At 37.6% G+C, this 139,893-nt stretch overlaps 1 protein-coding gene and 1 pseudogene across 2 annotated transcripts; both read right to left on the bottom strand.

Moving 5' to 3' along the window:
• Positions 1-25,661: 25,661 nt before the first annotated feature.
• On the bottom strand, positions 25,662-138,995 carry Tbck (TBC1 domain containing kinase). 2 transcript variants are annotated; one of them, XM_090356719.1, is made up of 26 exons: positions 138,914-138,995; positions 137,108-137,328; positions 134,715-134,787; positions 122,061-122,175; positions 120,692-120,765; positions 117,076-117,217; positions 113,635-113,695; positions 112,757-112,818; positions 110,350-110,411; positions 108,538-108,686; positions 107,543-107,681; positions 105,459-105,558; positions 103,409-103,458; positions 103,109-103,238; positions 100,077-100,175; positions 97,277-97,339; positions 96,351-96,477; positions 94,812-94,862; positions 92,689-92,772; positions 86,186-86,271; positions 77,992-78,028; positions 77,142-77,303; positions 63,319-63,491; positions 46,378-46,553; positions 37,307-37,466; positions 25,662-26,294 (listed from the first exon to the last, which is right to left on the bottom strand). In XM_090356719.1, the coding sequence occupies exons 2-26, from the start codon at positions 137,298-137,300 to the stop codon at positions 26,184-26,186; spliced, it is 2,679 nt and encodes an 892-aa protein (XP_090212845.1). In that variant the 5' UTR covers positions 137,301-137,328; positions 138,914-138,995; the 3' UTR covers positions 25,662-26,183. The 2 variants fall into 2 exon arrangements, with proteins under 2 accessions (XP_090212845.1, XP_090212846.1); XM_090356720.1 differs by lacking the exons at positions 120,692-120,765; positions 122,061-122,175; positions 134,715-134,787; positions 137,108-137,328; positions 138,914-138,995 and adding an exon at positions 119,253-119,346 and having other exon boundaries at positions 25,663-26,294.
• LOC150047321 (chromobox protein homolog 3-like) lies at positions 125,421-126,325 on the bottom strand (annotated as a pseudogene).
• Positions 138,996-139,893: the final 898 nt, after the last annotated feature.

Raw genomic sequence — 139,893 nt, 5'->3', positions numbered from 1 at the left:
ATTAGAAAAATAAAGAATGACTGGGCATGTCCTTGTTATATGCATCTATCAAGGGTTCTCAGATTTCTTTCTTTTCTTCAGTCACTGGATTCCAGACTTCTAAACTGATTCTGGTTCAAGCACTGAGCAATAATACATTTAGATTCAGGATCTTGATCATTTTGTCTAGATTTCTTTTTTAGTCTAGATTTCTTTTGATTATCTTGGTTAAGAAATATCCTTTCAGGTCATCTTGCCCCAAGGAATATAGAATCCTGTTAGCTATTTCCATAGCTACCTGCTGGTCTGGCTTCTCCGGCTGGTGTTTCACCCTTATAGTTCACTGTGATAACTGCATTATATCCCTTGTGATGGGTATCATTGCTATCTGGCAGCACAAGAAGCTACGTTCTGAAATTGAAAGAGGTAGCTCTCATAAAAGTTTTTTTATGTCAATGAAATTTTCATCAGAGCATGGCTCAGAGCCTCTCTGTAGAAAATATTCATTTAGTAAGTTTTCTGGTTATATGTGGCATACCCATTTTAACATTCCTCTTCTCTGCCCCCTGGTTTTGAGACATGTTTTCACTCTGCAACCCAGACTGACCTTTGAACTCCTGATCCTCCTGCTTCCTCAGTGCTTGGATTATAGATATGCACCACTATATTGCTTTGCTAAGTCCTTCGGTTTCTGCACTCAGCATTTCTCATAGCAGTTCTGACATTTCTCCTTTATTTATTAAGGTCCGTCCCCTTCTCCAGGTTCTGAAGAACAATCGTAGGGATGTGTTAGCATCATTTCCCAGGCTTCTTCCTGCTTTCAGCCAAACACAAGAGCCAGGTCAGACTTCCGGTGGAGTCTGGGCAGAAATACAGGCCGTATCTGTTGAGTGGCCTGGGCACAGTGACAGAGAACCAAAGGTGGACATCATCTCTGAGTCATGGAGACAGCAAAGGACAGCTCAGGGCTACAACCCTGAGGAATCTGCTCGTTCAGCTTGAGCCCTGTGCTTTCCAGTTTATTGGAAGCCCACATGTGTCCCTCACTTATGTAACTGTAACCCCTCTGTACATCACTTCTATAATAAACAAAATTGAAAGCATGACTTTGGGAAAGTCAGGCTTGAGTTGGAGACTGCCTAGCCACAACTCCATGACAGAGAAGGAAGACATGGCTTCACTCCAGCACAACTTGGAAAGTGGTATGGATGCTGGGCAGAGACAGAGAACTGACCCTCCCCCAAAGAGTTGAAAACATTCTGCACCACCCGAGTGCTCATCCCCAAAGATTCCCCTCCCACCCCTGGCTTGGCTCCACTGTGGTTTGGCTCAGGAGCCACGAGATGTGCAAAGAGGCAGAAAAGTAAACGTGAGGGTTTCTTATACCCTTCCTTGGGTATGGGAGTGAGTTTCCAGAAGGGGAAGCCCCAGGGCCCAAGTGTCCTCTTGGGGGCTTCAATCAGGTCTCTGAGATCCCAGAACAAAGATGGGATCCTTGGCCTGTCACCAGGACCATCCTGACAGAAGCCCCAGCCTCTCTGCTCCAGTAGGTTTGGGCTTGATCCAGTGGAGGCAGACGAAGCAGGGGAAAAGAAGTTTGCTCCTTTTCATCCATACTGTGCTCCCGTTGACCTCTCTTTGACAGTGTCTCCGCATCTTGTTAAGTCCTCCTGGATCAATGGCCAGCATTGTCAAGCTTTTTTTTTTTTTTTTCATTTTAACAACTCAATAATTTCCAGCTCCATGACCTGGACATTCTTTCAGCAGCACATTAGCTCAAACTGAAAAGTGTTTGTACAGCGTATGGCAGTGTACCTGGCCATAAAAGGCATTATTAATTAGGAAAGTGGGCCAGGAGTGTGGCTTAGTGGTAAAGTGCTTGCTGCATGCACAAAGACCCGGTTCAATTCCTCAGTACCACATACATAGAAAATAGCCGGAAGTGGTGCTGAGGCTTAAGTGGTAGAGCTCTAGCCTTGAGAAAGTCCAAGGACAGTGCTCAGGCCCTGAGCTCAAGCCCAGGACTGGCAAAAAAAATCAGGAAGGTCTTATGCTTATTAGCAGCATTTCTCTTTCTTTGACATTAGTGTTAAATGTTAATACATTTATAGTAAGTGCACAAAAATATACATAATTCCCACACATGCATTTCAGTTTTTTACCTGCAAAAAGCATGATCTTCAAAGGACTATCACTTATTCCATGAAGCAGAGAGTACATTTTTATATTACATATCCAATATATTTGTTATTTTCAGAGCAAGCCAAATCACAATACAGTGAAAAAAATTCATTCTTCCAACTAGTGGTGATAGAAGAATAGCATCTGGGTTTTTATTTCCTGTTTTCTTAGTACAGGTATGGATCGGCCCCAAGGATTTGAGATTTTTTTTCCCTGACAGACACATAGTGCAGGTGGAAGTGGCCTTCCGTGACACAAATCCTCTTCAGGAAGCAGATCTTGGGCAGAGACGCTTACTGGCTAATGGTTACACATGCACAGCTGTGCATCTGTGAAAGCAACGCATCTTAGCATAGCTGTGAGTCAAAAGGCCTAGGGAATTAAAAACCTAGCCAGACCCAGATGAGCAGGCTTTCAGATTCCTGAAGAGCATAAAGCTCTGGCATCTGAACTAACTAAAAGAATTAACTAACCCACTGGGCAAGACAACTATTTTTAAAAATGAGTTAAGACATTTCTCATTTTGAAAGGGCAATGCAGGGACAAAGTGAACATACCAACATTTGCTGGGGAAAAAAACAGGAAAGGAAAACCATAAAAGCACAAAAATAAGAACTATCCATTTGAATGCTCACCATGGGCCAAGCTACCTACAAATACTGTTCTACTGAAATTTCTCAACAATTTTATGAAGAAATACTGTTTTTCTCATTGTGAAGTTGAAGAAAGTGAGACATTAAAAAAAAAGTTTGAACAGCCAGGCACTGAAACCTGAGGATTGTGGTTCAAGGCCAGCCCAGGAAGAAAAGTATGTGTGACTCTGTATCTCCAATTAACTGCTAAAAAAGTGAAGTAAAACAAAACAAAACCAAAAACCAAAAACAAATGAAAGTTGAGCTGTGGCTAAAGGGTTAGAATGCTAGTTTCTAGTACAAAAACTCAGGGACAGCACCCCAGGTTCCGAGTTCAAAACCCAGAATCAGCACAAAGAAAAAAAGGCAGAGTGGTCCTTATTCATCTTATCAGCTCTGTGACAGATCTTGTCAGTATAGTCAATGCATGAGTGTGGAAGTGAGATGTAGGCAGACTTTCCTGCTCAGGCCGGCTTTGAACCCTGATCTTCAGATTCCATCTTCCTGAGAAGCTAGGATTACACGTATGAGCCACCAGCCCCTGGCAGGCTTTCTCTTCTTGAATATCCTGCAGTTGGCATCTTGAACAGTCCACCTGGCCTCAAGTCCTTTAGACCTGTAACCCATCAGCCATACTGAAAAACAGTCTTCCGAGCACCTTCACTAGCTGATATTTTACAGCACCATGAAGTAATTTTCAGCATAAATGTATTTTATATCGGAAATAGTATCAAGCTGGATATGGCAGTGTAGACTTGGAAATTCCAGGTAAATGGGAGCAGAATAGCAATCTGAAGTCGACCCAGATGAACAGCTTTAGACACTATCTGAGAAAGAACTAATGTGGACATGGAGAGAGAAATGATGCAGGTGCTAGAGTGACTGCCTAGCAAGAGTGAAGCCATAGTGAGGTGGAGGAAGAGCAGGAGGATAGATCAGACAAATGGGTAGATAGATAGATATATTGATAGATAGCTGAATATCATTTTCTGAGCCCAAATTCTGAGATACAGTAATGAAGGTAGTTTCAACAAAACCACTTAAAAAAACCTAGATTTCAAATCTAAGAATAAAGGACTTTTCATTCAACTTTTCCCCACACTCATTTTGCGAGATATTACTATGCATCCCTTCCTCTATGAATAAGGAAACTTATATTCAAGAGACTCTCAAGTGGCTTGTCCGTAATCATATAGGAGGGTGGAGTTCAAAATCACAGTGAAGCCAGGGGGTTCTGTAACCCAGCCACACTGCTGGCGTATAGAAGGAATGGACAATTCAGATTCCTAGATGGGGCAAAACCCTCCTGGAAGGGAACTAGGCCCAAAGCTTGGGAGGTTTTCTCCTGGTGAATCATTTGAAAATGTCTACACACACACACACACACACACACACACAAACACACACACCCCTTCATTCCGCACAAAGGCTATCAAGCTTCTGATTGTCACACACTGGAAGAGAACGTCGCTATTCATGAAGCAGAAAGCCTTCAAATGACAGGACCTAGCATCCACTGCCTCCTGCCAGCCGTGGATGCAGGCCAGCCTGCCCGTGTCCTTACCACACAGCGGAACTCCTGAGAACAAAGCTACACGGCCATCTGTGGAGCTAGGTCCAGGGGGTCCCTCCAACATTTTCCAAATGCATTATGAAGGATGGACAACTGGGAGTCAGCTTGCAGAGATGATACAGTTCTCTCATGGAGGCATTAGCTCACCTTCTCCTAATCCACCTCAATGCCCACTGTATGAAAGTTGCCTTTGTGAGTGGAAGGAGCTGCGCTCACACAGGTGACATGGATGGACGAGCAGCATCCCTGGCATCTGATGTCCTCAGATGTGGAAGCACCCGTCACTTCAGTTAGAGTGGAACATGTCCTTCTGTAGCACAGTGACCTTCTGTACTCCCTTCCATGGAGGGTACATGCACTCCTCTCCTCCTTCTCCCCTTTTCTCCTCTTCCTCTCCTCATTCTCTCCCCCTCTTTTCCCCTCCTCTCCTGCCTCTCTCTCCTCCTTCTCCCCTTCTCTTCCCCCTCCTTCCTCTCTCTCTCCCTCTCACTCCCTTCTTTCGCTCTTCTGACCCCACTTTTTCTTTCCCCACTCTCTTTCTTTCCTTTCCCTTCTATCTCTTCCTTCTCTCTCCTCCTCCTCCTCTCTTTCATCTTCTATCTTGACAAGTGCTTTAGGCAGAGTTCTCCCCATCTCGACCCAGAGTCAGCTATACTTGGTTTAAAGGTCCAGGACTCCAGAGCCTCAGCTGGCTCTTTGTCTTCTACCTGGCCTCCAAGTAGACCGCCCCCAACTAATGCTGATAAATTCACAGGGACTTCTTGGTGGAGTAATGATGACAGTCTTAAGAGTGGCGGCAGCCATTTGCCAAGATCTGGAGAACTTCTAAAGATGCCATAAAAACTTTAGAGCTGGAGGCTAAACTTGACCCTGTGGCTACTCAGAATGCTGAGACCTGAGGATCATGGTTCAATGGCAGCCTGGGTAGACACATATGAGAAACTCTTACCTCCAGTGAATATCTGCAAGTGTGTAAGTGTGGTTCAGGGGGTAGAGCACCAGCTTGAGTAGACATAAAGCTAGAGCTCTAGGCCTTAAACCTAAGCCTCAGTATCAGCATGAGGGGAAGAGAGGTGGGGATTGGAAGAGCCCAGGTCTAGATCACTGGATCAAGGCTTACTTAAATCCAGAAATGCCTCTCTGCCTTTGCCTACTTAGTTACATAAGCCAGGAACGTCAGCCTGCTTCTAGAGGCACTTCCACATCTCTGCACCACATCCTTGTCCTTCCAGGCCTCACTGAGCTGCACTTTCTCCATAATGGCCACTCTCAGTTGAGAGCTCAGTAAAGGGGTGGCAATGTGAATGGCACAAATGTAATTTGCAAGATTAAAAAGTAAAATGATTTACCCATAATTCAGTGCAGCCTTGGTGGATATTGCCCTTATAGTTGCCCTTGATACACAAGATGTTTGTCACAGCTGGACCCAAGAGTCACCTACCAGGAGGTGTGTGAAATCAGAAGTTTCATGACAGACTTATGAGCTGTCGCATGTTAGTTGCCCTAAAAAGGGCTGAGTTTAATTTTCGCAGCAAGCATTTCGGGTGGAGGCCATTCAGAGAATGCTTTCAGTGAATTTTTATTTCTTTGGTGGATTCTTTACCTTATAGGGAGTTGTCTTATGAAACATTCCTGAGAAACTCTTAATCACAATTCTCTATATAATTAAGGAATTAAATTCTTAAAATCTACTACCATGATAGAGACTATGACATATAATTACTGAGTGAAGCCATTTTCATAGCATCTTATTATTGAGAAATACAAACAATTGGATACCTTCATGGCATAAAAGGCTATAATTTTGATGCCTGGAAACAGTCTCTGGGCCAGAACTTTCCTGTGTAAGAGAAAGGAGCGCATGTCAGGAATGCCTTAGCTTTCACTATTACAAATCTCTGATAGCATGAAAATGCAGGGCCTAAGTTTATCCATTCATTTATTCAAAATGTGGCCCATCTTAATAGATGGAAGGCATAACGAAGGATTCCAGAGTAAAGAAGACAATAATCCTGTAGGCAACCTTTTTGCACATTTGTCTCTAAGTATTTTTCTTTATTTGCACAGAAAATATTCATTGAGGTTGGGCAGATGGTTTATACCTATAATCTAAGGATTATATTTATATATTATACACAATATTCACTGCAATCTAAGGGTTGCAGTTTGAAGCCAGCCCAGGTGGAAAAGTTCATGAGATTCTTATCTCCAGTAAACTACCAAAAAAGCCAGACATGGAGCAGCTCAACTGGTAGAGTGCTAGCCTGGAGCAAAAGAAGTTCAGAGACAGTGCCGAGGCCTTGAGTTCAAGCCCAGGAACCCTCCCCCCACAAAAAAGAAAATTTGCATTGAGGTGTGCCATGTGTGTAGAAATTGATATCAGCAAAAAGCATTGCATAGCAGGAAAAACTCAGCTCTGCTGCAAAGAAACACTTCCCCTCCACAGGTGGTGTAAAATGCCAAGCCAGCTGTGCTGTGATTGTGTGTCATCATGCAATGAGCAGGCGTTCTAGGCAGGAGGTGAGAGCAGAAGGGGATGATGGGAAGCAGTCTCCCTCAGCCACTTTACCACTTGGTCCAGCAGCCAAGGAGGTAGGTGCCTGAGGCGACAGTCCCCAGCCAAGGTCCTGGGAAGACTGGATGAGTCACTAGTGTCCAGTCACCTAGCTGACACCCATCCTTCATTTGTGTCCTCTGATTTTTTGTACTGGAATTAGTGTCATGCATGTCACATTCCTGCCAGTGTCCTCTAGTTCTCTGTATCTTATGGACCTTCTGGCCCGGGCTAGCTTCTAACCTTGACTCTCTTATCTCAGTCTCCTGAGTAGCTAGGATTACAGGCTCGCCTCTCATCTCCTTTCTTAATGCTTCATTTACACAAATTGTGTTAAATAGGAACTCTGTGCTTGCTTGAAGGTTTTGTTCTGTGTGTGTGTGTGTGTGTGTGTGTGTGTGTGTGTGTGTGTGTGTTTTCTGCTGGTCCTAGGGCTTGAATTCAGGGCTTGGACTCTGTCTCTGTGACTCTCCTCTCTCTTTCCTTCTCCTCCCTCTCTCTTCCTTTTCTCCCCCTCTTCTCTCCCTCCTCTCCTCTTCATCCCCCCATCCCTCTCTCCCCACTCAAAACTAATACTACCACTGGAGCCACAGCTCCAACTTCCATCTTTTTGCTGGTTCAGTGGCGATTAGTCTCAAGACTTTCTTGCTTATACTGGCTTTGAACCACAGTCCTCAGATCTCAGCCTCCTGAGGAGCTATATTACAGGTGTACACCACCAGCAGCTGGCTAAATGAAAGGTATTTAAGCAGTGAGTTTATCTGTTTGAAGAAACCACCCATAGATGCATGAAACTGTAATAAGAAAGACAGGTAAGCGGCACCCTTGTTTGCCATGCATTGTCCAATGCCAAAGGCATTTAGAAAACGGGGACATGGACCAAGTGGTAAAGCTTCTCCTTACCGAGCCAGAACTGCAGGGAGGAGAGGGGACACAGGAGAGTGAGTACAAGGGCAGGAAAGGAGGCACAGCCATAGGGAGAAAAGGCAAGCAACTAGTGTTCAGGCTCTGCTGCTGCTGCATCTTTAGAGCTATTTGGGGCTGTGGGGAAAAAGAAATCACCACTCGAGAGGGTCTGGCCCTTACACCCTTACATTAAGCTCTGGCTTCAGAGTGTATCTATTTCCTTCTAGCAAGACATCATGGCCCCAGGTCACAACCCGTGGCTGGAGGGAGCTGGTAATAAATAAACCTTTACATTCCAGGTCAAGCCAGCCAGCCTTTGACACAGATGGATGGCTTGTTCTGGCTAAAGGTTAACCAGGGGTGCTCAAGTCGGCCTGTACACTGGGGTTTCATGAGGAAAAAGCCCCCAGGAGGCTGGCCTGTCCACCTCCTCAGAGCACCTAAAAGAGGAGACATCTTAGACTTGAAATCTAGAAAGTCAGAGGAGAAACTGAGTGAGGTAGAAGCTTATAACGCCAGCAGCTGTCTTCAACCAGTGGCTCTCAGAGGAGGCTGCAAGAGCCCCTCATTTTGGTATGCATTTTAATGTACCCTGGAGTAATGTAGGAATGCTAGTTCCATAGATAAAGTGCTTTAGAATTTTACTTTCTCCATTAAAATCAGTTTTATGGCCCTGGAGGTGATTTCATTGCCTTTTTGTTTTCTACTGGTACTGAGATTTGAATTCAGGACCTGGGCACTATCTCTTTGCTATCCCTCCCTCACTCAAGGCTGGTCTTCTACCACCTGGGCCATACCTCCCATTCCTGGGTTTTTGGTGGTTAATGGGAGATAAAGAGTCTCATGGACTTTTTCTGCCTGGGTTAGCTTTGAACATCCATTTTCAAATCTCAGCCTCCTGGGTAACTAGGATTACATCTGTGGGTCACTGGCACCCAGCTCTATTTCTATTTTAATAAGAGCAAAGCAAAGGTCAAGAGAAAATGTCTTTATTCAATTGCATAGGCAAAGGTGTAGGTCCTCTCACAATGAGATCTAAGAGCAAACTCCAAAATGTGCTTCGCCGTGAAGAGGCATGCTGTTTGCAGTGACAACACTACACAACTACTGGGACTTTCTGAAGCACATGGTATATCCACACTAAACAAAAATTTGTGGCCACCGAAATCTATTTATTAATAAAGGTAAATGTATCAATATAATGTTCATGTTACATTGCTTAGGTAGTGCCAGTTCATGCCTGGAAGCATAGCTTTACAGGAGTCCAAGATCTGAGGATCATAGAAGCCAGCCATGGCAGTCTGTAACAGACTCTCATCTCCAATAAACAAGAAAACAAAACAAAAACAAAAAAAAACCCAAAACAACAAAAAAACACAAGTGGAGCTGTGACTCAAGCCTTGAGTGAAATAGCTAAGCAAGAGCATGAAGCCCAGAGTTCAAGTCTTAGTACTAGCACAAAACAAAAAGGAAAAAAAAAAGGTAGTGACCAAACTGACTATAAGGCATGATTCTGTTTGAGAATAAAGTTTATCTGGCACTCCCCGCCCCACCAACAAAGCATTGTCAAATACTAGAGAATTCTCCATAGGACAAGAGTGTGGCCTAGTGGTAGAGTGCTTGCCTAGCATGCATGAAGCCCGGGGTTCAATTTCTTGATACCATATACACAAAAGGCCAGAAGTGGTGCTGTGGCTCAAGTGGTAGAGCTCTAGTCCTGAGAAAGTCCAAGGACAGTGCCCAGGCCTTAAGTTCAAGCCCCAGGACTGCCAAAAAACAAAAACAAAACAAAAAAACAGAGAGGGGGTGTGGGGAGAGAGAGATTAAGATATTAACAAGAATTCTCCATAGTGTGACATTGCAAATGTTCCCATGCTTTCTTCCTATTTTTGTTTTTCTGGGTCTTCTACTTTCCTGGTTTGAAATTTTTGCTTCAAGGATAGGAGCTAAAAATCAAAACCATGTAAGAAAAAGGACACACTTCAACAAAAAGCTTATGTTTACTGATGCTTAAATGCTAATCCTATTAATCTAGGTGGGTGACTGGAATTTCTACTTTTATCAGTGTTTTTGGATGAAAACAATTTCAAAAGATGTAAGCTCCTGGGAAGTGCCACTCCCACATCGACATGGCTGAGCTACAGACTAGCTGGCTCCCCTGGGATGCCCACAGGGGCATCTTGCCAGGATCTGCTGGCACTACAAAGTGGGCACTTTCCAGGAGGGAAGGGCACTCTAGGTGAAGTCTGAGAGGGAAGGAGTGGTTATTCTTTTTCTTCTACCTCCTCCTCCTTCTCCTCCTCCTCCTCCCCCTCCTCCTCCTTCTCCTCCCTCTCCTCCTCCTCGTCTTCCTCCTCCTTCTCCTCCTTTTATGTTTAAGTGGTTGTGCAAAGAAGTTCTCTAGAAGAAAGGAGAGGGAGATGGCTCCAAGAAGCAAGAATGGAAACTTGGCATTTGCTAGCTAGCCTTACTTGATGGATGGAGGGAGGAAACTAAGTAAGGAGAAGGATGAGCCTGGGGCCTGTCACATGTCCCCGCAGGTTGTCATGTTACAGAGGGTATGACAGCGTTGGATGTACATGAACACCTGTCTTTAACCTCCGGTAAACTCAAATTCCTGCCCCTAAGGTGTGGTTCTCGTGTGAGGCTGGCAGGAGAAAGTTGAGTCCTCAGGAGCGCTGACATGGAAGGTATGAAGCTCGTTCTGAATGCACGTTGGAGTGTCTGGCCTTCCGGGTTCTCAATGGACAGCGTCCTCGCCACTGTTTAAATGAGCTGCATGAGGATTTTTCTAAAACTGGCAGCAAAAGCATCTTGGGGAATCCACTCCTGGCTAATGAGCCCACGCCACACGTGAGCCAGGCCTCGAGGGCCAGCTCTGCGTGTATTGCTTCAATCCTCACAACACCAGACACACACATCAGAATCACATCTGATGGCTGAAACTTTCTCAGGTTACACAGCCTCTGAGGAACGTGTGTGTGTGTGTGTGTGTGTGTGTGTGTGTGTGTGTGTGAACATGCCCCAACCTGGATCCCACAGGGGTTTTCTTCTTACTTTTCAGTGGATGATTGGCAACTGGCATGTCCAGTGAGCACTACTGCAGGCCCAGAGACCAGGAGAAGAAGAGTGGAGTGAGCCTGAAAAGCGTTGCTCGTGTCTCTGGGATTAAGGATTTAAGACTGCGAGCCTCTTTTACATAGGAGGAAATGGTGACCTATTAGAGGCCAGTGCAGGATGTAGAGACCCTGAATCCATGTACTAACCCCCCACTCCACCATTCTTATACTAGCTAGTCTGGAGACTAAGAGTCAGAGGCCAGCTTGGGCAGATAAGTTTGTAAAACTGGAAAACAACAAGAGCAAGAAAAGACTGGATGAATGGCTCAAGTAGTAGTGTGCCAACCCAAGCATGACCACGGGTGCATCCTGTTTCCGAGGCTCAGGACACTGTGCCACATGGCAGCATGGGCCTGGAGATTCAGGCTGCATTTCCCATTTTCTAAAATGAGGGCTATGTTTCACTTATTCCACTTATTCCACTTATTTTTGCTTCCATTCTGGATTATACGCTGAGACCCAGAACAATATTTCTAATCATCTCCACTATCTTGGAAATCATACCCTAGAAGAGAAACAGACAGGAAGGGAGATTGTACTGAGGTGAATTATATCTAAAGACGGTAACACAATCTCCTTTTACATTTTGTTGTATAAAAAGATTTTTTTTAAATGTGACTCTGAGCTAATAGTGGGCTGCAGAGAAATCATTAATAAAAATTAATCTTTAATGGACTTTCAATAAGAAAAAAATTTCAAATGAATCTGTTAGGGCCCTCATTTATCTCGAAATGTAAGACCTTTAGACACAACTGGTTTTTCTGTAACCAGGAAAGACTTCTTTCCGGATAGATCAGATAAGCTGGCTCCAACTCCCTGAAAAGCATGCTAGAGGAAAGATTTCCCTGCCTTGATAACCTGTGAACAAGCTAACTGGGGGGATCTGGTGTACACTAGAAAGCCAGGATGTTTCTGAAGTTGGGGAACTGATCTCCAGAGAAGTGTGGAAACATTAACCATTCCCCCAGGGCACACTGCCTCATAGGGAATGGTTTCCCATTTTGTGGCGATCTTGGAAACATTATTCGCTTTGACATTTCCAAATACATTATACAAAATTAAATTAAGAACTTACAGAGTCAGTGAAAGGTAAGGTTGCCCTTCGCTGTGTGCCTTGTGGAATTTGCATCGTTCCCATTAAGGCCTTGTGGTTTTATTAATCTTAAGTAGATAGACATTTTCAGATGGGTTATCAGATGCCAGGATTATGCTGTTGAAGGTGTGTGTATGTGTGTGTGTGTGTGTGTGCACAGCAATGTATAACACACCAACTCCATATATAACATTACCAACTCCATTTATAGTATGACCAATTCCATATATATAAACACAAAATATAAATAGGCACACAGAATCCTAATATTGTTGTTCCCTGGCCTGTATTATTTTAATCTGGGAGGACAATTCACACAGGCAAACTTTTAGAAACAGGAGATGGTGAAGTTCCAGTCTGGGTGCTTAGACAAGTATCAGACCTATTGTGTTCCTGACCATGAGATTGGCGCAGCACAGAGCCATCCTTCTAATGAGAGGAAACCAGTAGTAAATACGCAGTCCAGGGCTGAGAGGAACAATGATTCCAAGCATTTGAGTCCCATGGGTTCAGTGTTCATTGACAAAGCTGACATTAAAGTTGGGAACAGAGAGGATCAGACAGGAGAGGACCAGAGAGGTCAGGACTGACCAGGCCAGGCCCTGACCAGAGTGGCCAGGCTAGGACTAGATGGGACCAGGTCTAGTGGGGAGAGAGAGGTGATTACATCACACAAGCTGGCTGCTATGGCCTCTGCTTTATGGATGGGGGAGCTGACTTAACAGATGTCCAATGACTTGCCCAAACTCAGAGGAGCAGAACTGGGAGTGGGGTTCAGCCCTAATGCTGAAACTCAGGTTACTCATGTGACTAGACGAGGATTTGAGGCAAAATAGCAGTTTGAGGGGGTAAGGAGGCCATGTCTTCTGCAGTCAGGACGTCTTTCATTCCTAACATGAAGATTTCTGTCCCAGGAAATGTCATGAAATTCCTGCAACAGGAGTTTAAGGAAATCGTAACTGGGAATTCTCATTCCTTGCGAACTACCTCTAAGATGAGATTGAGAGCAGGGAAGGTTATGTATCTCAACCATATTTTGCTGGTAAGGCAAGATGAAAGAGGAAGAAAAACAGAGAGGAAACTTGCTCATTATTTCTCATTTCCACTATTGCTGCCAGACCAGAAAACCTTTTGACTTTGCTGAGAACCCCATTAGTTAATGTAAATGAAGCCTAATCCCCACCTCCGCTTCTGTGCTCTGCCAGGTGGGAGAGCATTCCTGTGCTGGGAAGTGGGGTGCATTTCTGGGAGGCATCTGCAGACCTGGTCAACAATGAGCCTGCTTATTCCTGGGGTCCTCTCTTAGGTCCTCTGTAAAAGGCAGAATTGTTTATTTCTACCTCGATGCTTCAGAATCGAATGTCAGTGACATGGATATGGGGGGATAAGGAAACTCATTCAAGGTGAAATGGAAAGTTCTGTGTAGTTTATCTTGTGGTGTGAGGGGAGGAAGGAAGGGAGACAAGAAAAATGGAGCAATGTCCTTCACTGTGAAGACTGGTGAGTATTGCCAACCGCCTCTCCTTCTGAGAACACCAAAGAAGCCATTGTTACCGCCTCTGTGTTTGGGCTTCCCACAGCAGACACCCGATCCTGGTTTACAGATTGCTTTCCATGGTGGAACTAAAGCAATCTGTCCTGATGTACGAAGTCAGCACACGTGCTGAGAGGTGGGGGCTGGGGGGGGGAGGGTGTGTGTGGTTTAGGGCATCGTTGCGGGGGGCCTTGCTTCTCACTGCAACTTCCTGAGTTCCCTCTGGAGTGGATGGTGCCCTCAATTCCTTATTATTTTCCTCTTCTATCATTGCATTGAATTCTTTATCCAGCACTCAGATTCCTCACCAAAGTGGCAGAAAGGCAAGTGACCTCTGTGCTGTGGATTCTGGGAAGGTAGGGAGCAGGACATGGCTGTCTGCAATGAGTTGACCTCGAGGTTAAAGGCCTTGTGACAGGGCCCCAAACATCCTGACACTGGAAACTACTCATGTTCTTTAACTTCCCTGCTTCCTGGTGTAGAAGATTCCGCTACCAAAGATAGCAGGCCAGACAAGATTTGTATTACAGGACCCAGTGGCAATATGCCATCGCAGATAAACAGCTGTGGGCAGTGAGCCACTGACTGGGATGTCAGCATCCTTCTCTCACTGAGACTAGGCTCTTTGTGCCCAGATGTGGGCTGTGAGCTAAAGAAGTGCCAGTCATTGCCTGGAGAATCTGCTTCCAGTTGATTCATGTCAGAGAGTGCATTAGTATAAGACAAGATGCTTTCACAGAAGGTAGTTCTAGAAAACCCTATCCAGAGGACGAAGTACCCAGACTCTCCATAGCTTCAGTTGTGGCAGCGGGACTGTCCTGCTGGCATCTTAGGAAGGAGACAGAGGCATGAGGCAGAGATGTTTAGTTAAATGTGGCCCCCAGCCAGATACAAGAAGACCAGCAGGCCCTGTTTCCCAACAAGCCCTCGGGGGCCATCCCTTCTTCTGTGTTCCACAAGGCTCCAGGGTGCAATTACCAATTTCCATGACTTGAGCTTCAGAGCCTTGGAGTTCCAAGAAGGAAATAAGGAGTGGAAAGAGAACGCAGTCAGTGTTCCTGAAATTATGATCCTCAAAGGAAGAACGGGAGGAGTTTGACCACAGCAAGAGTCATCTGAAATTGGATACCCTTTTTTGTGAGAGCAAAGGGGAGACCCTTCGAATTGCCAAACCACCAAGCTTCCATCAACCTTTGAATGCCTTGTTTATTTTGCTGGGGCTAAACCTGATGGAGGTAATTATGAGTGGAAGCTGTGAGCTGACTGGCTGCTTTGACAAGCAGGCTTTCAGTGTCAGCCAGAATCTCCTAAGTATTGACTGCAGCCATGGGCCAACAGGGGCCCCTGTGTGCGAGGCATGGGTGTGGATGTGGGTTTGGGCAGTAATTTTGCTTTAAAGTCCAGGCCAGGAATCTGTTCTGCTTGGTGTAGATACCACAGAGTCATCAGAGATGTGAAGTCATCAGGTTTTTTTTTCTCCTTCTTCCCCTCCTCCACTCCTCCTCCTCCTCCTCCTCCTCCTCCTCCTCCTCCTCCTCCTCCTCCTCCTCCTCCTCCTCCTCCTCCTCCTCTTGCTCCTGCTCCTCCTACTTCTTTTTTGGTTGTGGGGTCTGAACTCAGGTCCTGGGCACTGTCCTTGGGCTCTTTTGCTCAAGGTTAGCCAGCACTTTACCACTTTGAGTTGGGTACCACTTCTGGTTTCCTGATGGTTAGTTAATTGGAGATAAGAGATAAGAGTCTTGGGCTGGGAGTTTGGCCTAGTGGTAGAGTGCTTGCCTAGCAAGCAGAAAAACCCGGGTTTGATTCCTTGGTACCACATACTTAGAAAAAGCCAGAAGTGGTGCTGAGGCTCAAGTGGTAGAGCTCTAGCCTTGAGAAAGTCCAAGGACAGTGCTCAGGCCCTGAGCTCAAGCCCAGGACTGGCAAAAAAAAAAAAAAAAAAAAAAAAAGAGATAAGAGTCTCACAGACTTTCCTGTTGGGACTGGCCTTGAGCCACAATCCCCAGATCTCAGCCTCCTGAGTAGCTAGTATTACAGGCATGAGCCACCAGTGCCCAGCAAGTCATCAGTTTCAGTGTGCTGGATCTACACTGAGGATGAATTTCCTTTCCTCCTGTAACTGAAGCTTCCCCACGTTTTGCTGATCTAATGACCAAAACTCAAGGCAGTGACCTAAATATCCCTGGATTCTCATTCCAGCTACGTGGCCAGAAACTCCATCTCCATCCAAGTGAAGCTCAGCAGGGTGGGCTGCTTCCTCCGTGGGCCTGCATGTGACCTCAGGACCAGCCCTTCTGTGTTCTGTTCAGTTCCCTCCCTGGCTGAGGGCCAAGACAGCATGGAGGATGGATGTGCTCTCTGCTCATCTTTGCAAGGCACCAGTTGTCTCTGTGGCTGTCCAGCAGTCCAGGCTAGTGGTTTGCCTATTTGCCCCAGATGGAGAGCAAAGTAGAGGGAGCTAAGGAACTAGTGAATTTCTGGACTTCTACTTGAGTCCCCCCAAATGACAGATGAACTTAGACACATGTGGATCTTAGATGAGGGCCTCGTTTAAGTCTAAGCCAGCGCCTCCATTGCCCCTTAGGCAATGCAAAGAGACCGGCCCTTGTGCCCTGCAATCAGAGCAGATATCTCTCTCTAATCTCTTGCGTTTGTGGACCTTTTGATCACAAAAATCCTATTCAGGGGAGAGAAGACTGTCTTTCCTGGGTAAGCTACAAAGCTTCCTGTGAACAGCAAGACTGGAGGATGTGGGAAGAGAGGCTGGCAAGCAGAAGTGGGGTAGAGAGAAACAAAAGGGAAAACTTCATCCCACTGTGGTTCTATCACGGGTTAAATGGACTTTGAGGAAATGGCTGAACATTTCTGTGGAGAATGTGTTTGTTATAAGTCCCTGACTTATCCACCAACCAGAATGAAACTTGAGGCAAATTGGAGATTCCAGTAAATGTGTCAAAGGCCTTTGTTATAAACAGTTTTTGTTTGTTTACTGGCTTGGTTTTTGTCCTCATGTATTTCTCATCACTGTGCTATGGTGGAAGGTAAAAGGTACCTACCATGTATTGGGGCTGTTCTGTCATTGACATTATTGGTTCCAGTGTCTTCCATGGGATAACTGCAGGAAAGCAATCATGGGACCATCACCATGGCAACTGCGTGACATGACTTGTAGAGAAAGTTTATGAATAGTGGAGACATGAGCCTTGGTTTTGTTCCAACTTTTGAGCCTGGCTTGAAGTGGCTTTGACAGTAAATGGGGATTGGGGGAGAGCAAGTGTATAAAAACAAAATCTCCAAATTTCATGAGCTCCAAGGACGTTCAAGCTCATTGTACCTAATGCCATCATTCTATCAGCAGGAAGCCAATGCCCAGAATACAAGCACGGTCACCTAGGGCTGGAGTATTAGTGGAGCCTTGAGCTTTTGTGGGCTACCAGCATTCGACCAGCATTGGAGCAGCTAAAGGTGCTAATGAAATGAGGTGGTCTTTATGGTAAGACTGTTGAAAGCCATAGTAGGCAGTTATGGTATACAGCCTCTTTTTTTCCATGCAGGACACTTTATAGGGGGTAGTATTCCATGGAGCCCCTCTTGGGACTTTCCTGCCCAGGCTGGCTTTGAACTGTGATCCTCAGATCTCAGTCTCCTGAGTAGCTAGGATTATAGGCATGAGTCACCATCACCCAGCCCCAGACAATATTTCCAAGAGTGGTAATGTGGTACTTTATAATGAGAGACTTTGTCTTCCTGACTATAGTTAGGGCAATATATGTATATATATATGTTTAATTATTAATATTTACAAGAAACATCTGACATTTAGGAATGAAGTATGTATTGTAAAAACAAGATGATTGGGAGGGGGGGAGGGAAATGAGGATAAAACATGAGAAGGCGTATCAATCTGTGAGATGTAATGCACCCGCTACCTGACAAATTTAACTGTAATCCCTATATATTACCCCAACAATAAAAAAAATTTATTTGTGATAAAAATTCTTGTTTGGTAGAAATTAGAAACATGACTGGCCATATTGTTTCTTTTGGCTATAGTGGAATCATGAGTTCTGTTTCTTTCTTTCATTTTTTTTTTGTTGGTTCCAATACTTAGGATTAGGTTTGGCTGCTTATAATAGAACAATGAGACTGGGAAATAGCTTCAACACTGGTTACTTTTGTTCCACATGAAAGAAGTTGAGGTCAGCAGTTCAGGCCTAGGCTCCAGCATCTTTCCTGACTTCAGCTTTGCCATCCTCAAGATGGTGGTTGGGGCTGGCCACTGGCGGCTCATGCCTGTCATCTTAGCTTTTCTGTAGGCTGAGGTCTGAGGATTTCTTTTATAAAGCCAGCAGGGCCAGAAAAGTCTGTGAGACTCTTACTTTCAATTACCCAGCATAAAGCTGGCAGTGGAGCTGTGGTTCAAGTGGTAGAGCACCAACCTTTAGAGAAAAAAGTCAAGTGAAAACATGAGGCTTTGAGTGCAAACCTTGGCATAAAAAAGAAAAGATGGCTGTTGGGCGCAATGGCCCTTGAAACGTTCGTTTGGGGATGCTAGCTTCTGTTCTGAGGACTGGACCCAAAGAAGATGTCTTTTTTGGGAGAACCAAGATTCTCAGTTCATAATACCAGCTCAGCTTTCAAACTTGGATAAGGGAGGCCATTTTCAGTCAGTGCCTTCTGGCAACCTCTAGCCCCTAAGCTGTGACCACTGGAAAGCAAAGAACTTCGTGGTCATAACAGAAATGTGATTAAAATGGTCCTTTAAGAAAATTGTTGGCCCCACAACCAATCAAAAAAATTTGCAGTGCCAATTCTGAGGCTTGAACTCAGAGCCTGGGCCCTGTTTCTAAGCTATGTTTTTGCTCAAGGCTAGCACTCTATACCACTTGACACTTGAGCTGCATTCCACTTCTAGTGCGCGTGCTCTCTCTCTCTCTCTGTCTCTCTCTCTCTCTGTCTCTGTCTGTCTCTCTGTCTCTCTGTCTCTCCCCCACCCCCTCTGCTGTTTAATTAGAGGAGTTTCATGCACTTTTCTGCCCAAGCTGGCTTTGGTCTACCACCCTTAGATGTCAGCCCGAGTAGTGAGGATGAGGATTACAGGTGTGATTCACTGGCACCTGGCTTATAATATGGTCTTTTACACCACTGCTCCTTCTCCTCTAGCACTTTAGAGGGAGGAGGAGGAGGAGGAGGAAGGGGAGGAGGAGGAGGCCTTTAGCCAGCAATTTATTACCATAATATAATTGACACATGCCTGTGAACTCAGCTAAGCTCTAGCTGGGGGCTGAGGATCCCAGCTCTCTTCTGTCTTCCCCATCGCTCTATTCTACAATGCCACAAACAGGACCAAGTCTCTTTGGTCCTAAAAGTCCTTCTGTCACCTTAGATACTCCTTATAGCCTCTGCTCTTTCTCAGCCCGCCCAATCAAGTGTCTAAAATTGGAGTCTTCTATATTTGTTTTGGGTTTGGGGGCGTGTTTGACTCTGGGCCTCACACTTGCCAGGATGTTGCTCTACTACTTCAATTACATTGATAGCCTAGTTTTTCTTTGGTATTCTTGTGATAGAGGCTTGCTTTTGCCTGCAGCAGGCCTCCAGTCATGGTCCTCTTCCTTAGGCCTCCATATAGCTGAGCTTGGTCTCCACACGCTGTGTATTGGTTGAGATGGAAGTCCCACTGACTTTTTTTTTTTTTTAACAAGGCCTGGCCTTGAACCATGATTGAGTCTCAATGAAACATTGAACTCTAGTTTAATTTATGTGTGTGTAATAACAGACATATTCAAGGTAGCTTCTAAAATTTAGTTTCCGTAGGAAAGTTGTTCCAAGGAATTACTTTACTCAGTTTTGTTTTAGATCATGAAGCTAGGTTAATTCTAGAACCAGAAAAGTTGCTACTGCTCTGAATGAACAAGGTATATGCTAAGGCAGAAGAATGGAGAGTTCAAGGCCAGCCTGGGCTACATTGCAAGTTCAAGTCCATTGGAAGCTAACATAGTGAGATCCTATTTTAAGGAAAACAACAGTCTTATTTTCTCTTGCCTGAGCCCATAAATCTTCAGACAGAATGTCTAATTTGTTATTATCATCAATAATTAAGCAGTCAAGAAAAGATTGTTTTCATGGTGCTTTTGTGTTTTGATGCCACGATGCTGGCATCGGTGGGTGTTTTGGTAGTGGTGGCAGCTGACTGCTGCAGATAGTGTTTTGAAGTGTATCAGCATCAGCCATTTCCTCTCCTCCCAGCGAGAACTGCATGCAGCTTCACAAGGCTGTGTCTTTGTTGTTTCCTGCTCACAGTTCTGGCTTGAAGCTCAGCATGTAAAGGGAAGGGACCCATTTCCTTCTTCTTCTCTGGCTGTCTTCATCCTGTACACTGCCAGCCAGCACTTTTCTAGTTTGGCTGCGTTACTCACACATAATGGGTGGAAAAAGACCTCAAGCATGGAGAAGTTACGAGATTTGCTCCACTTTTCAGGGTGAGTCAATAATAAGGTGCACAGCTCTCTTCTGGCTGGTCAATAATAAAAAAAAACCAAACAAACATGAAAATAGCTCCCTCTGTTTTTATGTACTATGTACAGTTTCCTTGCACTCAGTTTCTTCGTCCTTATACCAAATCTGCAAAGCAGGCTTTATTCAACCCCATTGGACAAGAACAGCAAATCTGAAGTGGTCCCTAGGAGAAGCCTGGAGCCACAGCCCAAGGGGATACAGGTCCGGCTTTTGCTGTGCAAAGTAGAGTTGCCTGTCCTATATACCTTATGGCTTTTTCTAATGCCATCCACTTATAAGAGGGTTTACTGAGGCACCCCCCCACCAGCCAGACACTTCTTCAGTCATTGCTGACGGATGCTTTTTATATTTGAAACAGCCACTCACAGAAACTGGCATGGAGGTAGACTGGGTTCTGGCTTCTCTGGGCAATAGTAAAATTGGCATGCTCCTAGCTTGCCTTCAAAGAGACCTGGGAAGATCAAATGTGGAGGAAACATGACCCTTATGTACATGTTGCCTGTTTCACATCTTTCTTACCACAAAAATAGAGGTCATAATCCGATCTCATTCCAGAGCATTCTTAGGGCCACATGAACTGATGGGTAGAATTGCACTAACTTATACATGCTTTCTGTCCATCTGCCTTCCTCTACTTCAGCTGGTGTAATTGGTAAATGGAATCAAGGTCCCTTGGGTTATTTTGCCATTTGCCTTTGGCTCTTCTCAATTTCTCATGTGTGTATTTCAGTTTTCCTGGTCCTTGATACTAGTTCTCATGTCATTAATGAACTAGAAAATGGAAGTTCATTAAGATTTAGACTCTGGCCTAAAACCGACAAGATACTGTGGCAGCCTTATGTATACATTGTGGGCTATCTTATTTGTGTTCGTACTGGGGCTTGAATTTAGGGCTTGAGGGTTGTCTCTTAGCTTTTTAACTCAAGGTTGGCACTCTACCACTTGAATCAGAGCTCCCTTTCCAACGATGGGCTTTACTCTGGATTTCGAAAAACTCTGAATTAGGGAGTAGTGCTTGGTGACCAACCCTATATTAGCACAATGAACTCCATCTTATTTGTGGATTTATTACACATGGTTTTGACTCTGGTCAGAATGAAAAATCAAAAGAAATTTCAAAAAAATTACAATCCTACTCATATCACGTAACTTAGCAGTGCTCAGTCAGTTGTGTGATATGTTGAGCTTTGTCCTGTCCTTAATTGTATGAAAATCTGCCTCCTAAGTTACAAATGATGCCACAAAACAAAGTACATGTGTGTAGTTGATGTGATAAGGTGAAAACTTTAGATCTGTTGAAAGGTGTCAGGGCTTTGGAAGAAGTAGGGGGAGAACTGAATCAAAAGCCTGCAGTAGAGATGGGAGCCAGGCACACTGAGCATGCAAGTCGTTTCCTCTGTGGTCGCCTCTTGGGAACCAAGGGTCTGGCTTTGTCTTCCTCTTGCGGTTTTCCCTGGCATGGTGACTTCAGTCTGGAGCTTGACAGATAGAAGAATGTGACTGACAGGGATTTCAAACTCCTTGGCTTTAATATCACAAAACTACCACCAAACATTAACCCAAGCCACCAGACCTAATGTACCAGGCAGAGTCTATTAAGTATTATTTAATTAATGGCTGGTTTTAATTAACCATTGAGAAGCTCCACCTGTTATGGGGTCCTAGGAAAGTACATTGTAGATCTGAGGGCACGAGAAAATATGCACTTTTATTTTCTTTAAAGCTCAAAAATAGCCTATGCATACAGGCTAAGATCGGAAGATGGTCTGAAGCCAGTTCATGAAACTCATTTTCAATGAACCAATAGCCAGAAGTGAATGTGTGGCTCAAGTGCTAGGGTGCCACTTGAGTGAAAAAGCCAAGTGAGAGGGTAGCTATGAGTTCAAGTCCTAGCACTGGTGCATACACACACATACACACACACACACAGAGAAAAGGAAAAAAAGGAAACAAATAGCATATAAAGAACCTGAAGAGCTAAGCAATGTGTGTAATAGAATTGAGGGAGTGAATTCTGTGTTATCTTGAGAAAAAAAAGATTCATACATAAGCTGGTTAACCAAGCAAGGCCAACCACCCTGGCCTCCTTTGAGGTCAGAAGTGGATGCTTCAACTTTTCTATGTAGCTTTAGATACTCAGTAGATTACCACACTTAATAGTGGGTGTCCTTAAATGCTGTTAAGCCCAAATACTCTCTTAGATGCCCAGTGATAAATGAATACTGTTCTGTTTCCTCACACCAATAGCAGTTTTTTTTTTAATTAAAAAAGTTCAGGTCACATTAACACTGCATTATACTGCAGCCCTCTATTGATTTGTATTAATGTATTTGTGCTTGGTAAGAGCCTGCCCCCTTTAACAAATGGGTGCCACTGTTGATGAAGGTTTCTGTGTATAGAATCAATTCACCTCTCAGCTCTGCTCTGTGGGTCTGGGCGGATGCTGCTTAGTGCAGTGACCTTCAGCCGGCACAGATAAACCAGGGCTGCTTTTCATCTTCCACCATTGATTTTCTGCAAGGCAAACCACAAAGCTGCTTTGAAGTCAAGGAGAGGTAGATAAAATGGAAGGGAAGAGTGGATTTCAGACCAAGTTAATCTCTGCCATGAAGGTGGAGATGCTGATTGGCAAAAATGCAGCTATCAGATTGTGTCCTGAGCAGTTAAATTATTTTAGAGAGGGAGTATGTTTCAAGTTGCTAAGACATAATTAGAAACTAAGAGACAGCTGCAAGGTGCTTGGGTAAAACTTACCAGTTGAGCAGAAATGGCTGCTTTAACAGACTCAACACAGTAGGAAGTATGTAGAGAGAAACTGCAACATGGGTTCTATCTAAAGTAATTTGGTTGATGTTGTATATATGTATATAATTCGGTGTCATTATTCTTTAAAATTCACATAGTAGGTCAAAGACTGTGCCTGGAGAGTTACAGAATAATCACAGATATCTGAATGCTACTTTTCCACTTAGAAAATGTCTCCCCGTGAGCCCCAGCATAAACACAGGTGGCAGTTGTGATAAATGCTCATCCCTCACATAGGATGTGGAGTAACCAGAACCTTCAAGAACCCCATCGGAATTGCCCAGGACACGCCCAGTGGCCCAGAGAGGCAGCCAACCCTCTTCCTGTAGCTCCTGTGGCTTAAAGTCTTAAAGCAATGGAAATGTCTTTTCTTGAAGTATGCTTTTTTGTTTTGTTTTTAAATTTCTGCCAGGGTGGCATTTTTCAATTTACTCTTAACATGACTGTTAGAATCTCAAGACTTTTTTTTTTTTAAATACATTCTACTTTTAGTTGTATACTCAACAAATTAGTCTATAACTGCAATGCTACCAATAGCATTACATAGCCTACGAATGAAGAACGCTGTTGGAAGGAATGGAGGACAATGATGCCGATCAAGAGACGTAGTTCTTATTCTCGATGTGTCTGGACGTTCAGTGGAGTGGAAACCTGAAGACCTGACTCTGTAGGCAGCCATTCAGTAACAGTGCTGCATGAAGAGGGATTTGCTTCAATTCTAGGGGGGCTTAAGGGTACTTAATATTGTGAAATGAAAGATCCCTGAGAAAGTCCAGCCCCTCAACCACCAGCACTAAACCAAGGCCAACCTGAAACCCCAGCTTACTGACCTTCCTCATTCCATCCTCCCGCAATCTGGCTGAACAAGAACTCCTCGTCATGTAGGCATATGAGATGATTAATAATCTCCAGCATAATTTTAGCAAGGATATATGCTCTCTCGACTTATAATACAATGTCAGGGGCGCTGTGGCTCAAAGTGATAGTGCCTTAGCTTGAGCAAAGAGTTCAGTACAGCATCTAGGTCCTGAGTTCAAGCTCCACGACTGACAAAAAAATTTCTCAGGATTATTTTATCTCAGAGAACAAAATTATTGTTGAAAAAGGAGCTTGTCTCATGGTTCTCTTGTATTAGCTTTGCCCCTTACTGACTTTCTTGAGTATGAAATGGAAACAGGGCTTACCCCCGCCTTCCCTCCCTTGCCAATCACTGCACCATGGTCTCTGGATAAGATATATAAAAAAAGACTAAAGCTTACTTTGATCTGATATGTCAAGGATTTTGCGGTTGATACTGTGTGATATGTGTTTTAAGCCAGGGATTCTTGGGGGTAAGGGTCTAGGTAATCATCATTCAACAGTAAATAGGTAACAACATATAGCTGGGCCTGGGCACTGTCACTGAGCTTCTTCATTTAAAGCTGGCACTCTAGCATTGGAGTCACAGCTCCATTTCAGTTTTTTGGTTGTTAACTGGAGATAAGTCTCATGGTTTTGTCTGGCCTGGCTTTGAACCTCAACCCTCAGATCTCAGCTTACTGAGTAGCTAGAATTACTGGGGTGAGCTAGTGGTTCCTGGCACAAATACATCTTAATTGAATGCAACAAATATGCTAGAACTATATGCTAAATATGCCAAGGCCTCTGCCTAACTCTGTATATAAAAATTAACTCAAAGATGCAAGATTAATAGAAAATAGTGGCTAGTAGATGGCAGGATCTTCTTCCTGGGTGATGAAAGTGTTCTGAGATTAAATAGTTGATTGAACAAACTTTTGTAAGTATCACTGAATTATTTTAAAAGGGTGGATTTTATGGTGTATAAAGTATATTTAAATTTAAATAAAAAATAGATACAAACAACCAAACTGTGCTCCAGAAAGCTGAGTCTCCTACTAAAATGTGCCCACTACATAATCTTAATTTTATTTGGCTGTGTTTTGCTTTTCTTCGTGGTGTCAAAATTTGATGGTGACTTAGATTTGGTGAAGAACAGTACTTTCTTCCTTAAGTCAGGTGACAGGCAGAGGCTGGGAGCTGTCCCTCTGGGTTCTTTTTTCCCCAGACAGGAACACGGTGTTTTTGGCTTTGGAGATGGATTGAACTCTGGGTCTGGACTCTGTCCCTGAGTTCTATAGCTCAAGCTACTGCCCTACCCCTTAAGCCACAGCCCCATTTTCCATTTTCTAGTGATTAACTGGAGATAAGAGTCTCTTGGCTTTGTATTGCCCGAGCTGGCTTTGAAACTCCATCCTCAGATCTCAGCCTCCTGAGCAGCTAGGATTACAGGTGTGAGCCACCACACCTGCCCGGCTAATACTTTTTTCTTGTAGGTAGAAGTCACTATGTGTCTAAGTTCTGGCTGCGCTAAGAAGTAACTTGTGCAACTTTTGGTTTATGTCTTCAGAGGGAAGAGTATGCCTTCCTTTTATTATTCCTTTTATTTTGGCTTCTTCCTTTCCACTTCTTTCGTGTTTCCTTCCCCTCTTTTTGTCCTTTGTCTCTTTCCTTCAATATCACAGAGAGGGAGATAGAAGCCATGTATTGAGGGGTCAACAGTAAGAGGGAATACAGGGTTTTAAATAATCCTGGAGTCAGCATATTAACCTTGGACTACTATACAGACTTCTATATGATAAATATGAACATTTATTTTAATCATTGGGTTGTCCATTATAGGAACAAGCAAATATTCTGTGAAATATACATTTTTTCTGAATTTTCTAGAAATTTTAGCATTCTTAGTAATGGGCTAAAGTTTTTTACGCGTGCGCGCATGTGCGCACACACACACACACACACACAGATGGCATGCATGCATACACAAACAATTTGGGCCAAATGACTCACCAGATGTACCATTTATTTACAAGGAACACACTGCTATCAGGGAGGTACAATGATTCCAAGCCAGTCTGTATTTCTAAACACCCCATTAGGGCTATTTGTCTAGTGCAATGGAGGAAAGCTTTTCAAGGCAATTGCGATTTCTTGATAATGCTAAATCTGTTCTGTCAGCTGCATTCCTCTGGCTTTATGTGGCGGTGTGGTTAAAAAATACATGATCAGATTTCACTGCTAAGAAAATTCTCTTAGCAATAGATGTACAGTCGAGTTCCTCGCCCAAAGAGCTGTATATTTGGGTCATGAGGTTTGTGAAATGTCTCATGGCAAAGCTTTGTGGGAACTCACTAATGCGGATGTTTACTTTTGTCGCAGTGCCATGGCTTCACAGAGCAGGCTGCTGCCTGTGGATGTGCTGTTCTTTCTGTCTGCTGCTCTGCTGGTTCGTCATATCTGAGGAGAAGGGACAGTGAGGAGGCCTGTGGGCTTGATCTTATTGATGCCTCCATCTAGAATGCAGACTCTTGGATACTTCATCTTCACAAGATGTGCAGCAAACTGTGAGAGGAAAAAAAGATGTGGGGGCGGGGGTGGGAACAAGATAATTGGGAGGGGGTGGGAGGAAAATGGGGACAAAAACATGAGAAGGGCTCCAATGCATGAGAAGTTATGCACCCACTACCTGACCAATGTAACTGTAACCCCTCTCTCTATCATTACCCCGACAATAAAATTAAAGAAAATAGACAAATGTATACAGAATCATTTTCTTTTTAAACCAAACAACTGTTACCAAATTCAGGCAATGAAAGAGAAAACTTACATTAATGTAATTGCTGCCACTCTTTGGTATGGCCAATGAGTTAAAAATCTCTCAAATCTATACAAAAGGTTTGTTGTTCTACTCAAGGATTAGTTGTAATTCCAAGCACAATGTGTCAGAGAAGGCCGTAAACTGGCTGTACCACGTTTTGGAGTAGCCTCAGCGATCATTTTGAGACAATAAAATCAGAACCAACAGGAAGGATTCACTCAGGAAGCTTCTAGGTGGTGGGCACCAAGGCCCAGTCATCCAGACTTCCATGTGTTCTGGTTAACCTGTCTTTCCCGCTGCCCGCACACTGGGGTAAGGCAGCTTGCCGGCTTCCATCAGGCCTCTCACCATGCATCACACTGCTTGTGGTCCTCAGCTGGGTTCTTCAGGTCCCTCTGTTGAGAACATGCTCCACCCCTCCCAGTTCCTGTCTACTCCTCAGTGGTGCTATCTAGTTTCTACTTGCTTTCCTGCTTGGATGCTCCCTGCTCAGGAAGGAATCTAGGGTAAGGTCTCAGCTCCAAGTTGCTTGAGTGAATTATCTTGGTCTTACTAAGTTTAAAATATCCATGTACAGCTTCCTTTACCAAAGGGTAAACTTCTCTAGGGCAGTGACTGTTTTCTTTCTGCATTTCTTCTTATTCCTAGTGCTGGTACGTAGGAGTTTAGTACCTATTGGCCATGTTGGTTTAAATTAAGCCCAAGTAAGCCAGGAGCACAGTTGTCAAGTCTTCCTTTGGCTCCTGAGCCATTCTGTCCTTATTACCTCCTCTGGTAGTGGCTTCTTCCTCGCTGTGGATATCTGTGTCCTCCAGGAAAACCTGATTCCATATACTTTGGAGGGGGAAAAAAAAAGTGCTCACAGAGTCATGGCATCTTGAGGCTCCCTGAAGCTTAACAGATAGAGACTTGAAACAGCACTGGTTACGGTAGGGTAAGTTCAAGGACCTACTCCCACTGTGCTACACTGACCCTGGCTCTGGAAGCTGTTACCACATGAGTCTCAGCTCCACTTCCAGACTTTCCTGCCTGAGCCGGCTCCAAACCATGATGCTTAAATTAGGATTACAGGCATGAGCCACCAGCACCTGGCAGGAAGGTGTGTTTTAAAACAGGCTCTCCTAGATGATTGATGCAGACTGTTCGGACAATATTTTGAAAAGTATCTATCTCTGGCCGAAGGGATAAGGGTATCAAGTCAGCAGGTGGGGTGCATGTTGCTATCCAAGGATCCCAGCAATCTCCAAACCACTCACAAATGGGCTTCTGACCTTGCCTATCTTCAGTATTCTCTGTGATGTGTTAGTGCACAAATGGCTGTCCACTTACACACCTTTACACCTGCAGATGGGGATCTTCAATGGTAAGTATTAATTTTATTTAATAGTAATCAATAGTTATTTGTATTTAACGGTAACAGTTAATTTAATGGTGTGAAGCATGTAGGTGTGAAATACGAACAGCCATTTGAGGTCTATCAAGACCCCACAGAGGTGAAGGTGAGCATGCTCATCATCGTTCTGTCCTCTCTTTGGACCCCAGCCTCAAGAACTGAGGCGTTAGTTTCATTCACAGGAGTCAGGTGCGGCAGCAAGGTCCAGTACCATACCATGTCTAAAACAGCTTGGCTGCACTTTTTTCATATGCAGCAATACAACAATGCATTATCCCAAAGACCCTGTGGGTTAAGCAGCCTTAGCTTTTCAGTATTTTCATAACATGAAAGCCTGTAAATGAGCAAGGAAGAACTTGCTAACTACTTCCTCTAAAACTACAGTGCAGAACTGGAAAGGGTTCCTGCTAATTATTGTAAGGAGGGGCAAATTGGCTAGGCTGTTGCCAAGCTGGAAGACAGGAATGGTAAAATAGGCAGATCAGAGCAGTCTAGAACAACCAGATTGCAGCTAGCTGGGTGGTCTAAGAAAAGCAGAAGTTGAGTAAAGTGGGGGCAAGTGTTTCTCCCTTGGGAGAAAGCAAGACCACGTTTGAGTGAAGAAACAGAGCAACTGTTGGCTTTCATGTAAGAATGTGAGTTTTGATTCTGCTTGTGGTTTATACTGAAATCCTGTGTATCTTTCCTACTCCTGCTATTACAGCTCCTCCTTGTCTGTAGCCACTCAGTTTTTGATTAATTTATCAACCAAGCACCTATTCAGTACCAGATACCTATTCAGTTTTAGGTTTTCAGTATTTACAGGTTAGTGGTGAAACTAGTAACAGATGATTCATATGAAGTAATCTGGGTATTATAAAAGCGGAATTTAAGGGTACTCAGCAGCTCAGAATTTGACTTTAACAAGGGTTAGAAGCTGTTTTCTCACTCCTTTCCCTTTCATTATTCACTCCAAGGGAACAAAGCCACACATTTGATAGTGTTACTTGCTACTCTGGCACATGGCACAGGTGATGTGGGGCCCAAGGAAGGTGCAGCCCCATGCTCTACCCTCCCCTCTTCCTTAGGCAGGCTCGAGGATGCTGCCTCCATGGGCACAGGGAGAGGGGATTGGAGTTAGGGAAATGAAGGCCCAGAGGCTGTAGACTCCACAAGGAATCACAGGTCCTGATTCAGGAGTGTGTGTGTGTGTGGGTCACCCCAGCAGATCAGAGGCTGTGAAGTCACAAGAATCAGCTGGCAGCTTTTGGCAAACAGCAGGACTCACTCTAGACCCACAAATCAGCAGAATATCTCAGGAGGGTGCTCTTCCAATGAGGTCACTGGAGGCCACACTGGTGTGGGACTTGAAACTGTAATTCTCACAGGCACACTTTACAGTAAAAGAGGTGAATGTGTTTATAAACTAAATCTTATGTATGGAAAGTGGGGTTCGTCAAACTGCACAGGCAGGTGAGATCTACTAGACAATTTCATAGGTAGCTGCAGGATGTGGTAGTTGGAGGATGAGATCAGAGAATTCTCACGCTGCATTTCTTGTGAGCATTACTCCATGTGGACAGGACAAAGGGGCTGCATTTCCATCCTTCAGGTTCAGGGGATCTGGTGCTTGCATTCACCTCTAGGGCTGGGGATAGGTGCACTTCAAACAAGCAGAGTCTGAACATGGCAGGCTCTTGTAGGTGCCACTAAGTCGTTTAATCTCCTTAGCATGGTCCTTAGTTTTGGCTCAGAGACTGGTATGTTTGTCCAGAGGAAGTCAAGTTCTGCTGGAGCAGGAGGAGGAGTGCAGGGTTTTTGAGCAATCATAGTAGTTCAGGTCAAATAAGGCTAAGACACTAAAAAGTGAGTGAGGCTAGGGATCAAGCGAAGCCTGGCACACAATCCTGCTTCTCACTGGGCCTCCAGGACACGGGTCTGGAAAGAACTGATGGTTGCAGCAGAAAGCTAACACAGCTGCAGGATTTAGGGGAGAAACACGTGGTAGGGGGCCCTCAGCCCTATGAGGCTGAAGTTCTTGCTGGGGGCTGTGCAGCTGACCCTGACTGACTGACACTTTGGGAAAGGCTCAGAGAAGTCTTGTGCCTTCCATTTTATCAGTCCATTTCTTGCTCCCCAAATAATGCTAACTTTATGGGTATACAATTGTAATTTGTGGTAAGGCAAGGTACTGATAAAAGAGGTTTACAATGTTCCTATAATGAGTGGTGGCAGCGGTTTGCTGTTCTTGACCATTCTGATGAGAGGCTGGTGAGTGTTCATCTGTGTTCACCTCTCAACTCTCTGGAATGCTGAAAATAGGGCACACCTTCAGTCATTTCAGGTACTGTGTGGCAGTGGCTAAGTTGTGAATTATGTCCCTATTTCTAAGATTCTGTTAGACTCTTAAGTCAAGTAAGTGTATTTGAGATGAGAGGTAGAGACTTCATTTTCCAGAATTCTGAAGAATGAAATTCTGCCACATTTCTGCACAGTGCAGCCTTGAGATAAACATAATCTCATGCTGAGATAGTTAATCTTGTCCCCTTGGACTCAGAAATGCCTAGGAGATTAGTAAAGCACCCTGCAGGCTGTGTCTGAGAGGGAGTTTCCAGGGAGGATTAATGAGAGGGGAAGAGCCACCCTAAATGTGTACAGCTCCACATCACATGCTGTGAGCCCAGAGGACTAAAAGAATAAAAATGGTGAGAGTCCCCTTCATTCCCCCTTTTAAGTTGTTTTTCTCAGGTGTATGTCATAGTGTCAGTAAAGCTACCAGATGTGTTCTCTGGTAGATTTCAATAGAAGGTTTAGTTGGGGACAGTCAAATCACAGCTACCTTGAAAATGCTACTTATGCATAACAAACAAAAAACAAAAAAAGAAAATAGGAGAGTTAATGGGCATAGCTATCACTTGGTCTAAGTTTTTTTTTTTTTTTTTAAGTATTTTTAGTATCTTTAAGTAGTTGTACGAGGGAGTTGCCATTTAATGAAGCAGTTTATGAATATAATGCTTCTTGATCAATGCCATCCCTTTCAGTATTTCCACACATTCATCCCAACTCACCTTTTTGATTATGTTTATAATAATTTTAATTGTGCCTGGGAGACTTAGAATCCATGCACTAGTGTTGTCCAGGAAAAGGGCTAAATAAACTTTTAACTAAATTGTTTCTCATTTCCCAGGAACTAATCTTTGGGATTAGGAAATCTGATAGTATAAAGATTCTGTCTTAAAATTTTTTATTAGGAAGGGGTAGGGTGGTAGCCTTGGGCTGAAGAGCTCACGGACAATGCCCAGGCCCAGAGTTCAAGCCCCATGACAAAAAAAAAGGGCAAAATTTTTAATAATTTGTGCTACATAAGGAGATCTATAACCTGTACTAATTGTTGTTTATAGTTAGCTATTCCCATTTCATCTCTCTGTTCTCTTTGCCTTGGGGAAAGTGTGGCCCTTGAATTCTGGCAGTATTTTTATTTTTATTTTTCAGTCATGGAGCTTGAACTCTGGGCTTTAGTGCTGTCTCTGAGCTCTTTAGCTCAAGGCTAGTGGTCTACCACTTGAGCCCCAGAGCCACTTCCTGGGTAGTATTGTTATCTCCACCAAAAAGCTCTTGAAATCTTTTAATAACTGGAAGAAAAGTCTTCCTTCTCAGTGATTTTTTTCTCTCTTTTTTTTTTTTTTTTTGTGGTCATGGGGCTTCAACTTGGCCTGGGCACTATCCCTGAGCTCTTCAGCTCAAGGTTACCACCCTATCCTTGAGTTAAGCCCTGCTTTTCGTTTTCTAGAGGTTAGTTGGAGATAAGAATCTCAGGTCTTACAAGATGAGGGGTGGGGGTGGGGGGAAGGGAAATGGGGACTAAGACATGTGAAAGGGTATCAATGTATGGGAATTAATGCACCGTCTATCTGGCAAATATCATGTAACTCTTCTATTAATTACAATAAAAAATATATGGAAAGAAAAAAAAGAATCTCAGGTCTTTTTGTGCCTGGCTGGCTTTGAACCTTGATCCCCAGATCTCAGCCTCATGAGTGGCTAGGATTTCAGGCATGAGCTACTATGCCTGGCTTCTTCTCTGATTTCTTTAGGTATGTCTTCTCTTCCCAACAGTTTTAGGAGGACATGGCTTCTTCATAATAGTTTCCACCTGTAGGCACTGAACACTTCTTGTCCTGAATTAAGCTAGTAGCTGATTTTCAAGTTTTATTCCCTTGCTTTCTTTTTTTTCCTCCTTCATTTTTCAAGTTAAGTCTGAAGCTTATACCTGAAGCCACTCTGGACCACTGATTTTCCCACATAGCTGGGAGGACAGACATATAACTACCATGGCAGACTCATTTCTTGAGTCTTGCTGACTTTTTTGTCCTAGGCTGGCTTCAAGTTGTGATCCTCTCCATCTCTTGTCTCCCAAGTAACTAGGATTACAGTTCTTTATAAGAACTTAATGCAATAAGTAGGGTATGTCTACTTAGTCCTTTGCTTGACAATCAAATATGTATTGAAGAATTTCTATATGAAAAACCACGTTTGAAGTTGGGAGGGAGCACAATGGTAAATACATTGTATGCCCTCAGTGAGTTAGTTGGGGATACAGAAAAATAAGCAAACAAGTATAATACTTGAACAATGTAAGCTAAGCTTTAGAATCAGTTTAGTTGTCTACAGATGGATGAATGGATGAAGAAATGTATCGATAAGATGCTAGGTCAAAACATTTCCTTTGGAAGGAGGGAAAATGAAGATAATTGGGAGGAGTTGGGGGAGGGAAACAGGGACAAAAACATAAGGAGGGGTATCAATGTGTGAGAAGTAATGCACCCACTACTTGACAAATGTAACTGTAACCTCTGTATACATTACCCCGACAATAAGATTAAAAAAAAAACTTCCTGGTTTCATTTTAAAGCTTATAATATATACTTACTACTTACTATTTGAAAATATGGTGTTGGGTTCTTTGCATAGATTTATAAGTTACTATTTAACTAGTAAATAGTTTCAAAGAAGTCATTCAGGTAATGACTATATGTTTTTAAAAGGTAAATATGATAGAAAAATTGGTTCAAAAGTAGCTCTCAAATTCCAAAAAGACATATACTGGCTTATGTTAGAGAATAAGTCTTTTCAGATAAAATTCCACAATCTACTACCATCGTGTATCAGGAGCCCTAGTAACTCCTGTACATTCTCCTTTGATCTGGGATATTTGGGAAATGAATTCTAGCACTAATCATTTGTCAATGTCTGTTTATACTAGACAGCTGAGAAGAGCAAGCCTACGCCGTGTGCAAGCCTCCTGTCATATTATAGAAAGCATACTCTGCTCTACAAAGAATGCATACAATAAAACTCAGATTCAAAAACACAGGGCTGATGGATCACAACTTCAAGCTCTGTAGGTCAAGCAAGAGGGCGACGGTGGTTGGTTTCTCATGTAGCCACAGGCATTCCTGTGGCACGAGGTAGTGGTGGGCTAGCAAGGGGAGGGTGGGCAGGGAGAATAACATATACTGAGACAGGATAAATTTTGCTCTGTGTCAGGCTGTGGATTTAAGTGCCAGAGATCTCACATTCATATGATGCCTTGGTAGTGTTTCCCGGAAATGGAAAAAGTTACAAACTGCTTATACTTCCAGAAGCTGTTGGTTCATGCTTGTAATCTTAGCTATCGAGGCTGAGGATCACAGTTTAAAGTCAGTCTGGGCAGTAGAGTCTGAGACTCTTCAATTAAAAAAAGGTGGAAGCGCAGATGTGGTTCATGTGATAGAGTGCTAGCTTTGAGCATAAAGGCTCAGGGACAGCAACAGGCCTTGAGCTCAAGTCCTGGAACAAGCCCACAAAAAACAACTCCTCTTCTATCTCCACTCATACCTTAAACATAGTACCTCCCGTGAAAGTTAGGAAAACAAAGTGTAGGCAAGGTGGTTTAGGTTCCTATTGCTATAACTGATACATTGTTTTTTTATTTCATAAACCTGAAAAGCCATGAAAGTGAGGGTTCTACAGGTCATTTCTCATCATTTAACAGTTATGTAGAAGGGTTTGCACCTCTCGGTAATGTCCAGCATGTCCAAGTTGAATTAATATTTATAATAATTAAATATCTGCTGACAAGCAAGGCAAGGCAAGAGGGAGCAAGAAGGGCGCAGGCTCATTCTTCAAAGATGTAACAAAATCAAGGAAGAATTCCTTGCATACTTAGAACTGATAAAGGAGATTCCCTTCTCTTTCTTTATCTAAGTATTTAGGGCACAACCATAAAAAAGCCTATTAAATCTTCTAAAAGGTAAAAAAGATGTCACATTAAGTGTATTAAAAGTAACTGAAGGAATTAGGTATGTTCACTTTAGGGACAAGAAAGGCTAATGTTTAGTGTTTTAGGAGTCACTCAGTCCTCTGAGCACCTGCTTGTAGCAGGGCGATTTGTATGAAACATAAAGCTACAAGGAAGGATGTCATGGTCTGAGAGTCTAACTCCCAACATGATAGTACTAGGAAGTGAGCCCTTTGGGGAGTGATGAGGTCCTGAGGGCAGAACCCTCAGGAAGGGGAACAGTGCCTATGTTTCTATTTCTGGATCCTAAGTTTTGATTTTTTTGGGTGGCACTGGGAATTGAAGCCAGGCATGGGTGCACTCCAGGCATGTGAACTACACTGAGTTATCTCCTCAGCCATAGTATCCTTATCAAACCAACTCCAGAGAGGTCCTTGCCTTTTCACTATGGTAACAACACGGAGAAAGGATTGCCACCTATGAAGCAGGCTCCTCTAGGTCACTGAATCCTTGGGACCTGGGGCTTGATGCTGGGCTGGTCTAGAGCATGAGAGTTCTGATCACCGTATGAGGCCTTCAGCATCTACTTGGCATTGGCCCTAACTACAGTGGGTCTGACACTGAGTTCTAAATGAGCCTTGTGTTAATTTTAATCCTTTTGTTTTAGTACTGAAAGTAGGTTCCACTGGTGCTAAGCTGATTTCCTCAGCTCTTGTGAATGTAGCTGCGCAACTTATGTATATGTGGGGTGGTGATCACTGGAGAATCTTAGTATGTTTATTACTTCTGATAGTATTATCTGTTCCCTTACAATGGTTTTTGGATTGTTTAGTTAGTACTGGAATGAAACTGTTTTTGATTGCACGTGTTTTGAGTCCTGAAACTTGACTGAATCCCTTTTATTCTAATAGGTTGTGTGTATAGATAATAAATGGGTTCCTGGAGCTTTCTAAATATACACTCATGTTATCTACAGCAGATAGCTCTACCTTTCTCTTCTATGTTGGGACAATGTCCTTCTAACACTGAGGTCCTTTGCAGAATGTCAAAGGAGACCTTGTTTGGAAGCAGGGAAGGAGTTATAATGAAACCACCCTGGGATAGAGCAGGCCTTTCATCTAAATGACTGCTATTCTAAGACAGTTATACACAGGGAGGACACCACATGACACAGTCACAAAGTGCTATGACTACAGAACAACTAAGAATCAGGAAAACAGCTAGAAGCTGGAAGTGTGCCTGTGTGGACAATATTGTAGTGTGCTTCTTAAAACTGCCTGATAAGTTGATGATGAGTGCACACAGTGAGGCCAGTGTTAGCCTGATGGTGGAAGTCAGGTAAGAAAGTACACACCAAAAGCTCGGGTGAATACTGATGCAAAAATCCTAAGGGAACTGAGTCTAGTAGTACATTAAAAGGATCATATACACCATGAAAAATTGTAAGTTATGGATTATACAGCCAATACTGACAAATATCAATCATAAAATGCCATAATAGAGTGAAAAATCAGCCACCTCACTTAATATGAACAAAAACATTTGCCAAAAATAAACATCTTTTTATGCAATTAAGTGGAAATAGAATACCCAAATGTGCTACAAATGCCACATTTGAAAAAAAAAACTAGCTAATATCATATTCAATGATAAAAATCAGGAAGAAGACATGATCTCCATTATAACCATTTCTCTTTAATCTGGTATAGTTTCTTGATACTCTTGTGGAGGCATGCGAAATTAAGTTGTCTACTCTGTTATTTCATTGATGCACTCATAAATAACAGTACTGGATAATAAAATTAATAATTATTGAGTAATTACTAGTTTCAGGCTTTTCAATAAACTTTAAATGCTTCATCCAAAATCCTTGAAACAAGGCTTTGCTAGTCGTAGCTTAGAACAGTCATACATTTACCCAACTTGATACAGCCAATAAGATGCAAACCACATCAATTAATCTTGTCTGACAAATTCATATAACTAAATCCTATCTGTATTCATAAATTGGGATGAGGGTCTTAGTTAGGTGTTGGCAAGATGAAAGAGTACTGCAGGGGACACTATTACAACCCAGGGCTAGTAAAGGCAAAGCTGTTGCCACTCCTAGAGCCAAAGGAAACAGGGTATGAGAGTTGTGGAGAGACAGGCTGCTTGCATTCCCAGGAGAGATATTTTAACTCCTGTAGAGAAAGGGCCTGTACTAGTTAATGTTGCCTATGTTTAGTTCTGTCTACTGTGGTAGTTGGATATTCTACCCTGTTACAGTGCTCATTTTTTTTAATTAATACTTTTTGGTTTGCATATCAAAATTTTTCTTGCAACCCAGGTATGGGAGACAAGGCCATTTTGTTTCATATATTTATCATATCTGGAAATTAATATACTTCCTGACTACTTTTCATCAGTAAGTTTTGAGTCTTTAGTAAGGAGAACATCACAATCCAATTAGTTCTACCTTGAGTAGCTTTTAGTATTTACATTTCAGCCCTTAGTGTTTTTTATTCCAAGCAAAGGAATGTAAGCTACATTTTGCAATTAGAGAAAAGTATGGGGAAAAAGGTCACCTACAACCTCTATTAATCTGAATTTTTATTACTATGATAAAAAACCAGAAGCTTACTAACTTTATAAAGAAATGATGTTTAGCTACTAATTTGAGGCTGAAAGGTCAAACAGCATGAGCCAATTCTGATGAGTATACCATGGTGGACGGCAGAAATGTGTGGATGAGTTCCTATATTGAAACAGGTACCTAGTTGAGAGATTAGAGTCCCCTAATCCTCCCAAAGGCATACCCCAATGACATAGCCACTTTCCTTCAGGCCTCATCTCTTCTTAAAGGTCAAGATGACTTACAGTATCACTAAGCTAAGACCAAGCTAGTAGTGAACCTTTGATGACATGCAAACCATAGCAACTACCATTTAAGTGTTTGTAAGCTTACAATTGATCCTGATGTTGAAAACACAAGGGAAAGACAGACATGTAAGAATGTAGACAGATCCTCTACCCTCTTTACGTTTATGACGAACAAGCAGGCTTTCAAATAACCTCAGTAGTATATAAGTTCTCCTAGGTGATTGACATTTCTGTGCACCTACCTCAGCCATGTGCTTTGCTACATGGCCCACGATGACAATGACCTTGCCCTTGAAGTTCTGGAGCACCATGGTATAAGGCCCCTGGCTCAGCTCTCCTTCCGCAGTGAATGCAGCACTGAATGGAATGTTGATGCTTCCTGAAATGTGGCCCCGAACAAAACTGAGAAAGCTTAAGGAAAAAAAAAATTTTTTTGTGGTAGAGTTTAAATTGAGGGCCTCATGGCTGCTCAACTGATGTCATTGAGCCATGATTTCAGATTACTCAAAGACAGTCTTGTTTCCCACATGGGCTATGATACTTTGCATCTACTTTCACGTAGACTGATTCTCAGGATTTTTCTATGCATGCTGGCCTGGAACTATGATCCTCTGATCTCATCTTCCCAGGTAGCTTACTTGAGATAACTGTGTGCCATTGCATCTGGCTATGGGTTAAGAATGAGTCTCGGGTACTTTTCAAAGCCTGGGCTGGCTGGCTTTGTGCTAAGATCATCCTGTTTTCAGCCCCCGAAGCCAGGAAAACATATTTTTTAATTGTAATGAATAGAAGGGTTACATTATATTTGCCAGATAGCAGGTGTACTACTTCACAAACACTGCTACCCTTTCTCATGTTTTTTGTTCCCATTTCCCTCTCTCTACCTCCTCCCCTCATCTTGTTTCCCCCTTTCCCTTTCCTATTTCAAATAAACATATATACAATATATCAGATAACAAGGTAAGATACTATAACAATATGAGATAACCAAGGGACAGCAAAAGTGATGAGAAATGAGTACATTAAGAACAACAATCACACATTATATGGCTCTTGTCTGTATATCCTGGAGGTCCTTCATTTAGCCCCATCTTTTTCTCAAACTTGAGTGTCTGAGAGAAAAGGAGGATATACTTAATAGTCTCCATGCCTGCATGAGTAATTTATCTAAATGAAGTAAGGTGCCATAAACAGCAGAAAGTTAAATTTGAAAATGCTGTGGAAAAGTGAAAGAACACTAGCCAAAGATGTGATGTCCTTGATTAAACAAAGAATTCTGAAATGGACCCTCATGAAGCCTGGCAATGGGGTTGCCGGTTGCCTTTCATTTCATTTTGACTATGTTGAGTTGAAAGAAAAGTGACAGACACTACCGAGAGTCTCTGTAAACTTAGCTGCATTCTATTGTTTCTGCTTTTCTGTATTTCAAAGGGAAAAAAATCTCTTATTGATTCTGAAGATTGCACTGATTATTACTTTGAATTGAGGAATTAAAACTATCTATTGGCTTAAACTAGAGATGTCTTAAGAGTTGAAAGAAAAAAATATATCTTTCTTTAATAATACACAGTAAAACTGAATGACTAGAATAAGAATTTCAGAAATTTCATAGTGATTAAACTTTTAAAAGATTCTTAATAATCACTGAGTACTAAGACATGGAGGTTTATGTGTATAATACAGGTTTTTTTTTCCTATCAAATTACCACTTGAGGATGTTACTTTAAAAAAGTCAAAGAATTTTACAAAGTGTTTTGGCACATCTATTTTTCCCCAAAGTTCATTACTGCCAAAAGGAGAATATTAATTACTTATGGAATTATCTTACTCTTCCTGTCTCTCATAAATAAAGATAGGATAAATAGGCTTCTATTCTGAAAAATGATAGTGGGTAGCATGTGTAAGGCCCTTGGTTCAATCCCCAATATTGGTAAAAAGGGAAAAAAAGTTAGGGACTGACCATATTTTTGCTATTGCTGCTGCTTGAACGTGGAGGCTAAGCACTGTCCCTGAGTGGTTTTGGCTAAAACTCTACCACTTTGAGCCGCAGCATCACTTCTGGTTTTTGAACGGTAAATCTGAGACAAAAGTGTCATGCACTTTCCACCTCGGGCTGCCTTTGAATAATGATCCACCTACCTAAGCCTCCTGAGTAGCTAGGATTATAGGCGTGAGCCACCAACACCTGGCCCACATTTTTTTTTTCCAGTGGGGTGTGGGGTGGGGGGAAGCAGTCCTGGCGCTTGAACTCAGGGCCTCAGCACAGTCCAAGCTTCTTTTTGCTCAAGGCTAGCATGTTACCACTTGAGCTACAGTGCCACTTCTGGATTTTTCTGTTTATGTGGTGTTGAGGAATCCAACCCAGGGCCTCATGCATGCTAGGCAAGCACTCTACCACAAAGGCACATTTCCAGCCCGCCCCCCCCCCAACCTTCCTAATGTTAAAAAATATATTCAGCTATTGCTATACTGTTTTCTTTTTTAAAGAAAAACAGTTGGTACTAATGAGATAAGTTCTGAAAAATAAAAAAGATAGAATCAATATTAGAATTCCTATGGACATTGTTTAGCTAGTCTTCTAGAAAAGAGAGAATTTATAATCACAGGCAGGTTAGCTATGGACTTCAGCATGACCTTCTCACACATATTACTCAATTATTTTCAAAAACAATGAAGGTAATCTTAAGAATATAAACTAAAAAATAAGTCTTGGAATTTATTTTCACTGAAGCTGTACATGAAATTTCGATTAGGCAGACCAAGGCTCTAATAGCTCATTTAGTCTCAGTTAATTTACAACTGTCTGGTGAGAATCAGTTGCTGGGCAGCTGATCAAACAGTGTTTATCAATGCTTATCGACTGTGAACATCTTTTCTTCTGATGGCCTTTTACAGTAGAAAACAATACAAACCTGTCCCAGCTACTTGCTGGGTCAGATATGTTTATATTGCTCATCTGCTCTCCACTTTCCTGTTTGGAGAACCCCAGGTGGAAGGATGAGTCTAGGTCCTCATGTTTGTACTAGATAACCTAGATTGACAGATAGCTTGATAGGGAAGGTGAAGATAGACTTTAAATGCAGGCTGACTATCAATCTGATAGTTTCTCTAGAAAAATCAGAAACAAAAGATAATGCTCAGGATGTGTTGAGATTTTCAATGTGAAACTAGTCACATTTTAATGCCTCTTAGAATTAATTCAGCCATGTACTACAAAACTAGAAGCCTCTGACTCCAGAAAAAAATGTTTTAAAACAATATTCACTGAATATCTTCTTAAAGTATATTAACTACTGGGTGCTGGAGATTTAAGCCTATAATCCTAAAGCAAGACCAGGCAGGAAAGTTTTACAGATTTTTATCTCTGATTGATCACTGAAAAAGGCTGGCAGGGGAGCTGTGGCTCAAGTGGTAGAGTATCAATAACTCTTGAGCAAAAATGATCAAGGGTAGTGCCTAGGCCCTAAGTTCAAGCCCCAAGATTGGCAAAACAAAACAACTGTATACTGGTCATCTGTAAATAAATATTAAATATCCAGTAAGAGTACCTACAGTCATGGGTAAATATTATGAGTTTGGTATTTAATTTTTTTTTTGCATCTGTGTGCGTGTGTGCACATGCACTTGCCCTGGGGCTTGAACTCAGGGACTGAGTGCTGTGCTGAGATTTTTTGCTCAAGGTTAGCACTCAAAACCACAGATTAAATGTCAAAAGGCTTTATAAAATATGATGGCTACAGAGTCTTTGGGAAAAGGACAATTACTATTCAAAACAAAATATTTCAAACTCTCCCCCCCCCCGATTTGGAAGACAACAAATAAAACTTTAAAACAGTTCCTGGAAAATATCCAAGAACATTTTGTCATGAAACGTACAGCACAAAAGACTAAGCAAGCCCAGATGCTTGTACACAGTGCCGTCAAACCTCTGCATTGTCAATCCTTAACTATTACTGGCAAATAGCAAAGGAGAATGAGATTGTGCTGGCCTACTTACCTATCCATATATTAATACTGCATATTCTCTTTTCTGTTAAGAAGTTGAACAATAAAGAAAACATTTTTGGTTATTTGGAAATCTTTCAATCTGGCATGTATGTAAGTATGATTGCTTCTAAATTCTCATAAAATCAGCTTATCTTTTGAGTCCTTCAGAATCATAATCAAATACTATGCATGTCTGCTACTTGAAAAAGGATTCAAGGATAGATTGACATTTTTTTTGTTTATTAAGAAAATAACAAGTGAAAGAGGCCAGGAATAGTGATATGTACATATAAGCTCACTCACACCTGGGGGAGGCAGGGGCACGAGGAGCATGAATGGAGGCTAACCCTAGGTAAGCAGAAGGCGAGTTCTTTAAAGTAGATAGTGACAGTTGGTAACCTTAAATGAAAACTTAAAAAGCTGCAGCTTCATAGTACTTGGTTTAGAAGTGAAAAGACTTATATTGTGATTAAGCTCAGTCATACAGACATTTTACCATTTGGGCCACATGCTAGTCCTCTCTCTGATTTGAGAACAGAATGCAAGCATCTTACCATGTTGTTAGAACATTCTCCACTAAGATGCCTTTGCTTATGCTAGCTTCAGGTCTAGCCTTCTAATATCCTAGCGCTGCCCACTTAGAATTCCTTTAATTCCCTACACATATCCTTCTCACCCTCTCTATGTTGTGTACAGTACTGTTTTTTAACTTTAAAATAGCCTTGACCTTTTTGCCAGCTAATGATTATTTGTATTTTAAGCAGCCATCACTTGGTTTAAGTGCCTTTCCATGTATTACCATGATATTTTGTGTATGTTCAGATATAGTCCATTTTGTGATATATTTAGTAATTTGACTGAGTACTTTAGCTACAAAACTGTGGCTTCCTCCTGTGCAGGGGCTGTCATTTAACCATATATCCACTGCCTGGTGAACAAGTACTTAAGACTTGATGTGCTAGTGTTTGGGCTATAGAGCAAATAATAGCCTCAACTGCTAATGCATCTCTCACGACCATAAATCCAGCCATTGGTGGGTGGTATCTCAGCACCCTCTACATTATGTATGTCCCATTTACATATGGGACCCCAACTGGATGGGAATTTTCATTAGACAGATGCAATCTAAATCCGAATAGGATGAACCAAGTTTTAAGTAACCTTCAGATCATTTTCCTGCTGTGACCAGATATCTTTCAGTTAGCAATTAATTCTTAAAACATAATGACAGTGGTAAGAGACTAGCATTCGCCTAGAAAAAAATGTGATATGATTATAAAAATTGGGTTTGTGAAGTCTGCATTTATGTTTCCTATGTTTTCGTTAAAAAATAAAGCTGCAGGGCCGGGAGTTTGGCCTAGTGGTAGAGTGCTTGCCTAGCATGCATGAAGACCTCGGTTTGATTCCTAGGTACCACATACATAGAGAAAAACCAGAAATGGTGGTGAGACTCAAATGGTAGAACTCTAGCCTTGAGAAAGTCCAAGGACAGTGCTCAATCCCTGAGCTCAAGCCTAGGATTGGCCAAAAAAAAAAAGCAGATTCTCAGCCTTGATTAAAATGAAATAAAATCAACCTTCTTATAAAGTGAATGTGTTTACAGATAACATCAGTTAGCCTCCCATTTTGCATGAAATGACCACTCTTTATATGAACTCCAGGAAATTTGAAGCTAAATATTTATAATTAGTAAAACCACAGTTTGGCTTATATGTTACCTTTGCAGCTATTAACATTACTTAGGAAACTTATGTCACCACAAAAGAAACACTTTGTATTGCCTCTTTGGAACACACAATTATTACTTGCTCCAAAATTCTTAGTGTATTGAAGACCAAATAAAAGTGACCAAGATGTTGCCTATTTTAAACTTCCATGTTTCTTTCTTATAGGAATAAACCAAAGGAAAACTCAATTTCAGCAAAAATTTTGTGGTTTAGATTCTCTGAGCTTTTGGCACTAATGATGGTTATTTTATACTAATTTTTAGGGTTTCTTTTTCCTGTAAAGTTTTAGGATTGTGTTTTTATTGTTAAGTAGGTGAAGTCTGTATTCATTCCTTCAGCCTTTTCTGTCTTCTGATACCCACCAGGCTTAAGATAATTGTCTTAAGTTTATTGCTATGGTAATACACTTTTTACTTACAATAAAAAAGTTGGTACTAGAAATTTGATTTTAGTTGGGAAAAGTAAAGCTGTAACAGAATTTCAAGTAGTAGTAATGAGGGTTCTGGATGTGGCAAGTCAGTCTGTAAATTCATCAATAGAAAGGAATTTATTTTTACTTAAAAAAATAAGATTGCATTCCTTCCCACAATCATTGCAGACCCCCCATCCCCAAGCTCATCCTGGGGCTTGAACTCAGGGCCTGGGTGCTGTCTCGGAGCTTCTTTTTCTTTTTTTTTGCTCAAGGATAGTGCTCTACCACTTGAGCCACAGTGTCACTTCCAGCCTGATCTGAGTAGTTTTTTAGAGAAAGTCTCACAGACTTTCCTGCTGGGGCTGGCTTTGAACTGCTATCCTAAAATCTCAGCCTCTTGAAATCATTCAGTTTAAAAGCAAAAATTTCACCTATATAAAGATAATAGGAATGGTTGGACAAAGTATTTTCATTTAAATGACTTACAAAGCAGACAGCAGAGCATGGTGGCATATACCTGCATTCTCAGCACTGGGAGGGCTACACTATGGAGATTTTTGCTAGTTGGGGCCATACTGCAAGTTTGAGGCCCTATGTCAAACCTAAAACAAAGGGAAAAAAATGAAGCAGAGAACAAAGACAACAGAGAGAAACAAAAAGCAATGTGGAAAATACTATGATTATTCCAAAAATAATTTTGTTACTTTGTAGGATGTTGGAGAACATTTTCTCCACAATAGGACTACATCTGTGGCAAGAAAGTAATGAAATAATTTTGAAACCATGCTAGTATTAAATATTTAGTTACTTCTTCTACAGGCTGGTACAGTTACAGAAGTCTTATACCTGAATCGAATTTTACCTTGGAGAGAAATATTAAAAAGAACAATAAGGATTTTTAATAGGCTTTAGTCATTTTGAAACCACCAGGAATTTTCATAGGTGTAGGGAATATCTACTAATTCAAAGGATTACTTACTAGTAGAAAAGTGGAATGGTTTTCTAAAGTCATTACAGAAGGAAAGGAAGTAAATAAGTCATTACACAAAGAGAAGGTTTTTTTGGGGGGGGGGCAGTAGTAGTATTGGACTCTGAATTAAAGGCATCCTTCTTGCTAGGGAAATCTCCACTTCTTTATTTTTTACTTATTTTTTAGGTAGGATCATATATTTTTGCTCTGGACTGGCCAGTCTTCAATTCTCTTGCCAAAAGCTTTGGCATAGCTGGGGCTACAGGTGTGTGATATGTGACGGGCTTATTGAGATAAGGGAAATCACTATTTGGACTGTCGTCCTTGAACTTTAATCTGAATCTTTGCCTTTTGAAACACACTCCCTTCAAAGTACATTACTGTCTTTTAAAACAAAGTAATTCACTTTGCTTTGACTTTATAACTGTACTGTATAAAGACATTTGTTTAACAGGTGTGAGTAGGTCCTCCACAGATACATGTACAGCAGACAACAAATAAGATTCAAAGGCATGTGTAGAGCATCTAAATGAATATATACTTTGGGATATCAATACTTATCTTAGTGTTTGCCTAGTTCCAACTTTAGGCCAAGTACTGCAATGGGCAGAGAGCCTTCCTATGTTAGATGACACACATATTCATCAGGGAACAGTGTTCAGACTATCTCCTTAGTTTTTGAAAAGAAAGAGGATTGTGCAACGAGAATGAATCAGGTGTAGGAAGCTAGGAGGAAATTTTGGAGTGTGTGACACTTTCATATTATGCATGGTTTTATAATTCAAACAACTAAATTATGTGAAGAATATATTAGAGGTGCCATAACCATAAACTATTTGCTTTAATGTTAAGACATTAAAAATAAGTGAGTACTATTATGCTATATTTCTGATGGCTTAATGAGACAATGACTTTAATCAAACTCTTCAATCATCAGATGAGAAAAACGTGTAGTAATGTTCCCTGATTAGTCAACTGGAATTTCATGCTGCTTTTGGGGGTTTAAACTCCCACTCTGCTAAAGAACTTCTGTGTATTCCTAAAGTATGAAGCCCTAACAATCAAGGACATTTCCTGTATATTTACTACAAACTGAAGTGTTGCAAAAGTTTGGGGAAAAGTGACAGAAGGAACTTTTCATAAAGAAGACTGAGATGCAATACTGAAATTGTAGGCTCTCAAATTGTAATAACCCAAGATATTTTGCAAGAGCTTTTGAATTATTTAGATGGGTTTGTAAATGTATAGTTTAGATTTAATTCCAAAAATTGAGCTAGCAGTGGCTCATGACTGCAATCCTAGTTACTAAGGAGATCTGAAGAGCTCTGTTCAAACCTAGCCTAAGCAGAAAATTCCATGTAACTCTTATTTCTAACCAGCAAAAAGCCAAAGTGGAGGTTTAAGTGATTGAATGATGCCCTTGAGTGAAAAAGCCAATCAAAAATACAAAGTCCTGAGTTTAAGCTTCAATATTGGCATATGCACAAAAAAATTAACCTTCCAAAAATGTAAGTGAAAAATTATGTCAATTGTAGCATATAAGAAGCCAGCAACCTGTTAACTCTCATATATAGTGAATTCACTATATGTGAATGCTCTGTCATTTCCTAAGGTTTAATTTTAGAAGAAATTACTCTATTACAAAAGGTGTGAAATCAGTTATCCAGATTAGCCAGCAAAATCAAGGCATATTTCATGAGAATCTGACAAGATGAAAATGTAAGGGGAACTGTTAGTATTTTATAATTGGGTCATACTTTGCTGCCAAAGAAGATCACAGGAAGTTATATGCTCCATGGAAAAGTCTTATTAAGAAATACATGGTTTCTATATGCCAATGTTTGCAAAACTATAAATATACAATTTTGTAAATAAGTCAATGCTCAAATCTAGCAATTATTTTCTCTAGGCTATGTTAAGAATCATAACAGACATGAGATAAACACACACACACACACACACACACACACACACACACACACACACACGAAAAGTCCTGAACACAAAAATCAGGAGATACCAGCACAAAAGTCCTGAACACAAAAATCAGGAAATATCTCAATATTCTCATAGCTTTCAAAACACTGCTACCTTATGAAATCTCATGATATGCCATTCTGGTGGTCAGTATGAGAGGGGGGTAGCTATTTGAATACAAAGATACCACAGATGTGTTCACTGTTCAACTCTTTCTGAACTGGCCATTTTAAAGGATACTCCTCACTATTCCGGATGTCAACCACCAGGAGTTTTGGTTTACTGGACTTGGTTTTCTTGGTGGGTGTTTTGAAGTGGCCTGTTACGGTGAGCTCACACAAATCAATCAAGTCTTCTGCTGAAATCCGGGGTGATACCTCTGCCTTCAGGTCATTTAATGGGATGGATTCTCGTGACTAAAAAAACAAAAACAAAACCCCAAAATAGTTAAGAATATTAAATAGAGAAATTATGTCTAACATAAATAGCTTTAGGCTGTGATATCAGTCAATATGGCACATAAGAGAAAAGGTGACTATTTTGTTTTAGCAGTTTATTGTATAATTGTATTCCTAGCATTACTATTATTTTTGCTTTACTGCAACTTTTCTGGAGCAAATGTATAGAGGAAATGAGGCATATATTTCTCCTTACAAAAGTACCACATATCTTTTAAAACCACCTTCTGTAAGCACAATGCCCTTTTCTGCAAATGCAATTAAGGTTGCTGTGAAGCACACTAATTATAACTTTGGTAATATGAGAAACTGAATTTTAATTTGGCACACATGCTAATTAAAGTTGCTTTAAAGTCCTAATGTATGTATAGTTGAGTAGCCTTAACTATATAAATTAAGGAGATTTCATATACAATCTTATGTATTATATATTGTACATATTATATATGATATATATTGTCAAAATTTGATTTTCAGAGATGAATAAGAGAAACTTACTGTTCTCCTAGATAGGAAATAAATTCCAAACATGTCTTTACAGAGAAAGAAGTAAAATCAGACCCCTGACAATGATACGAGGACACTGATCTGTACATCTACATGGCATAAGCCTGATTTAGGGGTAAAGATACTAGCAATTATTCTCTGTATTTAGTAGGGAGAAGAATCCTCCCTCAACAACAGACAACGTGATGTAATGCAATCCAATCTATGTCTACTGAGCACTGCTAGTGCTAGTGGCTGTTGAAGACTCACATGACATTACTTTAGAATTTAAAAATTTTTGAAATGCAGTTGACTGAAATTAAATAGATTCAAAGAAGGAATTTTCATTTATGCTTTCAAAATGGAGCCTCATTATTTTATGCATTCTCTCTCTTCTCACTTTCATTGTAGGACTCCACACTCAGAATTTGCACTCATTTTTTCCAAGGAAAGAGAAAATAAACTATATGAATGATTTGCAGAAAAAGTTACTTTGAAGAAAAAAAGGTTTTAAATGGATCTGATGCCTGCCCTTATCTTTTGAGTTTCTCCAACGGTGGCCCTCAGTTCTTCAAGTGGCAAAGCTGTTGTTCACTCACTTCATTAACTTTGAAATAGATGTGGAACTCGCTAAGCTTTATGGGTTTATGGCTTTTAATAAAGATAGACATTAGGAATTTTAATTTGATATTAGGAATGAAGCCTACTTAAACAGTCTGTAACTAAAAGTGCTTGAGAAAGATTAGAGAGCTTTAGAAATCAGCCACTACACAATCAGCGCTTCTATCAGCTTCTCATTCGATTACACTCTTTACAGGCACTCCCCAACCTTTCACATAAGCCATACGTTTTTGAACATAAAATAAAGAACTCTTGATTAGCCTAGTTTTGCTTCTAGTCATTTAGTGATGAATGTGAGATTTTAAATGAAACTTTGATCTGAGAGAAAGAAGTGCCCTGGCTGACAGAGTATTTTACTGAAGTATTGACTAAGAAGATTTGATTGATTTAAAGACCTGACAGTGTTTTGAGTCATTTGTTTAAAGTGAAGTTTTTCAAGAGAAGAGGACTGATACACAGAATGATAGGAACAAAAGGAGAGAAATCACTGGCAGTAACCTCATAACTTTCCAAATGTCTGTGAATATGCATGAGCAAAGAACTTTAATATGGGCTAGATGTGGTAGCACATTCCTATAATCTCAGCTATGTAGGAGATGGAAATAAGGAAGATCAAAGTTTAAAACAAGCCATAAGGGGGAAAAAAGGTAACTACAAAAGGCAAATAATAGGCAATTTTTAGTAGTCAATTGCTATGTCTAATCCTTCTTGTTGAACTATCACAACAAAACATGGATAACATGTATAACATGCTTCTTATAAAATCACTGCATGATGCTGTGTAATCCATAAAGGCCTCCTTTCTAGCCCAAATATAGCTAAAAATAGAAATACTACCCCTAAATATTAATTTAAGATAAAGATGTCCACCATTACTCCTGTTACTTATATTATTCTGGAGAAATCTGAATTTATTAAATATAGGATGTATAATATTGGAAAAGGAAAAAAAAGATGTCAAAACCTGCAAATGACACATAACTGGGAAATCTTTATATCATCTGAAAACTGACTACAAATTAGAGAATGGTAAGGCGTATTATAAAGATGGCCACAGTAAAAAGAGTATTAATGGTGAACCATTAGTGTTATACATATATCAACTTATTTCTCCTCCTTATAGCTTGATGGATTATATAATATTCATATTTTAAGGAGAAGGATAAGAAAACAGGCACAAAAAAATTAAGTGATTTGGTCAGGTTTACACAGCCTGTGTGTCAGTGCTAGGATTCAAATGTCTTGAAGTCCAGTGCTTTTAATTACTATACCAAACTGTTTGTAAAACTAACAATGTTAGGGGCTGGGAGTTTGGCCTAGTGGTGGAGTACTTGCCTAGCATGCACAAAGACTTGGGTTCAATTCCTCAGTACCACATACACAGAAAAAAAAAAAGCCGGAAGTGATGCTGAATCAAGTGGTAGAGCTCTAGCCTTGAAAAGTCCAAGAACAGTGCTCAGGCTCTGAGCGCAAGCCCAGGACTGGCAAAAAAACAAAAACAACCAAACCAAACCAAACCATAAACAATAACAACCCCCCCCCAGCAATGTTAGTCTATACATCAACAACTATCAACTAGAAAATACAATGAGCTAAAATATCCCAATCAAACTTTAAAATGCCACAAAAAGAACTTAAAGAGAAGGCACAAAAAGGAAGTCACACACATAAATACAAAAGACATAGTTTATGCTTGGAAAATGCTTCTCCAATTTCACTACTTTGCTGAATATTTAATTCAACCACAATAAAAACACCAAAATTATCTCCCTATACACAGATTAAGAAAAAGAAAATTTTATAGTTTATACAAAAATACTGTACACAATTGCTGGGAGCCGAGTAATGCCATGTCTAACTTTGAGCCATATCGTTGGTATTGTGAATTACTTTCTGCTGAGAGGCAAGGCAACACGCAAGTGTTATTGCTTTGAGGTAAGGAGCAATAAGGCAAGGTACAAGAGGCAAGGCGCAAGAAACACGCGGACCTCCCTGTCTTGCCCACCTTTGTGCAATATTAGCTGGAGGGAATTCCTCAAAAAGGGGGGTTGTGGTTAGAGTTCCTGCCTTGATGGATCTCCCTGATGCGTCTGTTTGTCCTACGGGGAAGGAGGGCTGAGTGCGGGCGGTCAGTGGGCCCTCTCCTCTCTCGACTTGTCCTGGTCGGGTGTGTTCTCCCTATCCCTCCTGCTGATTGAGAGGGACCGGGGATGAAAGATGCTGACACACAAAACTTTTATATATGTTATAATGCATATGAACTCATGAAAGCCTTTCTGTAATTCCTTGAAGTTATTATTGTTATATGGAAAAGGACACAGAAGTAACAATATATTATCTGGTGTCTAGTTTACCATAAAGGGCTATTTTGTACTATTAAGAACTCTAGTTTGCTCAAGGCAAGAGAAAATAAAAACACCTTAATATTAACCTATCCATTTGATAAGCTGAATAGAAAGTCAAATCTGCTAAGACCTTGGCTGCTAAGTACAGTTTTCCTTAATTTCTGTAGAAATGCTAAACAGTCATCTATAAGTCAGATAGATGTCTTGGAATAACAAGTTTAGAGGGATTTCTAAATTACTCATTTTGGGTTTAGGGCAAGGAGGAAGCAACCTCTGATAGCAATTCCCTAGCAGATGTGACAGTGCTGCAGGTGAACAGTGCTTTCCCCCCTTTCTCATTATGGGCCTTTCTCGGGGTAGAGTCCATGTTAGCATCTGTACAAAATTAGGGTAACAAATTAAGTTTTTAACAAATTAAAAAATAAACATAGTGGTCTCATATGACATTGTTTTGACTAGTATAAGAAAAGGGTGACTGAAGAGCTGCTGGACTAGGCTAGTTAAACTTGAAAATTATTCGACTCACTGACTCCTGTACATAACAACTGTGCCTGTTATTTCCAGCCTTGTGCCAGAAACCATTTCCTTAAAATGCCATGGGATGACAGTAATATGTGAAATGACATCCCTGAACTTTCAGGTTGCATAAGAAAACTCTCTGTGCAAGACCCCAGATATTCATTAGCTAGGTAGAATTACGTTCTCTGTGCCCATCACTCTCCATGAAGAAAATGCATTCTATAGACTTACTGATGGAAAAACAAGGCTATGGGACCTGTGTCAAATCCACAGTGAATTAAATCAGGCTGTCACCAGTGTAATCTTCCAGGCAACTGCCATGTGGATATGCTAATGCTGTCAAAGCATAGCCAAGCGCCTGTGGAAAGGCCCTCCATTGTCTCACATCAGCTCAGCTGCCAGTTCAGTCCAGTCTTAAGTGGGACATACTATCCTATACTGTAACAATGATTATTTTTATTGTGGATGATAAAATAACTTGAATTTTCTTCTTTGTTTCCATCAAGAATTTCATCATCAAAATTGCCCAAAGTATTTTCCTCTCTGTGTGCCCCTCCCTAAATCCCAGTCATTCATCAATGCAATATATACCCTCTGTGTTGTGGTGTAATATCGAGGCTCTGGCCCTCTGTCTTATGCTTTTTTTCACTTGCTACATTTACATGGCCCCACCAGTGCACAGCACAGTCAGCCATTTGCTAATTTGAGGAGTGAGAATGAGAAGAATCAGGGATCTTCATGGCTTAGAAGAAAACAGCTTTATATTGTATTATAAATTTTTCCCAAGATAATGCCACAAGAAAAAGGACAAAGTCGAGGGAGAGGGGAGAGAAATGGGGACTAAGACATGGGAAAGGGTATCAATGTATGTGAAGTAATATACCCTCTAGCTGGTAGATATAATGTAACCCTTCTATTAATTACAATAAAAAATATATGGAAAAAAAAAAGACAAAGTGAAACTTCAAGGCATAGTAATAAAAATATTAGGTACATTTTCCAAACTTTAGATTACTACAGTGAAGGAATAGATTTTTTTAAAATGAGAAAAATATGATAATGATTTAAAAACAATGATAAACATGAACCAATAAATGACAATTTCTTGACCTGCAAAAAAAGGGAGAATTATCTGTAATTTATTTTGTGACATTTATTTATATAGATCTTAGTCCACAAATGCTGAGATGACTTTTAGTTCACTTTGAACCTAATATATGTTTTTTTTTCATCCTTTCCTCATACATTATTTCCATCTGCCAAAACAGTTTTCTAATATGCTAAATTCAATTACACCCCAAATTTGGAACATTAGTACTGTGGCAAAGCAAGTTTATATAAAGTGATAAAAATCTTGGAGCTCTAGACTCCAGGAGCTCTGTTTTAAATAACAAGTGAAATCAGAAAATAAAGAGCACACTTGTAACTGGGGTACAGCAAGGGTACTACTGAAGATGCTACTTCCCCCTTCCCTTAAGTGCCCTAATCAAGGTACTTTGGACAGATGCAGTCCAGGCAATTATGGGAAAGAGTCAGGTGCTCAATTAATGTTGGTTGAATAAAAAAAACATATCCTTAATTTACTTCATGATAGGGGAAAAGGAAAAAACTAACAAAATTAAAAAAAAACCCTTCAATTGGCCCTTCCTTAACCTGTACTCACAGAAGCAATATAAACCTTTTTCTTTCTTCTCAAGGTAATTGTTCAAATTTTTATGTTTAAGGAAAGACAAGTAGAAAGAGTCCCCCTGAAATCATGTCAACACAGGAAAAAGCACTTGACAAAAATCAACACTTGTCTTAACAAAGACACTCAACAAAGCAAAACTACAATAAAAAGCTATTCAGGAAAACCTACAGCAAACATGCTTTACAGTAGAAAACAGTAGAAATCTTATTTTAAGATTAGGACAAGGTAAGGTAAGGATGCTACTTATTTTTAAGCTTGCATGTAAATCCTATCCAGAGAAATTAGGCACAAAAAAGAAATCAAGTATGTCTAAAGATTGGCAAAGATTTAATTTTTTCAGTAATGGGGTTTGAACTCAGGCCTTATGAACTACTGCTGGTGGTATACTGGTGCTCTATTGTTGAGCCATACTTGGGTTACATAAAAACTATCAGAATAAATGAATTGAACAAATCTGAGACAAAAAGAAATAAAAGTAATTTACATTTCTATATACTACCAGTGAATCATCTGAAAAGGCAATTACTTAGGATTAACTCAAGATGTAAAGACTTACACAACAAAAACAACAAAAAAATTGCTGAAAAAGTTACAGAAATGAGAGCATATCCACTGTCTCATACCTTTACATTAATCTACAGATTCAGTACAATCCACATCAAAATCTCAAGTCTCTCTTTCTCTCTGCAAGAACAGAAAAGTCTTTTTAAAAGTCATAAAATATCAAGGGACTTAATAGCTTTTTTGTTGTTGTTTTTTTTGTAGTTCTGGTCCTGGGGCTTCAAGTCAGACTCTACTGCTGTCCCTGAGCTTTTAGCTCAAGACACTCTGCCATTTGAGTCATAGCACCACTTTTTTTTTTTTCTGGTAGTTCACTGGAGATAATAAGAATTTCATGGGCTTTCTTGCCCCAAATGGCTTAGAACCATGATCCTCAGATCTCAGCCTCCTGAGTAGCTAGGATTACAGGTCTTGATGAAAGGAATGAAAGGAAGGGTTCACTTCATGACTTCAAAATTTGTTTCAAAGCTACAGTAAAACTGTGGTGCTGGCATAAAGACAGATGTATAGATCTATAGAAGAGAATACTGAGCCAGATATATACTTTTTTAATTCAGGGGAAATAAGACAGTGTTTTCAACAAATGGTGATGGAAAAACAGAGGTAAACACCTGCAAACAAATGAAGTTTGACACTAAAATAACATGTACAAAAGTTAACTCAAAATCAATCACACAAATGTAAATTGTAAAACTAGAAAACTGTTCAAGGAAAATATAGAGTAAAAGCTTCATAGTATTAATTTCTTGCATATGATACAAAGGCATATGACACTAGAAAATTTAAATTGGATATATGTCAAAAGGTACTAAAAATATAGGTCTTAAAGATAATCTGTAAATACCTGCTCTGAACATGGATATACAAACAGCTAAAGCAAAAGCAATCCAAGTGTCCATCAATGATATATAGATAAACAAGACATATAGTATACATGGAAGAATAGCAGTCAGTCTTAAAAAGAACAAAAACTCTGACAAATACGGTAAGATTCTACCTCAGGTGACACTGAGAGATATCAGAAAGACAACTGGTACACCAGACATCCAGGAATGATGGCAGAAAAAGAGTATCACTTGACACTTTTCACGGTGTAACAATCAGGTGAGATCAAAACAGAAGAGTCATTTGTGACTTTAGACTAATTTCAAGGAAGAAGAGAAAATGTAAAGTGTGTAAACATAGAGAATAGTTTATTAGTAATGTAAACTAAATAGCATCACAGGACTTCTCTGTACTCTATCTTAAGGCTTAAATTTAACTGAGACCACAATGATATTCTTGCAATCACTTTTTTTTTTTTTTTGCCAGTACTGGGCTTGAGTTCAGGGCCTGAGCACTGTCCTTGGACTTTTCACAAGGCTAGTGTTCTACCCTGAACCACCATACAACTTCTGGCTTTTTCTGTGTATGTGCTATCGAGGAATCGAACCTGGATCTTCGTGCATGCTAGGCAGGCACTCTACACCACTAGGCCACACTCCCAGCCCCGCAATCACTTATTTTTTAAAAACTTGGGGAATTGAATCTTTGCCTGGGGATTTTAATGCAGCCCTCAGGTCTGAAGCTAAGTGAATAATAACTGATACACTGATGGCAAATTGATGAAAATATGACAGAATATTGTATTGTAAATGAAGGCAAATTTCATGTAAAAACAATCAGCTACATTAAATATTAAAGAATAACAAACAGCAGAGATTGTCAGAAAATAAACTTTAGTCCATCATCCTTCACTTCCTTCATGAAATGTTAATAGAGCTTTTCCATACAATTTTAACACAGCCAGTTACAAAATGAAGTGCAGACAGACTACTTGGTGTCAGCTTCTTTAATGTCAAAACAAGTTGTCACTGGTTCTAGCCAATGGGGTAAAGTGTTTTCTTTGCCTAACAGAAATGAAAACCTGACTGAATTTAGGGGTAGAAATATTCCTTCTGTGAGGCTTAGTTCATTCACAGCAAAATCTCCTGAACTTCTTTGAACTCTCTACTTAATAGTTATAAAATCTCAGAGCATTGGTACAACTCCATAATACTGTGAGCCCTTTCATTAGTGGAAGGAAATAATGTGGCCTATTCTTTACCAAAGTATGGCAAGTGTCAGAATAAAATGGTTAACTAAAAATGGCAAATGATTTCTACCCTCATTCACCTTTTTTAGGGTGGCTTTGAGATTGGTTGTGATAATACAAAAGCAGTTCTTCCTCTGTTACTTACATAAGTCCAATCTATCCTTCAACAATTAGTTCAAATAAAATAACTTGATAAAGCTAATCAATAAATATCCATTATTTGCAAGACACTGTGAAAATGATAAAGGCAACATATGCTTTGCCTGTACCCCATAGGTTTGATGTAGTTATTGATTTCTAGTTATTTTAGAATATTCATTTAGATTGTCTTTATCAAATTAGGGTGCTTTGCATCTTTCACTCATTCTTTTTTCAGTTTTTAATTTCAATGAGGTTAAGAGACTCATTTTTTTTTTTCTGGTGCTTTGCCACTTGAGCCACAATTCTAACCGTGATTTTTTTCTGATTATTTTGGAAGTGGAGACTAGTAAACTTTCCTGACCAGGCTGGCCTATAGTTCCACAGATCTTAGCGTCCTGAGTAGCCAGGATTATCTGGCTCCTGCTTGTACTGTTTTCCATTTTGACTCAATAACCACCTCCACAATGTCTGCATCATCAACTGTGTAGAGAGGGGAACTTGTAGCTCATTCCTTGAAGATAGCCCAGGCTTTATGCTGAAATTACATACCTAGAAACCATCCATTAAAATGGCAATGTTTGGTGTTCTGGTTTCAACAGCAAGTGTTGTCCTCTAATCTCTCATGATCCACTTGGGATGTTTTTATCATTTTGGTTTAAATGAAGACTGAGAGCAGTAGTTATACACCTATCATGTATATTCTGTGCATACTAGCGCTCCTGAATTTATAGACTGAAGTTTTCTAGAATGATGCGTAACAGATCCTCAATTGTTGACAAATAAAATTCTGCGCCAAAAATTGTTGCTACATTTTAGCACTTTCTGAAATTTACTCATCAACTCAAATGTAGTTTTTTTGAAGGAGGATCTATGACAGTAGAACAGAGGTACCTATCACTTGCTTCTTTCTCCATAGACAAGAACCAAAGTAAGACATGCTCAATTGCATTTTTTAGTAAAGTAGAAGAATACTGGAAATTAGTAATAGAGAAACTGAAACCATATAATCTACAAAGACTTGGAACAACATCAGACCAAGAAATGGAGGCAATGAAAGGTAAGAAAGAGTTCCAGAAAAGCCTACTGATCACAGCAAACATAGCTAGAGGAAAGTTTCACAGTCCAGAGGCTTGTAGCACACCTAGATAACCCAAAATTTACCTAGTAGCCTTGCCCCCGAAAAGGATCTCATAGCAGACAAGATTGATATAATCTGGAAGTATCTCCAATGTATGTTTTTTGGCACATGAATCAAAATCAGATGGCTGTAGAAGCGTGGGTTTATTTCTGAATTTTCTACTTAGTCCATTGAGCCATGGGCCTATTTGTGCCACTAACTTGTTGTTTTTGATACTATGGCATTTGAAGTCAGAAATTATGATACCTTCAATTTTGTTCTTTTTGCCTCGACTAATTTTGGCTATTGAGGGCTTTTGTACATTCATATGAATTTTGGGATTGTTTTTGCTAGATCTGTGTAGAATGTCGTTGGACTTTTGGTGAAGTTGCACTGATTCTGTTTATTGCTAATGGTAATATGGACATTTTCACACTATTAGTTTGGGAGTTCTTTTTTTCTTCTTTCTTTCCTTCCAGAGTGTTTTATAGTTTTCATTGTAGAGATTTTGCAAGATTCTAACTAAGATTCCCTTGGTTAGATTTATTGCTAGGGTATTATACTGCACTATATTGCATTGCATTTTGAGTTTATTGTGAATGGGATTGTTTCTGTGATTTTTTTTTTTTTTTTGCCAGTCCTGGGCTTGAGCTCAGGGCCTGAGCACTGTCCTTGGACTTTCTCAAGGCTAGAGCTCTACCACTTGAGCCTCAGCACCACTTCTGGCTTTTTTCTATGTATGTGGTACTGAGGAATCGAACCCGGGTCTTCATGCATGCTAGGCAAGCACTTTAACCACTAGGCCAAACTCCCGGCCCCTGTTTTTGTGATTTATTTCTCCACATGTTTGGTATTAGTATATGAATAAGCTAGTGCTTTTCATATTGACTTTATATTTTGTTATATTTCTTAAAGAATACAGAAAACCATAAAAGCTAAGCTTTAGCAAAAGAAGCTGTATAGACCTAAAGAGACTGAAATTTGAACACTCAGTTGTTCTTGATGAAATTAGACAGGAAATTAAAAATCCCTCAGATCAAATACAAACACAACTTACCTGTACCTTGGGATATATTGAAGGTAGCTCTAAGAGGAAGTTATGAATGCCTGTATTAAAAATCTGAGAGATCTCAAAGACCCTATGATACATCCCAAGATTTTAGAAAAGCAAGAATAAATTAAGTAAAAAATGAGTAGATGGAAAGAAATAAAATCCAATACATAAACCTAAAGATAACAGCAGAAAGATCTGAGCGTTAGATGCTGGTGGCTCATACGAGTAATTCTAGCTACTGAAGGACTGAGATCTGAGGATCTTCACTCAGAGCCAGCCAGAGCAATAAAGCCTTTTATCTTCAATTAACCACCAAAAGCTGTAACACAAAAGCTCAGGGACAGGACCCAGTTATAGGCCCAGAACTGCTCCCCCACCACTCCCCCTGCAAAACAAAGGTCTTAGAAATGATAAACACTTTCAGCAAAGGACAGAAAACAACATGCAAAAGTCCTGATGTCTTAAGAGATTAAGTGATGGTAGTAAAGAAGAGACACAAAGGTTTCTAATTCCCCTCTTCTTTGAATACTCTTTAAAGCACACAATGTTTAGTTTTTCTAATTGAGTATGAATGTATATAATATTAACAAAACTGGTCACATATATTGTCTTCCTTGTTTTTTGGTGAAATTGTAATACACTTGAGTACTAAAGAAAAGTGGTGTTGCTTTTAATTGTTGTCTACCAAGTTTAGTCTCTAACTAGTACTAATGTTTGACTTTCAGGAGCAATTTCAACTTAAACCATAAAATATATTGCAAAGACTCTATCTATACTAAATTCACATCTCATGCACAGATAAATCATTCACTATGAACTAAAGATAATTCAGTGAACATTATTTTCTTAAATTATAGTGGTATAAACAAGAAGATACCATTTTGTGAATAAAATTTAAAAAATCTGTGTTACTACGTGTAATTACTGTGTCTTGAAGAATAGTAATTTTTGCTTATTCACAGGTTTGATTCAATCAAATTGTAGCACTCATAAATAAATATGGTAATAAAATTTAGTTAGAAAATGATTAAGGAAATCCAATATATATTATAATCTTTCCCCAAGACTACACTCTTTCCCCAAAGCATTCAAATTTCATTTTTTTGGATATCAAGTCATATTATCTTTACCTATAAGTTTCTCCAATTAACATACAAACAAGAATTTTCAAGCAGATTTTTAGCTGTTTAAGGAAAAATTAGATGTTGTAAAAGCCTTGGCAGAATAAATTCTTTTGTATTATGAAAATCAAAATTATATGAAAACTAAGAAAAAAAGGTCAAAGTGAAATTTGAAACCAAAATTACTAAGGGAAAACTGCCAAAAAATTCCTTGTTTGGAAAGCCAGCTTCTATTCTATCCCTTACTCCTGTACTGCTTTTGTGACTTATAAGTAAAAGTCTGCAAGCTATACAGTTATCATAGCTAAGAAAAACAGACTACAAGAGCATCTTTTCTTTTATGTAAATTGGATTTGCAAGCCCCTTATATAAATTTTTTGAGTGGTTTACACAGCCTTAGCTTCAACTATTAAACATGTAATAATACTATTTTTAAATGGCTATGTATCAGACAGTGAATTAGGTATCTTAAACATATCATTCTTACTCCCAAAAGATAGAGCTACTATTACAATTACTCTTTTACAAATAAGAAACAAGAAAAATTATGAGAATTATTTAAGGTTAAATTTGGAACTAAATCTGAGAGCAAAGCTTATGTGCTTTCTTACAGCACCAGTCTGTTTCTGGGAATAAATCTTATTACTGTAGGCATCAAGTCAAATTGATCTTGCTTTTCATGGCTGTTTTCAAACTTTCATTGTAGTGGTATCAACTGAAATTACTTATGTCCAATTTATAAAACCAGTTTTAATCTGTTCAAGAATCTATACAGTAATATATACGAACCTGAGCAATATGTATGTTTTTATAGGACATGAATATAGTATTTTTTCTATGCTAAGGTCAATTTTGACCTTTAAACAATCATATTAGGATGTAAAGAGGGAAAAATTTTAGAGAAGTATTTTGAAGAAAGAGTTCAGTGGACATAAAATATTAGGGAAAACAGGCATTTAAAATTGCCTGTTTAAAAATAATTTTGAGAAATAATTATACAAATTAAACAGGAATACATTCCATAGGACATAAACTTGAAAACAGGAAGCTTGGGTAGTCCATCTTCCTGATTAAAAGACAAAGAACCATTCTTAACCTTTAAGCAACAAGTAATTTCTTTTATAGAAACTGACTTAGACAGCAGACAAAGAAAGAGCTACAATCTTAACATTAAAGCTTTGACAAGGGCAGAGAGGAAATGAAAACTAGATGCTTATCTTACCTTTGCCCATGAGATTCATAAACTAAAAATAAAAGTTTGGCAAATCAGTCAGCACCTTAAATTTTTTTTGTTAGTGACCCAGGGAATACAAGAACCAGTAAATTCAATACATGACCACATTAAAGGAGGAAATTTTTTTTCAAATAAGACAAGCATTTGATAAAATTCAGTGCTCATTAGCTTTAAGCAATATGGAAAAAAGATGGAAAATTCATTATCTCAGAAAGGGGTGTTTACAGCACAGAAGTAAACAAAATCTGCAAAGTTCAATATACAAGATCAACATAAAAATATGCACTATTGCTTATTGCCAGTAGCTTGTGCAGAGGCTGAGATCTGAGGATTCTGGGTTGAAGTTAGCTTAAGCAAGAAAGTCTATGAGAGTTTAATCTCCAAATAACCCTTAAAAATGTCTGAAGTGGAGCTGTGGCTGCAGTATAGGGCCAATGCTCAGGCCTCAAGTTCAGTATCAGGCACACACAGCAGCAGTATCAATATGTGTCAATAGTGAAAGATTTGAAAAAGAAATCAAGAAAGCTATGCATTTCATGAGCTACAAAAATACTAAGGAAGAAATGTAACCAGAGAGGTGAAAGGTTTCTATGATGAAAACTGTATGACACTGATAAAAGCAATTCATAGGACACAGAGAAATGCATCCTCATTCATGGATTAGAAGAACTGATATTGTTAAAATAGCCACATCACTCAAAACAATCTAAGGAGACAGTACAATGCTCATTAAAATATAAGCAAAATTCTACATGGAACTAGAAAAAGACATTCTCAAATAATTTCTATCAAATCAAACAATCCCAAAGCCAAAACCAACTAGAGTAAAAAGAACCACAAAGCAGGACACATTTCAATAACTTGATTTCAATACCTGTGCTATAAATTTAGCTAGTGATTAAAGCCATATAATGACATAAAACAGACTCATAGGCTATAATCAGTTCATGCAGATTTATGACCTATGATCCAAAGGATCTTTGACAACATGCTAACAACACAGACTCTTCAGTAAATGATTCAGAGAAAGTTGGATATTCATAGGCAATAGTGTAAAACTAATGTCTATGCTAAAGTCAATTCAAGCCAGGCTCAAGTGACCCATACCTTGTACTCAGGAGGTTAAGATCTAAGGACTGTGGTTTGAAGCTAGCTGGGGCAAGAAGTCCATGAAAGCCTTATCTCCAATTAAGTAAGCTTCCCTCCTCAGCCCCTCCCCCAACACAAAAAAAGAAAATCAGCTCAAAAGTGGATTACAGACAAATGAGACTATGAAATATGAGAGGAGAACACTTTAAGGACATTAAAATGGGCAAAGATGTTCATAAGACACAACCTAAAGCATGAAGAGACAAATGGGATTATATCAAACTCAAATGCTTTTGTGAAGTAATGGAAATAAGAGTGAAGAGGATCCACAAAATGGAAAATGCAAATTACATTTCTGACAAAGGACTAACATTCAGAACATATAAGAAATGCACATGGCTCAACAGCAAAATCTCCCCACCATTATCAATGATAACTACACCAAAATAGATTTCCTCAAAAGAATACATACAAATGGCCAACAGGGAAACACATGAAAAAATGCTCAACTACACAAATTATTAAGGGAATGTAAATCAAGATTAGGACAAAATATTACCTCCTTGCAGTGAGGATTGCTATTTCCAAAAAGGGAAAAGTTAACAAGTGAAGTTGAGTATGGAGGAAACCCTACATAGTGTTGGTGGGACTGTGTTTAAGTGCAGTCATTGTCACATACCAATACAGAATGGACGTTTCTCAAAAAGTTAAAAGACAGAGTGAAAATATTAGTCAGCAATTCCAGTACTGGGAATATATCCAAAAGAAATGAAATTAGTACACTGAAGAGATATATGCATTGGCAAGTCAACTGTGGCTATTCAAAATAGCCATAGAATGGAAACAACCTAAGGATCTATCAGCGGAGGTATATAAACATACTGAATTCAGCCACTAAAAAAAGAAATCCTATCATTCATGATAGCATAGATGAAGACACAGATAAGAAACAAGACAAGTATGGAGATACATACTTGGAAAAAGTTAATCTCATAAATGTTAAAAATATAGTAGTGCTATGACTCTATAGACTTAATGTTTTATTTCATAAATTAATATATTTCTATGTCATACATACCCTTAGCCTAATTTGGATTAAGTTCTAAAAACTAAGTCCCAGTGATTATATATAGAGATTCCCTTCTTGAACACTTGTTTGTTAAACATGTCATTTGAAATATGATGTAAAAATCAATGTTAATAAATTCTTTAATAAAAAATAAAAAAACCCCAAAAAACAAAAGACAAAAAACCAAAACTAACCAAACAAAAAAAAATAAACCTTCAGCTTTGAGTTCAAGATCTAAAGAAAAAAATACAGTAGCGGTTAAAATATGTTGGTGAGAGTGGGGTTAAAGTAGAGAGAGAGAGAAAAAAAAAACTGATCTGGAGGAATACATTTAAATTATAGGTAGGGTCAGGAATGTGGTCTAGTAATAGAAAGCTTGCCTAGCATGCACAAAGCCCTGGGTTCGATTCCTGAGTATCACATATACAGAACAAGCTGGAAGTGCTTCTGTGGCTCAAGTGGTGGAGTGCTAGACTTGAGAAAGCCCAAGGACAGCACTCAGGCCCTGAGCTCAAGCCCCAGGACTGGCAAAAAAAGATTATAGTTAGAAATTTTGGTCTTGCATGGCACAGCAAAGAACTATACTAACATATACTATACATTTAAAAAATGTTAGCTGCAAGAAGTTTGAATGTTTTTACAACAGAGAAAAAAATGTGAGATGAATATATTTACCTGATTTGAACATTATGCAATATATACATATTTTGAGGTACTATGTCACATGTATGACTTTATGATTAAAAACAAAATAAAATTTACATTAAAATTACATGTCTTTTCATTCAACTAAGAAAAAAGCAAATCTACCTACTGCCAACAATTTTATTTTGATTTACTGTTAAAAGTCCTGTCCAAAATATATGGCAAAACTAATAAAATATAACTGGAAAATGATGTATTTATAGGTGATGATACTAACAACTACACAAATATCCAAGAGAATCTGTAAGATAATAGAATGAAAAGTAAATCAGTACAAAACTTAAGCAACAGAATCTAAATACAGAATCTATTAACATGTCAAAATTTGAAAACATTTCATCATTAGACAAGCTTAGTCTGTTAAAAGTTGTCAAGGTATCTCCTAAATGATTTGTACTTATTAACTGAAGTTCAATTCTGTGGAAAGAAGTACTCAGGCAGTACTAGAAATTTACAACATATAACATCATAACAAGACCATGTTGATCGTATTTCTAATTTGGCTTTCATATGTATTATGTTAAAGAGCCTAATGGCACAGCTGTTTCGCTTATCTTTTCTTTTTTGTAAATGAGTAAAAATTTCCTATTAATGAATCTCAGACTTTCTCTTTTTTATATTCTTTCTCTAACTCTGTAATCTTTTGTTCTATAACAGAATATAGATATTAAAATATGCAAGAAAACAAAACTGTAACATGGAGAAGTCAAAGCACTCTAACTGCAATGTCCAAATGGACATAGAAATATCTCTAGGAATACATTCATATGGTAGAAAACAGCTACGCTGAGAGCACAAAAATGACAATACACTATGAGCAATACTGATACTTAGGATAAACTAATTTTAACATCCAACTTTTTTTGGAGTTTGCAACCTCCACCTGCCAATACACACCAGATCAGTCTTGGGAGGATCTGCACCGTCAGTGGAGAGGTAAGGAGCTGAACTTCTGACCCCACTGTCGGAATTTGCCTTTGGCGGCTGAGCATGCTGTCGATAAGTAGCACTTTTAGGAGTCCAACAAAACAGGTTGACTGACTCTCGAACACAACGTTCAATGTCAATTTCTTCAAAAACAATAAGAAAAAAGCAAGTAAGGTTTGGATTGCTTTGCTGATACAAAAAGACAAATGACTTGTCCATTTGTCTATGCAATATATACTTAAGATAATTAGAAAAGATGCCAATAAAATTAGTATAGCTATTAATCAGAAGACTGGTGACTGAAATATTGGATTATTTATAATATTTATGTAGATATTATTTACATAAACATAATATTTACCTAATTATTAACAGAATCATTATATTCCTATAAATATTGTAATATTTATATTATAATACACATGGGCTATGTATAATGTATATAGGCTTTTATGTATGTTTTACTTGACCTTAAATACATATAAGAATGATTATTGCAGTATTTCAAGAAATAATCACATATTCTTACGTAAAACTTGGTTCTGTTCACTATGATAATGTTGTCATCTTAGCAGGATAAAATAGAGAAGGGGGTGGCTGAATTTGGAACAGGTAGACAGAAGATTTACTATGACTTCTAGTAAAGTGAACTACAAATTTCAGTGGTGTTTATTTTTACTTCCTATTTTTTGTTCCAGACAGGATCTCCCTATGTAGCCCAGGGTGTCCTTGAATTCGTGATCCTCTTGCTTTAGCCTCCTGCCTCCTGAATGTACTCCACCATTCCCAGCATCATTGCCATTTATTAAACAAGACATACTCACAGGCCACTGAAACCTCTGAAACTAACTTTTCAAAATAAACTGTTCCGGGCTGGGAGTTTGGCCTAGTGGTTAAAGTGCTTGCCTAGCATGCATGAAGACCCGGGTTCGATTCCTCGGTACCACATACATAGAAAAAAGCCAGAAGTGGTGCTGAGACTCAAGTGGCAGAGCTCTAGCCTTGAAAAAGTCCAAGGACAGTGCTTAGGCCCTGAGCTCAAGCCCAGGACTAGCAAAAAAAAAAAATAAAATAAAATAAACTGTTCCTTATCTCAAGTATTTTGTCACAGCTAACACAGTGTACAAGTTATACATTTAGTTATTTGCAATTACAAGGTGGAGAAACTTTGGAGAATGGAAAGAGAAATGGACACTTAATTGAGCATGTACTATATTACAGGTATTGTATATCTTCATTCTCTTTGCAATGATTTCTAAGGGCATGTATTATAATCTCAGTCTCCTGACATTTCTTTTTCTTTTTTTTGGTGGGTCATGGGGCTTGAACTCGGCCTGGGTGCTGTCCCTGAGCTCTTCAGCTCAAGGCTAACACGCTACCCCTGGGCCTGGGCGCTGTCCTGAGCTCTTCAGCTTTAGGCTACCACCCTACCCTTGAGACCCACTTTCCGTTTTCTAGAGGTTAATTGGAGGTAAGAGTCTCAGGTCCTTTTGTGCCTGGCTGGCTTTGAACCTTGACCCTCAGATCTCAGTTTCCTGAGTTGCCAGGATTACAGGAGTGAGCCACTGCACTGGCTCCTGACGTTTCTGTTCAAAAGAGAAAAAACTTAAGATACAAGATCTGTGACTTACATTAACTGTGTAACTATAGATAAAACATGGGAAGTTATTAAAGTATAAGGTTTTATTTCCCAGTTCATTTAGATTTGAAATAAGACCAACAAGTTTGGAAAGTCTGGCCCTCAAGCATTCCCTTACCTGCTTTGAATGAGTTACTTCAAGGTTACTTAATGTCCTGAGTTGTATTTGGAAACACTGGAAATCTCAGGATTTTGTAGGATTTTTTTTTCATTGCTTAGAATACTTGATTTTTCAAGTATCTGATTCTACTTCTACAGTATAGCTATAAGTACTTTTCTAAAATTCATATAAAATCCTGTAATCTTTTCCACTTAAAACTCTGAATTCAGAATGGTCAAATTCCTCAGCATGCAATCCAAGTTATCGTAGTCACTGGTCTGCCTATTTCACTAACTTTTTATCACTATCACCAAAACCAGCACCACTACAGCCAAAATCTTATCTAGTCCAGACACTATTGCCTTTTATCTTTCCTGCTAAGTTGCTTAATTAGCATTCTACTTACATTAAAATAGTATCCAACTTCATATTTCTGTGTTACATTTACACTATTTCTAAATTTCCAGTATTTTCTTCTCATTTGCTACAAGACTATACTATATCTCATTTATCTTTATGGACTAAGAGAAAGGTACCAGATAATAAAGTTTGTTAAATACATGCTAAATGAATAAGCTTGGGTATCCTAAGGTATCAAGAACAGTGGATAAGATTTCTGAATGACATTTTAGATTTGTAGCTCTGAAGTCAAGTTAGTGAGTTTTCTCATTGCAAAGCTTTATCATTTTCTACAGTAAGTGCATTCTTGTCCTATCTTTTGGTTCTACCTAGCATTTTTCCTAAATCCTCATCTATTAGAAGCTAGATTTATAGACACCATTATTATCTCTATGGTACTTTTACATTTTTTGTTCTTGTTATATAATCTTTCACATGCTTAGCTCATAATGTAAGCATCATGAAAACAATCCTTGCATTGCTCCCCGTGACAGGAAAAAAAGATATCTGACACCTACAGAATTATAATTCCTTTATCAAGCACTAATGGGAAGCTATTTTAAAAGAGCCTAATAAACTAGAGGAAATCTGAGACTCTAATCTTCAAATTATATTTGTCAGTCAAAAATCTGATGGTGTCTTACCTTCTCAATTCAGTAGCATAAACATCTAACACTAAACTCACTATCTTTCCTAGTACCACACTCACATTTAATTTGCTGTCATTCTCCAACCTAAGTTAAGGTCAGGGGAATGGTCCCACACACTTGTCATTCCACTAGATTCCAAATTCCACTAATTTCACTGAGCAATTTTGAGAGGGAAGTTGAATTCCCTAACTGAAAAGACTAGGGAAATAATAGATCAGCCAACATACTCATTTATGACACGGGAGTAACATAACTAAGATAACCCAAGTTTTGAGTGTTAGTCATTGGTTACTAATGGATCAATGTTGAATAGTTATTCATGAATACACCTGGCTAGTAAAAAGAAATGACAAACCAGCAATTAAAAATATATATATATATATATACTCACACACATATATGCACATATGCTTATAGTAGGAAATCTCTAGACAATTATAAGAATGAACAAATATGTATATATATATATATTACATACAAATATAATGGTACCTGGATTAGATAAGCTGGAATAGTGGTGTTGGTTTTGGTGATAAAAGAGTGCAAGAGGGGGCAAGAAGATGGCGCCGAGACAATAGGGACGCTGCCTAGCTCTCTCTCACAAAAAGAGAGAACCAGGGAGTCCCACGAGCCAATTAAGAAATCCACAACAACAAACTCAAAAAGCAACGGAGAAGGACTCAAACCGGAAAAGAAATCCAGATAAAGCTTACATCCAACTTTCTCAAAGACTTCGGAACACGAGGACCCCTCCCCCACCCCTCGCCGCCAGCTCTGAGCCACGAAAAGCAGGGTGCCGGGCCAGGCAGCCCTGACCCGCAGAAACCAGCTTAGGACCAGGCCAGCGAGCCGCAGAAGCAGCGGAACCCAGACGAGGAACCAGAACAGCAAGCAGCGGAACCCAGACGCGGACCACAGGCAGCGGCGGAGATCCGAGGGGAGTGAATGATACTCCAACACCATGCAGCACCCACAGCAAATGCAGAGGAGTGAGTAGCACAGCGGGTCCCCAAACCCATCGGGAAAGCAGAGCTGGTGCCAAGCTATAGAATTTAACTCAGACCCCTCCACCATGCCCGAGAAAGACTGGCAGGAGCAGGGGGGCAAGGAATTTAGAATCCTGTCCCTTCCCTCAACAACCCTCTCCCCCAGGCCATTGACCGAGACTGACAGGCGGGTGGACGCTAAGTCCCAGCACCCCACCAAGGGAGGCGGAGATGTCCCAGCCCCCATCTGCCCAACAAGCTCCTCTCCCAGGCCTCTGACTGGAGACTGACAGGCGGGCGGACACTAAGTTCCAGCAACCCACCAGGGGAGGCGGAGGTGTCCCAGCTCACACCCGCCCAACAGGTTCCTCTCCCAGGCCACTGGGTCTAGAGAGTGGGGGGCGCTGAGATCCTGCCTTACAACAGCGGGTGGGGTGTGCGGGAAAATAGGAGCCAGCATCTGTCCCCCTCCAGCTGGGAATCCTGAGCAAGACAGCACTGAGGGGCCCCCCACAGTCACAGACTCCTGGCCAAACCGGCAGAAACACAGCAGGGAACTGAAGGGCCAACCAGCAGCCAGGCATACCTTCTGAGAATCAGAAAGGCCCGGCTCTGCCGTTGGAGCCCACAATCCTCCGCTGGGCCCCGTCCCTGGGAACAGAGCAGACACCTGCTGGTCCTGCTGAGTGCCCCTGGAAACTCCCAAACCCCAGACCCTTGGCTGGGGGCCCGCCCCTGGAAGCAGCACAGGAAAACCAACTATCTGCCCAGCACGCTCAGACTGAAGCTCGCAGATCCATCCCACGGCCCACTGTGAGGCCACTTGTTGGGCTGAGAGCTAGTCGTGTAGCAAACATAAGCTTTATCTAATACTTTCCAAACTTTGTACTCAAATATGCTACCTGCTTACCAACTTAGGTCAGTTATCCTTACGCTATACCTTTTCTTCATTACTAATCTTACACTCCTACGTTATTCCTCTTGTACCTCCCCTGTCCTCTCTCATACTATTTTTCTATCTCTGGTCCTCTGTTCATCTTTCAACCCTTATAATGCATGGATCTACAATTGATGGCTGTTGAGCAATACTGTATATCTAGGTGTTCAATTATACTCTAGGTCCAGAGGGACTTAAATACAATAGAAATTGGATTGAGAGGCTTATTGTTTTGGTCATAAATTGGTTATCAGTGGTTGTATCAGACTGGTCTGTAAGTGCACAAAAAGAAAGAGTGATAATACCAATCAAAAATTGTGAATATCTAGTGTCTGCCAGCTAAAGGGGTGTAGGTTTGTTATATCTGAAAAACTATAATCGTGTTTAGTATTAATCTTGTTCCCATTTTCAAATGGGTAGAACAAGAAACTCAAGAAAAATGTCAAATCAAGGAATAACATTCCCCACCCAATATAAACAGACAATGGAACAGTCACTGGCAAACCTAGAGGAGAGTCTTCCAAGTGCTATACAAATGCAATTGATAAACATCATTAATGAAAAATGTGAAAATATAAAGAAAGAGATAAGGGAGGAAGCCATAGCTAAACAAGAGGAAACCATAAACAAGGTGATAAGTGAAAAAGGAGAAGCCATAAAGGAGGCCATGGTAAAGGTTTTTCAAAGAAAGATGGATGAATTCATAGAATCCACAAATAAAAAGGTGACCAAACTCCAGCAAATATCCAAAGAAAATAAAGCTACTGAGCTAACCACTCAAATGGAAATAAAGGAGCTAAAGAAATCCATACATGATCTAAAAGAAGAGATGAAAGGCATAAAAAATGAGCAACTAGAAGCAAGGGAGAATAAAGCAGATAGCTTTGATAGCAGGTTAGACAATGCAGAAGAGAGAATTTCCAGGGCTGAAGATAATTTAGTTGTTATAGAGAAAGAACAGAAAATGAGTCAATCCAAATCTAGGAAATATATGAGAGAGCGTTTCAGGAGGTCCAAGATACAATTAGGAAGCCTAATTTAAGGCTAATTGGTATTGAGGAGGGTCTGGAGAAAGAGGTCAATGGTATTGGAAATATACTTCAGGGAATCATCTCAGAGAATTTCCCAAATATCCAGAAGGGCAGGCCCATCCAGATACAAGAAGCTTTTAGAACCCCAAACAGACCTGACCAGAAAAGGACATCCCACTGTCACATTATAATCCGAACTGGATCAATAGAGACGAAAGAAAGGATCCTAAAGGCAGCCAGGGAAAAGGGATCAGTAACTTATAAAGGCAAACCAATCAGAATAACCCGATGTCTCAGCAGCGACCATGCAAGCAAGAAGTGACTGGAAGCATATATGTTATGCCCTTAAGTCAAATAACTACCAACCAAGAATACTGTACCCAGCTAAGCTCTCATTCATAACGGAGGGAACAATAAAAACATTCCATTCCAGGGAAAAGCTGCAACATTATGTAGCAACCAAACAAACATTACAAAAAATTCTCAAAGATGTTCTACACATAGAAAACCAAAATAAATGCAATACAGAGAAAGAAATGGCACCTAAACATCATACCATCTAAGTACCACAAGAACTGTCAAGACACAGGCCCTAATTGAAGAATGTAAAGGACCTTTTTGATGAAAACTTTCAAACCCTGAAAAGGGAAATTAAAGCAAAACTGATGAAATGGAAAAACCTCCCATGCTCCTGGATTGGAAGAATCAGCGTTGTGAAAATGATAATCTTGCCAAGGGCTATCTACAAATTCAACGCAATACCCATCAATATCCCAATGGCATTCTTTAAAGAAATAGAAGAGGCAATCCAAAATTTCATATGGAATAATAAAAGACCCCGTATAGCAAAAACACTTCTTAGCAGAAAGAGCAGCGCCGGAGGAATTTCAATTCCAAACTTTAGACTCTATTACAGAGCTATAATTATCAAAACAGCTTGGTACTGGCACAGGAACAGTCTGAAGACCAATGGAATAGAACTGAGGACCCAGATATTAAACCACAGACCTATGGCCATCTAATCTTTGACAAGGGAGCCAAAAAAATAGAATGGAAGAAAGACAGCCTCTTCAACAAGTTGTGCTGGCAGAACTGGTTAAGCACCTGCAGAAAACTAAAGTTGGATCCTTCGTTGTCACCTTGCACTAGAATTAACTCCAAATGGATCAAAGACCTGGAGGTAAAAGCTGACACACTGAAAACTTTACAGGAAGGAATAGGAGATACACTTGGCCTCCTTGGCACAGGTCGAAACTTTCTTAATAAGGACCAAGAATCACAACAAATCAGAGAAAGGCTGGATAAGTGGGACTGCATTAAACTGCAGAGCTTTTGTATGGCAAAGGACATAGCTAGTAAATTAATTAGGAGGCCTACAGAGTGGGAGAAGATCTTCATCAACCAAACAACGGACAAAGGCCTCATATCTAAAATATATCAACAACTCAAAAAATTGAATCACTCCAAAACTAATCTCCAAAGTAACAACCATCCCATTAAAAAATGGGCCAAAGACTTAAAGAGAGTCTTCTCTGAAGAAGACACATGAAGAAATGCTCAACATCTCTTGTCATAAAAGAAATGCAAATCAAAACAACTCTAAGATTCCACCTCACTCCAGCTAGAATGGCCAGGATCAGGAAAACGAATAATAACAGATGCTGGAGGGGATGTGGCCAGGAGGGATCACTACTACACTGTTGGTAGGAGTGCAAACTCGTCCAACCACTATGGAAAGCAGTGTGGCAGTGCCTCAAAAGGCTAAACACAGAACTCCCCTATGACCCAGCAATTCCACTACTTGGCATTTACCCAACCATCCAGAAACAAGGGCATACTAAATCCACTAGCACAACAATGTTCATTGCAGCACTATTCACCATAGCAAAGATATGGAATCAACCTAGATGTCCCTCAGTTGATGAATGGATCAACAAGTTGTGGTATTTGTACACAATGGAATTCTATGCTGCTGTCAGAAAGAATGACACTGCCCCATTTGTTAGGAAATGGAAAGACTTAGAAAAAATCATATTAAGTGAAGTAAGCCAGACTCAAAGGAACTTAGGCTCAATGGTTTCCCTCATTTGTCATCATCACTAGAAACCTTGGGCTCTACTAGGAGAGATCTGCAATAGAGCAAAACCTAGATACATAAGGCCATATAGTATGAAGCTAATTGAAAGGACCTCCAGGATATTGAAACAAAAGCCATACAATCAATGACTGTTGTCCTTAATGTACTATATTATTTCTCATCTCTTTTGCTGTCACTTGGTTGTATCATATTGTTACAGCATCTCACTTTGTTATCTGATATACTGGATATATTTGTATTTGGTTATTTGAAATTGGATAGGAAAGGGGGGAAAACCAAGATGGGGGGTGGGGGCGGAGAGTAATGGGTACCAAGACATGTGAAAGGGTATCAATGTATGTGAATTAATGCACCTCTATCTGGAAAATATCATGTAACCCTTTTATTAATTACAATAAAAAATATTTTAAAAAAGAGTGCAATAGAAATACCAGTGATTTTAGGATGCCTTTATAGGGTGCTGAGAAATTTGAGTATTCTACATTCAAAGTTTTTAAGTGGAAAAAAAGATAAGATTTTTAAAATGAATTTTAGAAGAAGATATATGAAACCCCATCCCAGTAATGTCTAAGGGAAAAGGAAGGCATGTTTCTGGGTTTCTGTTTTAATTCACCTAGCCTTTCAAATTCAGTATGTGCGAGTGTAATTACTGGCATATTTTACCATGCATCTATCATTGCTGATGCTTAATGTCTCCAGTGAAGGGAGACATAAATAAGAGATGCAGTAAACATTATCAATATAGGGTGCTTAAATTGTTTTCTGTTCTTACCATAACTGTCAGCTACCAGTGAGTAGGTAATGTAGAACAGAGCTGCTGATGTTGAGAATGGCAGAGTACCTTTTAGAAAAAAGAACAGAGCAACAGCTTGGGAGATTTAAGATTTAGCACAGGAAAGCTGCAGGCATTTTCTCCTTTCCTGTTATACACAATGATGAACCAGAAACAAAGGAGGAGTCTTTGATTTTTTTTTTTTTTTGGTAAGTGACGCTTGTGTCAAATTGATAAAAATAGAAATGCTTTTAAATTTGTTTTTCAAGTATTTAAATATGGTTGGGTTAACTAGCTTTCATTCTGCTGAAAATCACAATTTATCACAGTCAGTACAGAGATCTTCCACTTTCCTACTAAATGTAAAGATACAAGATCAAGTACAGAAATCAAATGTGAACCATGAGTACTATTATTTTAAAAAGATATATCATTTATGGAGCAATATGTGAGATATGTCAGTTTAAAACATAGTATGTTTTGGCTCTTAAATTCTTGCAATATTATTAGCAGTGCATGTGGAAAATTTTAAGGATAGTTTCTGATTATAAAGGTTTTTGTGGTATACCTCAAAAATGAGTGATGGTTTGTGTATTTTAAACTTAAGTCAGATATAAACAGCACACATTCTATCAATGGAATTTGAAATTACATGTTTAATAACTGACATAAACAAAGAGTTTCTACTTTTCATAAAAACTCATGGAAAAAACAAAACACTTGTCGGTCATAAAAAAATAGGCAGCCTATATTCTTGACACGTGTGGGACCAGGGCTAAGACATGTAAACAGCTCCAGTCTACACTCAAGGAAAGCAAAAAATTCTTATCAACCCTGACTAGGGCCTGGAGTAATTAAGGTGATCTGAAAATCTTCTTTGGCTGTGCTACTGACTTTGTGTTTTCCAAGATGACTATTTCAGCTCTGAAGTAGTGTATGGCAACATCTGTTTTTGATTGCAATTTTTCCATAAATTAACACAGCAGTTGTGCCTTCTCCTTCCCCTCAAAACTGACATCACTTAATGATATTCTGACAATCATTTTCATGGACTTTTATTTCAGTGACTATATAAATAATGAAAATGAAAACTACTTTCTCCTTAATCAGCTTTAAAATAAAAAGAATTTAGAATAGCATCTAGATCCTAGTTTAATATTACTTATTATGGATGAGTGTAGGAGAGGAGGACCATAATTAAATTCCTCATATTTAATTCCTATTATGGTTATTCTGCTGTAATTCTAAGAAAAACGTAGAAATGTTTTTGTAGCTTCCGTTAAAATGGCTTATAGGGTTTATAATAAAACTTTACAAAACAATTTCATGGTATAAGTTGATCTACTCCAGCACAAATCCAGTTCTCTACCCCACAGGAAACAATAATTATGGATGAACACTAGGAACACTTAGGTTAATAATGTCTGGATTTGCTGATGATGAAACTTCTTCAAAGGGATGTACAGACATGAACAATCTAAAATATCAGGGTAACATTTGTATTTTGGTACTCAAAGCTATTTTCAATGGTATTTTTCATTTGCCAAAGGCACTGAAAATAAGGTGTCACTACAAACATTTTATAAACATCTCGCTACGTATGACCTGCTTGATCTTTTCCTAATTACATCCTCTAGTCTTTTCTACCTGCTTTCCATTTTGTTCTAAGTGCTCCAGCGAGAAAAGACTTTCACAAGTTGAGTTACTTGTTGGGGCCTTTCAGCACTTTGATCATCAAAAATTGGCTATAATGAGTTATATTTGATTCAAATCTTATAGTTAAAAATGCGAACAGCCTATCTATATACACACTTTGTGTGGTGCTGGAGTTAGAACTCAGAGTCTTGGATATGCCAGGCAAGTCCTCTAACACTGAGCTACCTCCCTAGCCTTTCACATACATTCACTCTTCATGGTATAACCTCAAGTTTTTACTAGAAAATTTTACTAGAAAATTTGAGTTTATTTAATTGGTATTTGTACTACTGGTGTCATTTAGGTCAAGAATGAGATGATGATAGTAAAAGGGAAGAATACGAAATAGGTTAGTTAGACTATGAAAACATGAAAAATATGATTTCTGATGATTTAAGTGCTTTTACCTCAGTTGCCTGCGTGTTAGGGGCAGGGATGATGATTCTGGATAGAAGAATTAGAAAATGATATTTCTGTGTTAATATAATATAAACCAATTATGTACTGGGAAATTGTTCTCTGTATGAGAAATCAAGTAGGAAGTCAGATTAGAACAGCTGGGCCTACAACTAAAGCAATCTAATTCCTATTTAAATGGAGTGCTATGAATGAAACAGGTGCTAATAAAGTTTAACCAGTTTTGCCAGAGGTAGACTGACCTACAATACTTCTAAGTGCCATCACCTGAATAGCTAGGATTAGAGACATGTGCCAGGAGCACATTTTTAATTGCTGAAAGGTCACTGTTACTAACATACATGACAACTTCCCACCCAGCATTTATGCTGGATAATGTATTTTTCAAACTCTAGTGCTGGCCTGTATGAGTTATTTTGTGCTTCATGGCAATCGTACATTCTTGTTTTGATAGTTACAGATGGTATAAACCACATACATGTATTCGGACTATTTCTCAGAAACGACTAAAAATCAAGTGTTTATAATTTGTTAAATTAGGAGGCTAAATCAAGTGTCACTATGGTGTTTGGCATATCACTATATCTGTATGAATGAGAGGAAATACACCAAAATTTTATGTTAATACAGAAAAGTTTTCCATTACTATTTGATCATTGTGAGACTAGTTTTCTACCTCCCAAAATATTTGCTTTTGTTTATATTCCCTTTTATGTTTATATTCCCTTATAGTTTTCTATATTTTTTCCCTACATGGTAATTTTTAACATTTATAGTCAAGATTGCCAAGTTTAGCAAAAACAAATGCACCGTTTCAAATAAGCAATACTTGGAGTTTGTTTATGTTAAAATTTATTGTATGTAATTCAAATTTAATGGGGCATCCTAACTTACAATGTAATTTAGACTATGACAATGTGCTACATTATATAAAGCAATTCTTAACTCTAATGAATGTAAACATTTCAGAGATGGGTAGGCTAAACAGCAGCTTAATATTGTCCACTAATATAAATAAGAGATGAAAATGGATTAGGTCTTGGTTTTGCCAACAATGTGCTATAAGTCCATGAGAAATCGTAACTGAGACAATCAATGCATGGCTCTTTCCCTCTTCCCTGCCCTAGAAATTACTGAGAAATCTGTTCATTCTGTTCTACCTCTCTGATAATCATTCAGCTAATCATCCATTTGTCTGACAGTGTTGAAGATGAGGATAATAATATAAAAAGTAATACATTTAGAAGGAATCCCCTGTGTGCAAGTAAGTTGAGCTTACCTTATCAACTATTCAGATATAACAAATGTACCTTTTTTTTAAAATTTAAGAAACATTTTTTTCTTGTATAAGTTATTACTCATCTGCTTATAAAATATTAAGATGATCTCTCACCAATGAAGATGGAAACATTTAGGGATGGAATAGGAAAAGTAGTAAATTTTCTTGTTTTTAAAAATGTACCAATGGCATTCACAACTTACATGTTTATATAATTGACCAGAGAAATTATTTCAATCCTAATCAGTCTTCTTCTGTTTACTTTGGGAAGTTGGGAATGCTAAGAAAACATCTGTAGGGTACAGACAGCATTCTTAGTTTGTGAAACTAGCTTCTTTGTTCATGTTCAAAACTGAATGCAAAAAAAAAAACTCCTTGATTTCATAAAGATTTTCCCATAAAAATATTTTTATATAACTATAATTAAAATTGGATAAATTAGCTGATAGTGATACTTTTAACAGGAAGTAGGGTAAGGAAAAATTTTAAATTATTCCAAGGCATTTTTTGTTGCTTTCTCAAATAGTTTAAATATTTCAATAAGACAAGTATTTTCAATAGAGAGATAAGAGTATCATATACAGATCATTCCTCAAATAAAATCAGGGTGGGCAGCAGGTTCCTTATTGCTTCTGAAAGAGTTGAACAGGAGTATAATCATTTTTTAGAGCGAGCAGTATTGGGTCCTAATATCAGGGTCTTGAGATTAGGGTCTTCAGCTCTTTCTGCTTTAGATAATTTTCAGATAATGCTTTTTTTTGCTTGGAACAGGCCTGAGACCATACTCTCCTCCTTGTGCTTTCCACATAGCTAGCATTACAGAAGTATACTACAATGCCCAGCTTATTTGTTGTGATGGGGTCTTGCTATCTTTGTGTCTAGGCTGACCTCAAACAGGCCTTAATGTATACTTTTTTTTTTTTTTTCAGGTACTTGAACTCAGGGTCTCCTTGTACTTGCTTTCTTGTTTCCCCACTAGTCTACTATTGGAGTCACATCTGCAGCCTGTCTTTTTGTAGCTATTTTTGGATATGAAGTCTTGTAGTTTCAAAAAGTGGTTCTCTGGATCTGAGCCTCTTAAACAGGTAAGGTTATAGGCATGAGGCACTGGTGCTGGTCACTAAAATACATAATCTTAACGTATTTTCTTTTGTTTCCTGTTTGATTTCCAGCAACAAAGTGCATTTATTAACACACACAATGCTTGTCTGAAGATATGAGGTATAGCAATAAGATCAGCAAAAGTGATGGAGTGAATTATAGAAGTTAATATTTTTGTACTATACTTTTTCTTTATAGATTTAATTATATCTTAAGCAAATTACTATGTCTTTTTAACCATAGCAAGAACACAGTATTTCCTTTTCCCAAACCATGCCAATTGTTAGCAAGCAGCTAGGGTTAGGACTAGGGAAGAAGAATCCAACTTTATATAAACATGCATTTTCAAGCACCCTCTCAAGTGGCCTTTACTTACTTTCCAGCAGCCAAAGATAAACAGCTCTGTCCTAAGCAAAAGGGTAAATAAGTTACATCCGACCCCCACCTCACCAGCCCCCACCCCTATTTTACGCTTTTGCTGGCACTAAGACTGAAATAAACCAGTGAACTTGAATGACCCAAATTTGTATTTGCAATGTTGGGATAGCAAAGAAAAAGAAGAGACTCTGGAGAGGGGTAATAAGACTGCAACAGAGGAGGTTGTGAGGACTTACACAAATATCTTTGCAAATTGCTTGAAACATCACATTATTTTACAGTCCAATTGCATTTAGTGGCTCTGTTTATACCTGGTAGATCAGAGAAGAGAAGAATGCACTCATTAAAGCCATTAGCCAAAAGCCGGTCTCGAAGCTGCTGGAGAATAGCTACTCCTATGCAGAACGGAAAAGAGGAATTTCCAAGTAGTAGGGTATCCCAAAGGTGGAAGATTTTGTGCAGTGGAAATACGTCTGTGGAAAACATTAAAAAATTAAATTTAAACAAACGAAAACATTTAAAAAGTAAGAGTTAAAATTATCAAACTTTTTTGTGCCAGTTCTAGGGCTTGAATTTTGACCTTGAGCTTTTATACTCAAAACTAGTGCTCTACTAGTTCAGCCAGAGTTCCACTGCTGGCTTTTGGTAGGTAATTGGAACATCTGTGGACTTTCCTACATGGGCTGTCTTCAAACTATGATGCTCAGATTTCAGGTGAGAGCCACCACACTTGGTTCCAAACTTTTTACATAAAACAGCTGGCCTTTCAAATCTACAGTGTCCTAGCACCTTTTAAAAACTGATAACCAGATTAGTCAAACAGATGGTATTTTTTAAAATTTCCATTTCAAATCCCGTTATCTTTGTCCCATTTATATTTTTTCAAGAGATTCATAAACTACATTATCTTTATAAATAAGATTTTTGTAAGGAAACTCAACATTATCTTACTTATAAGGCAATATTCCCATTATGAATTATAAATAATTGCTTTATTAAATTGCCACCAATAATTCAATTGAAATTTTTCTAATTTTGTAACTTTCTGTCTTTCTAGTATAATACATACAGATTATAATTTCAATATTAAAAATAAAAAATACTAGTATAGAATGGAGGTGAATTTGCTAATACAATAGTAACAGGGACAATGATACTTACGAGTAAACATGGTGAGAAACCAAGGAATGGCATAGAGCTGTGAGCAGGAAAAACAGGAGTACAAAGCATGAATGAAGAACAAAGAAAAGGCAAAATTAGAATGATCATGGGTAATTTGAATGGTCAAAAAATTCTATTTTTGTCCAAGCTTTAAATAAAAATTACATAGGTAATTAAAATTGTCAGAAGTACTTAATTACATAATGATTATTGAATGATAGTAGGAATGAACATGCACTTTTTGCCAAGGATTATTTATTAGAGTATCTTCATTTCAATACACTAAAGACCATGGTTAATTCAAATATCACACTAGTATGATAATTTTAGAGATATATTTTTCACAACTGTAGAAAAATATTGCTGAGATTTTTAGGGCCCTTGTGAAATCTTATGTGTCAAACTAAATGGATAAGAGAATCCTCAGATATTTCATTAAATTTCTATTTCCAGATGAAACTGGCATTTGAACCATTCTCTAAGTAGATTCCACCCATTTGAGTAGAGTAGACTTCATACTATTTACCCAGGGCCCAAACTGAACAAAGGATTTCACTTTTTTCGCTGCTTCACTATTTAGCTGGAACATTTCATTTCTTCTTTTTTGTTCTTGGCTGGTGACTGTCAAGTTCAAACCTCAACAATAATTTAGAGAAATATCTGAAAAACAGTCATTTTCTTTTATTTGGAATGAATACAGCACACTATTGAAGACTGGAACTGCCTCCTAGTAGCTAGGATTACAGGTGGGAGCTACTGGTGCCTGGCCTAATGGTAGAGTGCTTGCCGAGCATGCACGAAGACCTGGGTGTGACTCCCTGGTAACATATCCACAAGAAAACAAGCTGGAAGTGGTTCTGTGGCTCAAGTGATAAGAGTGCTAGCCTTGAAAAAGCCCAAGGACAGTGCTCAGGCCCTGAGTAGTCCCAGAACTGACCCCCACCCCCCAAATAGTGAAAGGTCTCAAGTTCGGCTTCTAAATTTTTTACATTTACTATTTTTTCCCCACATAGTAATTACAGTTTGAGAATTCCCTTACTCAGTTTCGCTCTCAGACTTCTCCCATGGATTTCAAGCTTCCATCTCTAAATACTTACTTGGTATTTCTACTTACATATCTAACAGTAAAAACCTGTAATATGTCCTAAACTGACCTCCTGGGCCTTCCTCCAAAATCCTTATCACCAATTACAAATGCCAGCAACACTATACTTCTATTTGCCCAGCAAAAAGGAAATTCTTGAATCATTCTTGACTAATCTCCTCTCACACCAGCAGTCCTGTTATTCTACCTCCAAAATATAAACAGAACATGAACATTTCTCATACCTAATTCAAGATACTACATCTCTTGCCTAGATTGTTGTACTGGTCACCTTTCTACCCTGTTCATCTCAGTACAGTAGTCAGAATTACACAGCTAAAATATTTAGATCGGATGTCACTGCACTTCATTGCTTTCTGCAACTAATAATAAAGTAAAAGTCTTAATGAAATGGTCTTTAATATTCTAATATATATCCCCACTTGAATGGAGAGCAGACATATGTTCAATTTTTCCATTGTTATTTCCAAAATATAGGAAATCGCCTGGCACATAATGGATATGCACATATTTGCCAAATAATGATATTGAAGATAAATGAAAGGAATATATAAAAAGACCAATAGCCGGAGGCATGGTATAGAGTGCTTGCCGAGGAAGCATGCCTCCAGTTCAAATCCCAGTACCCCTAAATTACAACAACCAAAAAAATCTTAGCCCAGCCTGTGTGGCTTACACCTATAACCCTAACTACTCAAGAGGCAGAGATCTGAGGATCAAGGTTTGAAGTAGCCCAGGCAGGAAAGTCTGTTGAGACTCTCATTTCCAAAAACCCCAGAACAGTGGTGCAGTCGCTCAAGTGATGACTACTAGCTTTGAGCACCAAGAGGCACAGGGACAATGTTCGAACTCTGAGTTCAAGCCCCAGGACCAGCAAAATAATAGCAACAAAAACAAAAACAAAAAAACCCACTAAACAGTCATGAGATTATATAGTTTGAGAAATTTCCACTAAGTATTAACAAAATAACAAAGTGAGTTAGTTTTCCTTTGCTAATACACTAAGAAAAAAATTTCATATTAAATACTGGCAACTATTGCAAAAACCCCATCAAACCTGAGGTTTTGTTATTTACATATTCTTTGGTAATTACTGTAAATATTATTAAAATGCCTCGAATTCTAACAATACTTAAGTCATTATTCAAGTAGACCTAATATTTTTAATGTATTATACAGCCTAAGTTCTTCCTGGAATCAGCCAGTTTACCAATTAAATTAAAATCAGGTAAATAATATGTGAGACTTTAATTCCTGTTTTTCCTTTAATACTTTTTCCTTTTAAAATTTGAATTTTTTTGTCTATATTAAGTTCTCATTATTACAGCTTTATAATACATTCTAATACACAAAAAAGTCAGCAACAATGTAAGAATTTTGAGTATCAGGCAGATTTTACTTTTTATAGAAAAGCAAGTAAGTATTTGATTACAAGCATAAAAACTATATATATATATATATATATATATATACACACACACACACACATATATTCTAATTTTCTCCAGATCATGACATATAAGCATGTGACTGTAGGGAATCAGGTAAGTAAATACTGCCCCCTAGCAACTTCAAGCAAGAATAGTTTGTTATAGATAGAATTTCCTGAGGTCTTTCCACATGATCTGGTAATATCAAATACACACTTACCAATCAGGAAAGCAAAAGTGGGAACTGTCTTCATTTTCAAAAATCAAAAATTATGACTCAATGATTTATGAATTTGTCGAAGTAAAAATTTAAAGGAAGTATTTTTATAACCTCTAGAACCTTTATCAAATGAGTTTGTGAAATTTTTATTTAGGAACACGAAGCACTTCATAGTCACATATACATGTATATATATATATATACACACACATATATATGTATATATTGCTGGCATCTTGGCACAAATAAAAGTAGGGCTTACTTTTATGTAGGGGTAAAAATTAATAAATACCTTAATAAGATTTATGTGAACAACCTGGGAAGTATGAATCAACTATGCAGTGTACTGAGAACTTAATGCCTGTCTGAAGAAAAAGCTTAGGCAATTGTTTGGAATGTAACACAACCAAAGATGCTTTGTTAAGGAATCATTTTTTAATGACTTTTTTAAGGCTTTGTTATCTGACCAATATTTCTCAAAAATAAATAAAGGGAGTTCACAACTTCAAGAAAAACTGAACAGAAAACATAATGATTAGGATTATTTATCTGCCACTGTGAATTTGGCAATTTCTCAATATTTCTCAATACTTAAGGAATACATATGAGATAGGTCATGCATGATACTGACCAATGTGAGTTTGCGATTTTATAAAATGAAATGTGTCACAGCTGGAAGATCTGCAAACTCAATGAACTCCTATTTTACAAATGACCAACATATAGTATAACCTTTTTGTGGGTAAAAGCCATTCAAAAAGGTAGGATAACTGGGTTTTACTGTAATACAGAATAAAAAGTTTGGTGAAATAGTTTAGTTTATAATCTTTAATAAGCCACTGTCTGAGACCTTTTGCCAATTATGTCTTTATACACTTCAAATACACAATGTTACTAAGTTGAGTAAAGAAATAGAATTAAAGAGATTACAAAATATTAAATATTTTTCTGAAAGAATAGCATTTTTCAGAAAAACACAGTTAAATGCAATAGGTTTATAAATGAGTTGGGAAAATTTCTACTTATCTAACTTTTCTTGCTGGAAGTTGTCACAATATTTTTAAAAATCATTTTTGAAATGTTTTTCTTATTCCTTGGTTCCTAAGACCTGAGGATTTTCTGAGAGGCCATTAAGCTTCATTATAAGAAAGATATCCTGAGGAGCTATTTGGCTTTGAAGATCACAAGAGTTAGGACTCATGTCAGGGACACCACAGACATCATCAGAAAATACATCCTCTAAGACTGCAAATGTCTTCAACCGGTTAGGAAAGTTTAGAATGGGATATTCTAAATGGGATAAATATGAAAAGATCATGGTCAGAAGTCTCCTCTTTAGAATAAGATCTAAATGGTTTAAGGTAACAATGCAAAAGCCAGACACAAATGAACAAACAAAATATTAAATAGTTCCAAGTGTTTCCTTCACATTTTGTTAGTATAGATAAAGCTGAATATAATTTCTTTTGGAGGGAGGGTTGTGGTTGTGGGGTTTGAAAATCAGGCTGGATGCTGTCTGCGAGCATTTTTTCTCCCTAGAACTCTACCACTTTGAACCATAGCTCCACTTGCCGTTTTCTAGTGGTTAACTGAAGATGAGCTTCTCATAGACTTTCCTGCCTGGGATGGATGCAAACCTCAATCCTCAGATCTCAGCCTCCAGAGTAGCTAGGATTACAAGTGTGAATCTCCTGTGCCTGGATGCTGTGTATAAATTTTGAAGCAGACAGTGGTAAGCTTTTAAAGAATGAGTAATCAGAAGTAGTGTAAGTATCCTTTTAGATTTCAGTTAAATAACAATGGTTTTGCTAACAGCACTCAATGCTTAGCTTTATCTTTAGCTGGGACAGTATGCTAAAGGGTATATACAATTTTGAGATATGATCCTTATCACACTTCTCAATGGCTATCTCACAACTTTTATAATCCATAAACGCAGTGCTATTCCTAGCATTTCAGAAAAACAGCTCCTTTAAGAATGAGGAAACACACTTTCTCATTCTCATTTGAAAGACCTATTATATTTGCAGAAGCAGAAACACATCGGGATAGAATGATAAAAATCACTCTGGCCCCAATTTTGCCAAATACATTTCTCTATTTATATGTAAATCACAAACTACCATGACTTATATAATCTAAGCATCACATCACTGTATGATATTCCAAGCTATTTAAGCTTTCTCAGTGCTTAGTGTTCAGAATTCTGTAACCCACAGCAAATGAAAAGGAGCCAGAAATCACAATCTTTCCTGTAATGGAAGACTGCATTTCAGTGATGGAAGATAAATCAAGGCTGACTTTGATAGGATTAGTTCTTGAGTAGGAGAGTCAGTTTAGGATCTCATTATGAGAGTAGCTGTTCTTTCCTGATGCATCCTTGCCTGTCTTGTCCTTAGAGGCACACAAAGTATAATTTTAAGGGAAGAATAATAAAGGTAATAATTAAAACAATACTGCATATACAAATTAATGAGATGTGATTAAAATGAAAAACAACAAAATTCCATTTTGCCACACTTACACACTGTACACAATCCCTACCTTAAAAATATTAACTCTACTGACAAACTCAATTTTTAAATGTCCTTTTAACCTTTTAATATTACCTATAGTACTGAGATAAAGTCCAATAAAACAAATTGAAAAACAAAGAAGAAAGATTTCACAAAGGATTTTCCAGATAACATGACCTTTTAGTAAATAATTTTTATTTGTTCATGTTGTGACAAGGAAGTAGTTATAGACTGGCTCTTCTCTGGGCTAAGATCTATTCTCTTTCTCTGCTTTATCCTTTTTACTCTATATTCTTAATGGTGATGGAATCATTACTAAGAACGCATCATTTGGAAATACCTGTCTCCAATATAGAAACATGAGCAAAGGCATTTTATTGTGACGTGATCAGTGGGTCACTATTGACTCGTGGACTGACATCAGGAATGTACAACATTTGTCATGTTCTAGACACTTCCAATTCACAGGGTGTTATCTCCCATCCAATATGATTTAGAATGTCTCACTAATCACTACCTATATCTGTATGTACATATGTATGTATAGTGATATAAAATAATGATATACACATCACTATATGAATATTTTCATAATACTACTACTATTGCAGAATTTTTATAAGAAGTTGCATGAAAAATTCTAATTTTACAAGTGACTCAGTAGAGAAAGAAATACATAGAATAAATGACATCAGAATTATTGAACTGCTGAAGAACTTATCTTTCATAGAAATACATTTAAAGAACACCAGTGAACCTGCTGCCCTGATTTAAATTTAATAAGCTTTAACATTTTGCCACACTGGCTTCAAAGTTTAAACCACAAGCATATACTTTCCATACAAAAAATCCCCCTTTGCACCATTTCCTCAAAATTCTAATTCTTTCTTTTCAAATTTATTTTATATACTTCTTACAATATGGCTAAAAAAATCTTTTGTAGACAAATGATAAACATTCCTTTAATATATGAAGTTACCTATCTATCCACCCCTGTCATATATGAAGTTCCATATACATATAGGTGTTCCACATACAGATATATGCATGTATACACACACACACACATACACACATATCTTAGATGGAACTATTTTATATTCTGTTCACTAGTTCAAATTAACACATGTCAGTGTTACATTTGACTAACGTTTTTCTCACACACCTTTAAAATATTTTTTTTCTGTTGAAGTCTTCCCTCACCAACCCAACCCCCTTTCGGCTAGTACTGGGGCTTGAACTCAGCCTTGTGCTCTTATTCAGCTTTTTCACTCATAGCTGGTGCTTCATCATTGAGCCAGCCCCCACCCCCCAATTTTGGCTCTTGCTACTTGTTCTTTGAAGATCAGAGTCTGCAGATTTATCTGATGGGCTGGCACTGAACAGTGACAGTCAGAGCTCAGCATTGTGAGAGGTAGGACTATAGGCCCAAGCCACTGGCACTGAGCTAACTCTTACATTTTTATGTTTATATTTTAGCATATAACCATTTAAAATATGAAAATAATTAAAATAGGTGATTTATTTCACTTACATACCCTTGTCCTCACAAGACTGACTATTACTCCCCACTTCTCTTTCTGTAATCTTGTTAGTTTTGTTTTTCTGATAGGGTATCATTGTGTAGCCCAGTTTTAAACTACTGATTTTTTGTTTCTTGTCAGTTGTGGGGCTTGAACTCAGGGCCTAGGTGCTGTCCCTGAGTGTTCTCAAGGCTAGGGCTCTCTTACTTCAGCCACAGCACCACTTCCAGCCTTTTCTGTGTAAATGGCACCAAGGAATCTAACCCAGGACTTCGTGTATGCTAGGCAAGCACTCTATCACTAGGCCACAATTCCAGTCCACCTGAGTTCTTCTAGCTCAAGGCAAGCACTCTACCCCTTTGAGCTACAGCCACTTCCAGTTTTCCTGTGGCTAACTGGTGATAAGAGACTCATGGACTGTCCTGCCTAGGCTGGCTTTGAACTGTGATCCTCACATCTGCATGAGTCAACAGCATCGACAATCAAATTCAATTTTTTCTTATTGTCAGTTATGGGGCTTGAAGTGCTTTGGTATGCTGAGCCATAGCTCTACTTCTGGTTTTTGAGGGTTAATTTGAGGTAAGAATCCCACAAGGACTTTTTTGCCCTGAGCTGTCTTTCAACCGTAATACTCAGAACTTAGTCTCATGAGTAGCAAGGATTACAGATGTGAGTCATCAAATTTTAACATACACTTTTGAACTGTAAAAAGAGACTAACTTCTCATCACGAATGAGAAAAAGGCTAACTTGTATCTTCGCTAAATTTGGGGTGTCCACTCTGAACCTTGATACCAACACAAAGAAGCTAATAAAGGAAGCTAAACTCTGGCAAGTCTATGAGGCTATAAATCAAGCAAAATCCAGAGTAACTACTTAAGATTCCACTTAAAAATTAATTTCCTATTTCTCAAAAGTAGGTCCTGAGGGGCAAGAAGTTTAGCCTAGTGGTAGAGTGCTTGCCTAGCAGGCACGAGGACCCGGGTTCAATTCCTTAGTTCTACCCACATAGAAAAAAGCCAAAAATGATGCTGTGGCTCAAGTGGTAGAGCTCTAGCCTTGAGAAAGCCCGAGGACAGTGCCTAGGCCCAGAGTTCAAGGCCCAGGACTGGTAAGAAAAACAAAAAAGGCCTGAAAAATTATAAAAATCAAGTGAAAAATCCTTAACTCTTGGGCTTTCCACTACTTTTATACATTAAGTGTGTAATAAATAAGACATTCTCCTTATGTTTACACTAGGGATGTGGAAGTGACCAAGAACATGACAAGCCAAGATCAATAGCAGTAATTTGCTTAGAAATGGACTTCTTATGACAACAAAAATTGTAGAACTAAACTCATGTGCTGTAAATATCTGCTTTTCATTTTACTTCTTGTTCTCCTAATGTACCATATACTCACATCAGGAATGAAGCCAATCTCATTGAGATGATTACTCAGCTCTGGATCATGGAAGGCAGTCATCTGTGAGAACACAGTCAGATACTCTGAAATGACAGCAAGGTGTAAGATAACCATTGTCTTTACAAATTACCTCAAAACATTCCAATTCTAATACATTTCAGCTTATGCCCTGATGAGAATTCTTTCATGAAGCAAAGATACTTTAGTAATTTTCTGTACTGTTTTTGTGTACTTATAATTATTAGGCAAACACACCAGAACTATGCCATAATTTAATTGTTTGCCTTCAGAGCTATGTTGATTTTTTAGTTAAAAATATGCAATTTCCTGTTAAAGTGTACAAATACTTTTTAGTAAAATTTTCACATTTATTGAAAATTCAGATAATGTGGCAGATCCTTAAATAAAAATATTTATGAATAAGCATCTACAAACAAAACAAGTTATGTGTTAATTCATTTATATACACAGATTTAGACATCTGATTTTGTTTCAATTCATTCTAAGATTTTGCAGATGGCATGTCACAAGTAAGAACAGTATCTTAATAGAAAGCAGGCACAAGGCAGCCAATTAAAAGCACCTACTTTCTTGTCCTATAATTCATAGCTTTCATCGTGAGAGGATGCATTTTTATTTTTGACACTTTTCCAATAAATTATGTTTTACCAATTGACTATCTACTAACTTAAGCAACACAACAGTAACAATTTATTCCATACTAAATATCTATCCTACTTTTTACTCATTAAAAATCCAAAATCAGTAACATAAAAGTTGAAACCACAGTAACTCAATTTAGATTTTTTCTTAATTATTTCATCTATTTCCTTCAAGAATGTGACATTTGCAATTTAAATCAATTATTTTGTAAAAATAACCTCCCAAAATAATGTTTTCTTTGTCAGTTTAACATCAGAACAGACAGTAGTAAATCCTTTATTAAGCAAGTAGAATTATTTCCCTCAATGAAAACTTTGCTTCTAATAATGGCACTGTTTATAAGCAATGTCACATATTTTGGGAAGCATGGGGTGAAAACAATCAACAGGTGCTAGACTGACAGTGATGATGGGAATCACAGTACTGAGTGAATTTATTAATGCCAACCTTGACTCCAGCTAGATAAAGAACAGGATATTACTTAACATGATTCTGGAACCATTTCTTGTTCTGCAACAAAGTTCATTAAATCTAATTCTCCCCTTTCCTTTCAGAGCAAAAATGCACAATTTCTAACAGCTTCAAAAGTTACAAGTCAAAGTGAAGATCCAGGACAAAGCTGAAAGGCTCGGAGAATTTCTAGGTTCTTCAACTATGTTTTTCTCCTTCCGATTTGTGGTTGAGTGTTGAGAGTTCCAATGTACCCACGAGATATAAACTCAGCCATTATAAACATATGACTGAATGTTGATGAGTATATAGTTATTAATTTCTAGCTTCTAATTTCTTGCTTCATTTTAAACTAGAAATTTGTGCCACAGGCAGTTCTCTACAGTTATGCTCTGATTAAATATCATTCTTAAAATGAGGGAGGGGGTAACACTGTTAAAAAAGAAATATACGTATTACTTATAGAACCCATCTCTCCTTTACAATAAAATAAAGTGTGAGTTACTACAGAAAAAATAAATATTATTCTTACTTGAGACTAATAATATTAATTACGATGAGGATTTGCATGGCTAGGTAAGGATCTCCTGAGACCAAATTCATCATGGAAATATGTTCTCTGTTTCCTGTCCAAATACTGTGAAATTTATCTAGTGAGTACTCACTCAGTTATAACTCAGTTAGATGCCTTGCCTTTTTAGACCCAGGAGTGGCAAAAAAAAAAAAAAAAAAAAAAAAAGAAGAAGAAAGAAAATCGAGCCATCTCTTAACTGCAATATAAGCTTCAAAATATATATTGTTAACCAATTGGTAAATAAAAGTCTTTTTGGCCTGACAAGTCTTGTGGGTTATGCTATACACATTATAGTTTCATATCTATTTTCATGAATTCAAAAAGCATGAAAATGTGCCCCATATTGGAAATTTACTATCAATATGTCTTATCAATATGCCATACACACATTTATTTAAGCTATGAAACCATCCCTGAGAAACACATGTAGTTTGTTTGTAATAAGATCTTGCTAAGTACTGAAGACTGATTTGGGACTCTTCTATGATGCCTAGGCTGGCCCCAAACTGGTGATCTTTCTGACTCCACTTTCCAAGTGCTGGGATTACAGGGTATATTACCACATCAAGTTGAAATGCCATTTGTGGGAGGTATATAAAGTTTGTGAAAGGAAGCATATACAGCCCAAATAAATACTGTATTAGATAAGACAACTAATAGTCTCCTGAAAGCTGTCCACCAAACCTGGTATAAACAAACCTTCTGAGCAATAGTATCCAGTTCACTTGATCAGTGCTCTTTTAGTTGTTTGATCAGTGCTATTTTACTTGTTTGAGAATTCTGCAGTATTTTCATTTTTCTCACTTATAGGAACCTAGCCAGACAGCATGCTTTAATGTAGAGCTAAGACATTTGGAAAAGGATAGTGTTCAGGTTTTTGCATTTGAAAGCTCAGAAAATATCATAGTTTCATGTTAACTGCAAAGATAACAGAATTATATTGTTGCCTTTTTTTTTTTTAAACTCTCATGGGGCTTGAATTAAGAGGCCCTGTCCTTTCTTTGCTCAAGGCTAGTGCTCTACCACTTGAGCCACAGCTCTAATTCAGATATTTCAGTTTTAAAGGCTTTTAAAATTTACTTGAAAGCATTCCATCAATTTCACACTAAGTGAAGACATTTAGGATCCAAACACGCTTTAAGGTTACTCACCAGTTCTTTTTTTTTTTTTTTTTTAATTTGTTATCACATTGGAAACCAGTACAAAACATAAACCTGGCTATGAGAGGCAAACATGTTGTAAGTTTCTAACACTCCTTGGCATTCCAATGATATGACTCAAGACTGCTGTTAAACTAAGGTTGCTTTTTAAAAAAATTATTATTATTAAAATTGAAGCTGTTTTATGTGAAACCTTTCTTAAAATCATTAGCTTTTGCTAAAGAATATTAAAGTTCTGGGATGGAATGTGAGCATCCAGTGATATTGTATGACTTTTAAACACTTTGATTTTTTTTTTTAATCTAAGGAAATGGCTATTTTGGTAACTTTTTTTTCTTTTGGTGCCTGTCCAAAGACTTGAACTCAGGGCCTGGTCATTGTCCCTGATCTTTCTTTGCTCAAGGCTAGCACTTTTTTTAAATATATTTTTTACTGTAATTAATAGAAGGGTTACATTATATTTGCCAGATAGAAGGTGCATTACTTCACAAACATTGCTACCCTTTCTCATGTTTTTGTCCCCATTTCCCTCCCCTAACCTCCCTCCCCGAATCTTGTTTTCCCCCCTTCCCTATCCTATTTCAAATAACCAAATAAATGTATATATAATATATCAGATAACAAGGTAAGATACTATAACAATATAAGATAACCAAGGGACAGCAAAAGAGATGAGACATAACATAGTACATTAAGAACAACAATCATACATTATATGGCTCTTGTTTCCATATTCTGTAGGTCCTTTCATTTAGCCTCATCCTATATAGCCTTATATATCTTGGCTTTGTCAAGGCTAGCATGTTGAGACACAGCTCTCCTCTGGGTTTTAGGTGGTTAATTGGTGATAAGAATCTCATAGCTTGTCCTGACTAAATCCACTAGCACAATGATGTTCACTGCAGCACTATTTATCATAGCAAAGATATGGAACCAACCCAGATGTCCCTCAGTTGATGAGTGGATCAACAAGATGTGGTATTTGTGCACAATGGAATTCTATGCTGCTGTCAGAAAGAACAACCTCACCCCATTTGTTAGGAAATGGAAGGACTTAGAATAAATCATATTAAGTGAAGTAAGCCAGACTCAAAGGAACTTAGGCTCAATGGTTTCCCTCATTTGTCATAATCAGTAGAAACCTTGGGCTCTCCTAGCAGAGATTTGCAATAGAGCAAAACCTAGATACATAAGGCCATATAGTATGACGCTAAATGAAAGGACCTCTAGGATATAGAAACAAAAGCCATATAATGAGTGACTGTTGTCCTTAACGTACTATGTTATCTCTCCTTTTTTTGCTATCCCTTGATTATCTCATATTGTTACAGTATCTCACTTTGTTATCTGATATATTGGATATATTTGTATTTGGTTATTTGAAATTGGATAGGGAAGGGGGGAAAAACAAGATGAGGGGTGGGGGTGGGGGGGGAGGGAAATGGGGACCAAGACATGAGAAAGGGTATCAATGTATGTGAATTAATGTACCTTCTATCTGGCAAATATAATGTAACTCTTCTATTAATTACAATAAAAAATATATGAAAAAAAAAGAATCTCATAGCCTGTCCTGCTCCAGGAGGGCTTTGAACTGTGATCCTCAAGTCTCAGCTTCCTGAGTAGCTATAATAACAGGCATGAGCCACCAGTGTGCAGCTACATTTACATTTTTAACTGAGGACTAAAATTTCAACATTTGAGCCTATGTGAACTGTTCATGCCTGCAATCCTTGCTACTCAGGAGGCTGAGATCCAAAAGATCAAGGGTGGAAATGTCTGAAGATTCTGCATCCAAAAAAACTGGTCTGGTCATTGTTCAAGTGGCAGCATGCTAGTCAATTCAGCATGAGGTGATGAGGCCAAATTCCATCACCACATTAAGAAAAAAAAATAGATGAATTTAATATTACACTGAATAAATATTAAACATATTTTCTACCAATCCTTTCAATCTTTGGTCTGTTATCTGACACAATATTTATACTATATTCTCTGTGAGGGCTTCTGGCTATCCAAAATGGTATTAAAGCTATTCATTTTTATTACTGGAATCTTACAGTACACTGTCAGCTCTATAACAGGTATTACTAGTAAGAAACCATGAACAAGTGCAGCACATCCTATGATTCAGAAGGTATAAAACCACCTATAGGACATCACTTTCCAATTAATACCTCTGATGTATCTGAATATGAACTGCCTTCTTTACTAAATTAACCAAGCAGAAAAGCAGTTTCCTGATTATAAAACAATTCTACTTAATTATAAAAAGACCAAGCAAAAGCCTGTGCTTTCTAAAAAGCATTTTCATATTTATACTAGCTTTATGAGTACTCATGATAGGAATATACAGGGAAAAGGGTATATTAAAAGTAAACTTTTCAAAATACACGTGTAAGTAAATAAAATCTTACATATTGAAATACACAGCCACTTGTTGAATGTTTATATTTTAAAGTTTTGTAATCTTTAACCTCAACAATAATGTTTTAATCTTAAACGTAAAGTAAATGGTAACTGGAGAAGTTTTTTTAATATATTTTTATTGTGATTAATAGAAGAGTTACATTATATTATGCACCAGATAGAGGGTGCATAACTTCACAAACATTGATACCCTTTTCTCATAACATGGTCCCCATTTCCCTCCCCCACCCCCCCCCAGAAGTTAAGTTTTATACAAGGCTACAAAGTATTGAAGCTTCAATCTGGAGCATCTGTAGGGCTTGAACTCAGCCTGGGTGCTGTCCCTGAGCTCTTTAGCTCAAGGCTACCATTCTACCCCTGGGCCTGGGCAGTGACCCTGAGCTCTTCAGCTCAAGGCTACCCTACCCTTGGAGCCATGCCCCACTTCTCATTTTCTAGTGATTAACTGGAGATAAGAGTCTCAGGTCCTTTTGTGCCTGGGCTGGCTTTGAACCTTGACCCTCAGATCTCAGCCTCCTGAGTAGCTAGGATTACAGTCTTGAACCACTGAGCCCCGCAAAAATGCTTATTTTTAAGAAGTTCAGTTTATACGAGTTTCAGAAGAGTTCAGAATTTATTAAGTTTGCATGCACCTGAAGTCAGTCAGGATGAACTCACACATAGGTTGTATCTGACTAGAGAGCTGAAGGGAAAGGTATCTTTAGGAAGACAGAAGGGAAAAGGAGCATGTTTTGGGTGTTGAAGCATGTGGAATGAGATGAATAACTTATGTTTTAATATTCAACTTAAAAGTTAAAAAATGCTGGGATTGGAGACAATGGCAGAGCACTGGCCAATTAGCAAAAACATCAGGTACTGAGTTTGAGTCCAAGTCTTGGACCAAAGACAAAAAAATGTTTAAAGTTTCTGTAACTTCACTATGTATTTCCTCCATGGTGAAACTTTTTGAGTACTTTTAATCATGAGAGAAATAATAATTCTGTTATTTTCTTTAAACTATCATGTCTGCATTTGAATTCAATTTAAAGCAAGTACTAAACAGCCACTATAACAATACCACAATTCTTTGTTGATTGGAGGGAAGCCTAAATTCTCACTCTTGAATTTTTGTGATTTACTACCCCAATATTACTTTGGGTTAAAATCATATTAAGTTAGTAAGACATTGGCTAAATTGACAAAAGGAGCTGCCCAGTAAAAAGGCAGGAAAAGATATTGCTTACCTTGTATTACATGTGAATTATCTTTCAAGAAGAAGTTGTATAGGTATTTGGGGATGAAGGCAGACATACACGCATAAGCCAAGGCTGGGAAGAAATAAGTCAATTAGAAAAGTGGTTAATAGGGAAAATTATCAGCTGTCAGTAAATCAACACATATTTCTGAGTTTTCTATTACATATTATTGCATTAAGTGCTTCAAACACAAAATTAAAACATAAAATTAACTGGGCATCTATCCTGAACATCATAACCCAGGATATTCACAATAGCCAAGCGATGGAAATAATCCAGATGTCCTACTGTAGATGAATGGATACAGAAAATGTGGTATATATACACAATGGAATTCTATATAGCCAACAGACAAGATAAAATACTGGCATTCGCAGGGAAGTGGATGAATCTAGAGCGAATCCTATTGAGTGAGGTATGTCAAGACCAAAGGAAAAAAAGGTGCGTGGTTTCCTTAATATGTGGCTATGAGATTCAAACAGTACAAGAGCAAGGACTCAATATTTGCATATCCAATGCTATCGACATGGTATTGGAAATATAAACACAAATACATAGACATAAAAATTGATGACTCTATAGACATAATGTTTTATTACATAGATCAATATGTATCTATGACATATAAACCCTCAGCTTAATTTTAATTATGTTCTAAAATCTAAGTGCCAGTGATTGTATATAGATTGAATACTTGATCGTTAAACATGTAATTTGAAATATAATGTAAAAATCAATAATAAAAAATTCTTTAATAAAAGAAAACTCAAAATTAAGTGTATGCTACCTTTATTATTTAAAATAGAAAACATTTTAGATAACTATTTCAGTAACTCAATTTTAAATTACTGTTGAAATTCTAATTTCAAAAAATAAAAACCTTAGTTGCTTGAACTTTTTGCTGCTTTTAAATAAGAGTTGTGAACATGATTGTTATTAATATAAATCTCATGATATTTAATTACCGATGATCCAAACAAGAATTTGAGAATACTGGGTTTAGTAATACCCAGTATCACCTATAATTTCAGAGAGTCTTACTATTCTTGGGTCAATATGTAATATCTGGGCCTAATGGCCTAATAAACCTTTAGTCTAGACTATTGAGAAGGGAGGTTATCAGAAAATGGTGCATGTTAATAATCATCCAGTAAAATGCCAGTTCTTTGCAGTTATGCTATCTCTATTCAAGTAACTGAACTTCAGTTACTGAAGTATCTCAACTTCAAGTAACTGAAAATGGACAGAAAACAGAATCTGAAAAGATGCAGATTCTGAGAATAGAAATCGCAACATTTCTGCCATATACAATTACTTGCTCTATTTGTAACTAAGAGTTGTGGGATTTTTTTTTTTAGTTTAACAAATACTTATTGAAAAATCTACTAGAAAAAGGTATTATAGCAGAGAGAAAGAAACAAAATAGCCTGTCATTAACAAGAAAGCTGTCTTACAGTAGATAGAATAATAATATACAATAGACACAAATACCTTTCTTAAACCATAAAGTGTTGAATAGGTTTACAAAGAAATCTTTACTTATAAAGTATATTAAGGGCTGGGAGTTTGGCCTAGTGGTTAAAGTGCTTGCCTAGCATACATGAAGACCCGGGTTCTATTCCTTGGTACCACATACATAGAAAAAAGCCAGAAGTGGTGCTGAGGCTCAAGTGGTAGAGCTCTAGCCTTGAGAAAGTCCAAGGACAGTGCTCAGGCCCTGAGCTCAAGCAGAGGATTGGCAAAAAAAAATAAAGTATATTAAAATGTTAAGCTTTGAAGATTCAAAATTAGGGACAAACCCAGTCAATAGTGATTTATTTACAAGTTTCATAAAGGCAAACTTAGATTAAACTAATTTCTACAGAATCTTTCAAATTTTATAAAAGTGGCTCAAAGTATGTAAAAGATTGTGCTATAGCACAATCAGCTCAATTCCTAACAACATTCTAGTTATAGCCTGGTCATTTTGTAATCTACAAAGTGAGTCTCACATGTAATTTCACAAAATTTTATAATTTCTACAGGGTAGGAAATAAGAATCTTAAAATAAAACCAGAACTTTTTCATATTTGAATAAAACACTAGATGGCTTCAGCAGTAAAGTGACGTACCTTCATTGTTGAAGTTTAGATACAGGAATGGAGCACACAGCGAGTCGAGACCTGATACAGCGATTGGGACAAAGAGGTGAAATGATTACATTATGAATGGAAATATATACATAAATATCTTACTCAGTTCTCAGCATTGTCTTAAATGGTAATTGTTATTCACTTAAATGTAGGTAACAAGAAATACATAACAGGGGGCTTGGAATTTGGCCTAGTGGTAGAGTACTTGCTTGCCTATCTTGCATTAAGCTCTGGGTTCGATTTCTTGGTACCACACTCACAGAATAAAGCTAGAAGTGACTCAAGTGGTAGAGTGTTAGCCTTAAGAAAGCTCAAGGACAGTGCCCAGGCCCTGAGTTCAAGCCCCAGAAAAGGCAAAAAAAAAAAAAAAAAAGAAAAAGACATACATACAGGGACTGCCACATAGTAAGTGTCCAAATGTCTGCTATTATCATCAATTATTATAAGGTAAAAAATAACATAGCACCAAAAAATTAGAATACAATTCCTATCTCTGACCCTAAGTGTATATTCTTGGCAATGATTTTCTTCTCATCTAGATAGTCTTTACCTGCCTTCTTTCTCTTATGGGACGAGCAAACAAAATTCATCAAAAGTTGAGAAGTACAAACATATATCTTATTGATAATAATGCTGTTCAGATGCCGTCATGTTGAAAGAATGCATTTTATCTGCTTAATGAGTTAAGAGTATGTACTGAGCTAGGAAAATAATACCTTTGAAGTATTGCTAGAGGAAAACAATATTCAACATAACTACTGCCTATAATAAGACATTTAAAAAATAGGACTGAGTTAAATCATGAACTTACTTACTGGAGAGCAAAAATGTCAAAAAACTATAAGATCAAGGATCTGAAACATATTCCAGTGCAGGAGAGAAAATAAACTATACAGCCCAGAGGCCTATCCTGTGCTTTAATTCTAAGTAGCTATCATTTAAAAAAAAATTAAGGTATCATTAATCAGTAAAACTCTCAACTGGCCCAAAATTTGAGGCATAAAATTATTATTTGCATAAATTTTAAAAAGTGTATAATAAAGATCGCCAAGCACCAGTTATCCTACTTTCCTAATTAATGTGACTACAGGCTTAATTTTCAGCTTCTTGAATCTAAGTAATACAAGAAATTTAGGTTTTTTAAAAAGCACTGCTTATAAACCTCTTAAAAATGAATCAGAGCTTTAGTGTTGACTTTTTTCAAAGTAAACAATGTTTGACATTTAAAATTTAAAAATTGTGTGCTCAAGTCTGTAATTCTAGCTACTTAGGAGGCTGAGATCTGAAGATCACAGTCTTTTGAAGCTGGCCTAAGTAGAAAAGTCCATGAGAATCCATCTCCAATTAACCAGCAAAAAGCTAGGCTGGAAGCATGGTTCAAGTGGTACGGTGCCAGCTTTGAGTGAAAAAGCTACCTGGGGCCGTGAGGTTAAGCCCCAGTAACAGCCTCCACACATAAAAACATGTTGGGCATAGCTAAACACTCAATACTAGAAGCAAAATCTTAGTAATACTTACCTTGCCAATATACAAGATCAGGATGAGACACTACCCAAGCTTTCAATACACGCCTGAACTTTGCATGACCTTCAGGTGATGATAGGAGTTCATCATATTGATGACAGCGAGGGATATCCACTTCAATCTGTAGGCAGCAATGCAGTAAGTAACACTGTAACACAGCAATCCCTAAAGCCATTTAACTTTATTTGAAAATAAGAGCAGAATTGGCAATATACATTAAAAAAATATACATTTCAGGATAGTGCAATACTGCCTCAAGAGGCTATTTTTTATTAATTTTCTAGAAATGCATATGCACATAAAAGTTCCATGTACAGATCTGAAACTGGGGAAACAGTTTTGAAAAGGAATGTATTAAAACAGTTTTCAAAAATACCTCATTTTATAAATAGGTCTAAATAAAATTTATTCAGGTGAATAAATACTTTGTTTAATGGAACTCAGGCCTTGTACATGATAGGCAACACTTTACTGCCTGAGACATGCTCCCATTCCCCTTTGCTTTTAGTTATTTTTTCAGATTGTTTCTTGGTCAGCCTCAGATGGTCATTCTTCTATGTATGTCTCTGGTATAGCTGGGAGTACAGTTGTGAACCACCACACCCACCTTATCTATTGAGAGGGGGAAAAAAGGGTCTTGCTGACTTTGTGCTCAGACTGGCCTTGAATCATAATCTTCGCTACCACTTGAATAGCTGGGGTCGATTACAGGAATGGAACAATTCTTTTTTAAGTTATTAAACCAGAAGTACTTTAAAGTATTGTTGTGTAACTCACTAATTTCTGAATATAAGAGTTACACTTTTTCTAATACCTTTTGAATTTGGCAGTGGCAAAGCATTCATAATGAAGAGCATTTTCTCATTAAAAAAAAAAAAACGATTTGGCAGAATTACCCAGGCTGCTTTAGACGATTTTACCTGTCTATCTGTAGGAATTGGAGTGTCTTTATCAATTGCATCATATTTGGCCTGAATAGCACCCTGCAAGAAAGAAAACACATTATATTTCCAATATAAATGATAAGTATGTTGAATATCTCATGTTCTAAAGGCCTGAGTTCGATTTTGGGGAGTTTTTCTAGTTTGGTAATATTTGATAAATCTTTTGAGTTGAATGTCCCTAATCAGAAAGACTAAAATCCAAGATAAATGGATCTGAAATCCATTTATTTTGTGCAAGGTATTAATATTCAATAGATTTTTTTAAAAACAGATTTTGGAGTATTTTCACATTTCAGACTTTTGGATTTAATGCTCAATGGGAAAATCTAGTTATAAACATCTTTTTTTTTTTTTTTTTTGGTCAGTCCTGGGGCTTAAACTTGGGCCCTGAACACTGTCCTTTGGCTTTTTCAAGACAAGGGTTCTACTGCTTGGGTCACAGCACCATTTCTGGCTTTTTTTCTCTATATGTGGTACGGACGAAGGAAACCTGGATCTTGGTGCCTGCTAGACAAGTACTCTACCATTAGGCCAAATTCCTGTCCCTAAACATCTATTAATAATTTTTTTAAAACTTAAGTACAGATATGTACATTCCAATCTAAATGCTACCTCAACTTAGGACAAATTCTCTACATGTCTGACAATGTGAGACAAGTCTATGACAAGTATGAAAATCTGTCATTTTGTTGAGGCAGAACTTGAAATTGTATACATCAGAAGAAAATGTCCTGGATAAGCCACTATCTAATGAGTATTATACAATATAGCTTTGTTTTCTATTTGTTGTTATCACACATAGTCTCATATAGATCAACTTGTCTGCAAACTTACTCTGTAGTTTAGGCTGGCCTCAAATTCACATTCTACCTCATCCTCACTAGTACTAGGATTGTAGCCAGATATCACCATACTTAGTTCAGGACTTGTAACTAAAATATATTTATAATGTACTCATACTTAAAAATTAATACTCAAGATACTTTCTGCAGGCATAATTAAATATGAAGTAGCACTAATCTAACAAATTTTTGTTCATATTATTCTATTTCAAGTCTTCTCATGTATTCCACTGAAAATTGACAAAAATTCTGTATGTTTTACTATATAATCTTCTTATAATTAAAAGAAATATAGGCATAGAACTGAGGACCCAGATATTAAACCACAGACCTATGGCCACCTAATCTTTGACAAGGGAGCCAAAAAAATAGAATGGAAGAAAGACAGCCTCTTCAACAAGTTGTGCTGGCAGAACTGGTTAAGCACCTGCAGAAAACTAAAGCTGGATCCTTCGTGTCACCTTGCACTAGAATTAACTCCAAATGGATCAAAGACCTGGAGGTAAAAGCTGACACACTGAAAACTTTACAGGAAGGAATAGGAGATACACTAGGCCTCCTTGGCACAGGTCGAAACTTTCTTAATAAGGACCAAGAATCACAACAAATCAGAGAAAGGCTGGATAAGCGGGACTGCATTAAACTGCAGAGCTTTTGTATGGCAAAGGATATAGCTAGTAAACTAATCAGGAAGCCTACAGAGTGGGAGAAGATCTTCACCAACCAAACAACGGACAAAGGCCTCATATCTAAAATATATCAACAACTCAAAAAATTGAATCACTCCAAAACTAATCTCCAAAGTAACAACCATCCCATTAAAAAATGGGCCAAAGACTTAAAGAGAGTCTTCTCTGAAGAAGAAACAAAAATGGCCTATAGACACATGAAGAAATGCTCAACATCTCTGGTCATAAAAGAAATGCAAATCAAAACAACTCTAAGATTCCACCTCACTCCAGCTAGAATGGCCAGGATCAGGAAAACGAATAACAACAGATGCTGGAGGGGATGTGGCCAGGAGGGATCACTACTACACTGTTGATGGGAGTGCAAACTCGTTCAACCACTATGGAAAGCAGTGTGGCAGAGCCTCAAAAGGCTAAACATAGAACTCCCCTATGACCCAGCAATTCCACTACTTGGCATTTACCCAACCATCCAGAAACAAGGACATACTAAATCCACTAGCACAACAATGTTCATTGCAGCACTATTCACCATAGCAAAGATATGGAACCAACCTAGATGTCCGTCAGTTGATGAGTGGATCAACAAGTTGTGGTATTTGTACACAATGGAATTCTATGCTGCTGTCAGAAAGAATGACACCACCCCATTTGTTAGGAAATGGAAAGACTTAGAAAAAGTCATATTAAGTGGAGTAAGCCAGACTCAAAGGAACTTAGGCTCAATGGTTTCCCTCATTCGTCATTATCAGTAGAAACCTTGGGCTCTACTAGCAGAGATCTGCAATAGAGCAAAATCTGGATACATAAGGCCATATGATGTGAAGCTAATTGAAAGGACCTCCAGGATATTGAAACAAAAGCCATATAATGAATAATTGTTGTCCTTAATGTACTATGTTGTCTCTCATCTCCTTTGCTAACCCTTGGTTATCTCATATTGGTATAGTATCTCACTTTGTTATCTGATATATTGAATTTATTTGTATTTGGATATTTGAAATTTGATAGGGAAGGGGGGAAAACTAAGACGGGAGGGGGGTGTGGGGGAGGAGGGAAATGGGTACCAAGACATGTGAAAGGGTATCAATGTATGTGAATTAATGCACCTTCTATCTGGCAAATATCATGTAACCCTTTTACTAATTACAATAAAAAAATTAAAAAAAAAGAAATATAGGCAAAGTATTAGACAGTTAAAATTATTTGGCATTATTAACCAATTTTGAATTGTTCCTTTCTTACCTCAACTCCCAGAAGAGCAGCCCAGGTTAAGCCCCTCATGAGAGGAGGAATGTCAACTCTTGCTTCTTTCCAAATTTGATTTTTTTTATATGGGTAAGCCTGTGACATAAAAAAAAGGAAAAAGAAAAATGTTCAAAAATTAAAATCATATGAAGCACCTATTCCAACCACAATGAAACAGTAGAAACTGTTCACTAGAAAAAGTCAAACAAATAATATACTTATGAAAAATACTTATCACGTGATCCAGCAATCCTAGGCTGTCTATGTATACAAAAGAAATTTATCAGTATGTCAAAGAGACATCTATACTTCTATATTTACTGAAGTAGCAACAAATTCACAATAGCCAACAAATGGAGTTAACTGGTATCAATTAACTCACGAATGGATAAAGAATACTATTCAGTCATAAAAGGGTGAAATCCTGTCATTTGTCAAAAGTATGAATGGAACAGGACATAATGTAAAGTCAAATAAGAGAAGCACAGAAAAAAAGAATATAACATGATCTCATTCATCGGTTGAACCTAAAAAGGTTAGTCTCAAAAAAATGAAAGACTAGAAAATGGAGGCCAGAAAGCTTAATGGTAAGGGAGGGATAAGAAAAATTGGTCAACGGTACTAAGTTATAGTTGGGTTAAAAAAAAGTTCTGGTGTTCTGATCACGGTATGATGGTTACAAATAATGAGAATGCATTGCTCATTTAAAAAAAACTAGAAAAAAAGATATTGAATATTTTCAGACAACCACAAAGAAATGGTAATTGTTTGAAGAGACAGACATTACTGCCTTGATTTGAAAACCATATAACATATAGAAATCATACAGTACTGCATAAATATAGCTTTGTGAATTAAAGAAATATAGAGAAAAAATGAAAAATTATCTAAAATTCTAAAATGTCTAGAGAGTTTGCAATACATTAGTGATAAAGTTGAAGTGTTCTGTAATACACGGTTAAGTATTTGCAATCAATCACTACGTTTTATTTATATAGAATGTGACTCAACCATCAAAACTTGAGAAATACAATTAGAAAAAGTTCATTCTATTTCTATCCATTCTTCTTCTTCTTTTTTTTTTTTTTTGCCAATCCTGGGGCTTCACTCAGGGCCTGTGCACTATCATTGGGCTTTTCTCAAGGCCACAGCTCTATCACTTGAGCCACAGCACCACTTCCAGGTTTTTTCTATGTATATGGTACCAAGGAATGGAAGCCGGGTCTTGGTGCATCCTTGGAGAGCACTCTTACCAACAGGCCACATTCTCGGCCCCATTCTTCACTATTTGGTAACCTAGGCAGATTAAGAGGTAGTCATATGGACCATGAGAACACCAAACTCACAAAAATTAAACAATATATGTAAAATATTTTTTAAAAAATCTATTGATTTAAAAAATCATCCAATGAGTATAAACTATTGTAGGTTTTTTTTTTTTTGCCAGTCCTGGGCTTGAGCTCAGGGCCTGAGCACTGTCCTTGGACTTTCTCAAGGCTAGAGCTCTACCCCTTGAGCCTCAGCACCACTCCGGCTTTTTCTATATATGTGGTACCAAGGAATCGAACCCAGGTCTTTGTGCATGCTAGGCAAGCACTTTAACCACTAGGCCAAACTCCTGGCCCAACTATTGTAGCTTCTTACATACAATTTGTCCTGTTACAAATGTGCATTTTGAGCAGTATGGCAATTCCTCAAAAGACTAAACATAGAGCTCCCCTATGACCAGCAATTCTACTAGTTGGCACTTATCCAAAAAAGTCCAGAAACAAGGATATACTAAAGCCACTAGCATGACGAAGTTCACTGCATTACTATTTATTATAGCAAAGATATGGAACCAACCCAGATGCCCTTCAGTAGATGACTGGATCAAAAAGTTGTGGTACTTATACACAAGGGAATTCTATGCTAACATCAGAAAAGATGACATCACCCCATTTGTAAGGAAATGGAAAGGCTTGGAAAACATCATATTAAATGAAGTAAGCCAGACCCAAAGGAACATAGGCTCAATGGCTTCCATTATTTGTAATAATTAGTACACATCTAGGACTCTCCTAGCAGAGGATTACAATAGCTCAAAACCGAGGTATATAAGGTCATATAAGATGAGACTAAATGGAAACAAGAGCTTTACCTTGTGTGATTGTTGTTCTTAATGTACTATGTTATTTCTTCTTTCTAATGTTGCCCTTTGGTCAGTCTCATATTGTTAGTGTATCTGATTTTGTTACCTGGTATATTATATATATGTTTATTTGTTTATTTGAAATAGGAATGGGAACGGGGGAAAACAAGATGATTGGGAGAGGGTAGAGGGAGGGAAATGGGACAATAACATGAGAAGGGGTATCAGTGTGTGAGAAGTAATGAACCTACTATCTGGTGAATGTAACTGTAACCCCTCTATATATTACCCTGACAATAAAAATAAAATTTAAAAAAATGTGCATTTTGAGTACAGATGCCTAGTAAACAGTTATCAGAACACACAAAATTTATATGATTTAAATTCTTGATGAATAATTTCAACCTATTTTGCAAAATGGTTCAGGTTTATTGCAAAAGAATGAGTTCTACTATGTATTTACTAAATGACTGTCCCTATGTATTTACTGAATGACTGTATTCACATAATAACTTTAGCCATTTTTCTGTTTCAACATCAGGGCTACTGATTTAAAGTTTTTTTTAAAAAGAAATTATAACAAGAAGCATCATAGTTATAAATGGGCATGCTCAACTGAAACCCCTTCATACAACTACTTAAACATAGCAAAAACTAAATTATAAAAAGGATACTAATTCTTTGCCTAAGATGAGTTTGTAAATATTCTCGCATTTTGTTTTTACTTTTAATTTGCTATGAATGTATATCATTTTGATAGTTAAAGGAGATTCAATTGAAACAGTTAAGTTATAAGAATTAGTCTTCTTATGATATCATGATTTGCCAAGATTCAAGAACACTGAAGGGAACAACTGCATACTGGACTGCCCTCCATTTTCTATGTTATGATCCCTACCTTTAGCAGCCTGTCGAAGAGGACAATTCTGTTTAGCTGGTATTCAGTATCCCTTTCTCTGATGATTAAAGGGAGAGTAGCAGCTGCTGATAGCTCATTGTTGCTGTTTGAATGAGGTAAATTAGACTGGCTGCAAAATAGGAAGGAAAAAAAGTAAAGAAATGACAAAAAATACAAATTTCTAGTAAGTGAAAGCCCTGTTTTCTATTTAGGAAGTACTTTTCAAGGAAAATGTACAAGCTATTAACATATTTTATACAAATAGAAAAATAAATGTAAAAGAACATCAAATATACTTACTCATCTTCAAGTAATGGATAAAATGCTTCCCCACCAACATCTTTTAATCGCTGTGAATTTAAAGACAAAATATTTTATAATTTAAAAGAAAATAATGTAAAATTAGGTTTTCAGATGTAAAGACTATTCAGAAATATTGAGAAAATATATAAATCCATAATGTACAAATATGCAAATAGCTAAAATATGAGACACAGTTGTACTAAAATCAGGGTTAGGATTAATATCAAAATAAACTATTACTTTATATTGCTACATCAATATAAAAAGTGTTACATCAATATAAAGTGTAAATAAGAAGAATGAACACACTAAATGACCGTGAAAAGGTAAACTGATAATATACTTCTTGTAGCCAGGTGTTGTGACACATGCTTGTTAATCCCAGTACTCAGAGGGCTGAGGCAGGATTATGAGATCAGCCTTAGCTACACAGTCTCAGAATAGAAAACAATCAAAACCCTCACCAAAAAAACCCTAAAATGATTTTTGTGCATGTACAAATAACCAGACAATATGTACTAAAAGCTGAATTTACACAGATGCTATTTTCCAGAAGTCCCACTTGGGGTTATGTATCTTTCTGGAGTTCTCACACATTTTATACTATCAATAGCTCAATAGCTGTTAAGACCATGTAAGATGACGCTAAGCAAAATGAACTCCCAACATATAAAAACGAGGGTTTTTGTCTTAGTTGTTATTGTTTTTTTAAATTAATTAATTATTATTTTTTTTTTTGCCAGTCCTGGGCTTCAGCTCAGGGCATGAGCACTGTCCTTGGGTTTTCTCAAAGTCAGAGCTCTACCACTTGAGCCACAGCACCACTTCTGGCTTTTTTTTTTTCTGTGTATGTGGGACTGAGGAATCGAACCTGGGTCTTCGTGCATGCTAGGCACGCACTCTACCACTAGGCCAAACTCTGGGCCCCAGTTGTTATTGTTTTTAATGTACTAGTGAAGTTATTTCTTTTTCCTTTTGCTTTTTCCCCTCTATGGTTTATCCCCTGTTGTCACCGCATTTGATTTTGGCATCCTGTGTATTATATATATGTGTATATGTTTATCTGAATTATGAAAGGGAAGGGAACAACAAAATGGTGAGACAAAGGGCAAAGGGTAAACTGATCTAACAGTGATACTGACAAGACAGTATGTTGGAAATCAACCTTGTAACTTGGGGGAGGGCCTGGAGAGGAAGGGGAAAAAGAGGGAGGAGGTAACACTATTTAAGAAATGTACTCATGGCTTTTGTTTCTATATCCTAGACGTCCTTTCATTTAGCATCACACTGTATGGCCTTATGTATCCAGGTTTTGCTGTATTGAAAATCTCTGCTAGGAGAGCCCAAGGTTTCTACTGATTATGACAAATGAGTGATTGTTATCCTTAATGTAGTATGTTATCGCTCATCTCTTTTGCTGTCCCTTGGTTATCTCATATTGTTACAGTATTTCACTTTGTTATCTGATATATTGGATAAATGCATATTTGGTTATTTGAAATTGGATAGGGAAGGGGGGAAAACAAGATGAGGGGTGGGGGTGAGGGGAGGGAAATGGGGACCAAGACATGAGAAAGGGTATCAATGTATGTGAAGTAATGCACCTTCTATCTGGTGAATATAATGTAACCCGTCTATTAATTACAATAAAAAATACATGGAAAAAAAAAAGAACTGTACTCATGGGCCGGGAGTTTGGCCTAGTGGTAGAGTGCTTGCCTGGCATGCACAAAGACTCAGTTTGATTCCATTGTACCACAAATACAGAAAGAAGTCAGAAGTGGTGTTGAGGCTCAATTGGTAGAGCTCTAGCCTTGAAAAAGTCCAAGGACAATGCTTAGGCACTGATCTCAAGCACAAGACTGGCAAAAAAAAAAAAAGAAAAGAAAAGAAAAGATGCACTATCTTACATATGTAAACATAACCCCGATGTACACCTTGACAATAAAATTAAATTAGAAAAAAACAAGGAGTCATATATATATATATATATATATCTTTAAGGATTTACTTAAAAATATCTTAAGTATTTAAGGTATCATCTTACATTTCTTAGCTGGCATAAGGACAATGTCACAGTAGTATCATCTAAAAGGGAGCTTCTGTCTCGACCTTGTCCAAAGCTTTCACCATCTTCAAAAAGGAAACTGAAAGAGATTTAAAAATGCAAATCCATATGTATACCACCTGTTATGAGCATACAACTGTTTCTTTTGTCTACAAAAATCCAAACTTTTTTTTTTCGCCAGTCCTGGGATTGAGTTCAGGACCTGAACACTGTCCTTGGACTTTCTCAAGGTTGGAGCTCTATCACTTAAGCCTCAGCACCACTTCTGGCTTTTTTCTATGTATGTGGTACCGAGAAGTTGAACCTGGGTCTTCGTATATGCTAGGCAAGCACTCTACCACTAGGCCAGACTCCCGGCCCTTTTTTGTTGTTTTTAAGTCTTAAACTCAGGATTTGGGTACAGTCTCTGGGCTCTTTTGCTCAAGGTTAGTGTTCTACCATTTTGAGCAACAGGGTCACTTCCACTCAGTGGTTAGTTGGAGTTAAAAGAATCTAAGGGACTTTTTTTTTTTCCTATCTGGGCTGGCTTCGAACTGCGATTCTTAGATCTCTGAGTGTGAGCCACTGGCACCAGGCCGAAATGAAACTTTTTTTTAAGTCATGGTCCCTTCATCAGGAAGAAATACATTTTAGGTTAGATGGTTGAAGTCATTCCAAACAAACCTTATTTTTAGATGTCTCTTGTTCTGGGATTATATCAGTCTATATATGTCTACAAGAATACAAGGGTGTTAGATGTAATTCTTTGTTTATGCATGCAATAGTAAGTATTATTACAACTGTACTATCCAAATGCATCTAAAGAAAGTGTATATACATAAGAAATACCAAGGGAAAAAAGAAAAAGCACAGTGAAGGTCAATATCTCTGGGGAAAATAGATTGCTAATAAATGTGTCAAATTTAATGTGCATTTCAGATAACTTGTGGTAAGAATCTAACCTTCATACCATTTCTTCTTAAAAATTATCTATTTCAGAATTTTACTCAATTCAATGAAGGATTCTTTAATTGACTTTAGTATAAAAATATCAGTTTAAGGGGGAGATAAGTAGAAATCCAACTATTTGAATAAACTAGAAATGTAAAAGGTGCAAATAAAAATGATCAGATATGCTGTAGTACCTAAAATTAAAGATTTAGTGAACTGACAGAAGCTCAAGAATTTCATGTTTGTATTTTTATACAAATTGCAAGTCTACAATAACAAGTCCAGACTTCATACCTATAGTTATCCAGCTTCCAATCTAATTTATAAGTGTTTTGCAGACTTTTCTGAACAGAAAGCACAGTAACAATTGCTAAATGTGGCAGGGAGCCTACACAGTTCTTATATTTGAAAGATTTATAAATAGACTTGAAAAATAAATGAGGCGATGTCGTTCTTTCTGACAGCAGCATAGAATTCCATTGTGTATAAATACCACATCTTGATTCACTCATCAACTGAGGGACATCTGGGTTGGTTCCATATCTTTGCTATGCTAAATAGTGCTGCAATGAACATCACTGTGCTAGTGGATTTAGTATGCCCTTGTTTCTGGATGATTAAACTTCTCCATAAGATATACTAGTCCTGTTTTAACTAACTTGAATATCTTTGCTCTCATTAGTACACTTTTATCAATTATTGCAGTGATATCTCATGTCACTAACATTACTTCAAGATTATTAAAAGAGTTTTTACTTTTAAAAATATAAAATACAGGGCACGGGAGTTTGGCCTAGTGGTAGAGTGCTTGCCTAGTATATATGAAGACCCAGGTTTGATTCCTTGATACCACATACATAGAAAAAAGCCGGAAGTGGTGCTAAGGCTCAAGTGGTAGAGCTATGGTCTTGAGAAAGTCCAAGGACAGTGCTCAGTCCCTGAGCTCAAGCCCAGGACTGGCAAAAAAAATGCATAGATATATATTTATATTTAAAATACAAAAATAATCTGTAATTAGGAACTCTGATCAAACAAGTGGTGATATCTATTTCTTCCAGAATTCTTTACTTGGAATTTCTACAAAAACAATCATCCTTTTAAATTTTATTAAATTTTACTTCTTTTTTCCTTACTTGGGAAGTGTGCAGATGGGTGGTTTGGATCTAATGATTTCTTTGTTAATAAGCTCTTTCTCTAAGTCACCTCCAGCCAAACACCAAAGGTAATAAACTTCTTCAATAGATCTTTCTGCCAGGTAATCACTGTCTGCATCTGTTAATGATGAATTAAAAAGAATCAGCACCATTTGTTTTCTTTAAAATTGATAGCCTGTAATAGCTAAACAATATGAATAGGTTATCTATGTAAACAGCCTATGAGTTGTTCCTAGCAACAGTACTCACTGAAAAATCAACAGGTCTTTTTTATCTGTCAGAGATTCACGGACATGGTGACAAACTATTACAACTGAGACTGGGTTGTAATTACAGGATAATATAGAGACACAAATTACTATAGCAAAGACTCATGAGCAGAAAACATCACTCCAGTGACTCAAACAGGCTTTGGATTAAAATTGCAATCCTCAGATTTCTGCCTCCTGAGTTGCTAGGATTGCAGACACAGGTCAAATGCAGCCAGCTACCTTTCTTTCAAAATGAACTTTTTTTCTCTCAAAGAAATTCTCATGCCAAACAGACTTCTACTTTGATCCTATTAGTCAACTTTAGTCCCACATCTGATTACTATAGTAAGAGAAGCTTTTTTTTAAGGGAAATCTAGAAATTTTATTTTTTATATTAGAACTATAGAATTGGAATGTTTATCCTATCAGGAAAGTAAGAAGTGAAAAGTGCCTGGGTAGGTGACCAACAAAAATTGTTGTATCCACAAAAGCTAATATTCTCTAACTTACATATAGTATGGACTTCCTATCAACATGATTTTAGTCATATATAGATGACTAAATTATATGGAACATGAATCACATATAGGATTAATATAAAATATTAATGTAAAAACATTAATGTAAAATATACTTGTAGATAGATTAAAAACTGAGACCATCCAGGATATAGGGAATTTATTTAAAAACAAGACTCTTGATTGGCTTTGTTTCATTTATTACCTTTACACAACTGACTGATATCCTCAGGCAGAGTTAAATCAGCGCATCTCAGAGAAGATGAGAACAGACTGGAAGGTTTGATAAAGGGGGTATATGAAGCTGATACTTCACTGAATACTTTGTCCTTCATTAATTCATCTGGTGTTGGCCTTCAGAAACACAATTTAAAATACAGAATAGTCAAAAGTTTTTTTCTAGCCAAGCAGCACAGATTCAAGGGGATAGTCAAACGCCTTAATTTACCACACACAAAAACCAAATGACTCCTTACCAGTCTAAATGTCTTTATATAAGTAAATGACAGTAAATATTACATTTTAAAATGCTATTTTTTATTTTATATGTGCTTAATTGGTTATTTGAAACTGGATAAGGAAGGGGGGAATCAAGATAAGCGGGGGGAAGGATGGGAGGGAAATGGGGTCCCTGTCATAAGAAAGGGTATCAATGTTTGTGAAGTTATGCACCTTCTATCTGGTGAATATAATGTAACCCCTCCATAATCACAATAAAAAAATAAAAAAAATAAAAAAATGTAAGACATAAAAAAAAATTGAGGAACATGTTTTTATCTTTTCATCCTGTGTAAATACCCTTCCCTCAGATGTATTATCTTTTGCAAATAACAGATATTCAATTATCTTTTGCTAAATAAGGAAATAAATGAACTGATCAATTAAAAAATATTATTTTTTTCTGTCCAAATGTAATAAATCACTGAGAAACCACTCTAAAAGCTTTTTTTTAACCTGACTAGCATAAAACTGCTTTACTGAATATTGTAATTTGATCGACATATAAACCAATCTTCAAAATTTGTTTTCTACCTTTTTAGTGTGGCTTTTTGTTTGGGGGGGGCGGGTCCATCATAGGACTTGAATTTTAAATTCTGGGTCTGGGCACTATCCCTGAGCTCTTCAGCTCAAGGCTAGTACTTTACCACTTTGAGGCTTCAGGCTTTCTGGTGGTTAACTGGAGATATGAGTTTCAGGGCCTTCCATGTCTGGGCTGGCCTTTAACTGTGATCCTCAGCCTCCTGAGTAGCTAGGATTATAGGTGTGAGCCACCAGTGCCTGGCAGTGTAGCACATTTATACAAAATTATTTTTAATGTCTTTCCTTTGTCCCTTGTTCTGATAAAGCTGTACTTGTAAAGATAGGTTAGAATACAGTTATAATACAATATTTTCCTTTTTTTAATTAATTTATTTTTTCCTTGTTTTATTTTTTTATTAAAGAATTTACTAACATTGATTTTTATATCATATTTCAAATGACATGTCAAACAAGTATTCAAGAAGGGACTCTATATACATTTTAAAAAATTGTATTCTCAGATGTTCATTTTTTATTTTCAAATACTATAAATTTAAAGAGCTTGGGAATAACTGTACAGCCATAGTAATATCATCAAATGAAAACAAAGTTTCAAAGAAATCCTTTTATATTAACAGCAATTGTTATTTAACATGTATCCAAGTTCACTACTATATCATCGCTCACAGCTTTTTTTTCTCTGATATTACCATAAGTGTAGGAACATGGACAATCCTCCTTAACTGAAGTTTCTACTTAGAAGCTAGAAAATAAATAATTCTTTTTGTATTTTTCAGTTTCTGACCACAGTTTAAATTTTATTTTTTTCATTGACAAAGTATTAGTACCTTAAAATCACTCATATTTATGACCCTACTGTCAATTATGACTATTATATTTACAAAGAGCTTACTCTGCTAACATTATTAAAAAATAAAATAGAAATTGCTTATATGTAAAGGATTTTGATATAATGCCCCAATCTTAAAATATTAACCTCTTAGAAGGATGAAAGGTGAGACATTTCTTCAAAAGGTGTAGCACATTTTCAGGAAGCTCCTAATAAATAAAGAGAATCATTTTAAATGGCTCATATTAGAAGTGCCTTTTACTCAAATGTTTGAACCTCTATTGTTCCAATTAAAGAAATAGGATGTACACAAATCTATATTAATTTGTCATTATTAAAGATGTAAGTACCTAAGGAGAAATAAACACAATTTAGTAATAGCTCACTTCTAGATTCCTAGCAGGCAAAATACAGATTTCATGAACAGATTACCATGGCAATTTGTCCTCTACAAAATTCAAATACTGAAACTTAAATGACCTTTAAAAGGTCAGAGGATTCCTTGGGAATCAGATCTTAGAGGCTTCTCACAGTATTCAGTATTCACCCAGCTTGTATTTCTGCTCTGCAAGGATACAGAGATGCCAAGCAGTCATTACCAGAAAAGAGAACCTGTTACACCTTAATCTTGGGTTTCCCCAGCTTCCTAAATTTTAAGAAAACAACAGTTTTCAGGAAAAGGTATACAAACTTATTAATGTGCTAACAAGGAGAAAACACAACATGGGGAATATAACAAGAATATAATTATCCACTGGCAAAACACGATTCAAATGTATGTACCCCTTTTCTTATATGATTACAGAAAAATAGGACAACTTTTAGGGGAAAACAACTAGCTTTTAGGAAAAACAAATTGACATGGTGAATACATGAGGACTCAGGATAGAATCCACTGGACCTGCAAAGCAGACATCACAGTATGATTTTTTACAGTGAAAGAGACTGGATGGAGAACATTTACGTGTGTGACAGACTTCAGTCTCCTTAAACTGAATCCAAATCTGGCCTTCTCTGTTCAGTGAAATTTAGTGGCTACTGAAGGTAGCCACATTCTCACCTGGTAGATCTAGTCAGGTAGATAGCACACCTTTGGAGACCTTTCCCTACTGGGACTGGGAGAAAACAAGGAATTCTGAGGTAGGAGTAAGGCCTCTCAGCTTGTCAGGACATCAGCCCTCTGAGGGTGGGTGAGGGTCCAATGTCAGTCTACATCTATGGGTTCCACAAAGCAAGGTTACATCCCCCCACCAATTGTATCATTGTGTCTAATATTTCAAAACTGAACCTCAGTGGCCTTGCTGTGAGGTAACAAGGTAGGGCCCACTATTAGAGGTCCTTTCCCAGCACAAGCATCCAAAAGTCTGGATGGGATCCATAGTGTATGCTCAATGGATTACTTTCTGTTTCAAGAAGAGTGTTTTTTAATTTCAAAAAGAGAAGCTCCTGGTGGCTCATGGTGTAACCCCAGTTACTCTGAGGACTGTGGTTGGAAACTAGTCCAGGCAGGGAAGTCCCTGAGATTCTTATCTCCAATTAATCTCAGAGCTATGGCTCAAGTGGTAGAGCAGTAGCCTTGAGCAAAAAGATGCTCAGGGACAGTATCTAAGCCTGGAGTTCAAGTTCTAGAACCAGCAACAATAACAACATGAAACAAAATTTTGAGGAATGTACTCTGAACCTAAGAAGATTATTCTAGCAACATCAGTAGGTTTGATCATAGTGTGTTACAGTTTATAAAGCTCTTTTAGTTCCTTGTTCTACCTCTGATATCCCTACAGGAGAGCATTATCACTTCCATTTAAAAAAATAATTGCAGTTCAGTGACCAAAAATGACTGGTCAAGGAACAAGAGCCAGTAAATAGCTGATATTTCAATCCTTAACTTTGACTCTTAATTTCCAGATGTTTTTTAAATGTTATTATCAAAGTTTCAGCTTATAAGGTAAATGACGTCTGCTAATCAGGCTGGATGGTTTCCATTTGGCAGGGGTAAACATAGATCTTTCTGAAGCAGAAAATGACATGTAGGTCCTGATATTCTTTAGGAATGTTCATTTGACCAGGCACATCCAGCATCACTCAGGAAGATCCTGAATTCGAGGCATGTATGAGGTGCACAGGAAGACCCTGTCTCAAACAACCAAGCAAGCAAGCAACAAAAAAATCCAAGGGCTGGGGTGTATCTGAGGAGTATGCACAAGGGCTGGGTTAACAAAAATGAAAGTACACTGTCTTGCTGTTTTCTGTTTTATAATATTACCATTCAATAAAGACAGGTGCAGCGAAAGGCTACACAGAGCCTAAAGCAATTGAAAGAGGAGTGCATCTTGTGTTGTAGCCATGTTAATAGTGATGTTGGCTGAATTAATATAAATTCTCATTATCTGCACACCATTATCAGGCCCTGTTTTTCTCTTTGTTAGCTCCAGGTAGGATATGCACATGGAATCTCTATCAAGTATTTTATGTCAAATTGTGTTTTTTATAAATCACTTAGTCTCAGGTGTTCTGTTAAGAGTAGAGCAGTCTCACACACAGACTCATTACTAACCTTTATAATGTCCAGACTACCATGCTCTTCCGCCAAAACTACTATGGCATCATCTACGCAGTCTACAAAAAGAGAAAATGGATATAAACAGCATTTTAACAGCACAGTGCAATTTCGGTATTTGAAATAGTAAAGAAAAAAATCAGATTTTGTTTCATGTTTTTATAAAAAGAACTTCAAATATTAAATATTTAGAATACAAAGATAATAACAAGTTAAAAATATTCAGTTTTTGTTTTTTTTTTGCCAGTCCTGGGCTTGAGCTCAAGAGCTTGAGCACTGTCCTTGGACTTTCTCAAGGCTAGCACTCTACCACTTGAGCCTCAGCACCACTTCCGGCTTTTTGCTATGTATGTGGGGTACCGAGGAATCGAACCCGGGTCTTCGTGCATGCTAGGCAAGCACTCTACCACTAGGCCAAACTCCCGGCCCCCAAAATATTCACTTTTTAAGAAGGTCTTACTTTTTCATGGTTATAAGACTATTTCTTTTTATATATAATTTGGAGACTGCACATGCATTTCCCTGGAAAATCTCAAGTATAAAGTTTTTGTGTTAATCACATTTAAATATCTGCTAAATTCCTTCATGGCTACATTAGCAACTTTTACTATGTAATGGGGTAAATCTGGTAAAAATTATAAATTATTATTTAATAATTTATTGCTTTTATAAAAGTATTCTAATTAGAAAACTCTCTTAAGGAGAATGCCATTTTGTTGCTTTTCAAAAAGTGTTTTTCTTTCACTACCATACATTCAACCTACTCGAAAGTAGAAGAAAACTACCTAAGGCAGGTCTTAAGCTGTCTCAGGTGACATTTTACAAGAACACATCTTCACCTAAAGGATAATCAAAATCAATTGTATGTCACTTACCCAAAGTAAGTACAAATTTTAGTCTTTCAGAAATATCTAAGCTCTGAAATAATTTTCTTCCCTAGAAAACAGAAAGGAAATTCTCGTTAATATATTACGGCTTGAAGTCAGGGTCAATGCATTCTAGGAAAGCTCTTTAATCATACTTAAGTCTCTTTTGCTTTATGTTATTTTTCAGCTAGGTTCTCACAATTTCACTTAGGCAAGCCTCAGAATTATAAATGTGAAGAAATATGTGCAGCTTTGTTGAGATATGGTCTCACTAAGTTTTTGCTTGGCCTGTCTCTGAACAGAATCTGCTTGATTTCAACACTCTGTGCAGCTGGAACTATAGACAATACATGTCTTTCTTTTATTATTATTATTTTTGGAAGGTTTAATGGCTTTGCAATCAAAGACATCACCCTTTTACCAATCAGCTTAACATTTTAGCTAAGAGTATAGCTTTGAGTTGAACACTGATAGCTTGTGTCTACAATTCTAGCTATTCAGGAGGCCGAGAGATGGGAGATCATGGTTCAAAGTGATCTGGACAGGTAATTCTGGAGACTTTATCTCCAATTAACCAGCAAAAAAGTTGGATTGGAGCATAGCTCAAGTAGCAGAAAGCCAGAGAAAAAAGGCTAAGAGCTTAGGGCTAGGAATGTAAGCTACACAAACTGACACATACACAGTACAGCTTGTAGGTAAATGGGTATGTATCTGTTCATCTGGATTAACCTTTCTACACCTCAAGGTACTATGTAACCAAAACAATCTTCCTAAGATTAACACAGAAAGTGATTGCCCTAACAGATGTAAAAAATTGTAAATGTCCTGTCTTTTGAGTATTTTTGCTGTTTTGTAATGGAAGAGACTGCTTACCTGATCTTAGCTAGGAAGGAAAAAGGAGAAAATAGTATGGGGACAATGACCTACTTCATTCCACTAGGGCCCAACTTCTAATACTCCATTCGTAAGTGAACTTAACAGTTAATAGATTCATCGTAATGCCTGAATGAGCCAAACAGCTCTAAGAGCTGGGGAACCAAGGTTGTGCTGCCAAGCTGCTCCATGCAAACTTAACCTTCAGGAGCAAAGTTGCAGATGTTTTATATTCAAGTTATAACAAAGAATAATCAAAATTTCTCCCTCAGAGAAATTAAAGTGACAATTTTGATAAATTCTATAGTAGATAAAAGAGAGGAAAGAGAAGTTATTTAATACTGGTAGGCATTTAGAGGCAGGATTGATAGAACATAAAGTTGTCCTATAGATACCCAACTGGAGATCCTATTTCCTTACCCCACTTTGTGTCTCTATGTGGTCAGTAGTAAAATGTATACAGAATTCTTTTTTTTCATATATTTTTATTGTAATTAATAGAAGGGTTACATTATATTTGCCAGATAGAAGGTACATTAATTCACATACATTGATACCCTTTCTCATGTCTTGGTCCCCATTTCCCTCCTCCCCCACCCCCACCCCTCATCTTGTTTTCCTCCCTTCTCTATCCAATTTCAAGTAACCAAATACAAATATATCCAATATATCAGATAACAAAGTAACATACTGTAACAATATGAGATAATCAAGGGATAGCAAAAAAGATGAGAGATAACATAGTACATTAAGGACAACAATCACTCATTATATGGCTTTTGTTTCTATATCCTAGACGTCCTTTCATTTAGTGTCATACTATATGGCCTTATGTATCTAGGTGTTGTTTTATTGCAAATCTCTGCTAGGAGAGACCAAGGTTTCTACTGATTATAACAAATGAGGGAAACCATTGAGCCTATGTTCCTTTGAGTCTGGCTTACTTCACTTAATATGATTTTTTCTAAGTCTTTCCATTTCCTAACAAATGGGGCAATGTCATTCTTTCTGACAGCAGCATAGAATTCCATTGTGTACAAATACCACATCTTGTTGATCCACTCATTAACTGAGGGACATCTGGTTTGGTTCCATATCTTTGCTGTGGTAAATAGTGCTGCAATGAACATCGTTGTGCTAGTGGATTTAGTCTGACTTTGTTTCTGGCCAAATGGGTAAATGCCTAGTAGTGGAATTGCTGGGTCATAGGGGAGCTCTGTGTTTAGTCTTTTGAGGAACTGCCCTACTGCTTTCCATAGTGGTTGAACAAGTTTGCACTCCCACCAGCAGTGTATACAGAATTTTTATTTTGCAGTTTTTTTAGGTTATCTTTCAAAGATGCACATACACACTCTCTCCCTTTTGGCTAGGAAAAAATAAGAGAACAAACTTGAAAACAGATGTTATAGAATCAGTAGAAACCTTGGACTCTCCTAGCAGAGATTTACAACAGAGTAAAACCTAGATACATAAGGCCATCTAGTATGATGCTAAATGAAAGGACCTCCAGGATATAGAAACAAAAGCCATATAATGAGTGATTGTTATCCTTAATTGTTGTCCTTATGTTATCTCTCATGTCTTTTGCTGTCCTTTGGTTATCTCATATTGTTAACAGTATTTTACCTTGTTATCTGATATAGTGTATCTATGCTTATTTGGTTATTTGAAATACGAAAGGGAAGGGGGAAAACAAGAGTGGCGGGGGTGGGAGGAGGGAAATGGGGACCAAGACATGAGAAAGGGTATCAATATTTGTGAAGTAATGCACCTTCTATCTGGTAAATATAATATATTTTTATTGTAGGTAATGAAAAAAATAGATGTTATGGATAAGGGTGCCATCCCTGATTGCCTGAGGTTTCTACATGTCATAGGGCAGACCTTATTGTGTCTGGAAAACATCTATGTTTTTCAAATCATTGTACTTTAATTCCTTTGACTTTAATGGTAGCTTTAGATTTTAGTAATATAGAGGATGTCTGGGTAAGGCTTCATAGAAAGTCAATGAAGAAATTGAATTTATAGGGAATTTAACAGAATAAAACTAGAGGGCAGAAAGGCAAGAACATTTGAAAAAGGGTGAACAGTTTTGTTAACTTTTCTAGAATTGTTTATACTTTGTAAAAGCATAAACGTTTACATTAAGGAAAAATGTAAACATTTATGAAGCTCTCAATACCAACAAGTAGTAAAACTTAAGGTTTATAAAAGCTCATTTAGTAAAGATGCAAATATTTATTGCAATATCAAAGATATATAAGCAAAGAAGATTTTTTAAAATTTAAAGATGATTGGGAGAGGGTGGGGGGAGGGAAAAGGGGGTTTAAAAAACATGAGAAGGGGTATCAACGTTCAAGAAGTAATGTATCCACTACCTGATGAAAGTAACTGTAACCCTTCTATACATTACTCCGACAAATAAAATAAAAAATAAATATAAAAATTTAAGCCTTTTCTTGCCATTTCTAGAGAATTTGAAGAGCTTTTAATTACTAAATAACTCTCTACCTTAGAAGATTATTCCAATAAGCACATACATTTTATTACAGTAGTATATCTTACTAGAATACATACCATACAAAGCTCAAATAAAATGATCCCAAGTGACCACACATCTGCTTTTGGCCCAGAAGGCAATGGTTTTTCACTTGGCATGTGATCATTACCTTTGAAAATCCCTTGTGCAATTACTTCGGGTGCCAAGTATGAGGGATACCTGTAATGATATATTAAAATAATGAACAATGATTATAAACTACACCTGGAAAAAAGCAGCAGCAATGTATTTTTACTATCAGTTTAATAAGATCTATGTAGAATAATATAATTCCTATAATATTGAATTAAATAGCAATAATTATGGGAATGAAAAGTAAATATATAGGAGTCTGAAATCTTTTTAAAACAGGTCTGTCTTTCTTCAGCATGGCTTCGGTCCTTGCTATTTTGTTTTTATCCTACTGCCTTTCTGTCAGTCCTCTAAGATTATAGGGACATTTTCTTCCTCACAGTTCACCTTATCTATATACTGATTTTTACCACCTTAACTTTAAAAAAGTATTCGTTATTTTGAGCACTAAGAATGACAAAGGTATAAAAAGAAAGGAATTATGAAGTAGGATTCTTTACTTTTTCTGAATCCCAGTTACTCAAAGAATTTACCACCTAAGCCCCACGTGGTAGAACAGTAAACATACTGCTCTATTTAACTCCCCCTCACCTCTATCCTGCCCTTTTTCTCTCACATTAAGTGCCTGGCAATGGTATGTTATACTATAAATGAGGTTTGGGTTTCTTTATTTGGAAAATAGGCACAATAGTGCCTAATAACACAAAACTTAGTGAATACATGAAGATGCTTTAGAAAAACACAACACGTAATGGAAACCTACATTGCACTTTCATTACTAATACTGGCAAAACTAACTCAAAAAGATAGCATAGGTACTGAAAAAACTGAGCTTTCAGAAAGCACACCATTAACCTTTGCTCCAAAAATTTCCTTTTAATCAAAGACAGAAATGAACAAAAACCAACTGAGCTTCAGAACTGTTCTTTAATGGAAGGCATTTTCTAACAACCTTCTCCTTTTTAGCATTTTAGCAGAGAAAGACAATGACCAGACCTTGCAAATCAGCATGACTGTTGAGGTAAGTACAAGTGGCTTTCATCATCTGCCAACTTAACAAGGTATTAAGCTACTGGCCAACTGACACAATGCCCAGTTTCTACTCTGTACAATATTTCAAAACAGATGGTAACATTTTACTTTATAGTTCCCTTAATATTTGTCTTTTGAATCAACTGTAAGCTTCTTCTGATGTAAATATTTTCTTTCATGCCTTAACTGTTGGATCATTTTTTTTTCTGGCTAATGTCTCATATTTTGCACTCTGACACTTTCTGGTAAGGTCCTCTGGATCTAAGACTTCAAAGCAAGATACAACAAATACTAACAAACGACTAATTCTTCAAGGCGCCAGGGGCTCATGCCTCTAATCCTAGTGCTACTCAGAAGGTGGAGATCTGAGAACAGAGGTTAAGAGCAGCTCAGGCAGAAAAATCTCTAAGACCCTTATCTCCAAATAACTGAAAAACCTGCAACTGGAGGTGTGGTCAGGAACCGGACACATGCACACAAAATCCTAATTCTATTTATGCATTTTGAACTCATATATATTTCTTCAAAATACTTGATAGACTTTAAAAATGGTCACCTCCTTTCTGTCATTACTAAATCCTAAACATCTTTACATAAAAGTAAAAATGCTTAAAAGTAATTCTCTTTGCTAGTTTTTGTGTTATACCAAATTGATTTAGACAAAAAGCAAAGGCAGCAGCAATCATATTAACTACATCTCTGTGAAAGTCACTGAAAGGCACTATTATCACAAGGTGCCAGTGGCTCAGAACTGTAATCCTAGCTACTCAGGAGGCTAGAATCTAGAGGATCACAGTTCTAAGCTAGCCTGGACAGAGAAGTCTGAAAGACTCCATTCATCTTCACATTAATCAGCCAGGCTGGAGGAGTGACTCAAGTGGTAAAGTGATAAATGAGTAAGCAAGCCAACCAAACAGAGACTTTAAAATCAGAGATCAAACCACTGAAACCTTCTTAAGTACCTAAAAATGCACTGTCAGAAATGATACAAAGAAGCTATATCTTTTTTTAATAACTTATTCCATTAAAAAGAAATTTTTAATAAGAAATGATTTATTTGTATAGTTTTCACACAGATGAAAGGAACTACCTGAGCTGGGTACTGGTGGCTCTCATAGGTATAGGTACTCCTTATCTAGTCCTGGTTCAAAAACAATCCTGGTAGAAAAGTCTTCTTGAGATTCTGAATCTATCTTTGGTTAACCAGCAAAATGCTGTGGCTCAAGTGGTAGAGCACCAGCAGGGAGGAAGAAAGCAAAGTGAAAGTGAGACCCTTAGTTACAGTCCTTATATTAAGAAAAATATAGTACTATAAAGATTATGAATTTTCATTACTTGATACTTGACCATCAGCACAGAAAAATCTGCCCACCAAGTAATGAACTTTTTTATTTTTTTGGTCATTCCTGGGGCTTGAACTCTGGGCTTGCGCACTGTTTCTGAGCTCTTCAGCTCAAGACTAGCATTCTACCACTTGGTCACCAGTGCCTGGCCAGTAATGAATATATAGAGCATAGCAATGTACTTTAACCTTCTTATCTATACAAGAGGCAGAAGACAAAGGGCTCAATAAATGTTTTACATCAAGTAAAGCCTAAGAATGTTATCTATTACTTAATGAGAAATTCAGATAAGAAATCTATAATGTAAATTATAAAAATGAAAGAGTAATTTAAGTGAGGATTTTTTTTAAAACACACCATTAAAATTTTAAACAACATTTTGGCACAAAAGCACATTTTGTGACTGCCTATCAGAATTCAGTAATGGTGTGACAGAACTAATTTTGGGAGCAAACCACACACAAATAGTTTAAAAACCACACTTTAAAAATACATGATTCAGATTAGGGTAGATAATAATCTTGAATCACTTTTAGTTTCTGCATTTAAATGATTATTCTGAAATTATGTAAGAATATTCCTCATTCCAGGAAATATAAACTGACGTACTTACGAATAAGAAGATATGATAATGTGCTAATTATTCTCAAATGATCCTAACAGATTGTTACATACACATAAATACATTCATGTAAATACAGTGAAACGCTAACATTTGAAATATCATGATATGAAGAGAAATTCTGTATTGTTTTTGTAAACTATGTACCTAAGACAATGTCAATATAAATACCTGGGGAGCAGTGGGTCATGACTTTAGTCCTAGCTATCCTGGAGGCTGACATATGAGAACTGTGGTTCAAAGCCAGCCCAAGCATGAAAGTCTGTAAGACTCTAGCTTCAAGTAACTACCAAAAAATGTCAGAAGTGAATTCATGTTTCAATGGTAGAGCGCTAACCTTGAGCAAAATTGTTCAAGGACAGTGCCCAGGCCCTGAGTTCAAGCTCCATACTGGGGAAAAATAAAAAAGGTCTGATAAAATTATAAGATCAATAATCTATCATCCTTCTAATTAAATGAAATGCAACATGAGGGATTTTTGGGACATTGGAGAAATTCTCATTATCAGTTTTAAAGATTGTTTAGCTTAAGACAAAAACGCAAAACTGAGGGAAACATTCTTACCCTATTGGGAAATCAACATCATCACCATGAGCGGTCATGTGATAAAGTCCAAATTTAGCCAATTTAATATGTCCCTATAATAACAATGGAAAAAATTATTAAGTTTTTAATTAGGTAGAAAATGGTATTATCATTATGTTTTATAACACAACTATTATGTAATAATTTCTATTAAAATACTAGTACTCAAGGGTTTTTTTTTTTGCCAGTCCTGGGCTTGAACTCAGGGCCTGAGCACTGTCCTTGGGCTCTCTCAAGGCTAGAGCTCTACCACTTAAGCCTCAGCACCACTTCTGGCTTTTTCCTATGTATGTGATATCGAAGAATTGAACCTGAGTCTTCATGCATGCTAGGCAAGCACTCTACCACTAGGCCAAACTCTCAACACCAGTACTCAAGATTTTATAAAATATAATTTTATTAAAACCCTCTGCCAATACTTGGTCAACTTTACACTCAGTATATGTCTGTATATAGACCCATATAATTTAAAATAACACAGCACATTTTTCTCTTAAGATTTTATTTTTTTGTCATTCATGGGACTTGAACTCTAGGACTGGGCATTATCCTTGAGCTCTTCAGCTCAAGGCTTCTGCCCTACCCCTTGAGCCACAGCACCACTTCTATTTTTTTTGGTGGTTAATTGGAGATAGTCTCATGGACTTTAGTGCTTAGGGTTTGAACCTCATCCTCATATCTCGGCCTCCTGAGTAGCTAGGATTACAGGAGTGAGCCACTTCATTCTGCTTTCTCTTAGATTTTTGTTGTTTACATTATCTAGGTGTTTTGACAAACAAAACAAAAATACTCTCATTTGTCTTGAATTCTTGGTTATAATGAAATGGCTTTTACAGAGAAATTTTGTTCCATAGAGTTGCAGTTTATGAATGATATTAAAATATAACTGTGACAGTGGAATTAATAATAATTATTAATAATTAATAATTCCAGTTAAAAATCAAGGTTTTTGAAAACTATGCCCTAATAATCTTAGATTAACAATTATTAAATGAATAATTAACATTTCTATTGGTGTTTTTAGCCATATTCATGTTTTTTGTGGTTAATGTAGAAATTATAACATTTTTAAAAATCTCTACATCAGATTCTGTATGCTATCTCATAGTTCCAGTAAAAAGAAAATGAAAGAAAACTAAAACACGATGCCAGAAAATGAATGTTGGCGAAGAAAATACTCCACATAATAAAATATTCATTAAAATAACTGAATGCTATGTTGTCAATTTTAGTGAACATTTTATAAATATTCATATAACCATTCATTTTCCATGATCCACCTGAGGAAGGGAGAGGGGCTGATTTCAGGCATTCTCTACTTCAAGCAACCTTATTACTTGAAAATTACCTTTCGGTCCAACAGGATATTATGAGGAGACAGTGCCCGGTGTACTAAACCATGCTTGTTCATATACTGCAATCCCTGAAGTACCTCAAATGCTATGCATAAAACCTTTGAACAGCTACAAGAGGGGGAAAAAAAAGTGAAAGATCAATTACAAAACAGAACAGACCCAGTGAAAACATTCAAAGACACCTGTAATCCTAATTACTGAGGAGGCTGAGATCTGAGGATCATGGTTCAGACCACAAAAGGACCTGAGGCTCTTATTTCCAATTAACCTCCAGAAAAGGGGAAGTAAGGCTTGGCTCAAGGAACAGTATCCAGGACTAGTTCAAGCCCCATGACCCACATAAAAAAAAAAAAAAGAATAAAAGAAAAAAGAAAAAAAAGAAAACATTCAAAGACAAATGTTTTATTGTTTTTCCTTCATTCAGAAAAAAACAATCTATACATTTTCTAAAGTATTCACTTTGATGTCCCTTTTGGATCTTGACTGGAACAGAATTGATGAAAGAATCCTGGTTTTCTAAAGGATATTCTAAAAGAGTTTAGTATTTGTTCTTCCCAGAAAACAAGCAAAAACCAGTGAATCTGGATAACATGCATTACTTATAGGACAATCTCTGACAAGTATGGCTTTATAAATTATCAGGAAAGTTTCAGAGATACAGTAGAATCAAGTCAACAAAAATCAGCTATTGTGTTAAAAACAAAACACCGAAGCCTTTAGAAAATGGGTATAATACAGTTTACTACAGTACTTTGTGACTTTTCATGTCTCTTTATACCTTCTCCTTCCTGATCCCTCTACCACCTAGATGCCATTTTTTCCCCTCCCTTCATACTAAGTTTAGAATTTGGTACAGATTTCTACTATGGCAAGGCAAGAGTAGAGATTAAATAGAATCATAAACAACCTACAAGATTTTAATGTAGGTAAATCAACATTGTAGGTAAATGGTAAACAGTAAGGACTATGACCTGTGACAATTAAGACTCAAATATGCTCAGTGTATGAAACAATCCACACTAAAGATAATTACAGGAAGAGGATGAAGTACCCAATTAGTGGTTAACCATGGGCTATACCAAGACCATGTGTATGTGAAATTATATATGTGTGAATCTGTACTGAGGCTTGAACTCAGTTCACTGTATTCTCTTAACTTTTCCACTTACAGTAGACTCTCTACCACTTGAACTGCAACTATATGCCAACTCTTTTTCTCATTGGTAAAGGACTTTCACCCTTTTTTTGCCCAGGTTAGTTTTGACCTGTGATCCTCAGATCTCAACTTCCTGAACAGCTAGGATTACAGGTGTGAGCCACCAGTGCCCACCTTATATTCTTTATTTAATGATGGTGATATATTGTTTTTCAAGCTACATTAACAACACATTTAAATAGGCAAATTTTAAGGTATGCAAGTGACAGCTCAGCAAGTTATTGAGTTGAATACATTTTCTAAAAAACAAAAGCTTAAGTCTCTTACATCATCCAAACTAACTTTCCAGATGCAATCATACTTAAAAGTTTGTTTCCCATTCTTCTGGTGGGTAGAATTTTATTTAATGTAACTTTTTTCTATGCCAGGTGATAACATTAACATACTTTTGCAATTTTCTATTTTTCTTCCCCAACTTCTGATTTGTAATATGTTTACATGACCAAATTCTATGCTACATGGGATAAAAAAAATTTATGCCATTTTATGAGTAGATAAGTAAAAAATTTACATAGTGATTAAGTGCCTGAAGAATAAGGTAGAAAACATATGTAGTATCGTCAGGAAAGGCCACACTGAGATGGAGGCAAACTATAAAGACAAAGTCATGCTGCTCTGGGAAACGTGATACAGGTAGAGGATACAGAATGCTAAGTTTGAACTGAAAGATGCTTAACAACTTTGAGAAAACATAGCAGGTCCACTGCCCCACCGCAGAATGAACAACAGGGAAAAATGTCAGAAAATGAACTCAAAAAGTTAGTAGGTCATTAACACGGTGTAAGACCTTTTAGACTATTGTAAGGCTTTTGGTTTATGTGGGATGTGATGAGCAACTGTCAGATGATTAGTACCCACTGTAGAACTCAACAGTGATTAAAAAAAAAAAAAAACCTCAGCTTTTTACATGTAGCTCTCAGCCACCAGGATTTAAGCTATTTTTATAATTGTAACTATTCATGAAAATTGTCATTAGCTACCATAATTTTTATACATTACAGACTCTGTTGTCAACTAATTTATCTCATTCATCAGTCAACTTATTTATGTCACATTTTGGTATCTACCATGAAGTCTATAAAAGAGATTATGACAGTTACTGTTCTGGTTATTTTTTAAAGGAATATAAAACTATTTCTTGACCACTGTTCACCCATTATTTATAATAAAGTAAACAATATACAGCTGGGTAACATTCTGATTACTACAAAGTTGTTTTTCTGGATTTTGTGGAACCAGTAACCCAATACTGAAAAAAATGAGCCTACTTGTTAGGAATGAAAAAGCATGCAGGTCAACAATTATAAAATTTTGTCCACTTATTTAGGCCAGCAGGTCTTAAACAGTCAAAATCTCTAACCAGTTGATTTTACATTTCCATGAGCAGAGTCTTAGATAGCTCATGATCTATGAACTTTTAGTATACCGACACTAATATTCTATAAAAGAATGCTCATTACAGAAACTTTTAATGAAAAGAAATAAAAATTTATCTTAATTGTCTCATTTGGGTGAGGCAAGCTGTTGATAGAGATACTTTTCCTTTCAAGACATTTTGCAAACATTTTGCATTTGCTATCTATGGCAGAGGCAGGGGGATCTAAAGCAGAGGCTAGCCTGGCTACCTAGTAAGTTCAAGGCCAGCCTGAGCTGCTTAGTGACCCTGTCTTAAACAACAACAAAATAAAACAAGGGCCAGGGATGTAACACAGTGATATGTCATTTGCCTACATATGCACGGCTCTGGGTCTAATGCCCAACACCTATAAACAAGCAAAATCTCAGAAACAAAAAACTACCTATGTATTTTGTTTACACACACACAAACACACACAAAACATTCAGGATGGTCCTTCAACATAGCAGCTAAAGACAAATTGTTCTGATTAAGTAATGGCCAGAAAAAATCGCCTTATTAAAAAAAATCTGTTCCTGAATACAGAGGAAATGTACCACAGTATTAAATATTCTTTACTGATAAAGTAAGCAACTACAGAAAGTCTTAATTATATTTGTTCAAAGTAACCAGTGCTATTGAGGTTAAAAAAAAAAAACCAAACTCAACAACTCCCAATACTACTTTCAAAACCAACATATCAAACTTGATTTTAATTAGAATATAGTTGTTTCACACCAATAATTCAAAAACCAAGACTCAGATCTCAGATTTTATATATATGTATAAATATATGTAAAAAGCAATGCAAACAATTATTGAGCTTCATCTTCTGGACAAGAATGCCAAGTTAGTCTCTTCATAAAAAACAATTACAATCTGAGGACACTTCATATTTGCCTCTTTTGCCAGCACCAAGTCAGCTTCATCTGAATCTTTCCATTTCATGACAAACATCAATTTTCCACTGGTGTCTGTGGCGCCAATTATTCGTTCAGGATCTAGACCTCTAGTGAGGCCCCTTAGTTTGTCAGCAGTATCTCTTTTCTTTGATTTGCTGTCATCAGATTCACTGTCTGATAAAGATTTTCTTTTTGTACCATCCTTTTCTTTACCAGCTTTTTTTTTTTTTTTTGCCAGTCCTGGGCTTGAGCTCAGGGCCTGAGCACTGTCCTTGGACTTTCTCAAGGCTAGAGCTCTACCACTTGAGCCTCAGCACCACTTCTGGCTTTGTTCTATGTATGTGGTACCGAGGAATCGAACCCCGGTCTTCATGCATGCTAGGCAAGCACTTTAACCACTAGGCCAAACTCTCGGCCCCTTTACCAGCTTTTTGAGAATGAAGAAATGCTTCAATTAATTCTGGACAATCTAAATGTTTTTCAGGTTCCCAAGTGTTATCAGCATCTGTAAATCCCTTCCACTTCAAGAAATATTCCACCTTCCCATTCACTACACGTCGGTCCAATACTTTCTCCACAACAAATTCTTCAGGCTCTGTTTCTTCAGCTTTTTTACTCTTTCCGTTCTGTTTCTTTCCCATTTTTTGCAATGTAGTTTTGTTAGAGGCCATTTTATTTTTTAATATATTTTTATTGTAATTAATAGAAGTGTTACATTATATTCACCAGATAGACGGTGCATTACTTCACATACATTGATACCCTTTCTTATGTCTTGGTCCCCATTTCCCTCCCCCCACCTCTACCCCGCATCTTGTTTTCCCCCCTTCCCTGCCCAATTTCAAATAACCAAATATGCATTTATCCAATATATCAGATAACAAAGTGAAATACTGTAACAATATGAGAAAACCAAGGGATGGCAAAAGAGATGAGAGATAACATGGTACATTAAGGACAGCAATCATTCATTGTATGGCTTTTGTATTTATATCCTAGAGGTCCTTTCATTTAGCATCACACTGTATGGCCTTATGTATCTAGGTTTTGCTCTATTGTAAATCTCTGCTAGGAGAGCCCAAGGTTTCTACTGATTATGACAAATGAGGGGAACCACTGAGCCTATGTTCCTTTGGGTCTGGCTTACTTCACTTAATATGATTTTTTCTAAGTCTTTCCATTTCCTAACCAATGGGGCAATGTCATTCTTTCTGACAGCAGCATAGAATTCCATTGTGTATAAATATCTTATCTTGTTGATCCACTCATCAACTGAGGGACATCTGGGTTGGTTCCATATCTTTGCTATGGTAAATAGTGCTGCAATGAACATCATTAAGCTAGTGGATTTAGTATGCCCTTGTTTCTGGCCAAATGGGTAAATGCCAAGTAGTGGAGAAATTGCTGGATCATAAGGGAGCTCTATGTTTAGTATTTTGAGGAACTGCCATTGTTTTTCATACTGGTTGAACAAGTTTGCTCTCCCACTAACAGTGTAGTAGTGATCCCTCTTGGCTACATCCCCTCCAGCATCTGTTGTTATTAGTTTTCTTGATCCTCGCCATTCTAACTGGAGTGAGGTGGAATCTTAAGAGTTGTTTTGATTTGCATTTCTTTTATGACCAGAGATGTCAAGCATTCATGTGTATATAGGACATTTTTGTTTCTTCTTCAGAGAAAGCTCTCTTTAAGTCTTTGGCCCATCTTTTAATGGGATGGTTATAACTTTGGAGGTTAGTTTTGGAGTGATTCAGTTTTGGAGCTGTTGATGTATTTTAGACATGAGGCCTTTGTCTGTTGTATGGTTAGTGAAGATCTTCTCCCATTCTGTAGGCTTCCTATTTCATTTACTAGCTATGTCCTTTGCCGTACAGACGCTCTGCAGTTTAATGCAGTCCCACTTATCCAGCCTTTCTCTGATTTGTTGTTTTTTGGTCTTTATTGAGAAAGTTCAACCTGTGCCAAGGAGGCCTAGTATATCTCCTATTCCTTCTTGTAAAGTTTTCAGTGTGTCAGCTTTTACCTCCAGGTCTTTGATCCATTTGGAGTTAATTCTAGTGCAGGGTGACAGAGAAGGATCCAACTTTAGTTTTCTGCAGGTGCTTAACTAGTTCTGCCAGCACCACTTGTTGAAGAGGCTGTCTTTCTTCCATTCAACTTTTTTGGCTCCGTTGTCAAAGATTAGGTGGCGACAGGTCTGTGGTTTAATATCTGGGTCCTCAGTTCTATTCCATTGGTCTTCAGGCCTGTTCTTGTACCAGTACCAAGCTGTTTTGATTATTATAGCTCTGTAATGGAGTCTAAAGTTTGGTATTGAAATTCCTCCTGTGCTGTTTTTTCTGCTAAGAAGTGTTTTTGCTATACGGGGTCTTCTATTATTCCATATGAAATTTTGGATTGCCTCTTCTATTTCTTTAAAGAATGACATTGGGATATTGATGGGTATTGCGTTGAATTTGTAGATAGCCCTTGGCAAGATTATCATTTTCACAACGCTGATTCTTCCAATCCAGGAGCATGGGAGGTTTTTCCATTTCATCAGTTTTGCTTTAATTTCCCTTTTCAGGGTTTGAAAGTTTTCATCAAAAAGGTCCTTTACATTCTTAGTTAAGATAATTCTTAGGTAATTTTCTTTGAAGCTATTGCAAAAGGAGTTGCTTTCCTGATTGTTGCCTCGTTCCTCTCACTGTTGGCATAGGGGAAGGCAGTTGATTTTTGAGGGTTAATTTTATATCCTGCTACCTGTCCAAAGTTTTGAATCAGCTGAAGGAGCCTGGGAGTGGATTCTATAGGGTTCTTTAAATACAGAATCATGTAATCTCCAAAGAGGGAGAGTTTCACTTCCTCTTTCCCTATTTGGACCCCCTTTATGCTTGCTTTTTGCCTTATTGTTCTGGCTAGGAATTCTATTTTTTTTTTTTGCCAGTCCTGGGCTTGAGCTCAGGGTGTGAGCACTGTTCTTGGACTTTCTCAAGACTAGAGCTCTACCACTTGAGCCTCAGCACCACTTTCGGCTTTTTTCTATGTATGTGGTACCGAGGAATCGAACCCGGGTCTTCGTGCATGCTAGGCAAGCACTTTAACCACTAGGCCAAACTCTCGGCCCTGGCTAGGAATTCTAATACTATGTTAAAGAGGAGTGGAGAGAGTGGGCATCCTTGTCTCGTTCCTGATTTTAGAGGGAATGGCTTTAGCTTTTCGTTGTTAGAGGCCATTTTAAATTATAGTCTTGATGAGCTACTATTCACCACCTCAGATGCTCCCGGTTATGATCGTGCAGCAGTAGCATCCGATTCTGGTTATTTCTAATGTATTGTCTTTAGAAAACAGTTCTTCACATGTTGTTTCTGTCAGACTTAGGAAAGTATGGGTTGTGTGAAGTTGTGATAAACAACTTTAGTACACATCTGCAAACAGCTTTCATAAGCATGAAAGATGTGTAAATGGTAAAATTCTAAACATAAATTTAATTTAGGGTCTGGGAGTTTGGCTAGTGGTATGGTGTTTGCCTAGCATGCACAAAGACCCAGTTTCGATTCTTTGGTACAACACCATAGAAAACCCGAAACTAGTGCTGTGGCTAAGTGGTAGAACACTTGGAAAATCTAAGGACAGTGCTCAGGACCTGAGTTCAGTCCCCAGAACTGTCAAAAAAAAAAGAAGAAGAAAAATTTAATTTATAACATATCAGTAGCTATAGAGGTAAAGATTTTATGGCAAAGCACAAATTGTACTGATAAATACTTTGAAAAAACAAAACCTTCCTTTGGGATTAACAAATAAAACACAAGCCTCGTTTTATAAGCTTAATTGGTTTCATAAGCTAAATTAAAATTATTTGACTCTTGGTCTCTGTCTCTCTCATGCATATACCAATACAGACACACCCACAGACTTCACAGTCTCATAAAAAGGGATGCCTTACTCAGCTAAGACACTAGAGGTCCTCAGCTGTCTTTTTCATAGAATTAAAACCAAACATTCTAAGGGAATTTTTCATGAACTAAATTTTGAAACTCCTGAAATTAGACGATGGCCTAGCTAAAGTAGTGCCACTAATAAGTTGTAACGTATTAGAATTAAGACTTGCATACCCTTAATCACATTCACATCAAGAATTAGCTGAACTATGTCATACAGAAATGGCATATTTCACAATGACAATTTGTAGTAGTCAACTTGTATTTTAAACATCAAGATTTTCAATGGCAATCTCCTTTACCTTGTGTTCTCCAGAATGAATGATGTGTTCTTTATTCCTCAGTGCTCCTTTAATTCCCTCAATCAGCATCCACACTTACTCTAGAATGTTTGTCTTCTCCCCCTACCCAGTATCTTAATAGTATTCCTATTTTCTGGATAGCATTGTATCTTGAACATATCTAATTTCAGGGCTTATTAATTTTATAGCTGTATTTCCATATACATTTGTCTTTTCCACTGTACTTGTAAAAAGGTACTGAATTCAGTGCTTGTAGGTCTTCAACAAGTAACTATCAAATAATAGCTAATAAATCAATTATAAAGTATCTCACAATGATACAAGAGAATGCATATAACTACATTAAATTCTGCACCAAGAACGGAATAAGTCAAAAGACATGTCATATAATCGCAATGAGTAACATCATTTTCAAAGAATACATAATTATTTAGTCTAAGACAAAAGTTCACGCAAAGGCTATCTAAAAAACCAAAAACAAGGAGTGGGAGTTTGGCCTAATGGTAGAGTGCTTGTCTAGCATGCACGAAGACCTGGGTTCAATTCCTCAGTACCACATACATAGAAAAAGCCAGAACTGATACAGTGGCTCAAGTTGTAGTGTTCTATCCTTGAGAAAGTCCAAGAACAGTGCTCAGGCCCTGAGTTCAAGGCCCAGCACTGGTAAAGTAAATGAAAAAAAAAAAAAAAACCTTTTGAGTATAAGAAATTTTGAAAAGATAACATGGTTGTAAAGAAACAGAAAAATTTTAAAAAAGTACTCACAATGAGGTATTTACAGCAAGAAACAAAATAAATCAGAATAGTAAATTATAGGATGTTAATATTTGGTTAAAATTGCAAGTTAGAATAAGTTGTTAAAAGATTCCTATTTGCTTCAAGCCACCAGTACCTTTAGGTACCTTCAGGGTTTTCAAGAAGAAATGTTACTGAGATTGGACATAGAAGCCAAGAAAAAGAGCAAGAGGTCAGTGCTGCTGAGTTATATTTGGAAATCACTCATGTGTAGGTGGTAACTAAAACCACATAAACTATTTATTCAGACTAATGATTCATGGTACTTCTACAAGACCCTCCACAAGCCTAAACATCCAAATAATCAGAAAACAGAGGAAACATTTCTCAATTGTATGAGTTCAAGATGTTCTCTCATCTTATAAAACCTGCTTTCCCACAGAAATTTTCCTTTTGATTTAAAACTTCCTTTCTTTATCAGCCTCACATAAATTGGCAAGGGAGAGGAAACAAATTAAGTACAGTTTGCCACTGTGTGATTTTAAAAATGGACAGGAACAATACAAATGACAATATTAATGCTGTAAGTGCACAACTTGTGTTTTCTTTAGACACTAACAACTCAAGACAAAAGAGTTAAACTATTCATTGGTTTATAATTTCAGATTTTGAGGAAGAGGAATTTTCAGAAGTAAGCTGATATTTTAGAGACTTAATTGGACAGTGATAAACTGGATACTGATAAATCAATTTTTCATCTTTTTTAAAGAAGAAAACCAAACCAGTTTGCACAATGGAAAAAGAAAACTTGTCTTACTAGTAGGCATAGATGTTTTAAGTTGATAAGACACTCACCTATGTTAATTTTAAGAACGTTTCCGAAGATTCAGGTAAAAACTACATTGATTAACTCCAAAGATTTTGTAGTAGGTATATAAAAAAGTTCATTGTTTCAGTTTTCAGACTGGGTAGATTTTGTAACTCAGTTCTAAAGTAATCCAAGTTGAACACTGTGTGTGAAATGCTAATAATTCTCAATAGAATACAATACAGAAATTAAATTCTCAACTTGAATACTAGACAACTTTTGACAGAAAATAATTTCATAACATCAGAACACACATGGAAAGTATATATAGTGGCTTGAGTTTCAAAAATAAAACCAGAAGGCTCTGTCATTGATTAGCAATATTTAGAAAATGATCCAACTTCACCCTCACTTTGAAAATTTATAAAGTGAGAACTGTAACATCAAGGAAGATCGATGAACTACTGACCATGCACAGAATTTTCATCATCTTTGAAGAAAACCCAAAACAAAAAGTCCATGTCTGACAGAAAAAAATCAAGGTCTTTAAAACTCTATGGAACTATTTCATTATCTTATATACCTACATTCTATCATTCTATAAATAAAGACTATAAACTAGGTTCTTCAACTGTTCCTCTGACACAAGTTCTCCATAAGAACATCACCATTTGATAAGCAAGTTTCGAGGATCCCAAGGGTATTTCTGCCTTACCAATGTTTTCTTTTTCCAATTAATTTTATTATATTGTCATAGATAATCCAAAATCTCTATCGGTCAGTGAAACTAGGACTACAATGACACTGGACATAAGTCCGATTTCTCATACCTGACAACATTTGTAATGTTGTGATGCTATAAATTTTCTCTCGGATACAATCTATGATGGTATTTGTTGAGTCAAATCTGTACCTAGATAGCCCATTCTAACGGGGACGACCATGTGTTGCTTAACTAGAGGGACATTTCCTAAGAATTGTCATTGGTTGAGTGTGTCATTTTGCCAACATTATAGAAATTAGTAATATTAATACTAAATTGTAATATTACTAGCCAATACAAGCTGATAGGACTATGCTTATATATGCAATCACTGACAAAACATGTCTAAATGTTAGAAATTAAAAAAAATCAAATGAATAGGTAAGGAGACAAAACAAAAATGCCTTCGAATAAACATAAGATAAACCCCTTTATCTTATTCACTAAATAATGAAAATATGTATGTCATAATATGAACACCCTTAGAGCATGAAAAATACTTAGCATTTTTAATTTCATGGAAATGAAAATTAAATCTAAGGAAAAAAATCACTTTATACCCACAAACTGGCTAAAATTAAAACCCTGAAAGCACTATGGGCAAAAGTGGGAAGGAACCAGGACTCTCCTATAGTTAGCGGGAATGCTAAAAATACAATCTACAAAAGGATCTAGTGGTTTATTGTAATATTAACCATATTAACCTTGTAATCTCAGTTACTGTACTGTAATATTATTTTGTAATGTGATAATTAGCCATATTAACTACATTAACCTATCAATTATAATGCTATAATCTAGCAATTATAATGTTATCATTTACTAGTAAAAATAAAAATAAATGAACAGAAAATGTTATAAGTAGATTCAAAGCAGTTCTAGTCATCAGAGCCTAAAATCTGGAAACAGCTAAGAAAGACTTCAAAAAAAAAGTGCAAAACAAACTGCAGTACATTCATAAAATGGAAACTATCTCACCAATAAATAATAATATCAACAAGCTGTGATACATGAAAAATTTGCATGCTTCTCAGAAACTTGCTTAAGTGAAAGAATATTGAGCACAATTGCATAAACTGCTTTAATAAAACAAGTGGATGTTAAGTGAAATATCAGAATACTAGCTGCTTTGGGAGCTGAAGGTGGGAAGAGACAGATTGACTGGGATATCTCTAGGATGGTAATGGTCAATAGTCTCTATAGGCATTTGAGCTTTATAGGTATATTCATTTGTCAAAGTTCACTAAATAGTACACTTAGAATATTTTCGTATTTCATTGAATATAAATTTATCCAAATCTAAAAAAAACACCGCATCAAATTCTAGTTACTTATAGATGACCTGAATTACACAGGAACAAAGAATACTTATATCTGGAAACTTACTTTAAAATGCATCAAAAATAGTATTGCATAATGAGCAGAAGAGTATACATGTGGGAAAAACGAAGTAGGAAATGTTATTTCTAGCAGCTCAGTACATTGGGTAATTCTTTCACTTTTCTGCTTGAATTTTTTTCTTTTGTTTCATTTTCTTTTCTTTTTTTAACAAGAAAACGGAAATGAAGGTGAATAAAAATACATTTTCAAATCATCAAAATCTGCAAGAATTTGTCAGTACTGACTTGCACTTTAAAAAACTTTTTTTTAAGGCAGTGTGGAGAAAAATTTTTTCAGGTGGAAATATATTTTAAAAATATTAGAAAAATAGAGCTCACAAATGATTTAAAAACAGTTGAACACAAAATAATCATTTTCTCTTTTTAAAAAAACTACAAAGAAATTATTTATAGCAAAATAAAGTTACTACTGTATGGTTACTTATATGTAAACATAAACATACCATGTAAGCAATGACAGAAGATGGGAAGAATGTAAATAGAACACTGGTTTGAAGTTCCTACATTATACATGACAGCAAACCAGCAATAGAAGAATGCAACAAATTAACAATTCATACAGTAGTATCAATTACAATAACAAAGAGCAGCCACATACCAAAGAAAATACAAAAAGAACAAACCAAAACACCCCAAGACTGTTCCTTGTTAGTTTGATTCCAGTATTTTAATTGTAGTCCTTTCCAAGTATCATCATTATTTAATTAATTAATTATTATTATTATTATTATTATTTTTTTTTTGCCAATCCTGGGGTTTGAACTCAGGGTCTGGGCACTGTTCTTGGGCTGTTCTTGAGCTTTCTCAAAGTTAACAATACCACGAGAGCCACAGTGCCACTTCTGGTGTTTGAGTGGTTATTTGGAGATAAGAGGCTCATAGGAATTTTTCTGCCAGGGCTGGCGTCAAACTGCAATCCTCAGAACTCAGCATCGTGAGTAGCTAGGATTACAGATGTGAACCACCAGTGTTTGGCATGTACATATTCTTTTGAGAAAAAAATTTAAGTACTTTGAAGAATACTTAATTCATCAAACTTGACAGTAGTAATATCTACCTTCTTAAATTTCCTAAGGCCTAAATTTCCTATATGTACATCTGAATTTTATTACTAACAGAATAAACCAAGAAATTCAATTTCTAATAAAAATGCCTTTTTGTTTACCAACTCCCACTTTTTATTTGTACTGATAATCACACAGTACCTCACAGGTTTCCTTTCTCGAAGCAAGTCTTCCAGACTCTGCTCACAGTGCTCAGCAACCACCACCAATCTTTCTAGGTATAACAAAGCAAATCCATTTTATCTTTAAAGTAATGTTTTAACAAGATACAATCTCCCCACTGACGATACTAACATATAGTATAAATAATATTTTAAAGAGCTTTTTAATCTGTGAATTATACCATTAGAAGTGTATGTGATACTAGGATAAATAGCTTGTAAGCTAATATACTAGATACTTTTCTTTCTTGAGTTTTAATCTGTAGTTTCTCTTGTATGTTTCAAGGAAGATAGACGGAAAGTCTGACTTTGAGAAAGAAAAAGGTGATCTTTTTTATTATATGTGCCATTCACTAAGGCATTAGATTAGAAGCTTCAAATTTTCAACCAAAATGACTCTGATGCTTTGTGGAACAAGCAGATCATTTCAGTATTTACACCAATGCATACAAAAGTCAAACTGTGGAGAATTTCCAATATAAGTAACAAGTTCCTTAGTTTGTTGACCATCACTGGTATTCATTACAGACAGCCAGGCAGAAAATATATGAATTATTTTTATATATCCATCACCTCTGTTACCTTGGCAAAAGGCTGCTGAGACTTTATAACAATGTGAACAGGGCAACCACAGAAAGCAGCACTAAGGTGGATGGGATAAGGAGATCAAATAGACAGTTGGGTTGGGTTCAAAGGCCAGTGATCAATAGAATGGATTATGGTTCATAAGGGAATCAGTTTCGAACTGACATTGATAAACAAGAAGATATTTATATGCAAAGTTAGCAGTAGTTCTTCACAGAGGGGCTTATATTATAGAGTTAAAATATAGAGAAATGATTAAATATAGGCAAGTATACTGGATTCTCTTTTACATGTTTCCGTATTTTCAAATTATATTAGTAAAACTAAACATATTTCACTAAAATGCATTTGACATGTTTTAAGGTATGGGAAGAGGAAGAAAATGGGAGAGAATAATGGAAGGGGTGACACTGATTCATTATATGGAACTGTAATCTATTTGTACAACTAGTAAATAATGAAAAGAAAAGAAAAGGTAACTCAAGCCTGGCACTGGTAATCCAATCTAGCTACTTAGGTAACTGAGATCTGAAGATCTCGATTCAAACCCAGTCTAGGTAGGAAAATCTGTGAGACTGTTCTTTCCCAATTAACTAAGAAATTGCAGGAAGTGGAACTGTGGCTCAAATGATAAAGCACTAGCCTTCAGTTAAAAGCTAAAGGACAGTGCTCAAGCCTTGATTTCAAACCCCAACTATCAAAAAACCCCAAAAAGGTGGAGGGGGGGAGGGAAAGAAAATGGAAACTAAAAAAGAAATAAAAAGAAATGGAAACAGACTGCAATCAAGCTTCCAAAATTCAATCTAAAAAACTAATAGCATTACCATCTTAAGCATCTTAGAGATGGTGTAAAAAAACATCGGATGGTATGAAAAACACCTGATTAGCTACTAATACAGACTTTAGTTCTCTAACACTATGTTAAAAAATGTTGCTGAAAAGACAATTTAAAAAAATTCCTCTATTTTCATTAAAGATTTATGTTCAACATAAAAAGCAAGTACATGCCTGCACATACACTGAGTTATTTATATACTTACTTCGGGCTGTTTTTGTACAGATCTGGGGCTTAAACTCAGGGCCTATGCACTATCCTTTAGCTTTTTGTTTTGTTTTGTTTTTTGTTTTTTTTTTTTTGCCAGTCCTGGGCTTGAGCTCAGGGCCTGAGCCCTGTCCTTGGACTTTCTCAAGGCTAGAGCTCTACCACTTGAGCCTCAACACCACTTCCGGCTTTTTTCTATATGTGGTACTGAGGAATCGAACCCGGGTCTTCATGCATGCTAGGCAAGCACTTTAACCACTAGGCCAAACTCCCAGCCCTCCTTTAGCTTTTTCACTCAAGGCTACCACTTGAGCCACAGTTCCACTTTACAATTTTTTACTGGTTAAATGGAGGTAAGAGTCTCATGGGCTTTCCTGGCTGGGCTCATTTTGAACTAAGTTCCTCAGATCTTAGCTTCCGGAGTAAGTAGGATTATAGGTGTGAGCTTGGGCCTGGCTTACTTACTGTGTTTTTGTTTTGCCAGTTGTGTGGCTTGGACTCAGGGTCTGGGCACTGTCTCTGAGCTTGTTTTGCTGAAAGTTAGCACTCTACCACTTGAGCCCCAGTGCCATTTCTGGTTTTTTTTTTTGTTTAAATGCTACTGAGGAATCGAACCCAGGGCTTCATGCATGCTAGGCAAGCACTCTTATCACTAAGCCACATCCCCAGCCCACTCACTGTGCTTCTGTAGCTGAGTCGTTTCACGACTTAGAACACAAAGCATAAAAGGAAATAAAAAGACTCACCATGTTTTCCCCGGGAAATATCCACATACTGGCATAGTCTGGGATGGGTGATAGTCTTAAGAATCTGAAATCGTCCTAAGATTTTAATGGAGTTTGGCGTGAGAGGAAGTCCGTTGCTTCCACAGACATCATGTGGCAGAGCCGAGGCAAAGAAGGTAAAGGCACCCATTTCAGCATCCTTCAGGGGAAACATCTCTGGAATCTGAAGCTGCCACGGTGGTCTAGAAATGAATGAAATTTTATGAAATTTCAATCAAACATTAAGCCAGTACTTAATAACATGGAGGGATATACTAATCTGAACATTTTACAATTAAAAAGTTGAAAAATTCTAAAGTAATTTTAAGATTTTGTTCGACAGAAAAAAAACAAACACCTAAACAAAGGCTAGTATAATCCAACAATTTGTAAGTAAAAATAGAAAGCTGCAACATAGTGAGGGAAGGTCAACCTGGGCTATTTAGTGAGTCCATTTAAAAAAAAATCAAGAAGTGGCTCTGTGGTTCAAGGGGTAGGGCAGTAGGCTTGAGCTGAAGAGGTTAGGGACAGAGCGCAGACCCAGAGCTCAAGCCCCAGGACCAACCAAAAAAAACCAAAAAAACAAATATAACTTTGTATTTCGGCTCAAAACTGAAGGATGTTCTATAGCAGAAAAAGAACATTTCATCTTCAATGACAGCTGAATGTTAACAGAAGAGAAAGCTTGTTACTGCATTTTTATATTAATAAAATTCTTTCCCAAAGTTTGAGTAACCTATCCAGCTAAAAGATTTCAGTAAATTACTATAAAGCAAAATGCATATGGACTAGAACTGTTGCGAGAAACATTCATTTGCAATAGTCAAACAAAATAACCCTCTCCCCCACCACCAGACTGAAAACCATAGTATCTACTATGGACATTGGCTCAAAGAATTCTCTAAGTATGAAATTTGTAGTACCCCAGTTAAGCTCTGGCTGTTCACTCAGCCATCCCCAACAAGTATGTCAGGCAACAAGCTACTCTAATCATGGGAATCTCCCAAAGAGATCTCCTTACCTTTTATTTTCGTGAAGGTCCTGGCATTTGAACTCAGGACTGGACGCTGTCCCATCTTATTTGCTCAAGGCTAATGCTCTCCCACTTAAGCCACAGTTCTACTTCCTAACTTTTGGCAGTTAAATGGAAATAAAGAATCTCACAGACTCTGCCTCAACTGGCTTCGAACTGAGATCAGCAGATCTAAGCCTCTTAGTGTATGACACTAGCACCTATACCTCCTTTACCCTTAGATAATGAATTGAGAATCAATACATACTTGAGAGATTACAATGTAAAGGACAAAAATAAAGAACTCAAATTTGGGATTGGAGGAAAACTAAAACTCAATACTCTCTAGAGAGGCTTAAGAAAAATACTACATAAGCATAAGCTTAATTTCATCAAAGAGTAAAGAGGAATGATCAATAGACACATGAGAAGGCAACAACCTCATTGCAATCAAGGGATTGCTCATTAAAAAGCACATGAGAAAATTAAGAAATCTGGTAACACATGTTGGGAGGAAATGTAGAAAAAGAGGACTCCTATTTACAAATAGGAGTGTAAATTGGTATAACCATTTCAGAAACCAGTTTAACATATTTTGTTCCATTCTCAGAACCATTTAGTCATTTGCAAAGGGTCTTTAGTAAGAAAAGAACCTTCAAATTCAGTTAACACAGATGAATGTAGTTCTCCTGTAAGCTATCCTCCCACTGCCCAAAGCCATTATATTTCTCATTTTCAAAAGCTGATGAGATGGCCAGGTGAAAAATGATGCATACCTGTAATGCAAACCAGGACTCAGTAGAGAGGTAGGAGCACGGAGAGTTCAAAAGCAGCTTTGAATTACATAGCCTGTCTCAAAAGGAAAAAAAAATCAATAGAAAAAAATAGATTAGCCCTGTAACATCACTATCAAATGGTCTTAATTGTTTGAAAAGGTTACAAGTTATTTCTGAAAAACAGATCTGAGGGCAGGAAAAGTGAGCCAAAGAACTAATGCATTTTCCTATCTGATTTTATTACAAGTTAACGAGATAGACAGCTGCCTTTCACATTGGACAACCAAATAGCTGAATAAAATAAAACTATTTCAAAATATAAACACTCATCAGAGAAGGAAATATTTCCTTAGCCTTATACTTCATCATTAGAAATAAACAATAAATGTGCCCAGGAGTGTCCTGTCAAATACAGGTAGGTGGGTGCACATACAAACAACACACACACACACACATTTACACTCCGTGGCATGACTGCAACCTCGGCTATGTGGGGCAGGCACGGGAGAGCACTGAGGCAGACAAGTGGGGCAAGACTCTGAGGCAAAAGAGTTGGGATGCAGTGTGAGTAGGTTCAAACCCCAGTACCACCAAAACACCAAAACTACCCACCCCCCCACACACATACACATTTGGATATACACACTTGATGAGAGGAAAGTTAAAAACTGAGAGATTACAAAACAGTTGAGAGATTAGGAAAGGGGGGATAACGGTTCCTGGGTTTGAAAATCCACTTAACAAACACTATGTTAAGTCATAAGTTTTGCCCGCTCCAGTACCAAAATCAATGAACAAAACACGCAGGGGAGATGAGGGGAGGAGAGACGGGAAAAGACGCCTGAGAGACAGTTGGCAGTTCTAAATCCACCTTCTCCCACTGCCTCCCTCAAGAGGGCGGGACATTGTACAACTGACAAAACCTCTTTTTAAAAAAATGCAGCAAAGATGGGAGACACTGAAACGCGCAAGCACCTTTC

The sequence above is a fragment of the Megascapheus bottae genome, chromosome 23, assembly GCF_031878675.1.
Source record: "Megascapheus bottae isolate mThoBot1 chromosome 23, mThoBot2.hap1, whole genome shotgun sequence".
In the NCBI taxonomy this organism is placed as follows: Eukaryota; Metazoa; Chordata; class Mammalia; order Rodentia; family Geomyidae; genus Megascapheus; species Megascapheus bottae.
This window is presented reverse-complemented; position numbering and strand designations above follow the sequence as displayed.

Coding starts and splice junctions, on each gene's coding strand:
- Tbck (XM_090356719.1), bottom strand. CDS start 137,300: ATGTTTCCCCTGAAGGATGCTGAAATGGGTGCCTTTACCTTCTTTGCC. Junction 108,687..110,349: donor ACCTTTCATCCTTCTAAGAG/GTTAATATTTTA, acceptor GTGTTTCTGAAG/GCCAACACCAGATGAATTAA. Junction 96,478..97,276: donor CAATTCCTACAGATAGACAG/GTAAAATCGTCT, acceptor TGCTGCCTACAG/ATTGAAGTGGATATCCCTCG.